Genomic DNA, 138,243 nt, shown 5'->3' on the forward strand with positions numbered 1-138,243 from the left:
TTGTGTAAATGATTTATTGAATTAAAAATGTGTTAATTTGATTAATAGACATTACTATAGTGACGTGAAGTGAGTAGGATATGTATGATGTCAGCTGGTTTAGAAACTGCTTCTAATTTTTGATTTGACTCTTGCATAATCTCGGAAAATTTGGAAATTTTTGAAATATTTTAGAGATAAGCATTCAAGGACTATCAAGTCTTTCCTCTATATTATTTAATAAATCAGAGAAATGTACCCGAATAGCACAAGTTCGTCAATGCCGGTTAATCAATCATAAGTCTGACATAAAGCCGGCATTACTCTAGTCCCCTTAACAGACGAATGTGTGAAGTCCGTAGGTACAAGTTTAAATTTCAAGCTTAAACTTCGCATGTTTAAAGACACTGGTGTGACATTTTTGGACAATTAGTTTTTTTGAACCCCGTAGTTTGAAATTCAAACTTGGACCGACATACTTCACACACAGTTAACAGACAATGATACTCACATAAATGAGCAAACTCATGAATATATCCCGAAAGCACGGGACATAGAAATGACCGAAAATTCGGCTCTAGATTGTCTTAACTCTCGTCTGAGGCCGGATTCCATCGAATCTGGCTTTCGGTCACAGTCACCCAAGTCTGAAGCCGGATTCTCAATGTTTCCTAAAACTTGTGTATTTCAGGATACTTAATCAATGTAATTGATCATGTTTCTAGTCTGTTCGGGTCAGATTTGATTCAAGTTTCCTAACAGACAAAGAATATGACTTTCACATTACAGAAAGACCACTACGATACCTAAAATGAGTCTCTTTGCTTATTAGGATCCCTACTCCAAGTCATAGTCACGCCAACCTGAACGCGAATCATTGATCGATAAATCGATTTTCACTATTTCGGTGTCATTTTACCCATAAACATCTTCTCAATTTCAAGTCACACATAGAATGTCTCTAAAAAAAATCAACACAATTCAGATGACAATGTGACTTAATTTTTCCCAATAGACAATCCCTTATCTCTCATCCGAATTTCATTTAACGTCATTCAATGAAAATCTCAAAGAACACAGACCTTAAATATCTTATTTTTCTTCTTTTATTACATCTGAAATGTCTTTTCAATTCCCTTTCATCCATCCGTCATATCAGTTATCTTGATGATAAAAGAAGTAAAAAGAACAAAAATGTTAAGATATGAAATTGGAAATTTATCAAATGATTCATGCATGAATATTTGTAAACGTGTATGATATGATGATATGACCATTTGATATCCGAAAGGAAAGATATGTCTTATTTATTGCCAAAAGAGGTTTTCCATTTTTTTGCTTGATGTAGGGATACAATTCTGTTGCTGATGTCATACTTTCATGTTCTTACTGTTGTTATTTTTATGTTTATATCTTGAAAAAAATGAGAGAAAGGAACAATCATTTTCATATTTTTTTTGCTATTATCGTCACGTCGAGAGCATAAAGTTGTATTTGACCTTACTTTTCTTTTCAAACCATTTGAACTATTCTTTTTTTAGGTTCTTTATTCATTTATTCTCACATTTCACAATATTTTATATTAAAATGGACATTGGAATTTCTTTTGTTTCGGTACGAACTGAATGGAATGATGATGATAGTAAATGGACAGAGATGGATGTGCATATGATCTGAGATGTGTGGTGGAATGTGTTGTGAGTAACAAAAGGCTGGTGAAAGACTAACATGACAACAGGTTCAGCAAGCAGGAGTTATCACTCAGTGTATATCCAAGACGGTCAAACCAACCACACCGCAACCCCTCTCCTTCCCTCTTTTTCCCCTTATTCAAGAAATCATCAGTTTCCTAGGATTCTTCAGACTCCTTAAAAAAATTTGGTTGAACCAGGAAAATTCGGTTGTTTTTGCCAAGTTGTAGCCATTTGGTTCTAAATATACTGCCACCTCGTGGCCGTGGTAGTAACATTTCAATATGTGCTGATCGGATGAGATCTAGTGCTGTACTAGGGCGTTTCGCGGCTAATGAATGTTAAACTAATGTGGGTGCGCCAGACCTAAAGCCCTCAGTAGACCTACAGTAAATAGTGAGATCAGATCCACTCCTTTCATGGCACTATTATCAGCTTATTGTCTTTAGCCTAGAAAGGCAAAGGTCGTATCGAAGTACGAAACCAGTCAGCCACAAAGCCAAGTCGACTCACCCCCAAAAACCACTCATTATCCCATCATACGAAATAATCAGATAAACTACTTAAAAAATCCAAATCATCCAACTCTGTCAACATAACAAAGTCAAGAACTATATCTTATAGTTCCTCCCAAGTTCCCTCCCAAAACAATATCTTATTTCAATGATACATTTCATAAAAATAATAAGAAGTAACACATTTGATATAAATATTAAGGTTCTTGAATGATTATTGGTTATGAGGAAAGGGTCAAAAGTTTCAATATGCTATGTATATGAGCTTTTCTGCTACTCTTCCACATCCATACGTTTTTTGAATATTAATAAAGTATTTTCTGAATAAATTCACTTCTGAAATGTGAGCTTTAAATTTTAGAAGCATAGATTCTACTATAATCAAATTTAATTAAATGGGCTGTTGGAAAATTCTTCGTGCATTTTATTCTCATTCTTTTGAAATATGATGAAAATGAAAAACAGTTCAAATGTTTTCGTTTTGTTGTTGTTAGGAAAAACTTTGTACGGTTCACGTTTGAGGGGAAAAAGTGGTTTGAAAAATTTTTATCCGTTATTTTTATGGTGAATTTGAATTTGTTGTTCTTTTTCTATGATTTTAATTTTGATTCTGTTTTGGAAAATAAGTAATAATTTACTAGTACTTTCTAATTTCTAATTTGCAGTAATGAATTTGACCTGCAGAGGCTGGCAACCTCCTTGCCGTGGTTAATAGACTTTGAATTTGGAATCTAATAGACTTGTTCAGTGTATAACAATGCTTTGCTTACTTCTAGTCTAGGTCAAACATTCTTTATGTATTGCCTTACAATTTATCTAAAATACACTCTATAAGGGTCAAAAATGCCTTAATCAGGAATTAAGGTGGACTATATTTTTGGGAAACTATTTTTTTTGAACAGAATTTTTTGGAACATATTTAGGATTTAAATCCCAGGAATTAGGACTTAAAATATCTCTAACAAAAATATATAATCAATTAATCCCGAATAGCACATGTCGGTTAATGGATCTAAAATCCGGAATTAGTTCGGCATGACTCTTGTGTGGTCTGAATCCGTCACAATGTCGTGACTCCAGCCTGAGGCTTGATTTTCGGTCGGTTAACCGATTTGTACTATTCGATAACAAGTTATCCACTTTAATTAATCCATACTTTATCTCTTTCCATTTCATTCTAGGTACGTTAAATTAACCATAGAGCAATATTGATATTTATAAACCAATTTGTCAGTTATAACATGGTAAGTCGAAAAATAACCAAAAAAATCTCATTTTCATTATAAATTATTTTATTATGTATCATGATTGCCCTTGTTGGCCTCTAAAAATAAGTGAAAAAACATTTATTATAAATAAATTATAGTATAACAAGAACTCAGACATGAAAGCGTAAATTAGAAATGTTTCATACAATTGAGAGATGAAAAAAAAACACATTTAAAAGTTTGGCTTCTTTTGGCGGCGATTTGTGCCAAAAAAAATTGTTTTTGATAGTAAAAGGGATGGATACTTTTTGGATTATGGTGAAAGGGATGGGCATTTTTTTGGATTTTGGTAATACCTAAGTTGACTTCTTGATGTTAATCAGTATGAAACCAGAGTTGAGCATTGGTTCTTGAGATGGGATCCCGTAAGCATTGAATTAATCTCGATAAATTTTGAGAATCCTGAGACATCTTGAAAATAGCGTTGGTTGAAGCTGAGTAATTATCGAGAACGCCAAATATCAACAGCATATGCACTTTTGGTAATTGCAAATGCTCCAAATATCAACAGCATAGGAATCTGTCAGACAAAGAGCATGTACAACCTAATGAGTGTATTCAATCAGCATTCTGGAGTATACTCATTTTTGTAAATAAGATCATGATCATGCACATTGCCTGTTAGGGCATTAGGGAGCTTATGGCCTTATTTTATCACTTTATCAAACTTCAGTGGATGTCACTGAAGACAAGCATAATTAAGAATCTGATATAGATTGAGGTGTATCCATGAATGGGTCTATCAAGCTTCTCCTTTATTTTGGTCAAAATTCTCTAATTTTTTAAAAGTTTTTGAGATAAAATCCCAAAATAAAACCTAAATTTTAGCATCCCATACAAAATATCATATTCCTGGATACGCACATTCAATGCCTATTAATCAACTAATTCGATAAAATCTGAAAGTACATCCACCTTGCTCCTACCTCAATACAATAATTTTTCAACAAACAATATGTGTATTTTTTAAAAAAATAAACAGTTTAAATCTTTAATTTCAATGTTTCGTATCAAAATAGCCGTTTGGTTTCGTGATGTACATATTTGTACCGTATATCTGCAAAAACACATATATGGCAATAAAAATGCGATATTAAGTTCAGAGAGCTCAGCCCATAATAAAACAAAAAGAAAAATAGAAAGAGTTGGTGCTGTAATCGATCAATCATAATATAATTGACATTGGCAAGCAATTTTTTTGATTTTTTTTATGCTGTATATCTCGCAATTTTGCGTAAATTCTGCAAATTTTTCGATAAATGCCGTTTCATTACTTACAAATAAGAATTGAATTAATGTCAAAAAAATTTGTCCGTTGATTTTTTTACGATGAATTTTTCAACTTGTTTGTAGCTTAATATTTGCCAAAAAATAATATTCAGTTCTCTTTTTTGTTTCATTCACTTAAATATTTTATGTATACCAAAAATTGAATAAAAAAAAGATAGAAAATCTCGAAATGTGGCACAACGTACAGCATACATTTATTATATATATTTTTGAATGTTTATTAAGCAAGCAAACTAGTCGATTGATAATATTTAAAGCGTGAAATGGGAATGAATGAGCATAAATATGTGGATAGTGAGAGTTTAATGAAATTGCATTTCATGCACTCATGAACAGTTCATTGAACATTCTTGGCCCCATTCATCCTTATCCTTTGTGTTTAATCTCTTCTATTCTATGTCATGTCACCCCGAGGCGTACATGGATTGTGTTTTTGAATATTTTGTTAATTTGATCATCAACTATGCGGTTATTTTGGTGGGTTTAGATTAAAATTATCAACCACGAATGAGTTGAGGTTAGTGAATTATGGAATGACGACTGGATGTGGTATCCATTTGCATTCGGACAATTTAATCATGTTTATGAATTCAGGAATAAATAGCTTTTAGGTGAAAATATCTATTTTGCATACAAATGAAATGTGAAGTTATCAAAACAGACTTTCTAATTAGTTGTAAACAGCTTCCTCAGACTAAATGACTTAAAAGTATAATTTGATGTGGAGCCAAGAAAGAATTGGTTGGATTGTCTTCTAACTGATCAAAGGAATGATTTTATCAGGGGTTTTATTTTATACAAATACTATTACGGTACCTAAAAGCGGTCTCTTTGTCTGTTTGAGGCGATGACTAGTTCCTTTTGATCCACTGTGAATTGAAGGATGTTAACAACGTTTTTGAACAGGCGTCTGTTTCTCGTTAAAATAACTACTTCTTCTATTATCTTATTTAATTGTATGGTTGTACGCCAAGTAATTTTCCATCTGCCAACACTCTGCTTGTCTCTTTCGTTCTGAAATAACGCCTGATCAGATTGTAAGTCACTCCTTTATCTTAAAAGATTTCTGATCATTTTTAATATCATATTGATCTTTATCTTTTTATTTGTAAGGCTTACGGCGTAGAACATGTAATGCATACGACCCTAGGATGCCTTTAGGCTGGTTAAGTCTGAGTCTTAGTGGGTACTAGAGTTCCGCCTTATATTAAACCAGATTACTGCATTTTTACATCATGTGTCTTCTCAACTATATGAGTTTCAAGCAACACATCCAATTCCAAACCCTTAACACAAGCTTCTCGGACTCATTAACAAATTCAATATGATAGCAACGATACGACATAAACAACAGTACCAAGAGATTAAGTATCATGCGAGATTTCAACGAAACTAACCAATAATTTTCTTGGAAAAGTGCCAAGATGCTTCATAATAGGGACAACAGTTTTCTTTACTTTATGACTTCTCCGCATTGTCATGAAAAAATTTCTCAGTTCTTCAAGTGTAATTAATGAAGCGTGAAAGCAAATGAAAATTTTTAAACGGCAAGCTGCTTCCTCGTATTATAATTTTTAGCACAAATAAAAATGATAATAGGATATAAAATGCTGTTTATTGTTAGGTGTGATAAATTTGTGTCTAGGAGGATTTTTCTTTCTCAATTCAAGGTTGTTATAAAGTGGAAATAATTATTGAGTGGGTCTAGATTGAAAAACATTGTCAAGGTCATGCAATGCTTGAGTGACAGCTTCATGGGCAAGTTGAATGAACTGAATGACTATTGAGATTTCTATCATAATATTTGGAAATTCAAGTCTATTGTCTAGTTTTCGGAAGTTTAGTATTCCTCATTCTGACACCAATCCGTTCAATAGCTATTCATGTCCTTAAATAAAAGACAATAATCCATTCTATTTCCCATTCATCCCAAAACTCTCATCATCTCATTGACTAATTTATCTCAAACTATCTTTCGATCATATCCAGCCTAAAGAGGAACATGCATTGAAAATGTACTCTTTTGTGATATTTGTGTATGCCATAGGAGATTTAACATTGTCATTTCAATACTAAAGGCAATTTCCAAATCAGAGTGATTACATTCTGTCAATTCGATTAGTTACAATGTAAATGACAGCCGTATGAGCAAAAGTAGTGAAAATAGAACTGAATCATCAGAAAAAAAGATAGAGATTGAAAGTTGTTAGGGAATTAATAGATAAGTGGAATGAAATGAAATTCTGAGGAACTTGGGAAAGCGTATTGAGTTGGATCAGTACTCATGTTTTGATGACTGTATCGATTTTTGGATGGAGATTTGGATTTGTTGGATGAGTAAAAAGATGAGTTCTTGCTGACCGTTCTTTCAGGATTCTTGAGTAGCTCTCCTGAATTATTCAAGTAATTTTGTTCATTTAGGGATTTTTTGAGTATTAAAAAATTATCCCATTGGTCGGGATAAATATTTATAGGCAAAATGAACTTACCCCGGTCAAAAATTCCTGTAGGACTTAATTCTTTTCAAACTAGAATGCCTCATGAATGCTTACTTTGTAATTCAGAAAAGTTTCATTCGTACTTAATCCAATCTTGAAATTGTCTCCGTTACAACCAATAAAACTTGGACAGTCGTATGTCGAGCTATTCGATAGCGAAATTAAATTTGAATAGAGATTGTTGTCCGTATGGTAATGTAATGACTTTGTTTCTTCAGCATATTCCTTTTTATGCTGTATACTTGAAAATAAGAATTGGTTTGATATGAATATTGTATTTTATTATGTTTGGCTGAGTATCATCCAAGAAAAATTTTGGGACTGGAATTTCTGATTAAATTACGATAAAAAATGTCATATTTCATTACTCAAGATATGAGTAAGGATATGAAGTAACAATCTTTTTGTGGGTTTTTAAACAAAAATTCAAATGTTAATTATGTATGAATTTGGATATTCTTTAATATGCTCATATGGTAAAGATTTTGGTACATTCTATAAGACAATGATGATTATCCCATCAAAATTGATGTTGATGTCATTCGAACTTCTTTTCCGTACCACCGACCCTCATTGACCATTACTGTACGTACTAATTTTATGTTATCATGTTCCTACATATGTGGTAGTTCAGCACAACAGAAGGCTGTCCACTCATAGCACTGTTACAGACACTACAGTGTACACGAGTTAATTGGCTTCATTCATCAAATCTCGGTCCCAGGTAAATTTTGGACCGGGATCAAAATTAGAAATTTTTCGATTTACGCGGATTTACATTGCATATAAGAGTTAGAGACGATTGGTTACCGCAATTTTCAAAAACGGCCATTTATCAATCGTCGGTCACTTTATTCTAAGTTAGGATCTATCTGAACATCTACTGTCATCACATTTGGAATAGTTCTGATCAGCATCGATTCTTGCTCAAGTATCGATATCCTTTCAAAAATCAGAATGCATTTTAAACTTCTCATAAATTTTATCATTTCAACAAAATCAAGAAAATCAAAGGTTCATAAAGAAAACTCATAAAATAATCAAATTGGACCATCCGATCATTTTTATGTACTTTATTTCATTCGATTCCGTCTTCTTCTCTCATTGTTTTTGGATAAAAGGATATGAATTCTTCTCGATTCTTATATTATTCATTATCGATTTTCATCTTTTTTTTCTATTCCTTAATCCAAATAGAAGAAAAATAATAGAAAAGTGATAATCATTATATGAAATGAGTATGGCTAGTATCATCCGAGAATGCCAACAAACATCCGTCTAGTAATTGTTGTATTTTAGTGTTGTTTAAGTCATTGTGATTGTTCATTTTTATTTATGTTCAATCACTTTCATTAAATGACGATTTTTCCTCGAAATGAAGGAAAATTTATTGACTGGACGAAGAAGAACTGCCATAAAAAAAATTTCTATTGAGATTAAAGATTTTTTTGCTGATAGGAATTTAATCCATTATGAAGAAGAGCAGTAATGTCGTCTTTGTGGAACAACTTAATAATTGAGAATGCTTTGAAAGAGATTATAAATCCTTTCAGGCAATGACCTTATAGAAGGATATACAGTCAAAATATTGTCCTTTTAAGATGATTGTAAAAGTTTTTTAAAGGATGTCCTTGATATTTTTTCTGTAATAATTTATGGATTGCAATAATGCTGTCTGGGAAGATCTAAGTAAGGTTTGATGATGTGAACAATTTATGGAATGTATGTCCGAGCGACAGTGTCATATGATGTTGACAAGCCGTCATGATGAGTGGATTTACAACGTCATCAAAATGTCTCGCTCATATAAGTACAATGAGGATTCATTTTGAGAATTATTGTCATAACATCCTGCATTGAAAATCGATTGTCTATTGATGCTTTTGTCTTTGGCAGTCGATGCTCAACGAAAACTGCTTTATTGTCGGATTGACAGAATCACTTTTGATTCCACATTTTAGATTCTGAGTCAAAAATCAGCTGGTACGGTGCTATCCGGGCAACTTCGCAGGTTACCTATAATACGGTGACGTAGTGGTAATCTTGCAAACACGTTTTGCTCTTCGGACATAAAATTGGAGCTACAAATTTCAATTTCTTTCACCATGATCATCTTAAACATCTCTCAAAGTACTTCTACGCCATTTTCACATTTTGCATCAAAACGGTGACCTAAATGTGTCCTAAGAACCATGTTGTGCTGCTCGGAAAAGTCGCAATAGCGTCATTATTCTAATAAAATTGTATAACTATAATTAAGTAGATTTTTAAGAGACTTAAAATGATTATTTTTACACGCTTTTTTTCTAATTAAATCTTTTAAAAATTTACATAACACGTGAAGTTTATTACTTAATTTTATAGACAACAATGTCGTCAAATTTGCATAAATTAATTTAAGAGTAAGAAAATTTATTTAATTTATTCCAATTTTATAATTTATCTAATGCGTAAGTTGATTAGTCTATAAAAACTAGAATAATTGAATTGATAATTAGCCCTAAATATTTATGAGCACATAAAGATTAATCAGTATAAAAACATTTGATTTTACTCGATATGTCAGTGCCTTCCTTTTGTTTAATCTTCTCGGGTTTTAAATCAATATTTATGATTTGTTTGAATTTCTAATTTCATAATATTGATGAAAGATTTTTGATGCTTTTTATTCTCTTTTTCCTTAAATGTTCCACACATGCATCGGAAGTAATCAATTACCGAAAATTATAATTTGAATCAGCTGGTCAAAAATCATGATTTATATGAATGTTTGCCATCTAATTTAGTTAAACTGAATAACACACAAAAATAATATTTGTACACAAGAACTTATAATTAATAGCGCACGAATTCAGCCATGGAAGTGTGACTATGAACACAAACATTTTCCGTCAATCATAATTTTCATGAACATGCCTTTTATTTTTGGAAATGAATTTGTGATAAATTATATTATTAATAGCGCAAATTAAGTGCGTTCTAAGAATATTATAAATAATGAATTATGTCCCGAACAGCTCAAGCTGGAGGCACTTTATTGGGGCACCGCTATATTGCCATATCAATGGTTAGAGTCGCAGTTGCCCTGATAGCAAGGATCAGTTAACGGTTGCTCCTAAGTCTTCCAAAGTTCCAAATTCTTCAATTTCCTATGGTTTTTCAAATAGTGCCAAAAGTGCCACACATCTCCCAACCCTCCCACTCTAAAGTTTTACGATCCATACGAAATATTTCTGGCTTTGCCTTTGCTGACTCTAACAGCACCATGGCGGCTAATTTCGACCTATATTTCCCACAAAATATGAGTTTTCCTACATTGTGTCACTCGGGTATATTCCTCAAGTAGCATTAAAGACCTCACACTTTCTACTACGCATAAGTAAATAGCAAGGAAATTAATAAAGACATGAATTAATTATTATTTGATGGATGGCAATTTGATTATGAAAAGCAGTATTTTAATGACTTTATAAGGTGTTATGAAATGTAATTATAAGGACATTAACCTGATGCTGAAACTCAGGTGATGATGTGTATGGGAATTGTCTACAATTTGTCGACGCATGGCTATCTTGCTGTGATGAGTATAAGAAAAAGAAAGAGGCGATTTGATGGCTCAATTCTAGATGTTCAGTATCATTGATTATTCTGCAAGGAATTGATACTAGATAGGTTGTTATATCCTTAAAGCTTGCTTAAAGCTAAGATACATGAACTTCAAATTCTTTAGAGAATATCGTCAAGAAAGCTTAAATTTAACGAGCATGTTCATATGATGGCAATTCCCTAGAAAACTTTACAAAACTTTTAGAAAATAATGATGAGTGTTCTGTATCATGGTTTACTTATGCAACTTATTGGATGTATTAAGATCAATTAGCAAGTTTGAACTTTGCTTGTTGAATGTTTAAAGGAAAGGGATTACTGAAATGTTGTTAAGAGATTGTCGGTATTTGTTAAAGTAAATGTGCATAGATGAATAGCTTGTTGACCCAGTCAATCAATGTATTCTTTGGTTTAAGTGTTTCTTTGATTAAAGCTAAGGAAGAAGGTGGAGAAATCAAGTTATAAGTGACAAAAATGACGAAATGGACCAATTTTGTATCAGAAAAACTGTATTTGATCTTAAGTAAAGACAGCTCAGGTGACAAATGACAAGATTCAAGATTCGATATGTCATTTTGAATTTATAATAAAAAGAGTCTTTCCAAGATCCTATACTGTTTGTAAAAACAGAGTTTTGAATTGACAAAAATTGTAAAATCTGCCGTAAAATTACAAAAAATAGTATAATTCTTGGAAAATTCTCCAAAAATCAACTTAAATTAAACTTTAACTCTTAAAACTCATTACCCGACTCATCAGACATTAAATCTTCATTAATTTCCAAAGAATTTCCACTTACTCCACAATAACTCAAACAAAACTAGACACGACAAACTTTCCAAGCAGTTCTAAATCCTTCCATAGAATTTCTAACAAAGGAAACTTTCCGCTAGGCAAATTAAGAACTCTTGCAGAACTTCTTGTTCTCGGAAATGTTGATTGAATGAAGCCATTCTTCTTGAGCCTTACAACTGATACTATTTATAGACTATAATGCCATGTTATGACTTAATATATTTTTACTATAATTTATCGCGTGATTTTTATAAATTTCCGACAAATTTAGATTATTCCTGATTGAATATATAGCATGGAAATGCTTAATTGTTTGCTTAGGATTTAAATAGAAGAAGAAGAAAGTTTGTAAATTTTTAATTAGAGGATACTTATTTATGGAAAAAGAAGAAAATGTTAATGGCTATTTAGAACTTGATTACAACAGGGTTTTAGGAATTACTTTTTTTAGACTTAATTGAGAATTCTTGATTGCCAATGAATTATTTTATTAGGTAACACGAGCGGTAAATTAATGTTTTGGCAGTTAAAATGAGCTAGAAACAGCCATAACGATGAGGTGAGGGTATTATTCAAGTCATTTTGATGTTGTACTGGCTACTAAACGATGCACTCGACTCAATCGAAACAGTGACTTAATGGCATTATTTTTGAGGGCTATTTTACTGAGGGTTGACTACTGGAATGTAAGTAGAATAACCTTGGTGCGTAGATTGTTACAAAAAGCTTTCCATCTGACTCTATTGCTGGTCATATCACAAAGCTTGCACAAATTCTCTGTTTTGACATCTAATTGACATTCCGAATTACTGTAATGTTGCGTTTGGAGCTCCAGGGTCTTTTCCTTTGTCGATTCCAACCCAGAGCGGAGAACAAGTTTGTGTTTTCATCCCACTTACGATACTTTCTCTAGTTCTAGGTCATATAACAATGCTTTCTAGATGCCGGTACCGGACCGGACATCGGGAAATCCGGGACAGTCCCACCCATTCCGTATCCCGGTCCCGTTCCGATTCCGAAAATCTACCGGAACCGAGATTTCAGGAAAGCATACATATAACCAACCCGATAGTTTATTGGCGATTCGACACAGTGCTGGCCACATTTTATTGAATAGTGTCCGAATCTAGATTAACTCAAAGTTTTATAAATAAAGTAATTAATCATGCATCATAAAGTAATTGTAAAGAGTGTAATGTATCTCTAAAGGTCAATTGATCTTGTTACACACAAATGTCTATTGAGAAGTTAAACTTAAAATAAATGATAAAATCCAATTGTATAAATACAGCAGATCCAACAAAAGTTAAGGCAAAATTCTCAGAACTTCACATTTTTTGCTTCTTTTAAAGTTCTTCTCAATTCCACATTTTCAAGAACCTTCATAAAAATGGCAGTTATATTCAAAAATTTTATCAGATGTCTTAAAATATCCACAAGGCACTTGAAATCTGAACGGAATCTACCACTAAATTCTCTTTCCTTTCTCTTCACCACAACTGCGACTCTCAGAATTAGCACTTCTCTGAGAAATTTTCAATTTTATTACCCAGCTGTGCAAAATTATTCTCACATAAATGTTTTGTTTTGATTTTTTCTACAAGCAAGGCAAGTTGCACGATTAAGTGATGATTTTCTTCTTCCTCCTCAAAATCCATGTGCGCAAATCCTCTCAAAATGTCTCTCACAATAAGCTTTTTTACTCTCAATTATTAAGCACAAATTCACCACACTTTCATACAAAAACAGCACTGTAAGTCTCATATTAGACTAAAAAGAGAGACATTTTCGCACAAAAAATAATTTCTCGTTACTGTCTCGATTTTTGTTGGATATCTAACAAAAAAAAAATAAAGGCATTTGCAAAGTGGAAAACTCAGTTGTAGATGATTCGCGTGCCAAAAAGCTTTATATTTTAAATGCGGCAGCGGTAAAACTTTTACGGATCATTTTGTGAATTTGATTAAAAAAAAATTGAAATTTCGGGAATCGAGGTCGTGGATGAATAAACAGAAATAATTAACAATTTCGTGATTTTTTTTAATTTCCTGTCGATAAATTGGATTTTTATCGCGCGGTTGAAAGGAGAACGGATTTTAAATTTGACTTTACTTCCTTTTGGTGATTGTTAAATAAGAAGAGACTGTTTGACAGGCAAATGAGACAATTGATTTTTTCGGATAATTTATAACGATCATGAAATCGAATTTTCGTTCCTGTTTGTGAACAATACGAAGAAATATAAAGAAAAGAGAAAGTGACTGTTATCTATGTGGAATTCCAATATTTTTGTGGAAAAATCGTGTCGTGAAACGTGAAAGAAAATAAAGACAAAAAATAAAAAAGATTTCAGCATTATTTTGGGTAGTAGTAAGAAGACAATATTTCTTGATCCCAATCTTGATCTCTTTAACATGTATTGGCACATGATGGAGGTATAAATTATGTTGCAGCATTTTTTCTACCATCATTGTTGTCTCTATTACGATACCCTTGGGATAATTTTGTCGATATTTTTTTCTTCTGCTGGTCGCATATGATCCATTTGAAACTTGTGAACTGTCGTCATAAATTCAGATGACTGCCTTGTTGGACATATGAGAGAAATTTATGTGCAATTTGAAAACTGGCTTTACAGTTTTTGTAGACGAATACTTTTTTGTGATGGAAATTGTCGATGGTTTTTGCTTGATTCTATTAACAAGCTTTTTGATGAAATGTGGCAATTAAGAACAAAACTTGAAGTTTACCTGAATTTTACATGGAGTCAAGTCGACTTGAGTCGGTTATGTCTCATGTAACTGACCAAATTCAGCCGATTTTCGGTTGGTCCTATGAACCACGTCCACTTTAGTCCACTTTTTCATACAAAATTCGAGTCAACTTCAAGCTCTGATTTTGAATATTATGAACTAAATTAAACTTAAATGCTCATTTCTTACTTTTATTAATGCAGTCTAGACACAAAAAATTAACTCTAAACTTCATATTTGTGCATGATTTAAGTTACAAAAAAAAAATGTGACTTGTGAATCTCGTATCAATTTACTGCTTACTTAGGTCTGTTTGGTTGTAAATCAAAATAATCCCGAAGCATTTCTGTGTTTTTTGCTCAAAAATCAATTGAATTGAGCTCCGTGAGTTTGAAATTCACAAACAAATCCCACTAAAGTCTTGATAGATTTTTTGACAGAAACGAAAATTGAATGTGAATCAAAAGATCAGACATTCGTCTGAAAAATGGAATAATTTCAACAATTTTTGTAGGGTTTTTGTTGATAGAAAATGAGTGTTTGAATTAGTGACTGAGACTGGCAAGGGTCTAAACATTTCTAGGTTTAAGAATTCAAACTAAAGCTCGGATTTTGCATAGATAATTTGACTCTAGATGACTTGACTCTATATTAAATTCGAGACTATTACGAGCTCTAATTCAAACTAATCTTGTTAGGTCAATCTGCTCAAAATATTTCAAAACTAAATAAGATTAGTAAGAATTGATAAAAAGTGAAATTTTGGCTTTGCTGAAATATTTCTCTTATACCCGATCAGCCACTTAAAGCATGGTTAAAACGAATAGGCAGTCTTTTGACTAATTTGGTTGTTTTCACCTTGTGGCTGTCACCTGGTACTAATAATACTGCCTCGTCGCTGAGATGAAAACCCGGATGGTACAGGGCGTAGAAATAGCCAAAAATTTTAGCCCCAAGCTCGCTTGACTCTGACCTGAGATCGTTATCTTCAAATCTGACTTTGAGCTTAAGGAAGGCTGGCATTTTCGGGAAATTTCTGCACCTATGCCTTCTAGCAGCATTTCAATGTATGTCAATCGGGATAATCTTACCCAAAATATAAAAATTCATTTCAAGGGTAATGTACCAAATAAAGCAGATCAGAAGAAAAAAACAGAATTAAGATTGAGATGTAAACCATAATGAAAAATGAGAAATTGAAGTGAAATAAAAGTAAAAAAATATTTCTGACAGAAATATATGTAAAGCATATACAAATTTATTCTGACATTTCACTATTCATAGCATCATATTTATGTTGATTGATAGATATGATGCAGAGAGCCCGAGTGATACAAGAGTATGTTTAGGAGTCGTTTGGAGGCATACATGAGGTTGCGCAATATTTGCAGCTAGTTGGAGTAGATTCTAGTGCCCAAAGTGACTATTTTTGACCTTCTCGTGGTGGGTTCCGTTAACCTAGTTAACTGACGCCATATAAAGTCCTTCAAATACTTTGATGTACCTAAAAATTGGATTTTATTCCCAAAAATGAGATAAATTTTCCATTTGGTGTAGATCAAGTGTTGATTAGTCCCCCAACATTACATATGCACCCCACAGATATGATACAAGTTTAATCTAGATTTCCAACAATTCAAATAATCCCCAAAAAAACACAACAGCTTTTTCTGTTACTTTGATAAGTCCATAATTGAGTGAAAAAAAAAAGTGTTATGAAATATAAAATTGTGATAAATCATTCCATCTCCATCTATTGTAATGTAATGTTGCGAAACGAAAAACAGAGACAGCAGATGATAAGAAGGAGATAAGCTTTCCAAAAAAAATATGTCAATATTTTTGTATTATCTTATTTTGTCAGCGAATTGTACATATCGTGTAACTTCCCATTCCCTCATTACTATTACGTCACTAAAACTATATTAATATATATGTTCATACATCATTGACGTAAATTGCATATATTTATATTCAAATTTAGTAACATCGACTCTACAGTGACTAATTATCGGTTTGTGTTTCTCGCTCCTCGTGTCTATCATCGCCGTGTACAAACAACTTTTTTTTTGTTTTGTTCAACTTTTATTCCTTTCCTCATCATCGTCTGTGTTGTTTGAAGTTGTGGAATGGAAGAAAGAAAAAAAAAATATCATAAAAATTGCTAATTGATCATTATGTATCACTTAATGGGTGGAAGAAGTTCTCTTTAGATGGAAGTTTACATTTTAATTGTGCATTTAGGTTCAGTGGTTTTATTGACCGACTGATAGGTTGCTTAGATGTGGGCTTGATTGTTATGGTTATATTAGAATTTATTGTTATTCAGTTCTTCGAGAGGCTTATGAGAAAATTTTGAATTTATTGGAATGAGATGCAGCTTTTCATGTTTAATTCTCTATGTAGATGTTCGATACATGTATAGTGAGTACAGTGAGGATAGCATTGTACTTACTCTATTGTGCTTCTATTGTCTATAACGAATATCGAATACTTTTCAGAACTAACAATCAAATTCTTGGGATTTCTACAGTTTAAATCGCATATAGACCCCCCGTCCAACCCCTTCCTCCTGAACGCAATAAGAGAAAATACCCCTAATTTACAGCCTGCTCACAATTATCGTAGGGGACGTTCCATTCCTCCACAAGCAAAACAAAATAGCCAATTATTTTAATAAATAGCACAATCAATAGTCCTCAATAAAAAGTTAAGGTATAACAATTATAAATCTCTAATTACTACTAAAATTATAATTATCGCAATTTTTACACCTAAATTAATGATAAGCTGTTGTGCTCAAGATACTGTCTATTAATTAAATTTATGACTTGAAACCATTACTGCAACATTGTCAGTTTTATTCGATTTTTGTGTTGAGAAATGCTTGAGAATTGATGAGTGTTGTCAAGATAGAAATGGAGAGAGGGGGTTTGAGCCCCCAAACAGTTCCCAAAATTTCAAGTCGAAGTGACTCGGTGGCAGAATGGTTTTGTACTTCGGTACCTAATTATTGTGATATCAATAAAGCGACCATCTGCTGTATTTCTGCCGGAACACTGCTGTATTTTTCAGCCGTGCTGCTGTGTCCTGACAAAGCCTCAAAATGTCCCAATTTTACAAGAAGTCGATAACTCCATACACATTTTGGAATTTTTGATAAATTACTACTAGTAGGGTTGGGCAAATATACGTATATATACGTATATATACGTATAAGAACAAAAAAATATACGTATATATACGTATATGTATACGTATACAGATTTTTCAAATCCGAAAAAATACGTTATTTATTTTGTTAAAAATGATTTTAAATGCTCAAATTAGAAGTCAAAAGTGGTTATTACATTGTTTTCTCACATCCAGTAGCATTTAAATGTCCTTTATGATTAAGGGTAAAAATTAATTAAATTTGTAAAAAAATAATTTTTTTCTGTTTACAAATTTTTGTTGAAAGTTTGAATTTTTTCTACCGTTACAAAAATTTTACTTTTTGACAATTTTAAGCTTTCTAATAACATTTTGTATGGAACACAACATTATAACAGTTTCAATTTCATTACTGTTCAATTTGTTACTAAAATTATTGTTATAATTACCAACTTTTATGACTTTTGATTTGTAACGGAAATTTTTTTGAAAAATCTGTATACGTATACATATACGTATATATACGTATAAAATATACGTATATTTGTATACGTATATATACGTATACGAATTTGCCCAACCCTAATTACTAGATAACAACCAAATAGCGTCATCATAGGAGTGTTGAGATCAGCTCATTATAATCTGTAGGTCAACTAAGTGCAATGGTCTGGCGCACCCTTACTCGTTAAACAAGCATTAGCTGTGAAAGGTTGAAGCACTCTGCAACCTTGGCCGAACTATTAAGTTAACTCAAAATCTACAGGCCTTTTCATCTAAAATGCAGTAAATGCAGACCTGTGCATCTAAAATGCATGAAATGCAGTCCCGCGGTTCTTGAACAAACCCTAATTAAAAGTGTCTGACACTTGAATAACATCAAATATTCAATTCTATTTCCGTCCAAATTGAGAGAAAGAATTTTAAAATTTTTTTCCCATTCGATCATCTCACACGAATCGACTTTAATTTAAAGCGATGAGAAATTCATCAATTTTCATTGTTTTTAAGCGAAAAAAAAACAAGCAAGCAAGCAGAAGAAGTCGCTAGAGAAATAAAAACAACTTAAAAAGTTTGATTAAACAGAGAGCGATGATGAGAAATGAAAGGAAAATAGGCACCATATGTGTGTATATATGACATGAAACAGCGTAGAGAATAAGAAATAATAACTGAATTGGGAAAGAAGTAATCAATTTTTTTTTGTGTACTTTTTCTCATCATCATCTCAACCTCACAGTGCAAAATAGTCTCACATTGAGTAAAGACTCGAAAAAAATATTCAAACTTGTTTGATCGTTTAATTAGCGCGTGTAGTTTGTTTTCATTAAGCGATTCTAAATGCTCTGTAATTTTCGTGTTTGACATTTAAATAACCAAAAAAATGTATATTGCGTTGGAATAGCTCACTATCAGTGATAATTGTATGGATTATTATTATTGTGAAGTGGTAATCAAATTTACAGTATGTATAACATATTCCCATCGAAGTGATGTTTTAGTGTTAAGAGTATCATCAATATCAATCTCATAGAGTATATCGATGTTTACTATCTATTGGGGATTGTTCGGATATGACGTCTAATAGTCGACTGTAACTGACAATGAGGGTATGGACCTAAATGAGCGGGTTTATGTGTATATTCAGTCGATTTTCTTGAGCATGTTCAAATTTTGTGAGCATACAAGTGAACATGATCAATTTTTTGAACATACTGATGAGCATGCTACTTGACAGTTCCGGTAAATGAACCTATTGTCCTATAATACTCTCTAGAGTTGCTTAGTAGCTTAGTAAGTTCTATTTCTTGCTAGAAATAGTTCTAAAGACTCAAATTTCCACTAAAAATCATTTATTCACGACCCCATACCTAAACTGAATCAACTATCATGTCAACTAGGAAAAACAATGGCATTTAATTTCATACCTTTCAAATCACAAATGATTGTAAATTCTTTGTAACTAGATAATTAATTTACTACATTTAGAACAGGCTTAATTACATCGTGTCTCGGTTCAATAAGGTTAAATCGAGTTTTGAGACTGTAATGTGAGCTATGTAAGCATATCTTTTGTGAAAATAATTAAGATTGTCATGTAAATTTTGAGACAGTTTAAATTTATGGCTTATATCAGTTAATAATAGAACATGTTAGATACCCTTGATATCCACAAAATGTCTCAATCAAGTCATCGTAAATTCTGATATCAATTTTGACATATTTTGACAAATTAAATTGAACATTTTATTTAACTGATGAAAACATTCACCCATCTGTGAAGCCAAAAATAACAAAACAGCTCATTTAATTTTACCAAATTGCGCCAAGATGATTCTGATGAAGTAAACATAAACACAAATCAAGCAGTTAATTTAATTCAATTGAATTTCAAATGTTTTTACGCAAATTGTTTTAATTAGTGGTGTAGGAATGAATCTACCCGCATTCATTTTATTTGATATTAATGCTGAGACTTGTGCTGGTATCTCTTGATATACAAGTCACACTCCCTAAATTCTAGAAATCAGTTAATCGATCATAAATCCGGTTTCAGTCCGACGTAACTCTGACTTGATGTCATATTTGGTTTAAATCAGTTCTCAGACAGACGTGACTAAGACACGGTGTCAAATTCTGTTTGAATTTAGCCTCAGGCCGACTTGACTCTAATTAGGTGCTTAATTCAGTTTGAATCCGGCTTAAGGTCTATGTGAATCTGTTTTGGAGTCAGATTTGATTTGAATCCGGCCTCAGACCGACGTGACTCCGACTTAGACCCTGGCTCTAACTTAATGTCAATTTTGTTTGAATTCGGCTTAAGTGCGTCATGACTCTGACCTGATCAAAAATTCGGTTTGAATCCAGCCCCATACCAGAATCACGCCGACTTAATTCCCGACTTGTGCTATTCGGGACAATCTCGTATAATTGTAAACATTCGACAATAATTTTAATTAATGCATAACATGCACTAGGCTATAAAAAAATAATCATCTTGCAATGATCACATTTTATTGAGAATTTTATACGATCTGTCTTTTTTATTACGTCTTACTGATCCAAATTATCCTTCAAATTTCATGGTCATACTCATTTCTGACATCACTTTGTCCACATGACTCCCGCAATCAACCTTCTTTAAAGAAATTCTAAGCAATCTATTTCTAGATTCTTATTGCAATATCCACAGACAACACAAAACCCACAGTCCTCTAAATTGGCATTTTTCCCCTTTCAATAACTCGACAGCAATAAAGAGTTTTTAATCTTGAAGTCAAGCAATTCACAAGAAAGACGTCGAAAAATGTCCTAAGTGTGCAATAATATTCAAGTTATTCTGTAATATGTTGCTGTAGAAAATTAAATTCCATCCATACAATATACAATAGAGACGATGATGACGATAATGATTGTTGCATGGCTTGTTGGCGAAAAGGAAAGAAAACGGGAGACGTACACAGAAGTTATGTAGATGAAAAATATGAAATAATCATAAATGTGTCGTCGATTATATTTCTTATTGACATATAGCAATGAATAAAATTTAAATAATAAAAAAAGCATGAGAAACAAGAGAAATGAAGCCATTCTACAAGTCATGAAGGAACATTTGTTAAAAACTATTATTATTATTACTGTCATCAAGTCGATGTGACGCTTAATGGCTTTTATGTGAAACAAGTCACATACATGCACTGAGTGAGGTGTGTTTTAATTAGTTTCTCACTTTTCAAACCCTTCAAGCTTTTATGCTTTTTTCAAAGAGAAAAACAGAAGTTCCAATTATGTTAAAATGTCCCGTTGGACGTAAAAGTGAATTTTAATTTACTCACCGCGACCAAATGTTGTGGATTGTAGCTACTAAACCATTATAAACATATGGATGGTGTACATGTGTACTCATTTAGTTTGATGATGATTATGTTGATGATACGGGAGTTAAAGTTAGACAAAAGTATAATACATGAATGAATGAGCATGATTGTGTAGATAGGAAGGTTGGATCAATATATGGAATATCAGATAAAATGAGTAGCATAGCCGGGTGCTTGTTAATTTGTAAATTGTATTTTTGGTATCATAAAATCAACATGCACAGTTCAGATTTGAATAGAGGGGATTGATAACCTGGGCATGAATGATATCAGCATTGCCATGGTATTATCATGGGTGTCAATCTAATACACAGCATAACCTTGTTGTCGTCCATAAAATACATCAAATATTCTTACTGTCCTGATCCATAGCAACATCAAGGCATTACTGACATTTTTGTAACCATTGACTCCTCGGGGTAGCTTACAAAGTAAGCTCATTTCCAAAAAACTATGAAAAATTGCCGCAAGCTTGTTTTTCAACATTCTGTCTATTAAGGGTCAAAGGTAGTTATTAATAGATTCCACACAACTCGATAAACAATTCCACTTTACTCATTCCATCAGCTGAACTATCTATCCATAACTTTCTATCTTGTTGATCAGCTGTATGTACGGAAAGTAGACAGTAGCTGCATGAATTCACAATAGTGCCATAAATAAATAAAAAAAACAGGTTTAGTGTAATGACGTTAAGCTTATGCATGTTATGTGCATATTATAGGTGTGTCGATAATTATTATTGAACTTAAAGCGACTGCTTTAAATTGTTGCACTTTAACAAAAATGTGATAAAATTATCAACAAGAAAAAATAATTTGTTTTTGTGGTCTGTGGACATTTAACTGTCGATGATGAATGGGATTTATCATTTTAATTAAAAATTGTGGCTTTTTTGTTAATTAATTTAATTTTCAAAATTCTAAAAAATTCGTTGTTTTCAATTTAAAAAATCATTTAAAATTTAAATCAAAATTTCAACTTGCAGCTTTAAAGCAACAAACTAAAAATGTCACAAATATGAATTAAAATACTAAAATAGAAAACTCAATTCGGTAGAAAAAAATAGAAAAATTTAATTAAAAACTGTCACAAACAATTTCTCTAATAAAGTAATCATTCTTCTCTCTATCTCAGTCTTGCACTTACAAAAACCTGTCGTATTAGAAAGAAAAATGAATAATTTTTATTCAAATTAAAATTTGTTGAAGTTGAAATTAATTTTCTTTGAGGTTTGTAATTTTTTAAAAAATTTATATTACTTGCTCGAGCAGCATGTGACGATGGTGACGTTGTAAATGCATTTATTATGACTTTTTGGTGTTATAATAATGCAAAGGAGGAGGCAGTTGAGCGTTTTCTTATCATTAGCGATAATTAAGGGCACTTTTGTATGGCATGGACCCCAAAAACAGGTGCCTGTAACAGGCAAAAACCGAACATATTCTTCATAATTTATATGATTTTTCCAAGATTTTTCCTCCAAAAACATACAAATTTGCAATTCTGATATGTGCTCCGGCACACAAGTGTGACGCCAAAAATGTTTGGAAATGTCATGAACCGTACATCGTGTGGTGTTTCAAGCGAGCTTACCATCATGATATACATATGATCTTGAATATAATGCTACTTCTCTGTAACCTTGTGGAATCCCTTGTGACAATGTCAAGCAATTTTTCGTCATATGTCACTCGGGTTATTCATCAAAATTTCCTCAATTGTGACTTATCTACTTCCTGACTTCGCTGATCATACAGATCATTTGTGATCCATGGCCTTTATCAAATGTCATTTGAAACTAGCCCTATCACTGGGGCCGTTCACTTATTATGTTCGCTTTTTACGGGGGAGGGAAGGTCTACTATTTTGTAACAGTCCAAATAATTTTTTTTTTTATTCGAGGACATTTTGTAACAAGGGGAGAAGGGGGTCTAGAAATTCGTTTTTTTGCGTAGCGTAATAAGGGCCGTTCACTGTTTAACGTTTTTCAATTTCCAATACTAAATGTAATACTGTATTGTTACTTAATTACTTACATGGCGCAGACGCATAACCTATGCAGCATAAGGGCACATTACCGCATTTAGAGTTAATCGAAAACTGGAATTGTCTTTCGATAACTTCTGTCCGTTTCTGTCAGTTTATATTGTTACTTATCGTTAAATATCAAGCTATCCAAAGGGCACGATTCGGCAAATTTTACTTTTTGCCATAAAAATTGATCAAAAAAAGCTGTCACGGTCCCATCAAGATACCTTCACGTCTTGCAGTTAGCATGACAAAATAGCGATCCTCTAGCGACCAAGTTGAGTTTCTCGCATTAGTAATAAAATATGCAACAATATTATCTATTTTAAATAAACAATAAATCACAAAATATTCTCAAAATACTCCAACTCGCCAAAAAATATTGACAAAATTTCATCCCAAGGATTTAATACAAAAGAAAATTAGCAGTAGAAAAAAATCAAATAAGTGAAAAAAATCTCGTTGTGAAAAAAGAAAAACTTTTTTTTATTTCATGTCTACCTTTTTAAATTAAATGAGTAAAATAAAATTAATTGCCAGTGAAGTGAGTGAAATTAAGTGAATAGAAAAAAAAAGTTTTTTTTTGGTTTCTGTAATAAAGTCTTTGTCTGCCACGTCTCATTTTATTTAATGTGCTTGAGGTTAAAAAATGGGAAATTGTGAGAAAATTGGGAAAAAAAACAGTAAATGAAAGGCTGAACATTTCTACTAGGGTTAAAAACTAAATTGAATTTTCATCGTTGATAATGAAAAGTTTTGTTGTTGTTGGAAATTGAGATTTATTAGTTTTTGGGATTTTTGGGATGGAACTGAATATTAAGAATGTCAATAAATTGATTTTTCGATCAATTTCTACCTCAATCTCCTGTCAAAACAAGCCAACAGCCCTGAATTCAATTCAATTTCCGGATAAAGAATTCTTAGAGTTTCTCAAAAAATCAATCTCATTTCAATTCCACGAAATCATCAGCACATCCAGTACCGATAAAAAAAGGTCAAAACTTCAAAAATCTCTTCTTATCCTCAAACCAATTTTTAAATGATTTTTTCAGAACAAATAAGAAAGCTTATAATCTGTACGATAAATGCTTGACTGACAAATCGTTGATCCACGTGCCAGACTCAAGATTCAATCGTTAACCTATTCAGACATAAAATTCTCATTTTTATTTTTTTTATGGCAAAAAAAAGGTTCCACGTGTTCTTTTATCTCTTTTAAACGTGTTAGTTCTTTGTTTGGTGGTTTTGGAGGAGATTGTTATTTGGATGAGTAAGAAGCTGTGTACATATGGGGATGTTTAAGATAAGTAAATGAATAGAACCTGTATATACAGGTCCCAGAAAAGCATAATGGACAATATTGGCCGAAATTCAGGCCATAACCCGACTTGTCTCTGTCCTGCGTCCAGATTTCATCAAAATTTGTCTTGCTGCAGAGGTCAAATTTAGCTTGGGTTCATCAAGCTCACCTGGAATGGGACATTTCTATGCCGTGGATCTTTCGGAGGAATTGAAGGTTGCATGACTTACATAAACTCTGATATTTTCCTCTAAAACTCGTCAAAAATAACATTTTCTGTAATTTAGCAACCCAAAAGAATTCGTTAAAATTCATAAACATCAGCGTCTATTACGTTCAAGAAGAAGTAAGGGAAGGGTAAAGGAGTACTAAATTCCGAAAATTCCATTTCAATAATTTGTAAAACTTTGAAATTTTCTAGCAAAACAACAGTTTTTTGGTGATTCCAAACTGTTTTCACGGGACATTTAAGTCAGAGTTGCAAAACAGGTGCCTGTGACAGGCAAAACCGTACAAATTCTTAATAATTCATATGGTTTTTTTTTCAAAATCAAACAAAATATCAAAAAATTTTACGGTATTGTCTGTCACAGGCACCTGATTAACAACTCTGATTTGAGCTTGTTCTACGGCACACCAGTGTGTCACGGTATACAGTTTAGATAAGCCCTGTGTTATTCCATAGCATAATACGTGAACGATCCCCGCACAGTAACTTTTCACATAATTCACCCATCAAAATATGCTTCTTAAGCATAATCATCTCCATTAATCCAAATAACCCCATCCAAAAAAGTCAACAACAAAAATTTTACAAATTCTCATCTAATTAACTCCGACATTTAATTGCAAAAGTGATGAATTTTTAATCCTTTAAGACTCTTCTTCATCATGAAAAATTAGAATTTCTCACATCTTTCTAATTTCATCGCTGAATAACTGATGAGCATGCACAAAAATCAGCTGTCATGAAAATAAAGCCACAATTTTAAGCTTAAACTTTATTTTTTCATAAAAAAATGAGAATAAATAGAAAAATTTTTTCATTCCGACACAGCTCACAGATTGTCAGGCTAATGGTCTTTTTATTGTACCCACAGAATAGCAAGCAATTTCGTGTTTAACTCACGAGAGGAAAATTTTCATATTTTTTTGTGTCTTTTTATTCAAACAAGAGTGGATTTTTGTGTGAGTGAACACAATTTTTTTGTGTGGATGGATTTTTAAGCATTAACGAGATATCAGCGGTGATAAAGGAAGATTAAAGTGGAACGAATGAAAATATTTGAAGTGAAAAATTATTAAAAAGTGTTTATGATGAGAATAAGAAGAGATTTTGTGGTCAGAAAATTTAGATTTGAATATGGAATTTTGAAAAAGTATAGGTATGGGATATCTAAAGAATTTTGGGGTAGTTCACATATCATATGTTTCTAATTTCTTTACAAAATACTAAATTTATTCAAAACTGTCTTCCGCTGATGCCAAAAAAGAGATTTCCATAATTGTTGCCTTCGGACACTGAGGAAAAATTAATGGCTTCAGTTTTTGTAGATTATTGACTAAAACAGAACTTATGAGAATATAGGTGGTACGAAATATCATCAGAAAATTCCTAGGGAACTTGTACTAGCTTAGCAGAATTACGTAGCTAACGTTAATTGTATTCTGATACCTTCTTACTTCGCTGGCCGTACAGATCAATTGTAACTTACATTCTTCTTCAGAAGATACCTAAAGCTGGTTTTATCAGTATTTCTCGTCTGTCAATTTCCACTAATTCTGATATTTTATCGAAATTAGTCTAAAATTTCAAGACATGCTATATTTCCAGGTAGGCTCGTGACATTATTGTCTACTTAATAACTAGTGTTGGTCCAAAACTACGGGTCTGCAGCTTTAGACGAACTAAGTATCATATTCAGCCGAAAACTAGAGTTCTGTGAATTTTAAACTCAGAAAATGGTGAACGAAACTTATTAATAGCTGAAATTTGAAATTGACCAATGACTCCTTCTCGGAATTGTCTGGGAATGTCCCGTAAAATTTGTCATTAGTCGACCCGTTAGATCTAGTTATTATCTAAAAATTATGTCAAGTTGTCTACTCGAGATCCAATTGACATAACTCTTTAAAATCCATCAAAATATGCTAATTCAATGAAATTGTCTGTCACTTCTTATTACATCATTTCCAAAAATATACAGCTCCAATTAATTAAAAAAAATTCCTTTTTCTCTTTTAATTGCTTTCAAAAAATATTCACAATTGTTGTTTGAATTATGGCAAATAAATCCACAATTCACTCAGCTACGGATATAAAAGTAATCTCACTAATTAATTAACTTTTATGATGAAAACAATTGTGTGCTTAGGAAATTGTCTTCATTTTCATTCAAGTCTATTCAAATTGAAATTTTAAAAGTCAAGATTGAGAAATATTCAGCATCACTACACGACCGTTTCTAGTGACTCACATTGCGGCTTTTTTTCATTTTAATTGCCAATTTCCTACAACAATTTTTCTTTATTTTGTTTATAATGAGAAAAGTTTTTTTTCTAAAAAATTGTCTTCGTGTTGTCGCTGCTTTACGACAACTAAACCACATATTTCTAGCGGTTAGACGTAAGCGACGTAAAATAAAGAAGAACATTATTTTGAAAAAGTTTTAATGGCTTCAAAGACAGGCAAAATTTAGGTACAAAATACATTTGTGAACTTGAAAGGCATTCACAAAATTTAACATGCTTCATGCTCAATATCATCAAAATTGAATGCATAATAATGACCAAATTACATCTGCTTCTGTTTACGTGAATAATTAATGCATAATTATTTTTCAATATCAAAAAGCGAGAGGAAATTTTGCAAAATTTATAAACAATTTTCACGTTCATTTCACACACACACAAAACCCGCATCCATATCAACTTGTTGCTCGAATTGTATATAAACAAAAAAATTTCCATGCCTGTCTCACACTCTCGGTCGGTCGGTCGATGTACCTTTATCAAACATATACAGAAGCATTCGTTCAATCAAGCTCAAATTATACATCCGTATTTACCTTCCCGATTTTTTTAAAATAAAATATTGAGAACTCAATCATTGCCTATTTTTGCATGTATTGATTCCTTTTGACAGGAGAAAAAAAAAATAAAATTTGTACGTAATCATTTATATTTGGGTGTACTTGTGGGGATGTATTTAAATAAAGGTATTGAAAATTCACACATGCAGTGAGGGTGAATGGGTATAATGGTTGAGGTTTTGAAGCGCATTTGTGGTTTCATGTCAAGAACAGAATCGGGAATTTCTGAGAAAATTCTATCTCGAGTTCCGAGAATTTTCCAGGATCGAGACTTCGGAAAAGCTTAATTTTTGGACAAGATCTACAAAAATTTGATAAAATCATTCCAATAAGAAGCAGTTAAAAGTATAAAAAATCAAAAATTAGCACTTTAAACATCCTCGCGAATAGTAAAAGTATGTAGTTTACTCGATATTAAATCCGGCACTTGGCCGTCATGTCTCTGACATGAAGTCGGATTTAAACTGAATCGGACACCAAGTCAGAGCCATTCCGACCATAGGCCGAATTTTAATCAACTAATTAAGTTGGGCTATTCGGGTTTGTGTTGAAAAGGTCTAATATGTGATTCGTCTGCAGTCAGCATTTCAGAAGAGATATGATAGACAAGATAGGATGTAATAGTGATATTAGAAAGAATAGAGTTCCAAAAAAATTCATTATTCCTTAACTATGCAACAAATTACACCCACAAAACTCAAACTGCACTCACAACAAACAAAATTTTTTATTTTCCTGTACATCCCAAAGCACAACAACAACAAATATACGCTAACGCTACGGGCGTGCTGTATTGACTTTCAGATTAATCTCCTTTAATTAATTTATATTTAATACTCTCATCTCGTTCATTTTTATGGACGAATATATATCCACACATACACTGTGTATGGTATACTGGAAAAAATTTATGTTGACATACATAAATAAAGTTTCATTATGAAAGGCGTAGGGATGAATGTGAAATTCATTTCGTGAGCGGCAGTCAATGATGCAGGGGTGGAAGTAGGGTGGGGAATTTAGGACATTTTTTGGGGGGTGTCATGACTTCAGCAGAGTAGAATATGTTAGTTTCAGAATCACGACTTACACCAAGAGGCCTAACTACGTCCCTGAGATGATGGAAGCTTAAGAAGAGTTGATTAAATCTTCATTCATGCGGGAATAGGCTTTATTATGGATGTATTATTTTTTTAATCGAAAAATTTGTGAGATCTACAAAAATATTATTTAAAATTCGGGAAGATGACTTCAAGGTTGAAGTTTAAAGCAGAGCTTAAAGTCGGCACTGTTAAAATTGAGTTGGCTCGACTAGACTTTAACACTAAAGCGCTCTGAGCTTGCAGTATCTTCAATTTAGAAGCTAAACAATCGATATTTGTAGTGCAATGACCGATCAAGCTATTTAGGTATATTATTTCCGTAATATTGTCTATATCAACTCATAAAAAAGCTCCAAAATACACAAAACATTCAAAAATACAAGGCCGATTGCTGTCCATTGCATAACCAGCATCTCAAAATTTTCCAATAAATGTCTAACATAAATTTATAATTATCACATTTATAATATTGATTAAATTCTAATTTTAGCTGCTTATTCTTACAATTAACGCATCAATAAGTAGTTATAAAGCAAAACAAAAAATTATCACATTGATGTTATTTACCTCTCAAAAATATATTAAGCCAGTGGTGGACAACCTTTTATTTTTCGTGGCATACCTTGGTAGTAAGCCTCAACCGAAACCGCATATGATGTACGGTTGATGGCATTTCCAAAATATTTTGGCGCCCCACAGGTTGCCCACAACTGTATTAAGCTGTTCACTCAACTTACTAAACATTCTATATTGAGTCGATGATGATAAGCTATCAAAACAAAAATTAATTTCACATGACGTCATAAAAATATGTTGTTTTGAAATATTATTGTTTGTTTTCGTATGGAAATGAGCAGCAAAAGATGAATGTTTAAAAGTTTTATTAAATATCATATGGGAATAATCTTTTTTGAGATATTGGCTGTAGATACAATGGGAATTCGATTAGATCAATGATGGGAAGGGAGAAGCAAAAGCACATTTACTTCTGATTCACTAACATCTTACTCAGCCATAATCGAATGATGAAAGGTATTCAGGACAGTTCTTGATTATTTGCTAGTATTGGGTAATTAACCTGCATTAACACTTACTAATTACTGGAAAGTCAATATATTACGTAAAGCTTAGATTGAGGGGGGATTACAATTTTGTAATGGAATACAATGTCTTACGGGGAAATACGGGAGAGGAAGAGGGGATCTAAAAATGCTATTAAAAGCATTTTGCAATTTTGTAATGTTTCCTAAGTCAAACATTAAAGATTTTGTGGTGTAAGCTGCCTGGGTACTAGAGTAATGCAAATTTCAGGAATAGTATCGGGTAAATTTTGAAGTCGACTAGGATTTTAAATGAATAAATAGACTCAAGTCGACTCGACTCCATACGAAATTTTAGTCGACACCAAGCTCTGGGTTTGGATGACTTACAACATTTTCCATTAGATTCCATGAAAACAATTAATTTCGATTCACAAAGATAAATTCTTTAGAGGCATTTTCGCACCTTCCAATTTAATAAACTCAACATTAACTTGACATTGAATCAAGAACATTTCACATTCAAGCACAAAATTCTCACAAGGAATTTATTTAATAAAAATTCTCATCTTCAACATTTTCTTATTATTCTTGATTAGCTACTAAGCAGAAAAAAAAAAATAATAAATATAATTGAGATATGGCAGTGAATGAGCTTTTAATATAGAAAATATTTCCATCATTTAAATATCAACAATAAAAAAGGCAAAAGGAAGAAGTTTTTTTTTATCAGCTTGGTTGGTTGCTCGGGTACGGAAATTCAAAATCTATTGTTCGAATCGTGCTCGAGACGAAAAATAATAGAAACGGAACATTGGATATAGATATAAGTAGATATGAGACATAAAAAAGACTGTAAATATTTTATTGGAACTGAATTGAAGTGATATTAGAGGACAGAAAGCAAAGAGAGCTTAAAATTTACTACTTTTTTGTGTAGGAGGAACGTCCTCCATTGTATCAAGACTAGAAACTGCATAAGTGTCATAAACACTTTATTGTATCCAATAAGAAACCAAATCCTCGTGAACACAAAAACAAAATATCTGTAAAATAATCCATCCATACTAATAAAATAAGGACGGAACATAAAATACGTTATGGGTGATTCAAGTGACGATGAACAAGAGTATGGTAATGGTCAAAGTGATAGTGGCGGTGCGGGAAAGGATTTGGTACATAAATGTGTTTCGGATCCGGGAAAGATTGTTGGCAATCGTGGACAAGCTTTAGCAACACGTCCACCACGACATCCGACTAGTATATTACCTAGCGGACCAGCGACACGAAAATGTGTACTTACGCTAGATGGATATTCTTATGTAATTGGTAAGCTATTTGAATAATTTGATTATTTGCTTTTAAATGTTGCAGATTTTGGTTGGGGATGGAAAGGATTACGATATGTTCTTATTTGTAGCACATCCAGTGCAGTCAAGATTTTAAATCAAATTTCCTTTATTTAAGCTTCAATTTTCATATAAAAATGTCAGAAAATTTAAAATCTACTCAAGAATACACCAGCAATCATTAGAATCAAACTCAAAATAACACTGCTTGCTGTACCTGGAGCAGTTGATGAATAAGGTTTAATCACAATAGCATTATATGCTTTCAATGTCACTGCATTTGTATTCAAAATATCACCAGCATTGTTACATGATCGTGATCCACCAACAACAACTTCTGATTTCTCTGGGAAGTTCACGTCCATGTCGTTAACTTTTACTGTGTGTGGAGCACTTCCAAAGTTAATGAGGACGACGTACGTTTCATTCTGGTATGTTCGTTTGAATGAAAATACTTTGTCATTAAATGCATGGGATTTAAAGTCTCCATTTTGGAAGATTTTGTCAGTTCTGAGAGTTGACAAACGTTGATAATACTTGAAAAAGCTGTCTTCATCTTCACGTTGTGCTGCCAAATTCAATGTTCTGTAATTGTCATTTACTGGTAACCATGTCGTGTTGCCTGTTGTAAAACCTGCATTTGGAGATGCATCCCATTGGAATGGTGTACGTTCGGGATCTCTAGATGCCCACACATAATTCATTGGATCATTTGTGTTGCATGCCTGAAAATTAAAGAACCATTTGACATGCAATGGGATTCCTAATTTTAATATTGAGTCATACCTGTGGATCGACTGTGTCTTCCCATGAAATTCCATAACGATAATCTAACATTCCGATTTCATCACCATTATAAGTGACTGCGACACCGGGTAATAAAAGTAAAAGCATCAACATTCCGTCAATTCTTTCAGTTCCATAGCGTGATCCAAATCGTGGCTTGTCGTGATTTCCAAGAACCCTAAGGGATATTCAGAATGAAATGATAATGAAGTACTGATTTTCACAATAAAGATATATAAATTAAGCCGCTAAATCGTCGTGTTTATGGCACGATGCGAATCTGCTTTGGCGGCACCATGACAACTGATTCAGGGCCGTTTGAATAAATTCCTAATCCATACCAATTAGAGGTTGCACCAGCAGGCAATGCAGCAAACCATTCATCAATTCTAGCCTTAAAATCATAAGCTGTTGATTGTTCACTAAGATTTTCAATCAAGAGGAAGTTAAATGGGAAATGTGCTCTAGGTTTTCCTTCATTATCGTAGTAATACTTCATGGTGAAGGTCAAATTTGCATAAGCTTCCGTAAATAATACTCTTGTGCTGCCTGGATTCTCTTCATTGAACTTATTAATGAGTTCTCTCCATTGTGAAATCATGTTGTATGTTTCATCCTTTAAATTTGGAAGTAATATGTCATGAAGGAAGACAAAACAAAAATATTCTTTAATTTAAAGTAGAATTACGTATTTTCAACACACTTTTGATATTTCTCAACTTTTGCGTCATTTACTTCCAAAACATAAATCTATTGATATATTTTTAAGTGGATTATAAAAGCTGTAGACTGATTAAAATTATCATCGTGTGACTTAATGTGTAATTAAAGCACAAAATAAGGAAATTCACAATTCCGTTTAATATGGATATTATTCTTGGAAATGTAAAGTTCCTCAAAGTCTAAATTCTAAACTAGCTTTGTACATACCAAGTCCTTCGTATAATGATGATGCGTGTAACCATAATTATTGGGGTCATCAGTCCATCCCGTCAATGGCTCATCGCGAAAATCTGCGACTTCAAACAAGTGGTTAATCTGCACGATATAGAATCCAGAAAATGTTAAGCAATATTAGTTAGTATTTTAAGCAGTTCCATAGTTTAAGTACATACAGCATCAATTCTAAAGCCATCAGCTCCTTTTATCATCCAATGTGTCAAAACATTTTTCATTTCTTGGACAACTTTTGGATTTCTATAATTGAGATCTGGTTGACCAGCAGCAAATTGATGCAAATAATATTGTTGACGTTGTTCATTCCATGTCCATGCACGTGTGGCAAAAACAGCTTGCTAAATTCATTAAAAAATTCAATTAAATGTCAAAATCAGAATTAACTTTTTCATACCCAATTATTTGGTGGTAAATTTCTGCCTCCTTCGGGATTTGGTTGACCGTCATGCCATACATAATATTCAGAATAATCTGTATCATTAGCTACTGACTTGATGAACCATTCATGTTTATCTGATGTGTGATTTGGCACAAAGTCCATAATAATCTTAATTCCCAATTTTTTAGCTTCAGCAAACATCTCTTCCAGGTCTTCATTTGTACCAAAAGTTTCATCGACATTGAAAAAGTCCTGAATATCATAGCCAAAATCTACTTGAGGACTTTTCAAAATTGGACTCAACCATGTTGCTGTCACACCTAATTCCTTCAAGTATGGTAATTTTGATATAATTCCTCTCAAGTCACCCACACCATCACTATCCGAATCCTTAAAACTTCTTGGATAAATTTGATAGAAATTTGCAGTTTCCCACCAGTCCTTGTCCTGTGCAATTGCAACACTTGCAACTACAAGGAATATTAAAAGAACTTGCTTCATAGCCACTTTTTTGCTTCCGTCCGATTTATGCAATAGCAATCGAGCAATTGGACTAACTAATTGCTTTCCAATTTTTCATCGAATGAGTGCCTTATCAAAGTATTTGTGGTGACTTATCAATGGACAATAAAAATTGATAAATGAATATTTCTAGGGAATTAGATAATGAAGAGATTAATATGAGTCAAGTGCAGGAAAGTCCATAAACAACTTCAAGTTACTCAATATTTTGAATCAAAATATTTTTTATTTAAGCTACAATTTTCAAATGAAAACGATCAAAAGAATTAAAATCTACTCAATAAGACTCCAGTAATCATTAGAATCAAACTGGAAATAACACCACTTGCTGATCCTGGAGTAGTTGTTGGTGTCCCAGTTGTTGATTGCTTCGTTGTTGTTGGCTCAGTTGTTGTTGGCTCAGTTGTTGTTGGCTCAGTTGTTGGTACATATGGCTTAATAACAATAGCATTGAATGCCTTCAATGTCACTGCATTTGTGGTCAAAATATCACCAGCATTGTTGCATGATCGTGATCCACCAACAACAACTTCAGCATGTTCTGGGAAGTTCACGTTCAAATCATTAACTTTTACTGTGTGTGGAGCACTTCCAAAGTTAATGAGGACGACGTACGTTTCATTCTGGTATGTTCGTTTGAATGAAAATACTTTGTCATTAAATGCATGGGATTTAAAGTCTCCATTTTGGAAGATTTTGTCAGTTCTGAGAGTTGACAAGCGTTGATAATACTTGAAAAAGCTGTCTTCATCTTCACGTTGTGCTGCCAAATTCAATGTTTTGTAATTGTCATTTACTGGTAACCATGTCGTGTTGCCTGTTGTAAAGCCTGCATTTGGAGATGCATCCCATTGGAATGGTGTACGTTCGGGATCTCTAGATGGCCATACATAATTCATTGGATCATTTGTGTTGCATGCCTGAAAATTAAAGAAACGTTTGACATGCAATCGGGATTTCCATTTTTTTATAGTAAATCATACCTGTGGATCGACTGTGTCTTCCCATGAAATTCCATAACGATAATCTAACATTCCGATTTCATCACCATTATAAGTGACTGCGACACCGGGCAATAAAAGTAAAAGCATCAACATTCCGTCAATTCTTTCAGTTCCATAGCGTGATCCAAATCGTGGCTTGTCGTGATTTCCAAGAACCCTAAGGGATATTTAGAATAAAATGATAATGAAGTACTGATTTTCACAATATAGATATATAAATCAACCCAAGCAGCTCTTCCTTGTTTGTCAGGGTTCCAACACCTGACACCATGACAACTGATTCATGACGTCTTGAACACATTAATTATGCTTACCAATTAGAAGTTGCACCAGCAGGCAATGCATCAAACCATTCATCGATTCTTGCCTTAAAATCATTAGCTGTTGATTGTTCACTAAGATTTTCAATCAAGAGGAAGTTAAATGGGAAATGTGCTCTAGGTTTTCCTTCATTATCGTAGTAATACTTCATGGTGAAGGTCAAATTTGCATAAGCTTCCGTAAATAATACTCTTGTGCTGCCTGGATTCTCTTCATTGAACTTATTAATGAGTTCTCTCCATTGTGAAATCATGTTGTATGTTTCATCCTTTAAATTTGGAAATTTGGAATCATGGAAAAGAGCAAAAATAGATTTTTTCAATTAGATTCTTGTGGTAGTATTGGATAGCTTTTGAGAAAATACTATATAAATGTTTGATGGATATCAGAAAATGCATATGATCTTATGGCATTATTTTAATGATCTCAAGACATCTTTGACATCCCCGACCCCCTTTGTTGATAACTTTATGGTATTTCAAAATCTCAAGCACCCTTTTTCCCTCACTAAGTTCGTTATTTAGTTACGTAATAAATGAGTGGCTCTTAAGTATGTAGAATTATGTACTATCAACTCACTTTTGATATCTCTTGACTTTTACGTCATTTACTATCGAAACATAATTTTAGAGATATAGTTTTAAGTGGAGTATAAAAGCTAGACTGATAAGAATTTTGATCGTGCGACTTATGTACATACCAAATCCTTTGTATAATGATGATGCGTGTAACCATAATTATTGGGGTCATCAGTCCATCCCGTCAATGGTTCATCTCTCAAATCTTCGACTTCAAATAAGTGGTTAATCTGTGTTATTTAGAATAAAGGAAATTAGTCCTTAATGTTTCAAAGAGTATGAAGCTTAAGTACATACGGCATCAATTCTAAAGCCATCAGCTCCTTTCCTCATCCAATGTGTCAAAACATCTTTCATGGCTTGAACAACTTTTGGATTTCTATAATTGAGATCAGGTTGACCAGCAGCAAATTGATGCAAATAATATTGTTGACGTTGTTCATTCCATGTCCATGCACGTGTGGCAAAAACAGCTTGCTAAATTCATTAAAAAATTCAATTAAAAATCAAAATCGGAATTAATTTTTTCATACCCAATTATTTGGTGGTAAATTTCTGCCTCCTTGGGGATTTGGTTGACCGTTATGCCAAACATAATATTCAGAATATTCTGTATCATTAGCTACTGACTTGATGAACCATTCATGTTTATCTGATGTGTGATTTGGCACAAAGTCCATAATAATCTTAATTCCCAATTTTTTAGCTTCAGCAAACATCTCTTCCAGGTCTTCATTTGTACCAAAAGTTTCATCGACATTAAAGAAGTCCTGAATATCATAGCCAAAATCTACTTGAGGACTTTTCAAAATTGGACTCAACCATGTTGCTGTCACACCTAATTCCTTCAAGTATGGCAATTTTGAAATAATTCCTCTCAAGTCTCCCACACCATCGCCATCAGAATCCTTAAAACTTCTTGGATAAATTTGATAGAAATTTGCTGTTTCCCACCAGTCCTTGTCCTGTGCAATTGCAACACTTGCAACTACAAGGAAAATTAAAAGAACTTGCTTCATAGCCACTTTTTGCTTCCGTCCGATTTATGCAATAGCAAGCAAGCAATTAAACCAACTAATTGTTTTTCAATTTTTCATCGAATCTGCTGAGTACCTCTGCTAAGTAGTTTAAGATTGTGGTGATTTATCAATGGGCAATAAAAATTGATAAATGAATGTTTCTAGAGAATTAGATAATGAGAGGATTAAGATGAAAATTATTAGAGTTTGTTAAAATTGAGAAGTTTAAGGCGCATTTTTTAGAATTTTGGACAAATATCCACGACAAAATATGCTAATAGAGATTTCAAGAATTCAATGGTCAATGCATCTACCTCTTTTGTTGACGGCAAGATGAGAAGGTACCATGACGGCAACATGATGACTGTTTTTGACCTATTTTACAGCAAAATAAAGTAATCTTCATTATATGCCCTAGAATAAAGAGATGGACTCAGTCATCACAGTCCTGTCAGGGAATCTTCGCATCCTACTGTTAATACAGCGATGTAAAGGTATTCTAGCGAACACATTGTGCCTTTCAGGAATCCTGTTCGAAAATTACAATTTGCAAGTACGGAAAAGTCCACAGTTTGTCAACAACAAATAACTATAACCGAAAGGAACTAACAACAATAACAAAATTTCAAGTATTCCTAATATTTTTCCCTCAAGCAAGCATTTTAATCCCCTCAAAAGTGGTTAAATAATATCAAATAATCCGTTAAAATTTATTAACTAATTGTGATTAAAAACACACAATTAAACAATACCAATAAGCAAGTGTTAGATTGATTGACTTACGTATCTTATCATTAAATTTGACATTAATTTTTGATAAGTAACTGCTTGTCAAAACATGACTACTTTGCGTGTCTATGAATCATAAAATAGTCAATAATAACAGCCTAACAACTTATAGGAATTACAAAATTTTTAGAACTTTTTTTTTATCTCCGCGATAACTCGTGTACATGTTATCAAGTAATCAAGTGTCTCTTGCTTAGCACGAACAGCTTAAACGAAAAGCTCTTGTCACAGGTCTACAGCATGTTGTTGTCTTATCATCATATTGACGCTTAAGGACTAATTTAATTATTTTTCGTTTGTTATTTTTGAGCTTATGAGGCTTATCAGTTCATGTATGGGCGTTTTGTGTACGACAAGATTTTTTCTTATAATTTAATTTTCGTCAGCATCATTATTATCTTTTTGTAATTCCTTCCTTTATGAGCATTTTTACGATGAATATAATTTTCTATATGCTAATTATTTGTATTATAATCCATGCCTGAAACTTGTTTTGTATTAAAGTTAACATTTAATCCATTGGTAACGTGTAAGACAGATTTTGGAGGAGATTTAGAACGAGTACCGCTTGGATTCATAAATTTCAAGTAGTTTCAGTACTGATATGGCACACAATTCGATATTTCACTTCAAATTATCGTTGAGAACGTTAAAGAATGAAAATAATTGATGTCTCAATGAAATAGCGATGCCGTCCTTGAAATAGCATATATGGGCTTATTTATTGTAAACCAAGCTCTAGCTTATAGCTAAGGATACTACGAAAAGCTGTCCATATGACCATGGCCATACAGATCAATTGTGATCCATGACCTTCCTCAGATGTAACCTAAAACTAGCTCTATCGCCGACTACTGCTTTCCCATCAACTAACTATTTTGCAGGATAAAATAAGCAAATGTATGGGAAACATAAGGTCGGTACTATGTATGGCTTTCTGATATTTCAAGACAAGAATGTAAGAGTTTCTAATGTCTCGACATCGGGACAATCCTGTGATATTTTGATCTCGATTCAGCCTTGTGAAGTCATACCTCCATATCGACGCTCATTCAATATTGACGTAGTAATGCCAAAACCAAGCCAAAACATTGGGACAAAAACAGTAAATTTCAATTTCTAAACGATTAAACTGAAGTATGATTTATTTGTCAGGAAGGAAGTACAGATCATATTAAAAATTGCAGTTTTGCATTTAAATTTATTTCCATTGGAACTATTGACGCATTCTGGAATAGCAAAAATCAGTTAATCGATCAAAAATTCTAATCCAGGTTGGCGTGACTCTTACTTGTTACCGGATTCGTATTGAATCCGTCATGATGAATCTGACATGCTCACTCTGGTGTGGGGCCGAATTTGAACTCAATTCGATACCATGTCAGAGTCACACCGGTTTAGTGCCTGATTTACCCGGCTTGGAATAGACCGGAATAGATTACCCCACTTGTAGTATTCGGGTAATGAGCTCAAAAATTCCACAAACTTCATTTAATTCCACTTCGAATGTACTTAAGCATTACATAAACCTTAATAAAATAACAAGCTCTTCAAAAGCATTACCTCAACTTCAGGATCATCACAACATTGAAATTAAAACTTCCATCTCCAAAGCATCCTCATAATCCACTCATTAAAAATTCATGTCTGAAATTTTTTTGAAAGTCAAAACAATTTGTAACCACAAAACGAGCAAAAAAAGCAGCCCAATTATAAATTAGAGTACATCATTTATCTCACTTTTCTGTGTTCTTTCAGTCTCATTCATTACATGAACCTTTTTATGAGGAATAAAAATTTTTCTCGCATCCAATTTACAAGAAAAAGGTCAGAAAAAGTTTTCAGCTCTAACTTCCTTCAAATGCCTTTTTTTATTATTTGACCAACGAAAAAAATTGTAATTTTGATACAAAAATGAATTTTTTAACATCAAATTAGTGGCGACATTAAAGTGAAATTTATTTACTCAATTTTCATGTTTATGTCCATAAAGGCACCAAAATTAACAGCTTATTGTTCGCTCAACCACTTGAAAAATCCTTGAACGATAACCACAAAAAATTGTTATGATTATTACAGTTTGTTGTTGAAATTCGTAAATTGTTTGTAGGCGTTAATGACATAATTCATTTATTGATTGCTATTGGAATCATTAAAAGTCCGAATTATGACACATTTTACTTCTTATTACTTTTTGTGAAAGTCATTTTCTTATCATGATGTCATGAATTTTGATTAGAGTCGAATTTTCGTATGACGATAAATTAATATACTCAAGTTTGAGTGCTGAATACTGATTAGATAGTTTGGAATTTCGGTCAATAAAAAAATGGAAAAATGGACAACTGTTTGGGATTGTGGACTAATTTTTCAAGAGCCTCTTGAGATTTGACTTTATGAGAATGGGACAAGAAGAATAATGGTGACAATTTGGATGTCATTTAGATTTAGATTAGAGATATGTTGAGGTAAATTGAATTCACGCAGAAAAGTGAATCACTCTAGGCATTTAATAAATCATTTTTATTAATCTCGAGCTATTCTCGAGTAGTTTTGTGAACAATACCAAAACATAGGAAATGGAACTGATCAATGGCATCTTTATCAATTTTACATTGATTTTTGATCATTTTTTGATAATTTTTGAATTTTTGATCAGTTCCTATCAACACATCATGATAATGAAATTGTAAAAGCAACTATCAGGACGTTCGTATACATGACTTGACAACGCCATCTTCAAGATTTGTTGCTCATCGTTCCACATCCCTGACTAGCACTAACGCTTAATATGTATTATATCTATCGTCAGGAATAATCTGGTAATTTTCAGCAGCAAACACAATATTTTAGAGTGGATAGGTTGCTGTTTCACTAGCTGTATAGCTAATTATTGGGACCACTAGTCGTATCTAGATGACATTGTATATTCCCAGCATTAGTCGTTGTTCTGAGAACTATACATACAACCCGAATAGCACAAGTCGGTTAATAGATCCAAAATCTTGTATCACTCCATCATGTCTCTAGCATGGTGCTGAATGTAAACGCAAAATCTCATACCAATTCAGAGTTGCATGCATAAGGCCATTTTGGAATGATTAGATTCAATTAGCCGATTTGCCTAAAAAATACCTTTCTTCTCGCTATTGTCTCTAATTTCATCAGTTCCTTGTCCACCCAAGTGATCTCTTCACATCTAAAAAATTCTAAAATATCCCAAAACTAATTAATTATATCAAAACTTTTCCGATAACATTTGTCCACAACCAAAAATAATTTTCTAAACTATTAACATCCTCTGCCGACCATGATGAATTCATCATTGGTATTATAAAGGTCAACTTTACAGTAATTTTTGTACCCTTTTCAAGAGAGTCCCGCTCTCATTTCCTAGAAGAATCTAATCGTCCTCAAAAAATCACTCAGTAAATGTTTCGATAAACAAGTTATTGCCCTCAAATGTCACGTAATTTTCAACAACTTTTAAGCAACCCTCAAAAAAAATTTGATTCTATCCGGAACTTATCAGATGCTTGACTTTTAAAATCAGATGATCAAAGATTGGACAGCACTAAAAAATCCTTTATAAATCAATAAAATACCAATCTTACCCAAAAAATACTTTTTGATCCCTTTCGTCTAATTTCTAATCCTTTACATTTAACTTTCCTATGTGGATGTCTCACACGACTTAAAAAACTAAAAAGAACAATCAATTTTGTGCGACATAATCGACCATGAAAAGGCACAATTTCTCAAAAAAGCAATTGAAAACGATTCTTTTCGATCAATTTTCCTAAAAGAGACTCAATCAATCAAAAGAAAAAGATGCGAAAAAAGGGGAAATTGGTTGAGGAAAGCTTCACGATTCATCCAACTGTTTTTAGAGCTTTCAATCCGCTCACATGATACTAAATGGGGATTTTGTCAACGTTGTGTAATATTTCATGTATTTTATTTCGCTTCAAGCTTATTTGGATTCGTTCCTTATTATTCGTATTGATATTTCTATCATGTTGACCTTGGTTCTTCTTATTTTTGCACCAGCTGCTTGTCATCAATATTAGTGTAATTTATTGAGTCGGGGTTGATTTATGAAAGGATATTTTTTAATTTTTCCTTATACTCGGATACTTTTTGACATATTTTTACCCGAACTATACAGTGTTTTTGTTAGGACATCACTAAGTTGCTGTATAAACGGCAATACTCGAAATTACTCCGACGACACCGTAATGGATGATTTTGATTCATTTTTATGGCGAGAAAATGCGGTTCGACGCTTTATGTGACTCGAGATAAGCATAAGTAGTCATTATAATTTTGAATCAACCCCTCCTACCACCTAACCCTGTCTCTCCATCCACCTCAACAATTGTCAGAAAACTAAATCTAAACTAGAATAAAAATCAGAAAATTTTGCCTTTTGATGCACCAAAATCATCAGAAGAGCTATTAAAGTATGAGCTGGGGTTAAGCTAGGGTATATGTGAAGAAGAGGGGGTCTAAATCTTACTCAAAATTCATCAACATTGATTTTCATATTTTTTTCTACACAATCCTCACTCATGTACATATCATTTATTTATCAAAAGCATTCACTTTTGTCTCCATTGTTAACAGATATTATATATCATACATGTACGTGCTGTCCATTTGTAGAAAAGCAGATAAAAGAACATTTCTAACAAATAAAAGGAAAAAAAACTAAATGCAAAAAGCTCATAAAATATGTATGAATCATGACAATGACAAAGTTATCATCCAATCAGAAAATAATCTTGAAGACCCGAACAACATAATTTGATCGATATCCTCATTCAGTTGGTTTGTCTGTTAGGTATAGGGCACCGCTACGTCACTGTAATAACGGTCTTTAGAAGACAAAGAGCGTACACTCAAAAGCAGGGTAAAGCATGAGCAAAATTGACGAGCATCTTCATCTAGTTTGTTCAATGTGAGCAAGCTCTCGAAGGCATGCTCGTTGTCTTTTTGAGGACTTGTTTTGTCTCCTCTTTCAGTCTGTTTGCTCGTAAGTGATAGACACCGCTACGTGTCTGTAATAACGGTCCCTAGAAGGTAAAGAGCATGTTCTCAAGAGCAGAGTTAGCTAAGAGCGAGACTCACATCTTAAGGTGGGCTTAAGACGAAAAATTGCCATTACAGCACCATGACGGCTAACTTCGATTCATTTTTACGGCAAAAATTCGGTTCACTGTGCCGTGCTGCTCGGGAAAGTTAACTTTTTGAAGGAAATGAGGGATTCCGGTTTTGATGTAAAGCGGAAGAATTGCTCGAATCTATCCGGATCTTATGATGGCCTATTAGTATTTAGGATAAGGAAAAGGGTTCTAAAATTGCTTAAAGCTCAATAATTGAGCCGAAAAAAGATGAATTGATTCAAAAATTCGACGATTTACTTTTGCAGACATTAATATTCAATCAATCAATATAATCGAGTATGCTCAAAGTTGTGAACATCTTCATGTGCATGCTCGTTGTCTGCTCAAGCAATAGACATCACTAATGGACTCTCCCTCCATTAAAACGTAACAAACTACTTGCCCAAAACTCTCCTTGACCTATCAACCACATCAAAATCATCACTTTTATCGAGAATATTCATCAGAATATTATCAATATGCTAATAAAACATTTTGGATTTATACATTTCCGAGAAATATGATAAAAGGGAAAATGAGGAATAAATATTATTCAGTATATAGAGGTCGAATATTATTCTGGTTTCATAATATCCTCTTTGTACATTTTCATCTTTCTGGAAATGTATTTTTACTCTATTATATGCCTTCTCATTTTACATCATTTGTTCTTCATCATATGAACTGATTTTATGTTCGTTATGCATTAATAGATGGATAGTGTTTCAGGAAGGCAGAGAAAGTTGTAAAAAATGATGAACTTGTACAGGAGAGCTTGAAGTCGACTCGAATAGACTCAAATCGACTTTTCCATACAAAATCTGAGTCGACTTCAAGCTCTGCTGCACAATTTTCTGGAATTTCCATCGAAAAATTGGAATTCCTTCAATTTCCATCAAGTGTCTAAGCCTTGAGCTTCATTTAAACTTTCTGGAAGCTTCATGTAAGTTCTGCAACTCAAAAAGTTTTCAATAATAGATATTTGGCTAACCTGTAGACCTCAAATACAGAAATGTTGGAATTTGAACATTTGAGGAATCTTTTTTTATATAAATTCAAACCTATCTAGCCATAAATTTACATATCCATATGAATAGAACATGATAAAATAACGTCAAAGTAATACAATATTCTGCAGCAAATTAAGCAACAAGAATCAACTTTTTCCATATTTCTCAGCTTCTATGGAAAATTTAGAAAATATAGGAACCAGAAAATTTTCATTATTCATTCGATGGTCATGTGTGGTTTTGTTATCATCAAAGTGTATGAAGAAGAGAATGAAAGAATTTTTTTTTTTGAGGGTTAAAATGAGGGTAGGATGTTATTTTATGGCTGAACATTTATTATGTGAAAATAAAGAGAGACTTTTGACTTTGAAATTATTTCAATTAGACTCGGTTGCTTTGTCTTGTGGATAACATTGTGATGTGACTTCAAAAATATGTTTTATATAAAAATTAAAGCTTTACGGGTTTGTCGGAGAATGCGGAAGTTGTAGAGCAGTTGTGTGCAACCTGTGGACAACCTGTGAGCCTTGACACTTTAATGTAGTGGTGAGCAATCTTTTGTATTTGGTGACACATCTTGGTGGACAGTCTGAACTGAAAATAACATTTTTAAGAATTTTTGGAAGCTCACTAGAGTGTCGCGGCACACATGTTGTCCATCACTGCTTTATTGCGTCCATGAAAAATATGCTTTGTGCTTCTTCAGTTGTGGTTTACCAACAAGGTGTGACCTGTTACAAACAAGGTGGCTTATCACCGTCATAGAGTGACAGGGATGTTGCAACTATATAAGCCAATTTGGATGTTACCCAGGGGATAGAGAATGTGGCCCTTTTGAGGAAAGAAGGGGTTTGAATTTTTGTAGCATGGATCTCAAAAATTTTGGATGGTTTTTGAACTATTTACATGAATAACCTTAGAAAATTGATTAATTTGGTCGAGAAGTGGGAAGTATTGATCCTCAAAACCATTATCCTCCTAAACGCGCTTTTGATGTTACCCTCAACTCCTTAAAACACATAATTTTGAACTATTTAAATCACAAATTTTATTTTTCAATAATTTTCTCACAAAACTATCTAAGTTCAACTAATCAAAAAACACAAATTAAAGCACATACTTAACAACAACCCAGAAAGCAGCAAGAACATACAAAGCACTTGTGGCTACTCTCATGGCACCAGATACTTCAAAGACAACACCATCATATCCTCCAATTGTAAGACTATTAAGGTTTGAGAAACTTTCAGATTTCTTTAATTTTGAATTGTTGTTGGAAATTAAGACTGTTGCCTTTGTCTTGCCAGTGAAGTCATCAGGATGTAAGAGATCTGCCAAATTGACTGTCTTTTCGTCTTTGCTAAGATTAAGAAGTGTGACAATTGTCGACTTGCCAGCCATTGTTCTTTCAAATGCAAAAACATCACCACCGCCAACGACTTTTGTTTCAAGTCCACCGAATTTAAGAACTTCCTTCTCCTTTCTTAATGCAATGAGATTTTTATAGAGTGCAAATGTACTCTGTTCATCACCAGTCTGTTTCTTAACATTAATGTCCTTGTAGCTTGGATGAACTGGCAACCATGTCTTACAACTCTCACAGAATCCTCCCAATGGTGTATCGTCCCATTGCATTGGTGTACGAACTGGATCACGTGTAAATTGCTTGTAAATGGAACTGTTTGATTGACATGCTTGTGGATCTTCTGTTTCTTCCCAAGTGATATCGTTATTATCTTTCATTCCAATCTCTTCGCCCTGATAAGAGGATATAAATAAATAAATATGGATTAGCCATTTTTTTTTTTGCATTAATCAAGGCAGATTAATATCAATAATCTCACATAGTACACGACAGCAACACCGGGTAACGTCATTGATACAATTGCTAAGCCTTCATATCTCTCATCACCATATCGTGATCGAAGTCGTGATCTATCATGATTTCCGAGCACCCAATTTGCCTGTCCCATTGTAAATGATGGCATATTTGACATCCATTCGTCGACAACTTTTTTAAAATCTTCAGCTTTTGATGAAGCTGTGATGTCAGCAATAAATCCAAAATTGAATGGAATATGTGAGCCACGGAGAGTATCATTAACTCCATACCATCTGGTTTGTTGTTCGATTGAGGCGTAAGCTTCTGTCATAAGAACTCTGAAATTTGAAGGTAATTAGAATCTTTTCAATTAAAATATAGGAGGATGTCTTACCTTGTAAGATTTCCATTGGCTTTAGCGTAATTGTCTAAATGTTCACGAGCTGAATAGATGAATTCGTAGGATTCTCTCTGTTGGAATAAAAATTGAAAAATTAAAATTTAGAAAATTGAAAATTCATATGTCTGGATTAGGAATAGTTTTCCGAAGCGACACAAACGAGAATGACTCAGTTATGAGCAGTACAATGCAGCGAACCTTATTTTATGCCATGAAAATGAATCAAAATCAGGGTCAGAATCGACTTTCATAGTGCAATTAGGACTAATTGACGTCTTATCGTTAAATTGGCGATTCAGGAATGTCCTATTGGCAAGAATGTCTTAAATTGGCAGTGAGAACGTTGTGCTGTTCGGTATTTATTAAAGCCAAGTTTAGTCGGTCTCCGTATGGCAGCCATATGACTTCCAAATAAGTGTGGCCGCCATTTGGTGTTAATAAGAACAACTCCGAATACCACAAATCGGTTAATCGATATTTGACCGATCCAAAATCCGGGACCAGGCCGGCATGCAGAGTGGTAAAACGGTTTTGTCAGTTTTGCAACTCTGCCGGCATGACTGTATCATAACGCCGAATTATTGCTATTTGCAAACCATCATTCAATTCCTTAACAGAATCAATTTTCATTTGTGTCACTCAAGTTCATATGGACTTATGAAACATACATTTCACTAAAGTAATAAATTCTACTTACTAAATCTCTTGTATATCGGTTGTCATAACTGTTGTATAAATTTGGATCAAGTCCTTCCTCAGCTAAGGCTTGATTTGTGAATGCTGGAGACTCGAACATGTGGTTAATCTGAGAATTGAGATGGAAATAAAAGGAATTGATATATTGATAAGTTCAGCAATTTAAGATAATCTTACAGCATCAACTCTAAATCCATCGGCACCTTGATCCATCCAATATGTAAGAACATCTAACATTTCTTGTTTAGTCTTTCCATTTTCCATACGGCTATATAATATTAAAAAAAAAAAAAAAATAAACATTAGCTTTGCAGACCTTAAGATCCATAGCTGCGCGTTTATATGCGTTTCATGGCTATCGGGAGTTTAACGAGGGAGGATTCAACTACAGTTTATAGTGGAATCCATCTTTGATGACATTACTGCCTGTAGCCTTCAAGGGAGGCTGTGAGCCGCGTTTCACTACATATGATCCAAAAAGGATATGTAAGAACATCTAACATTTCTTGTTTAGTCTTTCCATTTTCCATACGGCTATATAATATTAATACAACTAATTAATGAGGCATACGAAGATGGATAAAATTACCGAGTAGCAAAATTGAATCTTATGGATGGAAATATGAGAATTGGAAACAGAAATGAAAGGTCATTTGGTCATCATCAAAATTTTCCCAACCATATGCTACAGACTTTCAGTACTGCATCAAATTTCAGTACTCTCTACATACGCAATCACCAAAGAATATCCTTTTACTACTCGGTATCAAAAATCTCATTATATTTACAAGTTTATATCAGGTTGCTCCTTTGTGAATTGATGTAAGTAGCATTGATTTCTGCGGGGATCATAAGACCACATAGGCGTATTGAACACGGCAATCTAATCAGTGAGGGAGAGAAGGAACAAAAAAAATTAAATTACATAGCGTTATCAATCGTTCAACAATATGATTAAAATAAGCTGTAAGGTATACAATATCAGCAAGGTCAAATTTCAAGCTGATTTTTTATATATACATACCCAATTATTTGGAAGTCTTCGTTGGCCATTTTGTACGGGACAATCTCTCCATATGTAATAATCTTCGTAGCCTGGGACACGGTTGGCTGAATTGATGAACCATTGATGTTGATTACTGGAATGGTTGGGGACCTAGAGGGTGGAAGAATTTAAAGTTATTATGTGTGTTGGGAGATTGGATGTCTGAAATTTAGCTGGGAATTTTTGAGAGAATTTTGAATGTTTTGCAGAGCAAATCAGATTTTTAACACAATATCTGCATTATTCGTCAAAAAAATGGGTCAAAGTCAAGTATCTCGGTGCCTTTAGAGCAACTTGCTGTATTATCGGTAATACGACGACGTACTGGTGCCCAACGTTGTGCTGTTTGAGATTATTGGTCATTCTTCTACTATAATCCACATAATCCATTTAATCTAAGCAAATAAGCTCTAAATACTCATGTCTACTCTATAGTTTCCTCAGATTCTCAACAATTCACCTGCTATGCATCATAGCTACTTACAAAATCAAGAATAATCTTCAATCCAAGCTTCTTAGCTTCTGTAAATAATTCCACTAAATCATCATTTGTTCCGTAGATGGAATTGACTTTTGTATAATTTCTGATGTCATATCCACCATCAACCATTGGAGAATCGAAAATTGGACTAAGCCATGTTCCTGTATAGATAAGAATTATTTAATTGTGAAGTTCTAAGCCTCAAGACTCTAAATTCCATACCAGTAACTCCCAAATCCTTCAAATGTTGAAGTTTCGATGTAACACCCTTAATATCACCAGTTCCATCATTATTTGAGTCTTTAAATGATCTTGGATAAATTTGATAGAAAACTCCATTTTCCCACCAATCTACATTATCTCTCTCATCTGTTTTAATAATATCAACGACACTCGCATGTGCTGCAAGTGCAAATAATAAAATTGTTAACCCCTTCATGGCTCACAACTAACTGAAGTTTACAATTAAGCTACAATCTCAAATAAAGGAAGGAATAAACTCTTTTAAAAAATTATATAGCTGCTTATTTTTTATCATGACAACAATGAATTGATTACGTTAACCGAAGTGGTTATTAACGTAACAATGACTTATCATGATGAACCATGTGTGTTTTAAGGCACTTAAAAAATTAGAAATCCAGGTGATATTTTTTCTTACCGGGTGATAAAAGATTGTTATGTCTGGCGCGCAGTGAGTTTTGTTTTTGGATTTCAAGAATGAGGAAAATGATACCAAAAAATGAGATAAGTCTTATAATTGGGGAATTGGTGCTTTGCTGGATTATGAAACGTGGAGATTTTGACGGTTGTGCTTTAAAAATTTGATAAGGTTCTCAATAGTTTCGATTATTCTTTTGATTTGATATAAGAAAAACTCGATTCACGTAAAAAGCCGATTTACGTCTGCTTTGGGGTAGAGTGCTCTTAATGTATCTAAGTGTTTGCTAAGTGGGAGATAAGAGCATCTCGTTTTTGATACAGAAACGTTGACAACATTGTAATTTTTAGAAAATGAGTCATTACTCATAGTGACTATGACTTATACGCAATTGCGTGTCTAAATTAGCACAAACAAACAATAAGCTAGGAATGCAGAAAATAATTGAAATTCCTTAGAAAAATTCAGTCCTGGGCTTCAACCCGAGTCTTTAAAAGGAAAATGTTCAAAATTTATCCAAAAAATTCCTAAATTTGTATTGAATTCTCGATTTATTGATAAAAACGGGACATTTTTAGGCTTTGTCTGGACACAGCAGCAAGGGAGAAAAGTGCAGCAGCGTCATAGCAAAAGCACAGCAGATGGGCACGCTTCAATAACCAAGCTCACAAAACTAAACATGTTCAATTACATTTAATGAGTATACACATGAACATGCTCATTTAGTTGAATATGGTTATTGTCTCCCTAGAATACGAGCATAGACTCATTGAGCATCTTACGGGATATAGTAAGAAGTAAACATGATAAAACCTATTACATGCTAGTACCTATTAAACATGCTAATTCATACCAAAAAGTGCACATCAAACAAATGCTCGTAGATTAGGGTCTGTTATGGTAAAAATCTCAAAAAGCAGCAAATACAGAGAATTAATGTTGTCGTTTTGGCTCGGAAAAAGAAGAGATATAAATTACGCACATTATTAAATAAGTGCCTGTAAATTAGCAATAAATGTTAAAATTTATGAAGACCCTCAATTTAATTTATCAAATTCCTGATAACGCAAACAACTTAAGTGTATTGCCTATACTTTTTTATCAATAAACACCGAATAAACTTGATACTGTTTGAAGTTGGCAGTGTGAATTTAGGTTTATATCTCTTGCCCAAATCTTTAGCGTCACGTTTTGCGTTTGCTTCAGTCGTAAAAAACTAGAAATTTAAAATTGAAGTTTAAGTACACGATAAGCTTAGTGGTGGGAACATTCTGAAATTACGTAAAACTAAAAATAGCAATTTTTAGATCCCCCACTCCAGGACGGCTTGTAACAAAAACATGAACCAACCGTTATCTGTCTAATGCCTGCAAGGCAGTATAATGTTTAATCAATCAAATTGTAATCAATTGTAAAATTTGAGTTATTAAAGATATAAAAATTCAGAATTAGCTGTTATAAAATATTGATAATTTTTATATGGAGGTTTCTGGAGAATACGATAAGATTTTATAGGTATTGCACCATAATGCTGTTTCAAATGAATTATAAAAAGCAGATCGAGAATTTAAGTCGAATTTAGCGTGGAGTAGATGATGATTAGTTCTTATTGATCCACTTTGATTCGTAGGATGTTTCTTTTCCTGGCTAAAACGACTACATCTTCTAGTTTCTTGTGTTATTGCTCTGTATCCATCTCTACTGCTGTACGTGTTTTACTTCTGTCTTTAACATACAAAATCGAAATCACATCAACCTCTGGTAAAAAGGATATAGATTGTCCATTAAAAAAATCTTAGTCTTAATAGATTTTTATCATTTTTATTGACTTTTTCTATTTCACAACTCGAAGTCATCTCAGACTTTACACGTATTTTCTGATTTTACATGCAATTTCCTCATCGACTTCGAGCTCTGCTTCATATATCATTAAATATCTACAATCAATATAACACATCAAACTAATTAAATAAGAATACAAAAACTGCAGATAGCAAGAGTGTCATGCTCAAGACAATGCTCGATGCAGCAGCAGTATAATGGAAGACTGCAGCGTCATAAAGACCTAATGTAACATCATTCTTTCCCGTAGTATCTCTACATGATGAAAAAAATTAATTTAATTAAAAATGATTCAATTAATGAATTTTAAAAGAGCCAGACATACCCAGCTTTAAAACGTGAGTTTGGTGCAGCTGTGAGAACACGTAATGTGTCATTATTTAATGTTGTGAAGTTTGATAAGTTAACATGCTGTTCCATTCCTGATGTGTTGATTAAAATCAAGTATCCTTCCTCGTTTTCAATTTCACTGTAAAGTTATTGGGTCAAAAAATTGTGGAAATCTTCAAATGGCATTAAGGCAGTGGTGGGCAACTGTTTAGCTATCCCGGCACACCTGGGTGCCTAAGCCTAGATCGAGCAAAATGTTAAGCTGCACTTTAATGTACCGCAGCACACAGGTTACCCACCACAGCATTAAATAATGCCAAATCCAAGTCATTCAATTAACTAAATGACTCTGGCATCACATCCACAAAAAAGCACTTACCGAGTAAAGCCAAAAACGTCATCATTAATAATCTTAAAATCAAAGCTTCCATCTCTAATTACACGTCCCTTTCTCAACTTAGTCAATGTCTGGAAATATTTATATGTGCTGACTTCCTGTTCACGTTGTGATTGAAGATTAATAGTGTGATAATTTGGATGGATTGGTAACCAAGTTTCATTGGCTCTTTTTGTTGTAAATCCAGCACCATTACCACCATTCCATTGCATTGGAGTTCTATTTTTATTACGTGAATCCCAATTTGGTACATCATTGTTATCGTGCATGCCAATCTCCTCACCCTAAAGGAATGATGAAATTTCATTACTTATAATATCTTCAGCACCATTAAGTCTGACTTATATTTGTCATCATTTAATGGACATGAACTTACATAATACGTAATCGATGCTCCGGGTAATGTTAGAACAACTGTATTAACCATGTGAATTTTTTCGGGTGCAACACGAGAAGCAGTACGACTATGATCGTGACTACCAGCGACCCAATTTGCTGTTTCACCTTCCGGCATATTATTGAGCCATTCAAAAATTCCATTACGGACATCTTGAGATTTACGGAAATTAAATATAAGTTGGAAATTGAATGGCATGTGGGCGCCACGAACAGCAGAGTCTGTTGGACTTCTATAATAGCGCATTGTATCGTATGTGCTGGCATATGCTTCTGTCATGACTAAAATATCAGTTGTGATGTTCTTTTCGACTCTATATTTGTCAATCATGTCACGCCAGAAATAGACGAAAAGGAATGTTTCGTTCAAGTCCTTTGTGTGGATATGTTGAAGGTCATCGTAGTATGTTGGCTCTCTGTCGAGATTTGGGGAATGTGGCTCGTCTCTGAACTGGTCGTCTTCGTAAAGATGGTTGATCTGGATTTAAGGATTATAAGATTATTGAGAATATTTTTGAGGAGGCAAAGGGTGGGTATTTTGGGTTTTGACATCCAAGACATCCCCCTGAATACCCTCTTGAGTTTAAGGCATCAAAATGCTTCATTTTCAACAGAAATTCCAAATAAAAAGTATTGTAAATTCAACTTACAGCATCAAGTCTGTATCCAGAAACACCTTTGTCGATGTAGAATTTCAACATTGCTGACATTTCTTCGCGAACCTTAGCAGAACGATAGTTTAAATCAGGTCTATAAAGACACAAATTGCAATTAACACATCAGCCCTAATTAAAGTCCGTAATAATAAAATTTAATTGACCTAATCATCATAAAATTTAACAGAAATTCTTCAAAAAATTAAATTGAACAGCATTGGAGCTTATCATTGTCCGTAATAATGATAAAAATGCTTAATAGATTAATATAAACTCAAGTTAAATTTTAAAATGTTCAGTCTAAATAATTTAGTGACTTAATATTCAAGTGATTCTTACTGTTCTGGATAAAATTGGTGCAAATAGTATTGTTGTCTAGTTTCAACCCATGTCCATGCTGGACCACCGAAAACGCTGAGCCAATTGTTAGGTAAAAGAGGTTGACCACCTTGTGGATTTGGACGTCCATCGTGCCACACGTAATAGTCACGATATTCAGTAACATTTGCTTTTGAATTTATAAACCATTGATGTTGGTCACTGTAGGATTATTTAATGGAAATGCCATAAATTGAGAGCAGACATTGAGCATGCTCATGGGTATAGTCACAAAGATGGGCATGCTTATGAGTATGGTCACAAAGATGGGCATGCTTATGAGTATGGTCACAAAGATGGGCATGCTCATGAGTATGGTCACATAGATGGACATGCTCATGAGTATTGTCACATAATTGAGCATGCTCAACTATACTGATTGAGTATACTCATGCGTACCCTCATTTAGGGTATCATCTGTTAGAATATCACTTCCAAATCTGACTCAAAGCTCTTACCTTGTATGATTAGGAATAAAATCAAGCATTAATCTTAATCCAAGTTCCTTTGCTCTTTTGACTAAATTATCGAAATCTTCCATGGTTCCATAATCAGGTTCAATTTGATAATAATCTGATACGTCATATCCAGTATCTTTTTGTGGACTCTTAAAAATTGGACTCAACCAAAATGTATCAAATCCGGCATCCTTCAAATGATCTAATCGACTTATCATACCTACGTGGATTGCATAATAATTTTCAGTTCCTTACGATTTTTCATCGATTAAATTTTCATACCTTTAATATCACCAATTCCATTATCTGTTGTATCCATAAAACTTCTTGGATATATTTGATAAAATGTTGCAGTTCTCCACCATTCTTTGTCATCATCACAATGTATTCCAATGATGGCAATTGTTAAAAGAATAAAAAGTACTTTAAGTGCCATATCGAGTTTCTTGTTTTAATCACTCGAACAGCTCAATTACAACTGAAAAGACCTACTTGAGTAGTTTGAAATTTTATTATATTTTAGTTTCATATGTAGTAGAATAAGGTATATCTTATCGGATTATTTCATAGAACAAGCTAGCAAAAATTACTTACGAATGTTTCCCAAATGTGATTAAATAAGTACGAAACAGTGTTATTTTGTGTGCGGCATTAAAGATGCAATCAGTCAATGTCAAATGACTTATTTTAATGCTATTTTTAAGCTATTTCTCTTTAAATTGACGAAATAAATTTTTATTTGATTGTTTCTCTCATTTTTTTGGCGAGATTCTCTCTTGATTGCAGTTATTAAAGGTTTGAATTACATTGAGTCATACATTTAATCTCTGTTCCTATCTATCACATGGTTCTGGTATTGTGTTTCCATGTGATTATGTGACAATCTTATGAGGCCGTTCATTTATTAGGGAAAGAGTGGCTTATATTTTATATTGGTGCAACCAGAGTTGACAAGACTCTATATGGAAGCACTGAGGAACTTTTAATCCCTCTTTTTCTTGTAAAGATCGGTCTTCGCGAAGTCTGCCGACTCTTGGTGCAACTTTAGTACATGACAAAAAGTAACAAGCAATTCCATATTAATTTGCTAATAATAACAGTCCTCCTTAATAATAATAAAACTCCTTACAAGCAATAAGTCCGCTTTTAAGTACCGTAGTGGTATTTCTGTACCATGAACGCTTGCTCTCTGCTTGTTAGGGAACTACACTAATCTCACTTAAATGATTCCATACCTAATTATAAGAACAACTAATCAAATCTTGATGACAAATTTTGTTCCGACCTATGTAATGAAGTAAATAATGGAATATTATTATTATTATCGATGACAAAACCACAAGACATTGACACTGAATTTCATTATTGCTCCGGATGAAAGTTTGTCTTTGAATCGGATGAAATAATTTGAGTGCCAATGTCTTGCAAAAGCCTGGAGCACCATAATGCAGCTTATCGTATTTTTTTCAAAATCATTCATTACGGTGCCGTAAGGACAACTTAACTTCTTACCGTTAATACAACGACGTATCTGCAACTTTACAATGCTTCAGTAAACATGATGTGCTTTTCGGGTAATCGTTCCTAGACAAACCATTAAGCCAGTAAGAGTAGTCGTTCCTAGAGTTCTTAAAATCGTTCCTAGACCAACCTCTTAGCAAGTAAAACTTGTACAATCTAAAAAATGAATACATTTACAATCCTTTATATACTACCAATTTGAGCCAAAATTGATATCATTTATTGATAAAAAACAGACATCAGATGACCTAATAGAAACAATGACCGAAAAAGATGTCTCTGAAATTATTCTTATTGATATAAAACATAATTAACATTTTCATCAATTTTTTTTATTTATTCGAGTCTATTTTAAGAACATAATTTAACGACGTTCATAATGAATATTTTTTTTGTAATTGCTTGTCACACAGAGAAAATTGATTCTCATTTCCAATTTTTTTCGACATCATCATTTTCATTATCCACATCCAGTTCGACGTCATCGTTCTTAATAAAGTTTTTATTTATCCAGTCTATTTTGTATTGATATTATGACATGTACAAAAGTATAATGAGTATATGCTGCTGATGAATGTTACTATTAAGCTGATTATCAATATCACTTCCCGAAGCCAATCACCATATAATCTACAAAATTTCTAGTTATGAAATGAGTGTGGAAGGAAGAAGAAAAAATTTTGATGTGAGATAAAAATGTGAAAATAATTGAAATAATGATTTGATATTTTTTTCCTCATTCTCTGTTTGCTTATCTTGACCTGATTGAATTGAGATTATGTTGTGTAATGTTATTTTGATTTGATAAGATTCTGTGGAATTGTTATTTAGTGTATAGTGATAAAATGTCATCCTAGTGCATTAGATTTCGCAAAATATCGGTTAATCGATCTAAAATATGGATTAGAATCCGGAACCAAAGTTACAGTCATGTCAGCCTAGTGCTGGATTTTGGATCGATGAAGCTAGTAGTTGAGTTTTGACTTGACTCAAAGTCTATTGAAAATAAGATGCTAGAGCAGGGATTGAGTAAGAGTGCTTCAGACCACCACAATCAGCTAACAAACAGTTAATAGTGAGATCAGAATCACTTCTTTAGTGACATTACTTGTGAACCTTATTTTCACTTATATAGTGATTCGAAAAAGGACAAATGAAGAATTTCTCCTGCCGAGTCTTGAACTATGCTTTCCGAAAATTTCAATCCCGATCCCGAACCCGAAAATTTATCGGAACCGGGATTTTGAGACTCGAAACCATGACCGCAGGAGTCAATCGTTGTAGAAAAAATTAAGCATCGAAGTACTTTCACCATAGTGCCACTTTGACTCGTATGTAGAACTAAGTCAATATAATTTCAAAAACTCTCCTAAACTGCCGTATATATTGACTAATGACTAGTATAACTAACTAATTCTTAAAAATTGGCTCATAAAATGCCATCCATATTCGCGACATCCTGGTGCCAATTCCGATTCATCTTAACAAAGATGCAATTTTCAAATAAAAATTCTCCATAAAATCAAGAATTTATTCCACAGAATCTCTCAATTTAATTAAATCAATCCCATTTTATGGTTTTGGATCATTAAGCATTAAACTCAATTCATTTTATCGATTTAATATCTCCATTAAAACCCCCCAAAAAAAATGCTCATAATTAAATTACCTCTTTTGACTCTTCGCTCCATCAGTAAATATTACACAGTCATAAGGTCCAAGTGTAACGCTTGATATCGGGATGATTAAGCTGAAAAGCAGACAAATTTTTTGTTGATTCCGTATTATATGATAATTAATGACTTTCATATTTTTTATTTCAATTAATGAATGAATTCAATGGAAAAGCTCACATGGGGAATGGCTTTTCATTAAGCCAACAAATTTATTCATTAAATATTTATGCATATTATGTTCATCATTATCCGATTATAATTAAATTAATTTGATCAATGGGGACCGTTCACATGTTACGTTCAGGCTACCCTCCTCCCTATCCGTATCCTACCCCTAAATTTGATATAAATCAATGAAATTTCGAGAAAGTTCAATTATTAATTTTTGAAATAAATTCGTTATTCTGAGACGTAATTAGTGAACAGTCCCCAAAAGCTACTTTATTCCTATTGTTATTTGCTAATCCTTTTGGTTAAATATAGATCAAAAAATACAATACTAATTAACACTACAAATAAATGTAAATAAAATGATTTTGTTAATGAGCAAACAGCCATGCAATCAATACAAGCATCATCAATACTACTGGGCTATCACATTTCGTTGACAAACTCGTACAATGAGCTGGTTCAATTAAAATTAGCGCTTCGTTCTTTCCCAATGTTAGTTTTACTGTTTCTACCTCATCTCTGTTAATTTGAATGGATTTGAATGTTATCCAGTTGGAATCAGGAAGGTTGAATTAGGTTGTTGAAGTTTAAGGTAAAGTTGTTAACGTTAAAGTTGAGTTTAGGAGAAATTGTTAAGAAAATATTAAAAATATAAGAATATGTTAATTAAAAGTTTATAAAGCAAGCCTGAGCAACACAAATGAAGAAGGCTCGGAGCTTTTAAGATTTAACAGAGCCTGCTTTATTAACTCAAAATGGCAGACTCCTCCATTTGTCGTCCATATGGATGTCAAATAACATTTAGCGGCATATGGCTTCTTTATAACGTTAGGCATCAATGTTGTTGCCAAATAACGGAGGCGGCTTCCATTTGGTGTTAATAAAATAGGTTTAGTCCAGTCTTAAAAACTCAGTTGCGGAGCCTTCTTAATTTGTATCGCTTAGGAATTAAAGATTTAATTGGATGTTAAAGCATTAAAGACTGAAGCGAAGTCAGAATTTTTGACATGGGGTAATATGGTGAGGATTTCAAGGATCATCAAAATTTAAGGTGTTTAAGAGTTATTTTTTGTGAAAAACCTTAGAAATTTGGGTTTTTTTTTATAAAAGTAAGAATTTTGACCCTTAGCAACCCCATTCTTTTGAATACGCTCCTGATTAAAGGCCTAAAATTGTAAAAGCAATTCATACAAACTATTAAATTCTAGAAAACAATTTTGTTAAAATAATGCCAATATCTAACTTTTTGCAATCAATCAATAAGAATTCTAACTATCATGCAGGCCTCAGTGGACAAAAATACGTTAGAACTGGTCATTAACTGTACATTGACTTGTTCTAAATTATTTTTTGTCAACTCGAGAACTCTTTCACTTATTAATCTTGTAATTTCTGGGTCAGTTTGATCTAAAGCTATGATATATGCTGTAAATTAACCCAATTGTTACAAAACTTTCTCAAAAATACCCATTAAAAAGTTTTCCAACTTTTGTTGCACTTTCAAACTTTTCCTAAGCAATTAAACTAAAAGCTCAATTCCACACGCTCTGAATTGTCCTCAAAAGTTATCAACAGCATCCAAGGAATATCAATTTCTTACTGTACAAAAATTAACTTAATTAAAAATGAACCTTAAAGTTAAATTTTCTGTACGAAAATTTCCAACCACAAGAGAGTTGAAGCATAAACTTATTTTGTGTGCTGAAAGTAAGCTTTTGTTGCTATAAACAAATATTAACACACAATTGAGCTTGCTTCATAAATGGAACACCTGTTGAATGTGAAAAAAACTTTTTACTTTGACTTTCCACCAAATGAAAATGTGGAAAATATTGAATGATTTAAAGTGAGTTTGGATATACTTTTTTGTGCTGTGTAATTGAGAATTTTTTGAAAGTCATTTGCTGCGTCATTTGATTTCACTAAAATTCATTGTTTTTTGGTTTGCGGTGTTCACGAGTCATAAATTTTTCAATAATTAAATTTTTTTGAGTTGATTTATGACTTTTAACTTATTTATAGCACAGCTGGTCATTTCTTGCATTTTAAAATTGTTAAAAATTCAATTTTAAATCTTCAAAATTTGCTTCAAATGACTTTACAGAAAAACACGAAGCAAAATTCCGTCCTTCCATGTTTCAAAGCATTAAAAGATTTCTTTAAGCTTTGAATTTCATCGACAGAAACCTTCCTACGTGATCTAAATTTTCAACGTCTTTACAATAATTTTCACATCATTTTAATCCCTTTCGGTGCTCTCAAAAAACTTCAACTTGTATATACCGAGATTTTTTTTTTTACCAATCATAAAGTTAGATTCAATGAGAAAGTTACTTTGGAAAACTTTTCATAAACAGACGTTCGCAGCATCAAAGATTGCGATGTTATGGTGGAAAATGTTTGAGATTTTAGTTAAATTAGCTTTAGAGATTAGTTGAGTTGGGTTAATAAATAGAGTTGTAGAATTAATTAAGGATGGAATTAGACAGAATTGACTTAGGGGTCATTCAAGATTGATGGATATAGAAATATTAAAATTTTTAAACTTCACTCAGCTTTAGATCTCTTTTTCTCATCCCATCTATTACAAGATTTATATCCAAGTGAACAAGACCAAGTTAGAATTAGCATTGAAGGCATATGGCACAGAAATTTCTAAATATTCGACCCCAGAGATCAACTGAATATTGAATTGTCATTAACTACCTGTAACTCAATTTTGTCTACTCGGAATAAATCGTCCACCTTTTGAGTCATTAAAACAGTGGTTCTCAAACTTTTTATAGTGCCTTTAACATGATGTAGAAAATTTCATTCATTGCCATTAAAATGGGCTGATGTCAGCCCTCTGAATATCCTTACTGGCCTTACTAACTAAATTTTAGTACTCAAATGTCACGCTAAGCTAGTGATGGACAGCCTTTAATTTTTCGCGGCACTACTTAGTAGTAAGTCTAGCCCGAAAAGCACATAATAAGGTTCCTGTAACTTTCCACTTTATACTAAATTGGCAAGCTTCGAGCATTACCCAGCACTGTTCTAACCCAAAATCTTGAAAATCATGGCAAAAAGCTTTAGAATCACTGCCTTAAAATAGAAGCATGTTCTCAATGAGCATCCAATGGTACCAAAGTTTGAAAATCACTGCTTCAAGCATTAAAATCTCAAAATTTCTACATAAAAATCCATGCTCAAAACTCACCCTTCATGATACTCCGATGACGGTGCAGCAGCAACAACTTTCAACTTATTACGAAGTGTCTTGAATGGACTAAGACTTATATGCTCAACATTCTTGCCAAGATTGATGACAACGACAAATGTATCTTCATCTTTTAGTTCTCTTACATATGCAAAAACGTTACGATGAAGAGCCTGAACCTTTATTGTTCCATCTTGAAATGTTTTGTGCTTCCTTAATTCTATGAGACGTTTGTAGAATTTAAAATGACTCTTTTCAGCTTCCATTTGTGCCTTAACATTTAAGTCAAAGTAGTTGGGATGAACAGGCAGCCAAGTTTTGTCAGCTGTTGAAAATCCAGCATTTTTAGTTGCATCCCATTGGAATGGCGTACGTTCGGGATCTCTTGAAAATTTCATATAAACATCTGGATTTGTGTTACATGCTGCGGGGTCTTGTGTATCCTTCCATGAGCTGAGATAAAGATAAATATTAATTTTCATATTTTTAATGCCTCACAATTGAGTTCCTTTGAAACTTACATATTTTTATTATCAACCATACCAATTTCCTCACCCTAAAGGTAGACGTAAGTGGAAAAGAAAGAAAATTAAATAAAAACACAAGAAGTTCCTTAACATAACAAAAATCATTGCTGAAAGCTATTCAAACTTTTTTTTAAAAAAAGGGAAAATTTTTCCTTTCTCTTGAGCTTCCTTTTATCCCTATTTTTTATCCATAATGCTGATTATATTTGCTGCCAAAGCAACATAAACCTTTCTGGCTTTATTCAATATACTTGTTGAGTTGCCCGGCAAGTTAGACAAGATTTTGCATTTTCTGAGATTCAGATGAGCTCTTTGGTTGCATTCTGATCACAATTTTGAATATTCAGCTCCTAAAAGCAGCTCAACATGCCTCAAACTTAAGGTCAATGAACTTTCCTATTCCATCCTCTCATCCCAAGCACAATACCCTCACTCTAATTCACAAAAAGACATAAAAGCCCTCAAAAAAGCACAAAAGAAATTGAAAAGAGCGACCACTGTACTTGACTGATTTGTGGAGCTTTCTTCACATTCTAAACCTTTTTATGACTCTTACGTATGTAAAGGTTCACAATTTATCAAAAAAAGGAAGCAAAAGATATAAGTATACTTACGTTGTATGTAACGCCAGCGCCTGGGAGGGTTAACAACATCGCATTTAATGCATCAATACGTTCGACTCCATAACGAGAAGCAACGCGTGAATTGTCATGGTTGCCTAACTGTGTTTATGTTTGTTAAGTTGTACGTGGGAGGTTGATTTTTTTTGTGAATAAAAATAACATTTTTTTCATTATTGTTAAGTATTTAGTAGGTAAAGTCTGTCGGAAATTTGAGCGCGTTTATCAACTTTCCCAATAAATCAAGCTCAACATCCCAAAAAACTTTAACAAAAATCATCAAATCTCTTTAACTTACAACCCAATTTGCTGTGAATCCAACTGGCATATAATTCATCCATTTGCTGACAGTATGAGCAAAGTCTCGTGCTGATGAGTCCGCATTGAGATCAGATATCATTAGGAAATTGAATGGAATATGTGATCCCTTTCTAGTGCCATCATCAGACTCATAATATCTCATTGTAAATGTCATGTTTGCATAAGCTTCTGTCATCATTATTCTTGTATCACCGCCATATGTTTTTTTGAAGTCATCGAGTACATCACGCCATGCATAAATTACATCATAGACTTCCATCTGTGAGTGAGATGAATATGATAAAATAGTAAAAGTTTCAAAGAGAGTATGACAAAGTTGCATCTTTCATGTCAAAAGATGAATGCATATTAAAGTTAATATGTTGATGCTTTTGCATCCTATGACTTTAAGGAGAAAATGAGGATTTTTCGGGTCAAAGACTTAATTTTGCTATTTTCTGCTTCTGTTCTTACCAAGTCAACTGTATTGAAATGCCATAAATGTCCATAAGATTTTGGATCCTTATCAAAAATGTTAACAGGCTCATCGACTAAGTCCGGTACTTCAAAGAGATGATTGATCTAGTTGATAAATTAAATTAGTCAATTATACAACAATTGTGGGTTCTTGATGGGTTCAAGTTTGAGAAATGTTCAAAATCGACACAATGCTTGGAAATTGTCATGATATCTCGATCTTGGCAATGCCTAGAAACATCGACTTTGTCTAATGAACTCTTACTCCACACACGGCAATAAAATGACCGATAGCCCGGCCCTAGGTCGACTTGACTCTGACCTGAGATCGAATTATATCGATTTTGGCCTGAGTTCAGAGTCATGCTTGCCTGGAGCCGGATTCTAGGACATCTTATTTACCGTAAGCCTTGCGAGATAGTTGAGGTTCCTGATATTTCGACCTCGTCTTAAGAATCCTTAGTACACAAACATTCCATTCTTAAAAACCACCAACAACAGTCCCGAGTGAACAAAAATACGTTTTGACTAGTTAATGACAAGCTATTGTCCAGTTGATGCGTAATTCAAACGTATTTTCATCCACTCGAGACTCCATCAAACTTACAGCATCAACTCTAAATCCAGCAACTCCCTTCTTCAACCAGAATCTCAACACATCAGTCATTCTTTCCATAACTTTAGGATTACGATAGTTCAAATCAGGTTGTTGTTTTGTAAATTGATGCAAATAGTACTGCTTCCTCTTATCACTCCACTCCCATGCTGATCCATAAAACACGCTCACCCAATTATTAGGCTCAAGATTTCTACCACCATTTGGATTTGGCTTTCCATCACTCCATACATAAAAGTCTTTATATTCCGGATCTCCAGCTTCGGATTTTATGAACCATTCATGTTTATCAGATGAATGATTTGGCACAAAATCGAGAATCATTTTTATACCTGCAAGGTGGATAGACGTAAAAGAAATAGAAAGAAAACAAAAGTTGAAGTAAATAATGAATTTCTTGCAGGTACGGATCCTTTTTTACAATTCTTGATTCTCATACCTAATTCGTTTGCTTTTGCAATCAATTCATCGAAGTCTTCCATTGTTCCGTATTCAGGTTGAATGCTCTCATAGTCGGATATATCATAACCGAAGTCTGTTTAGGATGAACAATAAAAAAGTTAAATTGAGGTTGTAATAACTGGATATTAAGGATATGACGCATAATTTCAAATATGACAAGAAGACAAAATTCTTATCTAAATCCCAAACATATTTTTGGCATTATCCTCTCCAAAATGGCAATAAACATTAAACAACACGATGCCAGATGTCCCTAACATTATACTTTAGTTATTGCTACTCACCAACCATAGGCGATTTAAATATTGGACTTAACCACGTTGCTCCGACACCTGCCTCTTTTAAATGACTCAATCTACTTGTGATACCTTTTAAATCTCCAATTCCATCGCCATTACTATCAGCAAAACTTCTCGGATAAATTTGATAAAACTATTAAAGGAACATAAGGAAAGATGTGGAAGTGATTTTTAAGTGGATACAAAATGAACTTACGACAGTTGTTTGCCACCAGTCTTTGGCTTCATCTTTTGCGGCACATGCTGTCAATAGATTCCAATAGAGGAAAACACTAAGGAATAAAATTCGCATTTTTATGCCGGTTGTGACCGAAGATTTGTCTGGAAGAAAATTGATTGTTTTAAAGGATTGGGTTAAAATAGCTCAATTTCTAGTTCAAGCTTTATGATAGCAACTATTGACTTCCTTTGTGATTTCTATAAAGCAGTTAGAATTTTTTGAGATTTTTGTGTCATTATTGTTTATCAACATCACACAATTCTAAGTTGCATGATCAATTAAGTGTGATGCGCACAAAGATTGAATATCAACACGAGTTTTTAAATGAGTTGATCAATATTTACACCCTGATTTACACGCGGATGACACAAGGCTTCAAAGAGTAAAAGTGGATTCTTTGGGAGTCTCTTTGGGTTTTGTAAATCGACCTAACTTATTCAACACAACGGCAATAACTGCAAATATTTGCCAATTGTAGGAAAAAATTGAGAATTTTTACAATTTTTATAATTTGTTTTTAAATTGAAAATTTGAAAATATCACGATTTTTAGAACTTTTTGTGTGAAAAATGTAGAAATTATGAATTTTAATTTAACATTTAATTTAATAAAAAACGTCATAGTTTTTACGATTATCATGACATTGTCTAATTCTGGATCCGAATTATGATTCAACTTGAATTTGTAGTATGCAGGACTAGCCCTTACAGGTAAAGAACACGTCATTTTGGTACTGTAATACCATTACGCTGAACTCGAAGTCTCCTCAAATTTTACTAAAGTTTAACCAATTCAAGTCGAATTTTTAAAAATCTTTGCCGATTCCATCTACAAAATCAGAATCGACTTCAATCGCTGCCATTACAACACCTTAAAGCATTCTCTTTTTCCGTTAGGATAGACTGAGACTTGCTCCTATGATATTCGCACACAATTATGATCTGGATATTTTCAGAATTTTTAATTCTTACTATAATTCACTTTAAGCATTTAAAATTTGAATCTTTATTTATTCATATAACATAAATCACCGAGAAAAGATGTAAAATTTCTTCATAAATATTACGAAATCACAAAAATGAGTTCATTGCACTAGAGTTTCACGAAGTCTTGGTTTTGACAAATTTTTAAGTACTAGAGCGGTACCGAGATCTTGTTTTGGATCGAGTTCGGAACCAAGACCCAGACCGATATTAGGATCGGGACAAAAACCGAGAACTGGACCGTATGTCTTGCTCTCAGTCTCTAGAACCCTTACAATGCACATCACAAAAATCTTGAAAAATTCCATAATCATTATCCATAAAAAGCTAGCTCATTACGTGAAAAAACAAATATTTTGTCAACAAGTGCTTTATTTATCAGGAATTTCTTTATGTAAATCAGCACCGATGATCCATAAAAACAACAAAAAGCAAAAAGGTCAACGCAATTTACTTTTTTTATGATACACAGCAGTACACAGCAGTAAGAAAATAAAATTTTTATATTTCAAACAGATGACTTAGTTTAATTTCCACACTGTTCACTGACTGACTGATCAAAATAGACTGCCTGAAATATCACAATCGGTGTGAGAATAAAAAAGAAGAAGAACAAAAAAAACTTATTTTTAAAATAACATTTCGAATGAGAAATGAAAAAGATCTACAGCTGTGATTTTCGAAAAACAACTCATGAGACTGTATGTGTGCGTGCACTGTACATTGTTTGCTGTACGAGGTTATCAAATAACACATGAACTTCACAAAAAAAAATTGTGCACAAAATGCAATAAAATCATTAAAATAATTACTGTCAAGTGAATAATTTTCGCATGGCAATTTTCGTCGTTCAACTTTTCTTTTTTTTCGCTTACGGATGTCATTTTATTATGCTTTTATTCTCACTTGCCGGCATTGTTGCTGTTGTGAATGCTTGATGACGTCTGGGCAAAAAATTAAATATTTTTTGTGATTGTTGTGAATTTAATTGAAGATAAAATTTACTACTTACAGTTTTGATGGATTTGAGGGACGCATTGTGAACATTCTAGACACCCAAAATCCACAAATTAGTTAACTGGTTCAAAAATCGATACTAACCGATATTATTCTAGACCGAGGACTCTTAAACAATGATTTTAATCGAATTCGGCATTAAATCAGAGTCATTTCGGTCTGGTACCGAATCATAGATCAATTAACTAACTTGTACTATTCGAAACATTAACATAGAGTTCAATTGCTTCTATGTTTTAATTCCTAATCTTTGTAGATCACTCATTGAACTGAAATTCGATTCATCAACTTAAAAAGCAGGTTTTAAAATTTTAGAGGCTCGTTTTCTTATAAAAAGTTGTCACATTTATGTGTGACTTTATCTACACTAATCCAGTTCTAATTACCATATGACTACTATTAACCATACTAAAGATAATAAAAACTTACACATTTGAGCATGAAAATGACATGTTAATGACTTATTTGTTCAATTTGTCAGTTTTTGGGGGTCAATATTGTCTCAATAGCTTGCCTAACTTCAAGAAAATAAAACTTGATAACTGAATAAATACAACAATTAATTTTACATTTGAGAACTTATGGTACGTGACTAAATGCACTTAACGTGCATTTCATGTAAATTAAATTACTAGAGCTTTTCTATAGAAATTTTTTATTAATTTTCGAATTTATCTTCAAAAATTTACATTTTGTGGACCTAAGATTTTTTCCATACAAAGATCGAATTCAGGTTGATTTAGGTCAAAAAGTGCGGTCGGCAGCCGCTAACTACTAAATCCTACACCATACTTGTTTTTTCATTGCTTTATTCCTGAGTGGCACAATGTGGCAAACCATATTTACTGAATCTGTAAAAATAGATCGTAATTAGCTGTCATGGTGTACTTAAGGTTTTCTTTAATATGACGACATAGGGGTACCCTTGCGTATACGTTGTACTGTTCGGGATCATTAGAATTATGAGTCGATATTTGCTGATTCAATCATCTTTGCTTCCACAAATTCATAAAGTTCAATTTTCAGTGACATTTCCATTTCCACATCACAAAGAGCCATAAATTGTGCTCAATTTCCTTCTTAATAAATATTTCAAATTTCGAGAACCCAACTAGAATTTCATATTCCATAATTGCACCCCGAAGCCTCAAATCTACACATCCGAAATTGAAATGTTTATATTTTTTTCATTTTGGCTTGCCAGTTCCATTTTTAATTCAAAAAGATCCCCACGAAGATTTTTATTTCCACACATTTTTCATGTTGTTTATTTCATTATTTCTTTTTTTTACAGCCACAAGTCACTGCTGATTTTGAGATTCTCTTTTTTATCACAGAGAGAAAATTAGCAGCAGCGTTCTGAGTTTTGTATTTCATCTTTTCAATTTTATTCGCTCGTTTTCTTATAGCAAAGGCTTCCTTTTATATACAATTTCATTATAGAATATTATAAAGTTTTAAATTGATGTTACTGTATATGTAGCTAGTGGCTATAATCAAGGATTCTTTATAGAGTTTTTGATCTATTTTTGTAAAAAATTCATGATTTTTATAGCCAAGTGTATTTCAATTTATCTAATAGCAAGGCGCAATCAATAATGTTAATAAAGCATACGTTTATGTTTTAACTTGATATGTTTTATGTTTGTGAGGTTGCACCAGAGCTCTGCGGTCAGTAGTACTTACTTCCTTATTTGCTGGCCGTACAGATCAACTGCATTTAGTAGAATTACATTTTAAAGTGGGATCAGATGACATTACTGCCTGTAAATTAAGGCTCTGAGCCACGTTTGCACTGCCCTGCCGAGTCTCAAACTCATGATCCATATTTATACCGAAATACTAATCCATTCCCGCTACTGACCCACTTTGACTTACGAAAACCCAAGCGAATTGAAAGCTCTTGCCCAAAAATGGGAGAAGAGGTTGACCTCCAACCCCGACGCACTTCTATCCACCACTCTCCCTAAATTCACCCTTGCAACTTACTAACTAAAAGCCCCAACCTTATCAAAAGCCATGAAATATCTTACAATGTCAAAGTCTGTTACTGACAAATAAAAATGTTATTTAGTGCCAATGGGTGAAATTTATTGACATTTCTAGCATCTGATAGATTTTATGAAAATGTTGGCCTTGCGCTTACTGCTTTAACTTTGGGCTATAATCATATCGATTTCTAGAAATCAACAAAATTCATTTTCAAGTATTTTAATCCTACGAAGAAGCATCTACAAACCCTTCAAGCACATCTCAATCAATCTCAGTATTTTAATTAACAGAGTCAGAGTTGAGAGGCAGGTAGAAGTAATCGGTGATGAAAGCTTGCTGAATCACGACCGGGGATTGTCGTCTACCTGTCCACTTTCCGTAGATGACCCCTTCCGCAGGTGGCTCCGACAGAAGGTGGCAACCTGCGGAATTGGCCATCTCCGGAAGGTGGACTGATAGACAGCAAAACCCCACCTTTTCCCAACTCTGAACACAACAGACATCAAAATCAAAACCTTAAGCTTTAATACATTGTAAGCCATATTTTATGGACACATGTTCGTGACTGATCTAATCACAAATTTTGTAAGCCTTAACTTTTTGTGCTCACGAAAATGGCATACGAAAATATATTATGAGAAACTTGATTAAATCAAATGACAACACCAATAATGACAATAATGAATAAGCAGTCGAGTAAAAAATTTATCGCACAAAAACTGTCAGAAACGTGACTGGGATGAATAAAATTATAAAATTCATTGTGAATTTTTTTTAAAAAAAATTGTAATGCTTGAGAAAAATTATATTTGCTGCCATATTGACATGAAAATGCAGAGCAATAAAAGATGGCTTAGCTTTATTCACCATAATGGAGCTGATAATGTCATCAATATATATTGTAAACAGAATAGATTTATCGCATGAACGGGAAAAAAGAATATTGTTATGATGCTCCGCTCTTTTATGATGGAAAAAAGGAAAATTCATCGATTTTTTTTTTCGGTGCTGTAATTTTTGGGGGTTTTTAGTGAGAAGATTGAGGTTTGAAGGCAATTTGTCTGCCTTTTGTTGGCTATTCTTAACAAGTAGATTTAAAATTTTAATTGAGGATGCTCATGAGCGTTACTTTCTCCTATCTCTGCTCTTGAGAGCACATCCTTTGGTCTTGAGAAGATTTTGAGCTTTGTGATATCCTTAAGATCATACGAAGGAATATTTGCGACTTATTCCGGTCAGCACGATATTCTCGCTAGAGACATTAGCCCAGCGCTACTGTATCTACTCGATCAGCACAAGTTTTTCGTGGCTTCCAGATGGCGACCACAAGTCATCCAATTTTCAATTGGATTATACTTGCATTACTTGGCCGACATTCTTAATTTGTGCCAGCAATGTTGCCCTGACGACACTTTGAATCTTGACCCATTTAAACTGCGATTTACTGCATTAACTCACTGATATGAATCTTCCAATTAAACTTGGGCTTAGTTCCAGGAACTCAGCAAGTTGGTTTTGAAGATCCTCATTGAAAAAAATTCTGAAATTTGCTACTGAATACCAAAAGTGGGCTAATCGTTCCATAATCCGACCCTAAGCTGACATTACTCTGACATGTTGCCGGATTTAAACCGAATTCGATGCCAAGTCTGAGTCACGCTGGCCTTGGATCAGATTTTTGATCGTCTAACCCAAGTTGTGCTATTCAGACTAGGGTTTTTCAACATAAAAATCCCAAATTCGACTAAATTTTCATGTTTTATACAAAAAAAAAGTTATTCATTCAGTCCCGTCCCCTTAAAAAATTTCACATATGCTATAAAACTGAATACTTTAAGACCGAGCAAAAATCTTCAATTCCCATGTCGACTTTATCCACAACCATCTTCTATTAAATGTATTTTGAATGAATTTATGACAAAAATAAATTCATAATAACTGTTTAGTCACAGCATATGTACTTACCAAAAATTTGTCTCCCACATTCTCCATTAACACCATAAAAAAGCATCGTATTGACAGCAAAAATGAGCGAATACATAAAAATGTCTATCGATTCATTGAATTAAATTATTGCCTTTAAAAAGCTTTCAATAGAAAAATCGTTTTCCCAAAAAGCTCATAAAGCCAAGAAAATTTTCATGGATATTCTTTATGTATGCATTGCATGTCTCTCACTTCGCTATTTTTCATCCTCTAATCTTCTTTTTCCTTTCGAATTCTCTTCCATTTATCCCGGCTTGTGCTGTGGAATGGGAAAATGCTGTCATTACATGGCATTTATGATGTCTTTCTGTTCTGTTTTCTCTCTTTTATTGTTTGTGTAAACGAAAATAAACATTGAATGAAGGTTTTGTTATTGTTAATGCATAGAAAAGGAAAAAAAGGTTAATTTCTGTATTTTGTAACTTCATAGGACTTAAGACTAGAATAAATTAAATGTCGTAAATTATTTAGTAGGTTTATTTAAAGTTTAAATGAATAATTTAGACAAAAAAGTATCATCAAAGCGGATATGATGCTTAATTTCTATTAATAGACATAAAATTGTCAGGATTTGAGTTCCTGAACTTTAAGTTGTAAACCTTAACATAAACTTTAAGTTGATGTACCTGATGACTGCCACTTGATGACTAGATAGCGAACAGTTGAAGAAATTTGGGGCAAATTTTATGTCAGAACTCGATGTAGACTCATATTTTGTATGAAAATGTTGACTCAAGTCGACTCAACTTCATATAAAATTTGAATTACCTTCGAGCTCTGCTTTATGGTCTCCCAATTGACATCATAATAAAAGCTTTCAGTATGAACTAACAAACACATAAGCAGCATGATTACAAACAATGAATTACTGTGAATTACTTTTTTTGATGCTAAAATACCGAGCTACACAAGTTTAGCTTTAAATTATTCGCCAAAGCTCTTTTATCCAAATACCAAATAGAAAACAACCTGAAGTAGGAAGGTAATGAAGGAATGCCAATTAGATGTCGAAACTGAGAATTTGTACAAGCATTGTGATTCTTACTTACTAACTTATTTCGCTGACCTTACATATCAAGTGTGATCAATGGTCTCCCCCAGTCGGCTCCTGAAGCTGGCTCTATCACTGGCTACTGCTTGCTTTGTGATTCAGCCAGCAATAAAGCCAGGCGGGAAGCGTTTTGTACCAACCTAGGCTCCTAGCCGTAGCTTGGCTAAAGTTAGTAAATAAGTTAGCAATCAACACAAAATGGAACCTGGATCCGTGTGACATCCATATGTCTATTAAATACAGCCGACTTCCATTTGGTGCTAATAAAAGAGCTTCAACCGAACCTTCACAGCTCCAAAACAGAGCCTTCCTCATTTATATCACTCGGTACAGTAATACATATACAGACTCAATAGAAAATTAATTCTCTTTACACAAAAGCATCTAAAACAAAAGAAAAGGTAAAAGTAAATGAATCCCGTGGGAAGTCATGCAGCATAAAAATTCCCTTTGACACATTTTAAATTAAGCTTTTTTCATGACTTACACATTTTTTAATGTAAAGAAGATCTGAAATAATGCTCTCAAAAGAGATGCTTTTTAATAATACTAAATATTTATACAAAATTGTCATGATGTAAGTTGGTTGAAATACTAATGTGATGTTATGATGAAAAGAGAAGACTTTTGTGACTTTATATATGAGGTATCAATCCATATATAGAGAGATCTGTCAGTTCGGGAGTAAGCTCTCTATGACTGAAAAGTAAGGCATTTAACCGGATATGCGTATCACTATTTTCGGGTGCGATGCATCTGGTAGACCGAATATTCTGCAGAATTTTTGTGATTGAAATAATATTTTCTTGCATGCATGTTGTGCGACATTCATCAGATTATTCTACAGAATATTCGGTCTACTAGATGCACCGGAATCCTATTTTCTGTATGCATGGGTTCGATTTCCACTACCGGATCTTCCAATCATTTTATAGGCATAAATAGAACAAGTCGGCTGATCGATCCGAAATCCGGCCCAGTCCGACATGATTCAACTTAGATCCGAGTCTGACATCAAGACAGAGTCATACCGTGATGCGGCAGATTCTTGCTCGATTAACCGAGTTGTGCTATTTGTCATAGTGTTGTTGACATGACAAGGATTCGCAGAATACTCAAGACAATTCTAATGTCACTTGGAATTCCTGCGAAACCTTGAAAAATGGCAAATATTTTAGAACTTACTTTAGACAATTCTAGTGAATCATCTTACTGTGTGACAAAATATCAACAGATTTTTGAACAATTTCCTCTGAAATTGCAAAAAGAAAGCAATTTTCTCAGAATAAATCATCGATAGCATTCAAGACGCATTTTATATCTAAATTGAAATATAAGCACAAAATACACAAGAACATCTCTCAACTGCGCCCTCTCAACTGTATTTGAATATAATAAAAAAAAATCATAAATTTCAAAGAAAAGTAAAGATGAGAAATAAAAATGTTTACCATACTGTTGCTTGTCGCAAAAATAAATCAGCTCCATGGAAACGTGGAGAAGCAACAGCCGCTCTCCTCCTTCCTAGAATTAGAAATGAAAATCATTTGTTGGGGTAAACAAAAGCCTTTTTTGCACGACCTGAACTAGAGTTTATATTTCAAAAGCTTTTCTTCTTTATGTTCTGCTTCAGCTTTTTTGAAGACGGAAGGATGGAAGTGGAAAAATATGAAAAGGGACATCCTTCAGAGTAAATCATGGCATCATCGCACATAAAAAAACTTTTTCACAGGGCATAATCTTTCTAAGTCAGATGTTTCCAAAAAAATATTATTTTGTTTTACCAGAATCCTTACAAAGAATATCCCACATAAATTTTCACTCCAAGACAATGAGTTTTAGGAATCAGGGTGCTTTTGTAAATTGAAATTTAATTTCTTATCTCACAACTTTTCATCGTTTATGTGAAAAAGTGTTGTCGTGATGACGGGATGAAAAATGTATTTTTAGGGGAATATGAATAAATTTGTTATGGCATTTGGGAGGGTGTCTGGTGCTTTTTGGATTAAAGTTTTTAGTACAATTTGGGAAGATTTGAAAATCTTTTTTATTGTTTTAGTCAGACTTGAATTTTTTGAAACGACACGATGAAGAAATGACTGAAAATTCAGCCTCAAGCTAATCTAACTCTAGTCCCAAGCTAGATTCGATGAAATTCAGCCTTAGGCCAATGCCAATTCTCCCTGGAGTCGATTTTCCAGCCAATCAAACAGCACGTGCTTTCCTGGATTTAACAGTAGTGGCGTAGTGGTTAGACTGTCGGTTGATCAACCCAAATGGCCCGGGTTCAATCTCAAGTAATGTCCAGATGAATTTGAGTGGTTTTTTCATTGTTCTAGCTACGTCATCTCAGAATGTGTGATTAGCGACTCACAAATTGTGACTAGGTATAATTTTTGAAGGCCTCAGTCTTACGAGCTCGAAACAATTCGATAAATGATCCATTGAACTACTCTCTATAGACCTACAGCTTAAAGGGGGATCTGAATTAAGGAATATTGCAAGCACTTGTCTACTTATGCACATTGTATATCCTTGTAGATATACCTAGCAATGGAGACACATTGTGTGCCAAAGACATCAAAATTATATGACCTGGGATTGAACCCAGTTTCTTTGACATTTAATTCAATGCTCTAACATTTAGGCCATTGATACCATTTTATCGCTCACTTAAAATTACATACCTGTCGTCGTTGTAAAGTTGCCTGGCACGTCAACATCACAAAAATCACCACAATCCATGTCTCAATCACAATTCGAACCTCATCGCCTCACGGCAAAACAACTCTGTATTCACACTTCCTATATTTCTTTCTGACAACAAATTGACCTTGTTGACAACTAAATGCATAGAAAAAATAACATCAAACACTACAAAATCACGTTTTTCATCCTTAATGCATGTTATTGTATGTGATGAAACAAAAGATTAGAGTTATTTTGTGTTGTTGAACAAAACATGAAAAATCAAGTCAGTCTTTTGTACCTTTTTCAATATTTTACTATGTAAGTAAACAATAGATGTGAGTGACATAAACTTTGAACTAGCTGGAAAGCAAGTGGTACTTTACAAGGATGTTTTTTGCTTAGATTGAAGCTATAAAAGTTATTTTTATACGGAATAAAGACATAGTTTATTTCTACATGCATACTATATCACCTTTCAGTGAATATAGAATATCCGTATGTAAAATTTGATTAAAGTATATGATTTCAACCTGTAGGAGTTAGTATAAGTCAGGGTATAAGTAGTAATTGCTGGTACTTCATGCTTCCTACGCAATGTATGAAGCAGTATGTAAAAGTTTAAATTACAATGATAATCATCATTTCTATGCAAAATTAAATAATGTGTGGGAGGAACTCGGATGTCCTTAAATAACAAAAACAATTCCTGGAGGGATTAATTCACCAGCACGAATTTTGATGCTTCATAATTTCCACATCAGTAAGGAAATATCCTCAATGCTCATGAAAATATGTTATATTGTCCATTTTAAGTCTATTTTGTCATCTTGTTATAATACTCTTATTTTGCTCATCTTAACAAGACTTGTAACAAGATGAAGATGGCTTCTGGCCTTCTTATCGTCCTTCTTCTTTATTCAATCACATTTTGTGTCCCTCTGAACTGTAAGACAATTATCTCGAGTAGATCATCAGTAAATTAAATTTTAAAAGTATTAAGGAAGGAGTCGTTTACTTATGGGTTGTGTTAAGAGCAGGGCTCGAAGTTGACTCTGAATTGTATAAGTGTATGTAAAAGTCCATTCGAATCCATATAAAATTCTCATCAACTTCAAGCTCTGGTTAGCTCTGGTAAGAAGTCAATTTGAATTTTGTATGAAGATGAGTTCTTGAAAGCACACGTCGTAGAATATAAGGAAAATCGGCTCCTATGCCAGCGTAAATCTGTCCTGAGTTCAGATTTCAATAAATATGGTACCAAGTAAGAGCCACGACATTAAAGTCAAGACGTTAAAGTCTTCTAGGATTAAAATTTTGTTTGGAGCATTCTTTTGATGACGCGGCTTAAAAAAGAATTAAATTTGTTCTTTAGAATCAGGAATCATCCATGGAATCTGATACCATACCAGAGACAAGCTGGTCTGACGGAAGATTTTTGGTCATTTCTCCGTTTGCTTTCCGACTATCATGTAGACTCGAACTAAGCTAGCTTTTCCATATATAATACATAGACATTGAGTCGACATCAAATTTACATAGTTATGAATTACAACATTTAAAGAAAAGAGGAAGTCTTAGATCTAATTGTCATAGAGACAGTTAGTGATATCCAAACATGATCTTGCACTACGATTACAAGAATTTTGAATATTTATGACAAAAACCTACATACTCATATATGAATTCCTCCAAAAAGCTCTCAAATAACTTAAAAACTCTTTAAAATACTTAAACATGAACATTTTCACATAATAACAATTGAAAGTTTCCATCTCAAAAACTCTATAAACTTTTAATCCAATTACGTAGCCTTATTGCTGTTTGAAGTTTGATGTCTTTGGGATAATAGGTTTAAAAACATTGGCATTAAAATCTAAAAAATTACGTGATGTAGCTTTAAAAAATAAATAAAACTTTCCATTTTCCTCCTTTTTTAACTTTATGCTTTCCTTCTATTTTCATTACAGTTGCAAGCACACCAGATACTATATTAAATAAGACAGATTCAATAGCATTAAGGGATTTAAAAAGCACTGAAGCTACATCCAGTAGCGGTAACGTTCAGACTGAAGCACAATCAAGAAACGGTCAAATAGGAAGTAAGTTAAAGACATGAATTATGTGAAATTTAAGGTCGAGGAATTTTCATCCCTTTTTCTTTATTCTATTCAACTTAATTTCGAAATCCAATATTTTATTCTAAAAAAATAAAATAATAATAATCTCGAAGGTTTTATCTTGTTAACATTTGTAGTTGCTGTATCTATTCCCATGAAAACATATGGAATTTTAAATAAAAGGATATCTTGTAACCTTTTTTTAGGAATTTTCTGAGAAGAGAATTGGTGCACATTTTTGTAGGCAGTTTGTTTTGATTCAAGAGGAATTTTGACCATTTTTCAGAATTTAATCATCAAAATTAGATGAATATTTATGTCAATTTATGTAAGGGAATGTTCGGCAATTACGTAATGCTTAGGGGAGAGGAAGGGTTACAGAATAATTGAAAGAGATAATATTGTATTTGGTATTGACAATTGGCAGACTTAAGCCTGATTTAGGAGACATGTAAGGCAGATCATGGATCCCAATAAATCTGTATAGCCAACGAAGAAGAAGAAGATTTTGGGACATTGTTAGAGTGGAGTTACGTAATTTCCGAATGTTCCTTAAGAAGATCCCACGTACATAAGGACAGAAATTTAAAAATAAATGATAGGATCATGTCATATTAAATCAGAATTTTGCTATATTATTAAAATAGCAGACATTTTTGATTAGCCAGACATTTCAGGAAGAGTGGAAAGATTAGGAGATTTAAAATAGTGCAACCAATTGAAGAAATAAACTCGATTTGCATAAGGTGGGTAATCAATCCAAACCTCCACATCAGGTTGGCATGACTCTGGCATGTTTCCGGAATTAAACCAATTCACCAATTCAAAGTCACGCGAAGCATTGGCACTTAAAATTATTTCATCAGTTATAAAGACAAAATTTCATCAGAACAAAAGAAATTTCATCCGGATGAAATTTTCAATCTTGAATTAAGTCGGATTTTTGTGCTTTTTGGGATACTGTAAAAGGTTCTGATCACTATTTTTCTGTCTCTAAGGCGTCTAAATACGCCCTGTACCACCCTGAATATTCCTTATATTTAATCTAAATGATGATCCTATATGACAATCTATAACAACTCTATAGGAAGGTTTCATACCTTAAATACTTATTAAATCTTTACAAAAATTAAATATCCTTGTATTAACTCAATCTTCAAAGTAAAATTCATATTCTTCCCTCATCAAAGCTAACCCAAATGCGTTTTAGCAGAAAATCTACCGTAATTTTATTTAAATAAATTATTTACTTCTCTTTTCTCAAACAAAAAATGTCCTTAAAAACCCTTTTTATTGTCCCCTCATACTTATAAATATTAGATTACCAACTTACATACTTCATGTCATGACGGATGAATATTTTTCTCGTCCTTAAAAGAATTTTTGTTGCAAAAAATTTCCATTTCAAATCCTTTTCATTTTCTACTTTTTCTCTTTCTATTTTCATAGCAGAAAGCGGATTGACGATAGTACGTCGACTAAGTGGAAAGAAGTCAGCACAACCTCAGTCTGAATATTTGACATCAACATCAACGACAGATAGCCAACAATTAGAGCAATACACATTTTCGTCTGATAGCCAACAATCTAAAATTAATAGCGGTATTTGTTCGTTTATAGAAAATCGATTAAAAATGCAACCAACCTCTAACTTAGAAAATGATTTAGAAAATGTAGATTTGACAACAGAAAATTTACCTGCTGTCGATACACCAGATGCTTGTGATAAAGCTGCCTTAAGGTATGTATAAGGATATGATGTATGCAAACAGTGCTTGTTTGTTTATTGACGAACTTAAATGTTTATTGAATTATTCGTGGAATGATATAAGGGGATTGTTCATAAATGATGTCCTGGTTTATAAGGAGAAATAGTGGAATTGGGGGAACCGAAGTCTGACTCCGAAGCTAACCTAACGTCAGTGTATACCGACCGAGCTATGTGCCGGGATATGTACATTAAAGGATAGAGTAAAAGCCTATTTAAACCACCTTGTCTGAAGGGTGGCAGCCCCACAATCAGACTAAGGATGGTAGGGCTTACAACCGACCATTTCCGAAATCAACATGTACAAAGAAAACAACATAGGAGAAATAGTAGGTCTGGGGAAATTAAACTCGCTGATTGACCCATAACCAGACATTGTTGAACTGAAAGAGTGCAAATTCTGAAATGGATCTCGAGAGGGACCTAAACCCACGTCCTAAGGTTTCTCTAGCATAATCTAACTACTGAGCTATTGAGTGTTATTCGACTATATGACAAAGTGTCGTATAAATGGGTCAAAATTCACTTATTAGAGTCTCATCAGTTCAACTTCGTACCTTACCGTAAAACGGTGACTCAGCGGTGCCCTAGCGAACAATTAGTGCTGTTCTAGTATATGTCATATATACCACTACACTCCAATTGATATGTCATCGACAAACATTACAGAAATCCCATTCCAACATACATGTCATGTATTTAAGCTTGTTATGATATTTAGAACCGAATAGAACCACAAACTGACTATTTCTTGTTTACTGAAAATGACATTGATACCTGCAACCGCTGTATCAATTCCACATCCCTTCCCAAATCACTCAAAGCCACCCATATAAGCTAATTTCATAAATCACTCACTGATACATCCTCTAAGTGTTCTTAAATTGTTCAAGATATACGAAAATAACTCAAAACTCGTCGAAAGTTTTCCAAAGAAAATTCAAGCTTCATAAACTTGATCCCACATGATTACCATCTCAGCATATGCTTTAAAAATAAAACTTTTTTTGTTAAGAAGCAAATTGAATAAGCGGAAATCATAAAAGGTTTACATTCTGCCTTGATCTAGGCATATCTCGTCGACATATCTTTATATTACACATCTCAAATTTCAATATAAATACAAATATAAAATGAAAGTAAATGAGAAAGAGATGTCAAATTAATATTAAATTACCTGAACTTTACTTTTTTTATTGCCTTGAAGTTATTTTCAGTTTTCCTTCTTGTTCTGTTTATCGAGGATAATTTGAGTGACGGAATGAATATGCTGAGTTTATTTGTTTTTTGGGTTTTTAATTTAATATATTGTGAAGCTACGGAGTGAGACATAAAGAAATTTCAAATGAAAAGTTGTTTGAAAATGCTCCATTAAATTTTCATTGAGAATCTTAAAATGTGTGCTGTAACAAAATGTGGCAAGATTCTTTTTGGTTTCGTTTTAAAATGACGGGGACTTAAAATTTGAATTTTCCACAAAAAAATCATATTTTATGTTTTCAGATCTGACAGATCCAGAGCTTCGCGTTCTATGCTTCTCAGTGCTAGTTACAGTTTAAAGATTGAGCCTTCGCCAAACCTTATCACTCATAACCTAGACCTACAGTTTATAATGGGATCAGAACCACTCTTATGATAACATTATTGCCTATAGTTTACAATAGGAGGCAGCCTTGACCAACGATTTCGGTGCAAAATCTTCTCAAAGCAGTTTTGCTTTGTTTTTCAGCTTTTCAGCATTGACTGCTGAACAAGTCAATTAAAAACCCTATTTAGATCTTAGGATCAGTGTTCACATTAGCTCTCGTTACAATTATTCAATATGTTAAAATACATTCATGTCCCTTTCATTAAAAGCCCTCCACAATTCATTTACAGCTCTCGTATCTCGTTCTCACTCTTACTAAGCCATTCGTAACCTGTTTCTTACAACCCATCTTTGCCTAATTCTGGATCTTCTGTCATTAAACTGCCACAAGCTGCTTCTTTTAAGGAGCCGAAGTATCTTCTGAAAATAACTAGGTGGGATTCGAACCCAAGAATTCAATTTCGGTACTTGCTTTTGTGGCCCACAATTTGTTAAAAGAGCTATTAAGGCACTTCTTGTTAAGAAGAAGCATATAATAAAGCAGAAAAGGTATATTTCCGAATAACGAATCCAGCATGGGATTCGAGCCCACATTCTACGATTTTGGGTTGCATGTCACTATCTCTGAGCTATCGGGAGTTACTCGATTGTATGGCAAAATGCCATACGTATTCTGTATCCCCTTATTACTCTCCCAATCATACATGTACCATTGCAAGGTTACAATCTGTAGACATCACACATAAATGAACCCTTTCTATTTGTTTCATAACGTACAACAAAATTCCAAAATGACCATTTATTCCAAAAGAGTAAACTTTCTACCCACAAGAACTAAAAGTTCACCTTAAAGTCCCCCCGCAAAACAAAAATTTTTTGTTGGAAGGAAAAACTTGGATGAAAAATTTATTGAAGCGAAAAATGAAATTTAATCGTTTTAATTACATTCACAGCATCTTTTTTAATTATATTTCTAATATTTCCATCCATCTCTTTATAAAATCTATTCAATCATGATGAAGAAATCTGAACTTTTTTTTGTACCTCGAAGCTATTTTTCCTCTTTTTTTTTACAACTTTAAATTTTTTCAGTACGAGGAAATTTTTGCCTTACTTTTTGTTTTTTGCCGGATCTTAATTTATTCATTATGCTGATCGTACCTTTTGCGTAATTTTTGATGTGGATGAAACCATCCATGGAATGGGGTCAAAAAATATTTTTTGTTATTATTTTTTAAAACTCAAATTATTTTACAATATTCGATTCTATATGCCCATATTCACTTCCGCTGAGGTGCTTCATATAAAAAAAAATTTTACAATCCCAAATGCTCAATTTATTCAGGTTTTATTGAATTCGCGGGCAACAAATTTACATTCGATGAGCTGTGTCTGTAATAAAATATTTTTCAAGGGCACATTCAAGTGAGTTTTCATCATGTTGAAAAAAATGAATATTTTAATAAATGCTATGAATGCACAGTCATGCACGACCCTTAATATATCATACAATATTTCATTTCAAGACGTTTTTTGAATGTTTTTGTTTTGCAATAAAAATGAAGAGTGTAGAGGAAAAGTTCCATTTTTTATGGGAAATACGGCTGGTTTTTACTGAATAGCATATGGAGTTAACAAGTTGGAAAATAGTGTACTTAGGCTGGCTTAATTCTGACTTCCAGATAGATTCTGCGAAATTCAACTCCGTGCTTGAGTCAAGCTATGAAGCTATGGAGCTTCATATATTCCCGAATACCATAAGTGAATGAATCTATTAAAAATTCAACACTAGACTGGTGTGACACTGACATTCTGCTATTTTGTCAGATTTAAACGAATTCTGAAACCAAGTCAGAGACATGTCGGCTTGGGGTCTGATTTTTGATCGATTAACCAATTTGTACCGTTCGGATATTCAAACTTAGTTAACTGGATGATAAGTTTTAAATACCAAAAGGCCGGTATCTAAACCTTCTCGGGATATTCTACCCTACCCTACCCAAGTATACAATGCTATTTTAGTCTACCCCATCACTCTACTTCTTCTTTAGACTAGCGGTCATTAGAATAGATTGGAGTGGAATAAGAGTCTGAATCACCTGGCAGAATTCATGGGTTCCATGAAATTCATGGATTCAATGGAATCCATAGTTTCTGCTAGATGATCTACTCCCGTGGAATAAACTAGGATAACCTGCTCGGATAGGGTATAGGAGGATATGCCAGCTAAGTTAAGAAACCGGCTCAAAGGATGAACCGAACCGAACTTCAGTAATAATTCAAATGAAGAAGGGGCCTAAAAATTGAATTTCAGCATTTTATAATAAACAGAAGCTTAGTAAAGTTAGGAAATCAGAGACTGTATCAAAAGAATATGTAAATCGAAGAGATTATAAGCTTTAAAGATTGAAGTGATTCGAGTAAGCTTAAACTTTTGACTTTACCATAGAAAATCCGAGTCAAATTCTAGTTCTGCTTTATCTCTGATTCTCATGAAATATGACTTTTCAAATCCACATTGAGTGCATTATAACCTTCAATGTAAACCCATATAAACCCAAATCCTTGAAAAACAATCTTACAAATGCGCCAAAGTCACCAATCTTCAAGGATTTCCATCTTCATTCTTATATTCTTATATTCCCAACATTATTACATTCATGAGCTTTTCAATTTGCATATTCATCGTCCGCAGTTGTTTGCATTTTTATTATTACTTTATCTTGGCATGAAAAAAGGAATAAATAAAATTCATACAGTGTGTCTTATCTCGTATCTAATAATGAATCTCATATTTTTTCTCTCTTTTCCTCATTTCAGATTACGATGTCTCTTAAGGCAGCTTCAACGTGGAGAAATTTCTGCCGAGTTATTGCAGAAAAATCTCCACTATGCAGCTCGAGTACTCGAAGCTGTTTTCATAGATGAGACCAAGTAAGTGCACAAGTAATAAATGTACAATAACTTTCATTACTCACATCTTATCCTCATTTCATTCCTACTTTTTAAAATGAATAACAAGAACGTGAACTATTCATTAGGTTTCATGGCCGAGCTGTACATGTTGATTTTTGGATTGTGGCTTGGTGGCAAATCAATTTTACTTTCAGGTGGACATCGCAGCGCCAATAAATACCAAACCACAATCACTTATAAAATCCTGTGCAGCTCGGCATACATCCATCATATCTTCCTCTATTCCTCGTCCATTTTTAATCCTCATTATATAAAAATTCAGTTTTCATTAACAATTCTTAATGAACAACAAAAAATGTGATGGAAATTTCATATTTTTCATTTATGCAGCTACTTAATTTGACATAAGCTAATCCATTCTGGAAAATACTTTTATGACTAGGGAATAAGTTTCATTGCTTGTGGAACTTTTGTGAAGTTGGGTGTAATTTTTGTGATTTATTAGAGTTATAAGAGAGCCTGATGAGTAAGACGAAATAAAGTTAATTGTCTGCCTTAGAAACCGGCCAAAAAAGACGTCATGCTGTCGTCAGGGCAACCTCACGTCTTTTTGTCAACGCGACAACGAGGCTATGACTTATCTACTATATGGTGCTGCTCAGTGAACTAGGCTTTTTGAACAATGATTAAAATTCTGTTCAATTTACTAAAAACAGAGAATATTGAGTGTATGGACCAATGCTAGTCACTGTGCCAAGTTTTATTGACTCATGTGGACAAAAGACACATTCTTAATGCAAAGGACAATATTCAAGTCAAATTTTGAAAGCTCACAATCTCTTTATAAGACTGAAACACAAATGTATATCTCAAGCGACTCAACATAGTCACCGAGCATCGTCACGTAGCCTTGTTGACGTTAAAGTGACGTAGATATGCCTTGATGGCACCATATCGCCTTTTTTTATGACGGAAATATTAATTTTCAAATTATCAGCATCATTTTGTTCACGTTTACTTGGATATTAGGTCTGACCATCAATATACAATATTAACCGTGCTCTCAAGAATAGATCAAGGTTAGAGCAACGCTCGCGATCATGCTCAACTAGTGATATTTAAGGAAAACAAGCTCTCGAGACCATGTCCTTTGCCAATTAGGATTCAAGATCAAAAATTGACATCCAACTTCACAAAAGTATTAATCATCACCATAAATGAGTCACATTACATTCACATTTTATATTTATTCATACACATTCATCCATCCCCATTTCTCCTTGAAATTCACAACATATCCATTAAAAAACTTCATCCCACATACTCATCCAGTCACTCAATATTTTTTGCTATAAAAATGCTCACATTGAAGTGATTAAAATTGTTATGTACATAAATATTTTATGCATAGTTATTACATCCACAAACTGCTGACGCTAAATAAATAAAACATTATCAATAGCCATTTTTAGATGAATGTTTTAAGACATGGAAGTCATGGCTCCATTTTTAGCAAACAACAGCCTCCATTAATTTCGTTGCTGATGGCTCATTAATCAGCTATGGAACAGCTAAAATTAGTTCAATTATCTTTTTTTTTTTGCTATCTCATTTTTAGAACGAGTTTTTTTTAAGACATTAATAAAGAAAAGCTGATTAAAAGCTTCCTCATGAACTTCATGTGAAATTAATTTTCTTGGTTGGAAGTTTTTTTTTTCTGTTTGATGTGCACAAAGTTGCTTCCAACATATTGAAAATTTTTCTCGGAAAAATGTCGATGTTAAGGTTTTTTTTAAGCCCGAACACAGTGAATAAGCCGGAAAGAAAAGTTTTGGTTTGAAAGGAAGGTCTTAATTTTTTCATCAACAAAAATTTCCCACTGATTTTCAAAAAAAGAAAACTCAACGAGAAGTCGAACGTTTTTTGGAAATTTCCATCGTCGAGTAATTTGGATTCCCGAGCGACACAAATGAAGAAGGCTCTGAAATGGAGCTTGAGATCCCTAACCTTCCTTAGTTTGCGTTTGAAGCTGGCCCTAGCAGACAGAGAGCATTCTCTCAAGAGCATATTGAGCTGAGAATCCGCTTGCCTAAATACTTAACTACTAAATTTCAGTAAACCTATTCTCTGTCTGTAAGGATGATTCTATTGCTGGCAACCGCTCGTCAATTACCAATGGCAAGTTCATTACCGTATTGCAAATGGCCAGCATGTCTCATGAATTTGATCATTATGTCCATATTTACTTCAGTAACTGTACAGATCAATTGTAATCCATAGCCTCTCTTAGTATAAATCTGAAGCTGGCCCTAGCAGACAGAGATATAATTGAGCAATAAATTCTGTAATCAAGAAGACTAAATGCATAATAAGCTGAGAACCCGCTCGCATGCATACTTAACTAGTAAATTTAAGTAGAGCAAGCTCTTTGTCTGTTAGGATAGTTCAATTGCTGACAACCGCTTGTCAATTACCGATGGCAAGTGCATAACCCCATTACATTTAGTATTGGTAATTTGAAAACTCTATTTTCACGGAAGTCATTTCACCTTAGTTTTCTCAATCTAAGTTAAAGAAAAGTCGAATTTTTCTATAATTTTTGGATACTATCGGAATGTCGAATTGTCACAATTTTCCTAAATTATAATGAAAATTTCCAGCGATTAGATACAAATGCCTCGGAAAAGTCGAACAGCCTCAATTTTCTTAAATTATGGTAAAAATTCTTCGGTAAATCCAAATCTAAATTTTTCAATATTATGTCGAAAAACACTCAAAAAAGAAGTTTTACCATAATTTTAAAATTTTTTTTAAAAATTCTTTGCCAAATCAATTTTCCTGTATTATGTCGAAAAACTCTCAAAAAAGCCTAGTTTTACCTCAATTTTCCTATATTGTGGTGAAAAACTCTTGGAAAATCCAAATTTTGTCTCAATTTATACTGTCCAAAAACTCGGAAGAGTCCGCCTCAATTTTCCATTTGAAAAACTCTTGGAAAATCCAAATGTTGTCTCAATTTTCCAATTTTTTGTCGAAAAACACTCGGGCAAGTTTTGCCACAATTTTCCTATATTTGGCTTCCATTTGACGTCCTCATGACTGCCAAAAATAGTTAGCATCCATTTAGTGGATCCTTCTTCATTTGTGTTGTTCGGGATTCAATTTTTGAAGATATAATTGAGCAATAAATTCTGTAATCGAAAAGAAGACTAAATGACTTAACGAGAAATAATTGAAAGAGCTTATTTATTGCTTGAAATTTCCAACATACTTACCTACTTAATATTCATCGCTGACAACAAGATTAACATCATTAACGATAAAAATGAAGACTCTTTTTAAACAGTCGGAATTATTGACTTGTGTTTATAAAATTCCATGACTACGGATCTCAGTAAAGACTGTTTTTAGAAAATGATTTTGAAAATAAGAAACATTAAATAAGCTCTAAGAAATTTTTATATTTTCACAACATAAGCAAATAAATATTGGAAATAAACTTTCTTTTCCTCTTGGCAACGACGGAATTTAACTTTATTGATAACTTTTTCATTTAAACTTAATTCCTGGGGTGAGACATCCACATAAAGAAATTAAACTTTGTGATTTATGTTGAAGTTCTTTATAAAAATTATCTATAAATGTGAAGAAAAATGGCTGTCTAGTTACTACTCCGGAAAGTATTTGCCATTTTATAATTCCAGGAATTCAAAATTAATTTGACAGCATGAAATGGACGTAGTGTAGGAATAGCCGAAAGTCCGGCCCCATATCGACTTCACTCAAATTTTTGACCAGATTAAATGAAATCCGAGCACATGCCTGAGACAAGTTGACTTGGAGTCGGATTTACGTTCATTTTTATGCCGTTTGTCTTCCGAGTAGCCTCCCAGGTAGTCTTCCAAGTAATTTTCTGGTTACATCCTCGCCAATATCAATTAATTTCCATGTCAAAATGATCACAAATTTCAAAATGAGTTGTAAAATTCAAACTTTTGCAAGTTACGCCTCACAATTTAAAATATGTCTCTAAATCAGTGTTATTCACATTGTGCTGTCTGAAACGCTTGGTAAAAAGTTTAGCGGCATACACAGTCATTTAACATTTACAAACAAATCATGTAGAAATGGTGCAAAATCCCGTGACAGTCCGGCGGACCTTAGATTTGGAATAGATTCGGTTAAATCCGATTCTAAACCAGACTCACACTGGGAAGGCTAGACAGAAGACAAACGGCGTAAAAGTGACTGAAAATCTGATTCTAAGCCAAGTTAATTTTGGTCTTAGCTCGGATTTCATCAAATCTTGTCTGCAGTCAACGTCAAGTCCGCCGGGACTCAAATTTTCCTCTTTTCTATGTTGTATGTCTCTAAAAGATACTCCTAGAGAAATTTAACAATTAACTTGCTGACAATATAAGCTATCAGTTTTAACAGCAGCTAAGCAGCACATCCTTATAAACTGTCAAAAAATTCAACTAATCCCTGCACCCCTATATGAAAATCTTCAATTATTCAGAACAATATTGTTCATTGTCAGCAAAAATAAACGTGAACTTGAGTGGAATCACAGTGTGATGATTTCTCTCGTCTTTTATATTTCGTATTAAATACACAAATGATTCACAAGGCACAAAAGTCTTAAGTACTGTTAAGTAATAAAAGAAAGAAAATAATAAAAACTTTTTTTTTGGTTCCTCCGAATATTTTCATTTCCATTTTTGGTTGAGTTAAAAGCTTTTTGTTATTTCTTTTTAACAGTCAAAGATGTTTTTTTTTTTCGTTCTCGTTAAGTCATCATCATGAGAATTTCATTTTTTTATAGATCTGAAAATGGAAATTGCCACTGTCAATGAGTTGCCGCAGACGTTTATAGATTCTGATTGCCATGGTTATTTACCATTAAAATAAATTTTGAATGATGAGCAGCAAAAAATGTGAATTGAATGAAATGAGCAGCCCACGTTTGATGCTGTAAATGATAAATTTATCATTTGCTACTGCACATATTTTATGAAATTTTCTGAATTATTAAATGTGCTGGCATAAAAGGATGAAGAGTTGGCGTTATTATGTAGAGACCCGAGTGACACAGATTAATAAGGTTCCGACACGGAGTTTTAAAGCTTCCGTTAAATTTATTTATTGGCATCAAATGTAAACCGTCAAAATTAGGCCCATATACCCGAGTGGACACAAATACGTTAGAACTGGTCATCAATTGGACATTAACTTGTCATCTTAATTACTTAATTACTTCTCTGGCGGAACAGATCCACTGTAATGCACAGCCTTCCTCAGATGACCCCTATAGCTCTAAAACTGGCTTTATGGCTGGCTTCCGTCTGCCAATTACTGTCTCTATCGACAGCTTCCTTCCAGGAGATCTTTGGTCTTCCACGAGCTCTTTTTTCATCCACAAAGTCAGTTAACTTGCCATCAACTACATAAAATGTATTTGTGCCTATTCAAGATGGACGCCATATGACAGACCGTTCTTCATTTGTGTCGCTCGGTAGATATGACTTTGAAACCTTTTAACACGTGGGATTTGCCACAAGAAATCAGATAAACTTGTAAAATGTCAAGAGATTAATTCATCAAAAAGATTCACATTCATTCATTTTGCTGCTCTTTTACCAAGCAACTCTTAAACCAAACATAATAAAGCAACAACTTCCAACAAACCAAAAAAAAAAACTTTTCTTTTCTTCCTTATTCATTGTTTTACATCGTCCTTCGACCAACTATCCTTCCAACCAATACTTCTTATTACATAAATACGCAGCACAAATAAAACGAATCGACACAGCAGTGACCTTTATAACTTTTTTTTTTGTGAATACATTTGGGCAAAACGTTCATGCCAGACATTCTTATGTGACTCGATTGCAAATAGCAATGTCGACCAACCGCATAGCAAATATAGACTGTATACACATACATATTTTATTGTGGTGGAAATAGGAAGCAATTTTTTTGGTTCGGTTTGAAAAATATTTAAAAATTTGTCATTTCCTCATATTGAGGACACATGGATGATACATGATATATTAGCACACACATTTATGTAGTGAATAAGTATCACGTGTCATAGAAGGAACAAAAATGTCATAACAGTCAAAATAATAAACATCAAAATTATTGTCAGAACGTGCAGGGATTTGGCATTGGATAAGTAATTGTAGGGATGATAATGAGATTTGGAAGCTAAATGACTTGATGACTTGAAAGCTTCAAGGCTGTTGCATGACACACTTGTAGTCGAATTGACTCGATTCAAACCAAGTTGACTGAACTCGATTCAAAACAAATTGACTGGACTCAATTCAAACCAATTAGATTCAAATCAAGTCGACTTGACTCGATTTAAATCAAGTCAACTTGATCAGATTCAAACCTATTCGACTTGACTTGATTCAAACCAAGTCGACTTGACACGATTCAAAACAAGTCGACTTGACACGATTCAAAACAAGTCGACTTGACATGATTCAAATCAAGTCGACTTGACTCGATTCAAAGCAAGTTGACTCAACTCGATTCAAACAAAGTCGACTTGACTCGATTCAAGTCAAGTCAACTAGATTCTATTCAAAGCAAGTCTACTTGACTCGATTCAAAGCAAGTCGACTTGACTGGAGTCAAACTAAGTCGACTTCGAGCTGTGAATTAAAGCCGTTTCTATTTGGCAGCCATATGCATGCCACAGCCTTCCATTTAATGTAGACACAAGAGCTATGCAAAGCCATTTCCATTTGTGTCCCTTTTGAATACTGTTCTTAAAATTAAATAACGAATTATTCGTCAACAGTTAAATCAAGTCTCAATAGAGCGCACTAATAAAATGATCTGAATCAGCTTCTATTCGAAAGCAATCAACACTTAATTTAATGCCATATACCTGACACAAATTGACACTTCTTGCCTTAAACTAACTATCACAAGTGAAACTATCATAAAATAATAAACTTAATAATTTTCATCTCCCATTTTAAATATGAAATAAGCATAAACTAAAGAGGAAATGAAATATGATACCAAGTGGGATGTTAAGGATGATAAACATAAACTTGAGAAAGTTCACATTTCATAATAATATTATTAATTTTTTTTTTGAATATGTTCACATTTTCACCTACACATTCACATTTATTTATACCTTAAAAAAATATTGTACAGCATATGATTTTTATCTATAAAAATGAAATATATCAAATTTATAATAGCCAAGATGGTGGTGGAACGGAAAGAGACAGTCATTCAAAGCTCAAAAAGAGTAATAGTATAGCTGTACCGGAACGACACGGTGCATCAGGATCACAGCAATCAAATGACAGTTCAACATCTATTAATTCAACGAGTACAAGCAAAAGCAGTTTCATACAAAGACGACGTTTGAGGCAGCCTGTATGGGCGCGCACAACGACGACACAGAAAAAGTTATTACCAAAAATTTTCTTTCTTCTTTTTTTTTTTTTGTTCTTGATTTTGAATCGCAAATTTTATTTTGTGTTTTCTGTTTTGTTTGATCTTCCTTCATAATTTTTTTTACCGTGTTCTGTATTAACATAACTTATAGTCGAACTAACAAGAAAGTAAAGAAAATAGCATCATCAAAAAAAATAAGCGATGATGAAAATTTAGATAGGAAGTAAAAGAACAAAATTTGCACAATAAAAAAAAGCAACATAAAACGGTCTCATAAGATGGAGCTATGAGAAGGCACATAGAGACATAAAAATGTTAAATTCATGCACATAATTTTGCAAGAAAAATTTATAACGGAGCGAGAATTGTAATATGGTTGAATTTATACTGTACTGAATTTAAATGTATATTCTGGAGATTTTTTTTTTGTTCTTATCTTAAGTCTTATTTTCTCATTAAAGAGACGGAGGAATGAATTGTGATCGTTTAGAATTTTAAAGACATTTCATTCTTTCATTGGATGGAGGACTTATCAAATAGTCTATAAAATATTTAATTTTTGACAGCTGGAATTTTTCAAGTACTTTAATAATTCTAATGCTGTCTATAGAATATTTTCAAGCTATAACTGCATAAATTTATGATTTCTATCAGAGTTGTCAACCATCGGTTTCCTATTTTAGGATGATTACCTATGCATTAAGGGCTCTCGAAACCGAAAGCAAGACTTTCCAAATATATCTCGAGATCGAGACTTCAAAGAATTCTCTTATAACCTTGGTTTCGAAAATTTGGGAGAATTTGGACCCTAAATTGCATGTAGACTTAATCTTGATAATTCGTCGAAATCGAGTCTTTCGGCCCTACAATCCATAGGCCATAAATAGGCACTACTTTGACAAAACCGTAAACTATTGTCTAAGCAAATTCAATGTCTATGTATAGACAAGTATCATTTCCTATGCAAAATCATGAATATACTCAGATAATACATAAATATGTTGTATTGCCTAAGTAATTTTAATTATGAATCTATCCCAGGGTAAACGGATTTTGTCCAGAGTTGGCAAAACTCCAAAGTGCTTTGATCCATTCGTTTACCCTAAAATCATGAGATCTATTAATTTATACTATGAATAATAAAGGATATTAAAGGTTTATTTAACTAAGATACATTTAGAATCATAGAACATAAAATTGGATTCTAGCAACGGTTTCCAAAAAAAAATCTCAAAAAAACACATGCCACAACCAATTTCGAATGACATATTTTTCCGATCTATCAAATCTGAGTTGATAACTTGACATAATGTCTGGTTAATAACTAATTGCACTTCCAACTAATGACATACTTTACGAATGGTTCTGGAGAAATCTCTTCTGGAATCGACCTCAGAACTAGTTATTAACCAGACATTATGTCAAGTTTTCCACTCGAAAAATCAAATTTAATATTTGCAAAATTCAATATAAAATATTAAACTGCACTTTAAAGGACATATCAAAAACTTTTGAGTTTAAACAACTGCAATATTCACAAAACTTATGAAAACAACTAAAGTAGTTTAAAAGTTGAATTTTTATTCACTTAGAATGTGTTGAAAATTGATCCACAAGGATGTATTAAAACTTTTTGTACTAGTCTGCAACTTAAGTAATCTCATTAAAATCTCATCTAGTCATGTAGAAATCAAAATATCCTCAAATCTATTTAAAATATTTCAAAGCACTAAAGTCGTTGTTAAGCAAAACTTCTTCCATTGTACCAGTAGCTATATCCTTTAAATATTTGAAAGCACTTTAGTGCCTTGAGTAGATTTGGATTGAATTCTTTTTATTAAATATTCTATTATTCTATTCTTTCTTTCTATTAATCCCTCATGTCTATCTTTCAACTTAGTATTGTATCTGCTCGACAGTATCGTCATCAAAGTATTACTCCATCTGCATCCCTGAGACTTAGGTGTGTTTTCTCTATTCATTAAAAAATTTGCTGTTTTTCATAATCACTTTACAATTGGATGCACATTCTTAAATGCTTATTAGGTATAAGCTCTTTCAACAAAACTTTTCCTGCACATTTTCTTCATATTTCGCATAGAAAATAAGCATAATCTACACAATGCACAAACTAAGTACAAAAATGGAATTAGATTTTGTTTTGTGTGTTTTAAGAGTTTAAGTAATTTCTATTAATTATGTGTAGAAACTTCGGAATTGCACTAAATGTGATGTGACAGTACTAATTTGTGAGAAAATTCAAAGTGAATTCTATAGTTACTTATTTCACTGACGTACTGGATCAATTGTGATTTATGTTTTGTCATAGATATCGTCTAAAGCTAGTTCTATCGATGGCTAATGTTTGCCAATTTTCGATTGTCAATGCAATACTATTATGATCGATATCTGAATTGCACCCCAACATACAAAGAGCATGCTCACATTAACAAGCATACCTAAATGCTGCTTTTTTTCATACAAATGAGCATGCTCACAAAATTGAGGCATAAATAAGTTAATCTACCCAAACCTGACTCAAGGCCAGTATGAATCTGACTTGATACCGAACTCTGTGAAAATCATGCACCAAGCTAAAGTCAAGCCAGTCTAGTGCTGAATTTTGGATCATGATAAAAGAGATAATTTTATAGTATGATCAAAGAACCATGGATTGTTCCTGGGATTGTCTGTATGAAAACTTCAATAAATGTAAAAATAAGGATTATCTTTGGACTTATTAACTAAGGGTAAATTCAAGAATTTTAAAATAAACTTCCTGGTGGTGAAGAGTTTGCAGCTTTCTAAGGGAGTACAAATTATGACTTATGATTATGTTACAAAGCGCTACGGTGGAGGGAGAGGGGTATAAAGAAGTTTTTGGCAACCTTTTATTTCAAAAGTCTACCGAAATTGCACATGGCAAATATGGCATTTCCAAATTTTTTTTTTTTTACAGATTCTGGTTGCTCACTACTGGTCCAAAATGATATTTTCAACATTACGTAATTTGGGAATGTTTCATTACTTCACAAAATAGCAATTAATAACAATCCACATATCATGTTTTGAAATCAACAAAACAAAACCGCGAAAAAAATTGCTCAGCAGACTTTCAAAAGCTACAATAAAAGCAGCAAAACAAATCCCGCAAGATTCATTTCAAATTTCACTCCAAGGCACAAAAAAACATTGGAATGCTGTAAACTCAAAAATACCATAGCGCTCATAACAACTCAATTACAAAACAAATTTCCCACTTCCTTCTTATTTCTCTTCTATTTACTTAAGCTTTACAACTTTTTTTTTGTGTGCTCAAAAATTGCTTTCTTCTCCCCTTAATGGACAAGTTTCATTTCGACTTAACAAAATTCTTCCACAATTGAAAGAAGCTTATAAACTTTTTTTTGTGCTTGCTGTTTAAAGGAGGAATAAAGCACCCGTAGAAAATTTTTTCAAGCATTCTTATTGATTTCTGTCAAGTTCATTCGTAAGTTCTTTTTTATTGTGTGGCTTTTATGTTGCCCACAGCAATTATTGTATTATGATACATTCTTATTTAAACTTTAACATTGGCTTTCATTGAAAAGTTTCTCATTTTTTTTCGTACCGTCTGTACACATACTATAAAGATGATGAGGATGATAATAACAACAATATTAATAATACAGAAAGATTGTTTGTTATTTCTACGTTCATTTTTTTTTATTCTTTAAAAGATTATCTGTTGTACATCATACAATATGATTATTGTTGTTGTATTTTGCATCATAACAAGTACAACGTATAGGAACATGCTTAGGGCATTTTGAAATTTTTTATTGCGCACGAGATTTTTTTGTGTACACATTTTTATATTAAATTTACAAATTTCTTGATATTATTCTATGTTTACGTATGTTGAGATAGGTTGGATTCTGAAATTAATTTCAAATATTTTTGGATGTGAGGATGTTCGCACGTGTAACAAAGAGTATACTCATTTGTTGGGAATTGAGAATTAAGCTAGAGATTCACAACAATGGATGCTCATCTATTGATTCTGGTGAAATGGCATCAGTGGCCTAAATGGTAGAGCAAAGTTGTTTTAGGCCAAGGACCTGTACAGGTTCAATCCCAGGTCATGTCTAATTTTCGACGCAGTTCGGCTTTCACAATTCACTAGTCAAACTTCAGTTTCCCAATTTTCTAATCAGATTGACTTCAGCTTCCCTAATCTCCTTGTCAAACTGACTTCGGTTGTCCCAATCCTCAGTTCAGACTTCGGCTTATTTAATCTCCTTCCAATAAAATTTGAGCATAAGTAAAAGACTAATGCGTCGCATGGGTCATGGACGAAAAGTGGCAACCTGCAGAAAGGGCCACTTAGAGACGGTGAGCTAACAGATCGTTGAACAGACGACCTAACAGATCTCATGTCAATTCTCATTTAAATTCCAAATCCACTTAAACATTAAACTTGCCTTCATTTTCAAAAATTTTCAATCCAAAATCATTCCAATGCCTCAACATTGCATCACAATTTTATTCGCTTCCTTTACTTCTTCTTGTGATATTTATATCCTATTCTTTGTCTTCATTCAAGGGGAAATGTATATTGAAAATTAATATTTGTTCGGAATTTGATACATTGAAGGGAACAACAAAAAAAATTGATCCTTTTTCATTATTTTGGAAGCACATTGTATGCTCTTTTGTACAAATTGATACATTGAAAAAGTGATTCATAATCCTATTCAGATGAATGAGATTTGAATGTAAATGGAAGATAATATATAAGATTGTTCATTAATGGCATTGAAAATGATGATTTAGATTTGAATTGGAATATTTTTTGGCATTTATTGTGTGGGTTTTGAGTTATTAACTAGAATGAGATTTTCTGGGAATCTTGTAAACTTATGAAGTTGGAAAAATTGATTTTTTTGTTGGATTGAGTAGCTTTAAATGGTATTTTTAATAAATCATTCTAATTATTGAAGAAAGCTGTGTCTAAAATTAGAGTAGCTTGGAATATTACAAAATGTACCTTCCTGGTTACACGCGGAAGTTTGAAACTAAAATTGAAATTTATATTCTCTAGCTTTATGCATTGAATTTGACGAATACTTCCACCACAGAGCTTTACAAGCCCACACTAAAGCTCTTTTACTGTCACAAAATTGAAGTCTTATGATGCCGCGTTGGGACGACTTCCACTGAGTCTTCCATCTTCAATTGTGTCACTCGGAAAATAATTTTGAATCATTCATAGTGGATAAAACTGTTAAAACTGGTCAATAACTTGCCTTAAACTAATTAAAGTGTTTTTTTGACGATTCAAAATTTTGAGCCGAGAATGGAATTTTAACACTCAACTTCTGACTTGGAGGCTGAGCTCCTAAATTAGGCTTCAAATTCTGATAAAGGTTAAAATAATCTCATCAATATAAATTCAAATTCTAATCAATTTCACATTTCAAAAACACGAAAAATCATTTCAACCTTTTCAAAAATCTCAATTTTTTCTATTTTATTCAAATTAAAATCGATTGAAAAGTTTTTAAAGAAAATTTCCATTAACCTTTAACTTTTTCCTTCGATTTTAATGAATACAAATTACCCAGCTTTCATTGCCCTTTTTTATATCGTCTTGAAGTTCTCCTCAAAAAGCACAATAAAATAATATTTATTTATCATCAATACACAGCAAAACTTCAGACAATAACAAATGGAATCACAAATAAATGAATAAAACTGTACCAATACAGTCGAAAGCATCTTAAACATCCATAATTTTTATCACAACAAAGGAAATATTTTTTGTCAATAAAATTTAACAACATCATCAAGCAGAAGATTTAAGGGTTAATATCATTTTATCACGAATCTTAAATGCATCCACGATTATTGATTTTATTTTGCTTGATTTAGGATTATTTTATATTTATTGATGTGATTTAATGTTGTTATTTTTAAGGCTCACATCAGATTTTGTGAGTTTAAATGATTCTTAGAAGGAGTTCGAATATGTTTCATTCAATAAATTCTAACAGATGTGGTGTGTTTTCTTAATTTAGAACTCATTTGTTAGGGTTTGAGATCTAAGAAATTTCTTGATTGTCAGTCCGATCGGTACAAGTTGTTCATGGGAGTCAGATGGTGGTCAGAATGACCGTTAACATGAAAATTTCCATTTGGACACCATATAGCAATCCCCTAGGTACCAAACATGATTTGTGCAGATTGAGCAGACTTTTGACATTGTTAAGTTTCTAAAATTTACCAAAAAAATCTCTCAACACATCTTCTTGAAGTTGATTGTTCATCATCATGATAGATTCCAAACTGTTCACAATTGCATGACACAGGTCATATCAAAATGGAATGTGCTTAGTCATAATTTGTGTCTCACGCATCACGCAAACCAATTTGACTTGACAATTACAGCAAAAAGCACTAATATCTGACATGACTTTAACTAGGATCTATGCTCATATGGATCGATTGGCTAACACACTTGGTTTTTCACCCTTGCCCCTATTTCTGTTAGCCTTAAACAACGATAAGAGCTGTGCAATAAGCACTAGATAGAGATAGAAAGTTTAAGTGTGCTTTATGACAAACTCCCTAACAACCTCCGGTCTCACAGGTGCTCAGTGGTAGGAGCATGGATTCGGTAAATGCATGACGTAGGTTCGAGTCCTACTCAAGCTTTGTTCATCTTCTAGATCCTTAGAAATAGCTAGGTTCCGAACATTTTCTTTCTTTTTCAATACCACAAACTTGTGAATTCTAAGCAAATGTGATCCAGAGGATAAACCAACATACTTTCTATATTAAGTCCTTCCCTCAGAAATCAATATAAATTCATTAAGAAAAATTAGGTCACCAAAATAATCTCTCAATACTTCCAATAAGTCATCAACTTGTCTCTCCCATCTAATAAAAACCACACAATCTATTGACCAAATTGACAGACAGATCTCTCCATGGACAAACATAAAGTACAGAATTTTGTGTAAACAAAGGAAGTATATTGTTTGTTTATTTTTATCGAAAAAAAAAAACCCTCGAACATAAAGAAAGGAAGAATGACGATATGCGACTCAATGGCCATTAAATGTAAAGTAAATAAACATGGATTACAATCCATTAGAAGGAGCTTACAGCACACAAAAATAATAACTGCGTTCTATTGTTTTTTGTCCATAAAAATAAGAATGAGAACCGATGAGTGGGTTGTCTCGATTTTAATGATATTTGACCACAAAATATTGAACATAATTAAAAGTTTGTGGACAACCACGTGGATTTAGTGCTTCCGTCAATACAAAACTACAGCTAGACAATCGATAATTGTTTTAATAAGACGAAGTTTTGGGTAAATTATTGTAAAATATTCAGTTCTCGTGCTAATTTGTTCACCTCTGTCCTCATTAACTAGCAGATGTCAGGCTTAAGTCAATGGCATTTCGGATCAAACTTTAATTAATTTTACGTTTATTCAATATCTATGTTTTTATTAAGGGTTTGAACATTGCATACGTAACGCAAAACATTGACTTTTTGGCCCCTTCATATCAAATTTTCTGTGAATTGTTTGACGATAACTCAACCGCCTGTATGCCCTGAGGGGGCCTTGCTCTCTCCCAGAAGAGCGTTACGTCAAACCTGAACGACCCCTAATCGAATGCTACAAAATTCATTAAATTAGTGACACAAACTTATTAAAAGGGTTGATATTGTTTTCTTATTGAATAAATATTACAGTCGAGTCTTGTTTGAATTAAAGTCCATAAAACAGACATGCTTATTTACTTACTTAGCTTGCCGTAGAGATCAAAAGGGATAAAAAATGATGAAATTTCAAATTTGTAATGCATCAAAATTACTTTATCTTAACCAGAGTTGGCAGGACTTAAGAGTCAGCACTACAAAAATACTGCATGGAGTTCGACTCCACTTTTTATTTGGAGTCCGACTCCACTTTTTTTTGGAGTACGGACTTTTGGGAGTCGGACTTCACTTTTTTTTGGAGATCAGACTAATGTGGAGGCACCTCCACATTGGATTCCTGCCAGCTCTGATCTTAACTTAATAATGATCCCTGGTGCATCTCAATACACTCCAAGCCATGCTTGTTACATAATGCCCCAAAGAGCGAAATCTTACTCATTGATGTTGCCATATCCATCAAATTAACTACCACGCAATTTCTTACTTGTTTCAAACATATCTTCAAGATTTTTGTCTTCAAACATTTCCTTTCAGTCGTTGTAAAGAACCACAAAATTCATGTTGACAATGCTCAATTAATTAAAATTCAAACAGACATTTCCTTTTGTTTCTGAGAAAACCACAAAAATTACAAAAGGAAAATGCATTGAGTGAGACATAATGATGAAAAGTCAGAAAGTCCTACCCGAGCAACAAAATAAGGTGAATTGCTTTTTTGGCGTCGAAATCAGCAGTCAGGGAATTTTGACTTAATTACTTGCTGCAACCATGTTCCTATGAGGAGCATAGGCTACAACAAAAGACTTTCCATCTGATTCTAGTGCTGGCTCTTTCACCTATTTTGTACAAATTCTCTGTCAGCATGTTAAGCTGACATTCTTCATCAACTTCGAATCTTACCGTTAATACAACGATCCAGCGGTTCCCTAGCAAACACGATGTACTGCTCGGGTTAATAAACTGATGCGTAGTTCTTAATAAACATTTTTTGATCTAAATTCAATTTATTTTTTGTCATTTGTTGTGAAAACCATTTGAGGTGAACGTAAACAAGTTTTAATATTATCTATTTGTAACACGATATTTTGTAATTTGGATAGAAGAGAATGTTAGAAATTCAAATGACATTTAGTTGCGGTTTAGATGTCGTTTGGGTTAAGTTCATTTGTGTGAAGATGAGACAGAATAATTTCTGGGAAGAAAATTTTCAAAAGTGGATCAAATTTCAATAAAATTGAATTTTAAAGATCAAAATTGAAAATTTTACAAATTATCTCTAAGAAAATCAAAAGCAAATCTTCAAGCAATATTTGACAAAAATCAATAAAAATGTGAATTAAAATTGAAAATTTTAAAAAAAAATTTAAAATTTTAAAATTGTGATCAAAATTCAAAAAACCTTCAAAATTCAAGCAATCCAAACCTTCAAACAATGGTTTACGGCCAAGATGAACACCAAAAATATGGCAAGAACATGAAAGTGCACGTAAATTACGGCGACGATAACAGCATGACCGACAGTAGTGGTCGAAAGCACAGTGTTGTCTTCAATAAACGTGCTCTACTAGTGCAGACTAAGACTGCATATAAATCAATTGCATATGACTTGGTACAGTTTCTAATCAGGTATCGATATGAAAATGGTGTTAGGTAACTAGGAAAATATTAATGGCGGTGTCTAGTAAGAATTTTGATTTTTGAGCACATGTGGATTTTGTGGTGAATGCACAGTAAGTGTAGTTAAAGTATTGAGATCACATTTAAGGGTTAGGGGTTGGTCGCTTATTATATAACACTTTTATGGAGGGTTGGTTGGGATTCGATTAAGCTTCAAATAATGATAAAAGGTATCCGAGTATGGGGCGGGGTCAGGAAGTCAATTCCTCATGTTACGTAATAAGTGAACAATCCCTAATTTGAATAGTTTTCTCAAGAACTTTAGTTCTGTATTTGACTTGACTGTAATCAGTATTCAATTATTTCCTATGCAAATTAAAAATTCAATATTATTTCATTCTACTCATGATACGTGTCCTGAACTAAACTCTTGACTAAAATTCACATTTTCAAAAACATTAAGCATTTGATCCACCTGAATATTGATCTTCTTAAATTCCTTGTTGTGCATAGTTACTTACATCTGTTGTTCGATTTTTAAAAAATAATCTATAAGTCGAGTCTGAACTACAATAATTTGAAAGTATCAAAGAGATTTTGAAAATATCATTTCGATTCAATTCACAGTCTATGCAGCATACCTTTTTAGTTAGATCACCGAGTGACATAAATTAAGATGATTCTGTCATGGAGCTTTTAATGATGCCGATAAAGCTCTTTTGTTAACGAAAAAATGGAAGCTGCTTCTAGTTGGCAGCCATGTAGATGTCACATGGTCTAATGGATGTCACATGGTCATATGGAAGCCACATGGTCGATGGATGTACATGGTCACATGGTCATTTGCGGTGTAATAAAAAAGCTTCAACGGATCCTTAAAAGCTCTGTGACAAAGCCTCCATCATTTGTGTCACTCGGTAACGTAAGCGCCTTACATGCTTACATGATACACTTAAATTCGCATCAAATAAATATTTACGTATGTGTTGCTATGCAACAGTAAACCTTCAATAACAGAAATACATCTGTATCTACTTAGATGAATATATTCCATTGTGATCCAAATCAGCATCTAAAAGGAATGAGAAGAAAAGTCATTAAATAAATTGAAATTGAATTTTCCTCCGAACTTATCTTACAAGATCTCACATTGTTGTCGTCTTTTGTGTATATTTCAAAGTAACAGGGACTATATATATAATAATCATTTTGATGACAATTTTTATTGTTATCGGAAGAGTGTTTTGCTACTGATTGAGTTAGGCAATGTATTGCATATTCTTTGGAATATTTTTTAAAGCTGATGCCACATTAAATATTCTGTTTCTGCTTATCCATCCTCGTGACATCAATCTCTCAACATAAATTATCATGAAAACAATAAATATTTCGCCTGAAGTCATTGACTACAGAATCATCATAATAAGATTTATCGAGTGATAATACACCTTACACTTCACGGAATCAGTGACACATAACAGGTGCAGGAAAGAAAACATTTTTCACTTTCACAATTTTCATGAAAAATTAATTTATCAAAGGACTTTAACGTAAAACAGGAAACTTGTAAGTGAAATTCAAAAAAATTTTCTCATATCTGGGCCTTACTCAAAAGCTTTTAGGTTGTGTAAAAATAAAAAATGATATCATGCGTTGAGAAATAGATATACATAAGAAGATGACGTGAAAGAGAAATAAATGCGCATATATTTTGAAGGACTAGACAGAGTTGACACTTGAACATAAACAAAGGTTCGAATGGACTGTTGATGTTATTGTCTAGTTGATAACTGGACCTACAGTCGGCAAATGAGCAATTTTATTTAATATTCCAGTAAATATAACTTAAGTCGACCATTGGACTAGTTATTACCTAGACATTAATGTCAAATGTTCACTCAGAGACATGATCTTTACTATAAATCAAAGCAACGATCAGTCTTCAATCTAGACCTTTGTTGTTGAAGGTCTTGTGGTCCGAGTGGATATGTGAACTAATATTCCGTCCTCATGAAATAATTCTCACCAACACAACTAATCAATTTGTATCAATAAGGCAACATCACAGTCGCCCAAGCCAGACCCAAGTCGGAGTCAAAAGAATACCACGATCGGTTAATAGAAAATTTGGCACCGACTATGCTTTTTCGAAATTGTCCCGACTATAAAATTTTCGGGATCCCGGGATTTTTCGGGATCAGAATATCTAGGGAAATCCTTATCCCGATCCCGATAACGAGAAAGCATAGCACCAACCCTGTGTCACTTAGTCATAGTCAGCTCTCAGAGTGAATTTTTGATCAATTTAAGCAATTTAAAAAAGATTTCTGAAATTTCTCTTTTATTGACCCTTGTATCTGAGAGATGCTACTTCACACTCAAGACACGTTCCTACAGGAAACAGATTTTCCAAATCAACTCTGTCGCGTACGAAAATTATTCAATATACAAAAAGTAAAGCTTAAAATTCATTCGGAATTTTATTAACATTTATGAATAAATTTATTTTCCCTCAATTTTTCTTGCTCTTTTTCCAAATATTTCAAGTGTAAAAAAGACTTTCAATTTCGTCTTGATGCTCATACATGACGGATATGTGAGTACATAGTGCGAAAAAGAAGAATGGTGAGGATTTGTCATAAAATGACGGTTCGAACATCCATAAAATGATTGAATGTTCATGCTCTAGTGAATATTCTCTCATGTGAAAGTTATTGATATAAAATTCCATCATATGATGCGTTGTTTGCTGGATAAGACATAGAATAAGACAATCGAGGTCTTCTGAAAATATACTTTAAGTAAGAAGTTTAAGAAATTTTGTTCGATGAAGTCATAAATGGATATTTTTAGAAAATACCAAAAGTATCAAGTGTTTTTTTGGGGGTGAAACATTGGGATTAAATGTAATTTGATATTTCTTCACCTAGTTTTACAAGACTAAGAGTTGAGTGTATTAGCTGGAATTCTTAATCGAATTTTATTTGTATTTATCAGTTGAAGTGCTGGATATTCTCTTATTTTGAACTCAATTTTAATATTGAAGAATCTTTAAATTCGACGAAACTGTGATTTATCTTGTATTGGATTCAAACCCGTAATTTTAGAATTTTTGATGGCATTATATCATCAGTATAAGCTTTTGGCAGTCATTGAAGATCAACTATTCCTTAACTATCTATAGTTCCTAAATGCAACTACTAAAACCTCATTGTAATGCCATGAAACAATGAACAAATCCTTGTTATATCGAGAATACTCTACATTATGACTTAGAGATTGATATCTCTAGTGGAAATAGAACCTATGTCCTCACAAAAGGGTGATACAGAAATCCTGTCTATTGTGTAACCATTCGGCCACAAAGGCCTTCCTCTGGCACTGGCGGATCTAGTCATATATGATTCAATTCAATAAAATAACAACTTTTGCATATTTAAGACACTTAATACGCTCATTTAAAAAGATAATAAGCCTCTACCGAAATTGCACACGACATACGGTTCATGGCATTTCCAAAAATTTTCGACAATACTTTAGTACGCCAAAGCACACAAATTGCCCACCACTGAACTAACTCTTCCAATATCAACGAACAATATCCAAAATATCCTCAAAAATCCTCTTCAACAACTTCAATGGCTTCTAAAAATAAGCACACAACTTACGCCCAAGTACAGTTCCAAATCAATTCCGTAATCAACCACTCATTGCACAAATACACATGTTTTTGAGTAATCGATAGGAATTGCCCTTTTTTACTGATTTGTAATTTATTGAAGCTTGAACAAAATTGGAACAAAACCCAAAGAAAAAAAAAAGTAATTCCGAAATTTCCGATTTTTTCAAGCATCAAAAATCGATTGTTTATGACAACATAAATTCCTCTTGTTCTTTAAATGTGCCACTCGATGTGAAAGGAGCTGAACTCATCTTTTTTGTGTGTAATTCTGAAGATATTTGAGATGAGAATGAAGACAACTATGATGTTGATGTTAATGTTATTCCGCTACTTTGTCATTCAATTCAAAATCATATTATGTCACTCATATTATTCACACATATGTTACAGCAGCTTCATGAACATCACAAGTTGGATTCATGGATCATGAAATATGGAATAAATTCGCTGAATAGAAAGTAATGTTATGATGGCACATTATGTTGTGTACGACTTTTTATTTTGAATGTTAAAGACTTTTATTACAAATCAGTTACAACAGTCATAAATATGAATAAATAACTATGAATAACAAAGCGGAAGTTATGATGAAAGGAAAATTTATTGGCCATTAAGTTGGTTGTGGAAAATTTGTTGGATGATTTGATGAATTGTTAAGCATGACTGTGCATTGGATTTGTGGGAATATTCTAGATCAAGATGGGGTTGTGGAAAATTAGGTCAGAATGCAGGCATTAAGCATCAATTGCTTTTGGATTTAGTAAAGGAATCTTGAAATAGAAGTGGTCGAAAAAAGGGTCACAAATTTTGAACCTGACAGACAGAAAGACAGAAGGACAGACAGAGAAAGTCCAATAAAAGCATGTAAAATCCAAGAAAATTCCACATTCAGTACGAAAAATCATCGATTTCATTTTGGGGCTGTTAAAATTAGCATTGAGAAACGGCTGTCCATCGTTACCCTCTGTCCCCAGTGGCAGACATGTCAACTCTTACTAGAATATTGCGTAGCAATTCATGAGTTTGAGAATGAATCTTACTTATTTACTTCGATGGCCGTAAAGATCAACTGTTATCTATAGCCTCCCTCAGATGTCGCCTAAAACTAGTTCAATCGCCGGCTTCCTCATACCATTTCCCAAGAATGAGTCTGCAGCTTACATACTGTCTATACAATCAAAAATCATTCAGATTCCTCCCTAATATCCTCCCAATTCCTTTAATAATCCCCAAATACAATGACTATTCCAATATTTCATAACCACACGAATCTCTATTGATTCCATTCAACAACTTCTGATGAAAATGGATTTTTAATTGAAACTTACATCACTACTTCATTCTTATGAATTTTATGATCGAATTCTCCCGATGTAAAATCTCACTTATCTTGATTAAATTGCAATTTTCTATTTTCCGTCTACAATACAATTCAATGAGCTGCTCTTTTTCTGCACTCTACAATGATTAAAGCACATACAATTGTATTACTAAAACGGAATATAATGGAAAAAAGTGAAAGAATCCCTTGAATCATCATTGAAGATGAGAATTAAGCAACTAAAAGGTGAAATCCTCTATTAAGGTGAACGTTGAAAATGAAAAAAAAGGAAACTTTAATTAAGAAAATTAATTAAATTATTGCATGCTTAAGAATGCATTGGATTGTTTCGTCCTTTTGATTAATTTTCATTCATTTAACTTTATGACTTGGTAGCGTTCCTCAGATTCAATTAGATCTGACCTACATTGAGTGGTGCAACTTCTGTTTAATTTACTGGAATTGATGTTTTATTGAGAATTGAATTGATGCAGTTTGTCTAAATGACATTTAAGGGTGTTTGATGTGTCTTAAGAATTCAATGGGTAATGATTAGGGTGGAGTCGGAATCATCTTTTAGCTTCATCGAATCCATAGAATCCACCCACATCAGCACAACCTGTTAGCTTGAACATTGCTGCGTTGCCTTATTTACGGTTAGACGCAAAATTGTTCTGACGGTACTATGACGACGGATTACTAACCATTTTTATTGCGAAGTATGCAGTTCGCAGCATTCTGCTGCTTGATATGGTTTCTGTCAGATGATTCATTCTCAACAAGATGAGCTTACAAAACGAGTCGTTTGTAAATGACTGAAAATTAAGATTTTTAGACCCTAATTTAATTCATGCTAATTAGAATTTGTTCGTAAGGTACAACTTGATATGATGATTACCCAATCGCCACACGTTCAACATGACAGCTGCATGGCATTCAAAAGGTAAATTTTATGACTGTTAATATGAAAATAGCCACATGGACGTCATATACCAGCCACTAGGCTGTCATGAGTAATTTGAGCTGAGCAACTTGTCTTTGCAATCATTAATATTGAACGTCATTCAGGAACAATCTAAACTAATTAAAATCTGCGCTTTATCCAACAAACCCCAAATCAACAATGACCTTCCAACTGATTTCCTTCACTTCTTCTCTTTCACCTCTTCATTCACACCTACCCCCCATTAAAGTAATGTCAGTAAATGAAATTTGAAACTCGCGGTAATCTTAATTAAACACTCCATGAAATGAGCAAACGTAAGCAAAAAAAGAAAAGTAGAGCATGAAGCAAATCTTTATATTATTCAGTGCTCCTTAATGTTAAATTAATTATGAAATAATAAGAAATTCATAAGCAACAACAAAACATGAATTTTGAGGCAAGGAATTTTCCTCATTTGAAAAAAATTTTCATTTAAAATGAAAAATTCTTCTGGAAAAAATTTAGGGGTAATTAGGTAGGGAAGGGGGAATGGAATCAAATTCTTGTTAATTTTTAATGAGTCACATTTATAAAATGTGGAATGGAATTCTGTCTTAAGGAAGTCAGTAACCGTGAAAATGATTATTAAAGAGCAAATTCCTTATTTTTGTCGATTTCCTTTAATTAATCTCGTTCCATTTGCATAGCAACTCCATTTCTACTTCTATTGTACACGAGAATATCCTGAAAAGTTTTCTGTTCCTTAATTATATATGAATATGATACCTACATCATCTAGCTAAGTTTGACTTAATTATTACCAAATTCGTGGACCGTTGTGTAGGCTGACAGTATCACAGACTGACAGATTAATGAACAGGACTGTTAACGAGAAGACTCTTTGATAGATTGATGGGTTAACAGACTAACTGAATGACTGACAGACGGGACTATGAAGTCGTAGATTTTAGACATGATGGACGCACGTTATAAAGCTGATAAATTAATGTTGAATTTGATTAATTAAATAATGGAGGAGTTGAAATATGAGATGAAACTTTGATCTGAATGGCAAATAGTGGTCAAGATGACATGAATTGATTTGAATTTTTAACGCAAGTCAGTGTAGAAATGCAGAATCTGTAAAATGACGGCTTTTCATAAAGATGCTATTTTGGATTAATCCATATTCAGGCAGAAGTAAATAAATTGCAATTTTCATAGGAAAATTCCGAAAAATCTAAAAAAAATTGATTATAAGGATCTTAAAAATGGTCTTTATTAGAGTATTTGACCGTTAAGATTGACTCTATGACTTCTTTTACCATGTATCTTATATATTTACGTTCCCGAGTGGACAGCTTGGCGACATATCTAACCATTTGTTAACAGTACAATCGATCAAGTTACTATCTAATTATTATGCTAAATTGTCTACACTGGGAACTCTTGAGAGCCGAAACCAAGATTCTCTTATAATACTCATCTCGTGATTCCTTTGTAGTATTAGTCTCAATCCCGGTCAAGTTCCACTCTCTGTTTCGATTTCGAAAACTCGTCGACATCAGGACTTCAGGAAACCAAACTTGTGCATTTGAAGTAAGTTAATGGTTGATTGTAAGGAAATAAATTAGTCTATAACTTAGACAGCATTTCCGTGCTTGAAAAAACCAAAACTTTAAAAGATCAATAAAATTCAACCCAACAAAATACCCATTTAAATAAATTCAAAATTTAAAGCCAGACCCACATTTTGAAAATATTTACACAAAAATTAAATTCATTTACATAAGAATAAAAGCACACGTATGTTCATATACCAAAAAGAATTTAATATCAAAAATATTTACCAACATAATAATGAAAATAAATTTCCTCAACATTCTAATTTATTTCACTTCCTTATTGAATTTTCGAAAAAAAAAAAATATTTTGAGGAAAAATTCAATAAAGTCTATTTTTGGCAGGCAAGACTAAGCAAAACATTTCTCCTTCACTGCATAAACGACACATAAAATTAGTTACAATGGAAAGGAATAAAAAAAACGTCATTCGTGTATGTAAATTACTTTGTCAACACATTCCGAACGAGCTATCGATTATCTTTCTATTTTCATTGTAACCTTCTCATTCTCGACTTTCTCATTTCCTTCCTTCCTTCCTTAAACGTAAATTGTGTTTAGACTCCTTGTTAGTTGTTAGAGAAATAAGCTTCCTCAATCGATTTTCTTTGATGCTTGTTCCTTGGAGCGGTTTGATGAATTTTTGAAATTAGAGAATTTTAGAAGGAAAAGTTCTAATTTGAGGATGTTAATTAAGGGTATTCTGTGAAAAGTATCAGGCAATATGCAAAATAAATTGATAATTTATCAAACTCCAAGAACTTGAACCCATGCCGAATAGTATTTCGTTGGCCGTACAAATCATCTGTGATCCATGGCCTCTCACAGTTGGCCTATCACAGACTGCACTTAGCAATAACCGATACCAAAGGCTTCACTGTCTCTATCATAGCCATAAGTCGGGTTGTCGATTCAAAATCCGAACCCCAGGTTGGGGTGTTTGTAACTTGGTCCCGGATTCGGATAATCGACACCAAGCCGGCATGACTCTGGATTCAGAAAAAATCCGACACCAAATCCGCATGGATCTGGATTCAAACCAAATCTGGCATCAAGTCAGAGTCACGCCTTCCTAGAGCCGGATTTTTGATAAATTACCAAATATGTCCCATTCAGTCATTGTCTACAACTCACTGATTCCAAACATCCTTTATAAATTTCCCGCATCTGCTCACGACAACTAAAATTATTGAATTATGTTGAAATTATGATAAAAATCTGACACCTTATGTTGACAATCATCACTTCACTCACAATATTCGCAACAGTTGGTTGTGTTAATCATATTTCAAGTGCTACGAGCTGTTCATCAAAATAGCAGCAAGTAAATAAAGTGAAACTTCGTCTTTGGAGATTTAAAAAGCTCAGAGAATTTTTTTTTGCCAAGCATGAATGCATTGTAGCATAATTAATTTTTAATTAGTAATTGTTTGCACTGGCTTTCTCCACAAATGGACGATGAAAATGAGATGTTTATGACTTTAAGTGGTTTTTTAAATCACTTTTGAGAATTAAAACAAACAAATTGTGGTATTGAATTTCAAGTTTATTTCAATTAAATTGAAGCTCTACATCCAGCAAATTAAAACATTCATTTGATGACGACAAAGTATTTGATGGAGAGACTTTTTGAACATAAAAGCTTATAAATGAAAAATTCAGGATGCTTTTTTATTTTAAAAAGTTTGACTGATAAATAAACAGACATGCTACATGTGTGCAGTGGTTGAAAAGTTTTAATGGACATTCAGGAAATTTGATACATTGATTTCAATTTGATACACATCTGACAGAAAGATTGACGCAGAAAGATCAATTGGCAAGTGGTAGACAGCTATGGAGCTAGCTTCAGGTGCCATCAAAGTGAGGTTATGGATCACAATTGCCTGATAAAATGATCTGTTCGGTCAAAAAAGTCAGTAAATTAATATCAGGTATTTTGAGAGAGGATTTTCCAGAAACCGGAAGATCGGTTGATCGCCCTGATAGCCGTTCCTACGCATTTGATACTTTTCCTGGATCAGGATGACTCTTACATGGGATCAGATTCGATGAGATTCAATATTTTGTCCCTGAGATGGCCCTGAGATGGAGTCAGATTCAGATCTCAACCCAAATTCTTGCCAGACTGTAGTGGGACCAGATTAGATGATATCAAGCCTCAAGTCAACTTCAAGCTTGTCTGAGATGAGATCATATTCGGATCTCAAGCCAAATTCTTGCCAGGCTGTGGTGGGACTAGATTAGGTAATATCAAGCATCAAGTCAACTTCAAACTAGCCTGAGATGAGGTCAGATTCGAATCTTATGCTTTATTCTCAGTAGCATGCAATGGGACCAGATTCATTAAAATACAGTCTCAAGCCATACTCTCGTCAACCAGAATCCATGTCATTTTTCATCATGTCTACTTCACATGTATTCCGGATACATCAACAACTTTTACAAAAACTACAATAAATCAAATGAAACTACTTTGTAGTAAATAAAACATTTTTCAACACAATATTCAAAATACAATATACTAAACAAGCATCGTTCAGCACTCTCAATTCCATTATTGACAGCAGAAACCCTTTCTGCTTTCATTATCTTCAAAAATACATTTTAACTTAAAAGAGATATTTTTATCACAATCACATTGAACTTGCCATTCAAAAAGATAGTATTATCACTGATATGAAAAGCTTTTTTTCAATCAATTTGGACATGACATTGAGTGTACAATAGTGATAATGTGATTGCTTCTATTTTTGTGTCAAGTAAATAAATGAGAGTCAGAGGAGTTTTTCTTTAGTTTTGGTTGTGTGTAGTTGAAATAGATGGAAACTTAGAGAATTTTTTAATTAAAAAATGGAAAAAGGAAATGCAAAAATCTTTAAAAAGTAAATAAAATTGAAGGTGGATACTTGAAGTTTATTAAATATTGTAAGACTAAGGAAGGCGGGTCTATAATAGACATAAAATAAGAACGACACAAATTGTGTTAAAATCAGTTCTTTTAGAACTTCCAATTCGACAAATTCATTCACATTCTCGAAATATGTTCAGTCCCGAGCAACACAAATGAAGCAGCTTCCGTTACGGAGCGTTCAAGGCTTCGCTAAAGCACTTTTATTGACTCAAAACGTAAGCCAACTCTATTTGGCAGTCACATGGATGCCACATGGAGGCGATTAATAATAAACTATGGCAGAGCCTTACCCGAACAACACAGCGTGTTCTCTAAGGCACTGCTATGTCTCTATGTCTATGGTAAGACATGTAGTTGCCCCCATCGGCACAGCAACAGCTAATTTCGACCTATTTTCATGGCAAAAATGCTATTTGCGACCTTATGTTGTTCAGGTTGAATGCTCCATGACAAATCCATCCTTAACTTGTGCTGCTCGGGACCGACAATGATCGAACATTCTCAAAATAAAATTAATGATTCACAATAAAAAATATTTTCAATTCCAATAACTTTCATAAAATTTAATATTTATTGTGTAAACAAATCGATGATGAAAAAATGCCAGTTTTTCAAAAAAAATTGTCCCGGGATTGAAATCCCTACCAATAACTTTCATAAAATTTAATATTTATTGTGCAAACAAATCGATGATGAAAAAATGGAAATTGAAAGCATTGGAACAGCAGCTTTATAATGATAACTGAAAGTCATTAACAACATTTATTTCTTTACTACAACAGAAACAAAATTGATTTCATTCAATTTCAATTCAATTTATTGAAGTAATAAAAATAAATACGGGTGGATATTTTTAAAGCAGTCAATGTTGGAGTCACTTTATTGATGATATTAGTGAAGCTTTTGAAAATGACTAAATGCTATTTCATTTCAAAATATAGTAAGTATTGTGACTGCTCAAACTTGGCTCGAACCTTACTGCTTCTATTTTGCAGTAATACAGGAAAATTAAGGATGAAAATCATACTTATAATAGCAAGCACTTAACATTATTATGGATATAAATTATTCAAGTGAATTTGCAATTATTGTAAATGAAATAAATATTTCCATCACTATCCCTACAGTTCAACGACGGTATAAAGCTAATTGCTCGTAAAGAAATCAACATCGAAAGCTGAAAAGTGACAATTACGCCATTAAATGCGACAAATTGAAACTCAACAAATGCAAAAATGTTTAAAACATGTTAATGTTTAAAGTTCAGGAATATAGCCCGATTGGCACATGTTGAGATGTTGCTAAAAAGGCAGCAAAGTGGGAGAGTCCTTGTAACCCAGTGGGAGCCACTTGACGGAAACAACCAAATTTCCCTGAAGGCACAAAGCGTAAAAATGGCCGAAAATCCAATGTGAAACTTAAATTGACTCTAGCCAGAGGCCGGGATTCATTTAATCTGACCTGAGACTAGAATCACGCTAAATTGGACAGTGATTTTCGGGCATTACTACTCCGTGTGCTTTCCGGTTTACCAATTAGCTGATTTGGTTGTTACCTAGTCTTCAAATAGTGCAAGTCGGTTGATCAATCAACAATTCGACACGTTTCCGGCGTGACTCTGGCATCATATTAGATTCAAAACCAAATCCGACACCAAGTCAGAGTCACTCTGACCAGGGTCAAGATATATGAACGATCAACCGTTTGGTTCTATTCGGAATCTTATCGGCGACATTTAAATGTGTAGATATGTGCCGATCGGGTTAATTGTTTGGGATTTTCCTGATTCATTTCACTGTCAACATGATATGCCAGGTGATATGCGCAGGATATGTCAACCAATTATTTTCCTTTTATTTAAATTAATTCATTTGCAATGTAAATTTTTTCACAAAATTGAAATTAATTTTTTGTTATTTTATCTTTTAGTCAACGATTTAAACCACTCTGGTTAGGTTCAAAATAATTGAATATTCAACATCTATCAGTTTTCACAAATTCATTATCACTGCTTTTGAATGCAAATAATCAAATTATTTAAAATTGCAGCTAGAAACTGAAAATATCGCTCACAAAATGAATTTTAGGCAATATGTGCATGAATCAAACAACAAATAGCAAAATCGTGTTGATAAGCTCAATAGATGCATAATTAATTGCATTATGATGAGAATAATTGATATATAATCTAAAAAATCTAATTGTGCTTTTTATCGTGTGCATTTGTAGAACAAACACATAAAATTTATGATTTAAAATCAGATTTTTAGGTGAAAAATTAGTCATTATTGTGTGAAAATATAAAATTAAGCAGCAACTAGCTTAATGAGTTCAAACAGGACAATCTTTAATATTATTTAATTTCAAAAAAATTGAAAAATTCATAAAAAGAATCAAAGGTCATAAATCTACAAACATAAACTTCCATTTTTTGAACATAAAAGTTTATTTTTAATCAACTTAAAGGTTTTTGCTTTTCAAGACAAGTTCGGCAATGAACTTATAAAAATAGTCGAAATAAAAGAATGTAAGAAAATTTATTTTCAAAGCTCAATTTGCATTTTAAAGTGGAAGTCATGCAGAAAATAAACGAAAAAGTTGTGCATGGAATTATGCAAAAAAGCAAAAACATTCATATCACATGAAAAAAAAAGCATCGAAACGAAAGAAAATTCAATTAATTTTCTTGTGAACGCGTTTTTTGGAGAATAAAAATTGGAATTTTTTGAACAATTTGTTCTAGTTTAGGAGCTGAGATTTAAGGATATTCCCAGATGCATTCAAGAATGTATTTAAATGGTCGATTTTTGAGTATGCAAACCCTTGTAGCACAAGTTAAAAATCGACACTAGTCCAGCGTGACTCTGGCATTTTTCAAAATCAAATCCGGATCTTGCTCAGAGTCATTTCTTCCTGTATCCGAATTTTTAATCAATAATCATATTTGTGTAATTCGGGTATAATTTGCTGACAGGACACATCTATTGTTATCCAGATGAATACTTTCTTAGTAATCTCAGTTTAGATAAAGATGAATTCTGTTGGTCAAGTTCTTTCAATGAATACAAAATATATCTCTAATTAATCAAACGAATAGCAAGTTTCTTCATAAATCTTTGGTTTCTCTTAGAGAAGAGCCCAAAATCGAGTAGAATTTGTAATAAAATTTGAATAAAATTGACTGAACTCGATCATATTTCGTACAATTTCCGAATCGATTTTGAACTCTTCTATAAGATTTATACGAAAGATTAGGGTTAGGACTACGTATAGAAGTCTCGGTTTGGACGGATTTTCGAGACTTAGACCAAGATTGAGACCGAAAGCAAGACCACAAAATTATTCCTAGAAGTTTCGGTCTCGACAAATCTCGAGTCTTGAAAGTCTTGGTCTCGATCATGAGAATTCTTAAAGTTTCATCATACCAAATCTATTTTGGCAATTTTAATTCAACCAAATTCAATATTTAATCTCCCAAAAAACGCGCTCACATAAACTCAACATGCTATAAAAACTCTTCGAATTCCTTTTTTTACGATTTATGATTTTTTATTACTTTAATTTTATTTTCTTTTCTTTTCACTTTCACATTATCAAAATAAAAATATGTAAGCTAAGTAGAACAGGCCAATATGCTGACATAAAAGCATTATAAACTACAAATAATAGAGTATGCAGAGTGAATTTAGAGTGCTACTAACATGCAAAAAAAAGAAATGTGTAGACAAAAATTAATGTAGATGAAATTTGCAGCATAAAAAATTTGAAATCTTCGCTTGTAAGAATGCAATTAACAATTTTAGTTAATTATTTACACAAAATTATGTGAAAAAAAAATATGTAAAGTGAAATGACGTAAAGTAACACACGAGTTATAGCATATGTTATGTATTTTTATGAGTTTTCGATTTTTATGTTGTTTTACATAAATTTTATGCTTCAAAAAATTTGCATTCTAATGTTTTCCATTGTTTTTTTCTTCATTTTTTTCTCTTTTCGCCCCTTTTTTTTGTACTCGCATAAATCCAGGCGCTTGGCAGACGAGGACGATGAATTATCAGAAGTTCAGCCAGACGCCGTGCCGCCAGAAGTTCGAGAATGGTTGGCATCGACCTTCACCCGACAACTCGCAACAACGCGAAAGAAAAGTGATGAAAAGCCAAAATTTCGATCTGTCGCACATGCAATACGTGCTGGTATATTTGTCGATCGAATCTATCGTCGAGTGTCAAGTACGGCACTCATGCAGTTTCCACCAGAAGTTGTGAAAGTTTTAAAGGTAAATATTTACATAAAAAAAATTGTATGTAAAGAACAGGAAGAGAATGTCTGTAAAAGGAATACTGAACATTTCCGTCCTCGAGGGAATGTTGGATGGATATGAAAAAAATATGCTGTGCTCATTTTTCCTTTTTTATGCCATAAGCACAAAAGTACTCTCTCAACCATTCATACACAATTCCTACATATTTTTTGACTCAATTGCTCTTACTGCTGAGTACTTTATGATTATTGTGATTGTTTTTTTCCTGCATAATGTTATATAAAAATTCAAATTATGGAACAGGAGTTTAAGGAACAGTTTTGTTATGCGAATATAATAACTGTATGTTATCATTAATGGTAATGGCATGTGCGAGCATGTATTTAGGAAATTTCCTGAATATTTCTTAACTTGAAGTTATGGAAATCCAAACGTTTTAACACCAAAATATAGCTTCATAATAAATACTTAATGCCCGAGCGACACAAATGAAGAAGGCTCCGTAATAGAGCTTTTAAGGATCCGCTTAACATCTTTTATCAATAGCAAATGGAAGTCCCCCCTTTTTAGACTGCAAATGGCGTCCATATAAATAAAAAAGGTTTAGGTGATCCTTAAAAGCCTTCTGGCGGGGCTATCTTCATTTGTGTTGCTCAATATGAGATATTTTCTGATATTCGACAATCACTCATACAACTAATCCTGAGTGTGCAAAAATACGTTTAAACTAGCAAGAAGCATATCCAGGGAGCAATTTGGAAGTCAAACACTCATTTTTCAACCAAGGATGTCAAATGAGTTTGATGTTTTCATTATAGTTATATGTCTTCTTTTACCACATGATATGTGTATCTTCTGAGAAGCACACTTCGAAAAATTCCATTTTTTACCATCAAATGGGTTATCTACAAAATTCTATTGTACATTAGTCAGGTTTGGCAAATTTCCCCACTGACATTTTAACACTGATGCATTAGCCCATTTGTATAGAAGCATACTGGTACAAAAGCCCACTCTTACATAAGCCCAAGAGAACCTCAACGTCAATTAAACGTCTTACCACCAATAAGTTTGGGTAGCCTTGAACAAGTTTTATTTGGTTAGCTGTACATTTTGTTCTATCGACAATTGTCTCTAGAACTATACAAACCTGTCCACTTTTATTTAGAAAGGTACCCTAGCGACTTCACTGTGCTGCCCGGATATAGTTTTTCACATTTTATGCTTAAATTAAATGGTAAACTACTGGTTTTAATTGTTGGTATTAAAGTTGAATTTTAATGATGCACGCATACTTTGACGCATTCATGTATGCGAGTTCTCTGCGAAATTATAATGCAAGCTTTAATATTGCATTTCAAGCTCTTTAAAAAGGATGAATAGTTTTTCGAGTCGCAGAAATGTTCAACAAAAAAAAATCTTTGAAAACATTAAGCTCACATTGACATCCAATAATGCAGGCAATTAAATTCTATGCATTTTAATATCCATTGCCTATCTAAAGTTTTAACAGTTCAACAATACAATTTTATCCATTAAAACTGACAGAAAGTATACTTATGAATTATTGAACGTCCCTTTTTGTATTTCTTTCCTTTCAATTCCTTTCAAGCATGAAAACTTTTTTTTATCCTATCATCCTTTCAAGTCTCTTTCATCTCCAATAAATGTATGAGTGAATGAATGAAAAAAAGTTGCTGAATAAAAAATGTTGAACTAAAAAATAGAAAATGTGTTCAGAGATGGGATAATTATGCATAAATGATGAACATTAAAGGAAGTAGAAAAGAAGAAAGAAAAGTACAGTTTTGATAAAATTGAATGAAAATAGAGAGGCATAAAGTTGTACAAACAACCTTTATTGAGAACTTGATGAAATAATTAATTAAATAGAAGAGTTTTTAGTTACTTTGTGACAGGGGTGTAGCTAAGAGGGGTTTTTAAGGGAATAGGTCGGCCTCTTGGAATTAGAAAATTACGTATCGCTTGAAGTGTCAGTTTTGGCTCGATTACTCTACTTTAAAGCTTTGTAACAAAATCATGAATTAAAATCTGTATATAGTAACAAAATTGTAATTATTAGGAGAGAATGGGGGGATCCTAGCCCTTAAGCCAGTGTTGTCAAAACTATTTTGTATCACGATGCAGCTTTCTGGTTAGCAACGATCGAAACTACACACGGCATGCGAATAATCGCACTTCCAACCGTGCCACATTAATGTACTGTGGCACACAGTTTGGACAACACTGCTCTAAGCGCTACATTACTTTCGAACGTTTCCTACCCAAATAGAATGTTTTAGACTGACATCTGGAATTCAGGTTTATATAAAAACAGCAATGAATTATAAAAGAAAATATGTGGTATTGTTCATGACCGAGCGACAAAATGCTATTTGGCAACTATAATAGCTCCGTGAGTCTTCTTCATTATGTGTCGCTCGGGATAGAAAGGAATCAATCTTAAACGAAAGAATAATATGGACACTAGTCCAAATTCCATATCAACCGATAATTCACCCATTTTACAACAATTTTAGAACGATTTTTCAAAATCAAATTCGCATCCATCCTCTCCGAATTGCTCATTATTGCAAAAACCAAACTCTCAAACAGACAAAATTTCATTTCACATGAGTTTTAATTAATAATGATTTATATATTTCTCATAAATCCCTTCCAGCACCTCGACGAATGGTCCTTTGATGTTTTCGCATTAGCCGAATCGGGAAATTGTCAGCCTGTAAAATACGTCGGTTATGATTTATTAAATCGATATGGAATGATTCACAAATTTAAAGTTCCATCAGCAACACTCGAAACGTTTTTATCACGAATTGAGGAAGGTAAGCATGTGAAAAATAAATTATTTTGCATTAATCCTTACAAAAGTGTTGAACTGAATTGCAATATTTTAATGCTTACAATTAAGGAATAAAGTTCAGCCTTAAGCTACTTTAATAATATGCAACAAAGTGCCAAAATGAGCAAACATTTAAGGGTTTAATGGAATATAAAGAAGAACGAAAGTTTTCATGAAATAAATGCTCACGTTCAATGTCTATTAAGCACTCCTGCTTCACTGACCCGAATAATAATCTCACTCTGCGTTCTATTTTTAAAGCTCGATGGAAATATGAGAAAGAAGATTTAAACAGCAAAAATGTTGAAAATGTGTTGAGGAAAAACGGTAGAAGAAATAAAATACTCGAGCTGTAATTGTAATGCATTTCATGAAGTCCATTTGTAGGATTTTGCACAAATTACACAATCTGCAGTGTCAGTAGCTTTATATTACATGGGATTATTTCCTTAATAATTTGATTCCTGGATTTATCCTTCAATATCTTTAACTGCAGATTAATGAGCATTTTGTCTACTTTTGGTCACTAAATTTGGCATTTTTGACACTCATGCATCATGTTTAAGGCTGAAAAATCAATTTAAATACAAAATATTGCAATTAATTCAAATGCGCCTTATGCAAGTTAATCTAAACATTTTCTAACTTTATTCCACCTTCCCGTAGGTTATTGTCGCTTTCGTAATCCTTATCACAATAATTTACATGCAGCAGATGTTGCTCAAACAGTTCATCATGTACTTTGTCAAACAGGACTGATGCATTGGCTGACAGATTTAGAGATATTTGCAACATTAGTTGCAGCATTAATACACGATTATGAGCATACGGGTACAACAAATAACTTTCATGTTATGTCGGGCTCTGACACGGCCATGTTATATAATGATCGTGCTGTGCTTGAAAATCATCATATAAGTGCGGCCTTTCGCGTCCTCAAAGACGATGACTGTAATATATTACAAAATTTATCGCGTGATGAATATAGAGAATTGAGAACATTAATAATCGATATGGTGCTTGCAACGGATATGTCATTTCATTTTCAACAATTGAAAAATATGAGAAATTTATTGACACTAGCTGAGCCAAGTGTGGATAAGTCAAAAGCAATGGCACTTGTATTACATTGTTGCGATATATCACATCCAGCTAAAAAATGGGACCTACATCATAAATGGACAATGTTATTATTGGAAGAATTCTTTCGTCAAGGTGATTTAGAGCGTGAATTGGGCTTACCATTTAGTCCATTGTGTGATCGTAATAATACATTAGTAGCTGAATCACAAATTGGTTTTATTGAATTTATCGTTGAGCCAAGTATGGCCGTATGTTCAGATATGTTAGAAACTATATTAGCACCAATAGCACCGATAGCTAATAATAACAATAATAGTTTAAGTAATAAAGCGATTACGTCTGTAAGTGAGGATAATGCATCAAATACTCTTAATGTACCGGAAGAAGGATCATGTAGTGAAGCAATAGTTAGCACCAAAGGTAAATCATCTGATGATAAATCAAATAGTACAGATTGTGAAAAACCAACGAGATTTAAAATTAAGAAGCCATGGATTACATGTTTAGCTGAAAATAAAAAGATATGGAAGGATCAGGCAGTAAAAGGTAAATTTATTTTAATTTCCCATTAAAGACTGATGTTCAATTTTATTGAGAGAAATGGAAGGATTTTTATTTGCGCATTTTGTTATGTGCTAGGAAACTTGGTTTATATGATTTTATATGAAACTCAGTTTGGGGTGAGGGGCGGACAACTAGAAGGTAAAAAGAGACAAGAAAGTCACAGAAGTGACTAAGTTTCCGTGACAGGGTCGATGATAGGATAGTGATGTAAAAGGAATGAAAATCTAGAGACTGATGAAGCTAAGTCATCCAAATCTTCCAAATCATATTTCGCCAACTTGTGTTTGGCTGCTTTCCTATCACCTTTCTTTAATATACCATTTAAAGTGACAATCGAAAGGAATGCTGTGAATAATTCATATAGAAGCGGTGGAATGTAAGACGAGAGATTGTCATCGTTTTCTTCGACCTCTTGTGGCTTAGCCGGTTCAGCTTCAATATCATTTTTACTTAAAATTTACAAAAATACCTCTAATGTACCTTAAAAGATCCTCTTTGCCTGTTAGAGCTTGTCATCTGAGTTGTCCTCTCTCTGGTTAGAGTTATTCATAATGTATGTGTTACAAGTGGCATAACAAGACTCAACTATCCTGTTACCTAAGTTATCCGCTCCCTAATTAAAAGACATTCATAAATCAAGTCTTTCAAGCAGAGTTGCAAAACAGGCACCTGTGACAGGCAAAAACCGTTCAATTTCTTGATAATTTGTATGGATTTGTATGAAATACTATACAAATTGTTAAGAACTTATACGGTTTTTGAATGTCACAGGTGCCTGTTTTGCAACTCTGCTTTCAAGTGGTTAGAACCCCCTTACCTCAACCACTAGTCATATGAACTGAAGTGCTTTGTCGACAAAAGCTCAATTTTCATCATTGCAGAAGATTGATGTCTATATGAAAAGGATGAATGAAATATTCATAGCCTTACATTAGGGACCGTTCACTTATTACGTACTCGAGCGACAAAAATGAAGAAAGCTTCGACGTGGAGCTTTGAATATCCTCTTTTATTGGCACCAAATGGAAGACCCATTTGTTTGATATATCGGACGCTTAAAAGCTTTGGGTTGTGCTTTCATCATTTATGTCGCACAGATAATGCTTTCAAAGGGGGAGGGTGTGGTTCGACCAAAAAGCCGATTTTTCCAGTCACATAGCAAGTGAACAGCCCCTTAGTGAATACCAAAATACTCCAATTTGAGTATTTAATTACAGAACTCTATTCAGCTTCAAACCGCAACCTCACAATACAAAATGCGCAACAATCATTCCACATACGAAATTCTCTCTCAATTCATACCTGCATACATATATTCACCAAAAAATATTTTCTCTTTTTAACCTAAAAATAGATGCTGAGGCAAGGGCTGCAGCAGCACTCGAGCTTGAGAGGGAAAAATGTATCGAATTATCCAATGAATCAAAGCCTGAGGAGTAAAACACAAACACACACAACAAGTTACACACAAAATAATAATAATAAAAATTAAAATAATGAAAAAAAAATTGTAGAAAACCCAACAGAGAGAAGAGAAAAAAAAGGCACATGAATAGCAAATAAGTCTACTGCAAAAATAAATCAGCCACCTAATCTTACAATATACAATTTAAATAATTTAATTAAATTTAAATTTTGATGAAAAAAAAATTCTAAGCTAATAATAATAACAATAATAATAAAAATGAAAATGAAATTGTTGATAAATTTTCAAGATGAAATTAACTATGTTGAGGCAAATCAAGCATGTTTGTTGATTAAATCTTTTTGTCTTGTCTCTTTGTTTATTTCTTTGTTTAAAAAAAAGGGAGCATAAGCATAAACTACAAAAAACTATATTGAACATGAATATCACTACTAAAAAAATTAATTAATTCGTTATTATTTTTAGGGATCGTTCACTTATTACGTGACGTGGAAAATCTACTTTTTGACCAAATCTACCAACCGCATCCCCCTCTTTTACCACTTCATCCCTACTTCACACCCCCTTATGAGACCCCCCCTTTTAGACCCCCTATAAGACCATCATAAAAGACTAAGAGACCACCCCTAAGAGACCACCCCTAAGAGACCAGCCCTAAGAGACCACCCCTAAGAGACCACCCCTAAGAGACCACCCCTAAGAGACCACCCCTAAGAGACCATCCCTAAGAGACCAACCCCCTAAGAGACCAACCCCCTAAGAGACCAACCCCCTAAGAGACCATCCCCCTAAGAGACCATCCCCCTAAGAGACCATCCCCCTAAGATACCCTCCTAAGAGACCCCCCCTAAGAGCGTTACGTAATAAGTAAACGACACTCTTACTGTCTGTTGGCTATGATTTTTTTGTTTGTTGATAATAATTATTACCGAGTTACCTTTTTGATGAAAAAAAAAAATGCTGAAAAAAAGAAAAAAATTTGTTGTTATTATTGTAAAACCTGTTTTTTTATTCTTTATTGCTTCTTATCATAATCATTAGTGAAAAGAACCATAAATATACATATATATGTGTGTTTTGTGTGTGAGCGTCTCATTATCAACTGAATTGTAATTAATTTTGATTTGTTATATATATTTTTCTACCTTTTGCGTAACATGGCATTTTTCATAAACGATTGTTAAAATCCTTGGTGATGATGGACTTGTGATGGGTTTTTGGTGGGGATAGTTTTAATTTGGATATTTTAAGTGATTTTTGGTGAGTCGAAGTGACTCGGTGGACGAATGGTTTAGTACTTCGGTATGCAATCATTACAATAACCGACCCTGCAACCATGGGTTCAAGACTTGAAGAAGAAATGTTTCACTTGTCCTTTTTCGAATCAAATGTGGCGGAAAAGTGACCCACAGCCTACCTTTAGGCTACAGGCAGTAATGCCATTAAAATAGTAATTCTGATACCACTTTAAGCTACTGATTGCAGAGGTTTGGCGCACCCTCAATTGTTAAACAATTAAAAGTCGCGATTTGGTCTGGTGTAGCTATGGATCTCAATTATCTGACCTTTGGCTTAATGACCTTTGGCTAGGTTTGTTAGATGATTTTTTTTTTTAATACGGAAAGTAGACTTGAGGTCAATAGTATAACGGATCTTGTATCGGAATGAATGATCTACTCAATCAGTTCTTGTTAATTAATATTGAAATATAACGAACTTTTAACATTTGAAAATTTTTATGAGTAGTTTCACCCCCTTTAGTCTTTCATAATTTCGAATCATATGCGACTGCTTAGCAGTAACGTTAACATTAAATCAATCTCAAAATCAAGATAGCAAAACTAATCTTGTCTAAATTGAAACAGTTTGAATCTGTTTAAGAAAAAAATTTAGCAATTAATTACTAAATTGTATAGAAAATCGACATCCCATCTTCATCAAGAAACTTACCCCACACCAAAAACTCATCACAAGAGATCAACACAAAAAAGTACTAAAAATAAATCAAATCACTCGACTCGCTTCAGTGTTGTTATGACAATCCTTATGTAAGTAATTTATCAATTCTTTATTTCAATTTTCTTTCGCTAAACATATGATGACAAGCTGCATGATAATTTCATATGACATTGTTGCTATACACCTCCAATGATAGACTCAAATTGTATCCATGATGATAACATTTGATATGTGATGATGATTACAATGTGAAATAAAATATATTTTATGAGTTTTTCCTATAATATTTCTTATTTTATAAGTACAAAATTTGAAAATTGAACGAAATTCGATTCTTTTGATTTATGAATATATTCTTTATTAGAAGTAAAAAAGATGAAAAAAGAGACCTTTTATCAGAAATGCTAGCGAGATAAAAATGTGATGAGGGAGAGAAGAGAATGTTTGAAGTTTCTAAGGTGACAATGAATAATTTAAATGACAAGTTAAAGTGATGTCTTCATCTTTGGACTTTTTAGACTTTAAATTAGGAGATTGACAAGATTGAAGAATCAGAAATTTGTGTTGAAAATGCAAAATAATCAGGGAATGTGTCTCAATTGTGATTGAACTAGAACAATTGATGAAGGATCCAGAGATCGAAGTCAAGTTGAGCTCTTAACACTTCACTAAGAACCGATTGAAATATGTATGAAATTGCAATATCATGAGCATTGAGCGAATCCTTGTCATATCCACAACACTCCAATATAATGATTGAGGGATTGATCTCTGATGGGAATCGAACCCACGCACTCATAAATGAGATATACAGATATCTGATCTGTTCCCGAACCACTTGGCCACAGAGGCCATACCTTCGCATTGGCAGATTTGCATTTATATACCTCGATATCCCAGATCCCACTTTGCAAAGACATCACCTAAATGTTATACTTCACAAGCATTAACAAAAATAAATTCCATACAAATTTTTCCAACAAATTTCTGATGAAATTTTCAGCACAAAATATCACCTGAATGGATGATTACCTCCAAAATACGCCTTCATATCACCAATGTTAATACTCATTATAAACATTTTTCTAGATTTATGTATAAGCAATCAAAATAAGACAACGTTGTTATCGATACGACTCTTTAATGTGGGATGAGAATGTCTCAAAGATTTACTTCAAAATGTTTGTTTATTCTATATTTTTGTTGAAGTATCTTGAAGCGCTGAAAACATTTTTGACAAGCTCAACTTCTATAAAAAGAAAATTAAAAAAATTTTTTTTTTGATATTTTCATCAGCTTTGAACTTTAGAAATGAAAATGAATCTTTTCAAGGTGATTTTTGAGAATTTAGCAACAAAATTGATGATTTTAAGATTTAAAAAATGTTGAAACTCGAAAATTATGATTCAATTACAAGTTGAACCTTTAATAAAGCTCTCGAACTTTCATAATAATGCAGATCCTCAGACAAACATTAAGAATTTACCTTCAAAAATGTAATCAAAATATCTCGAGCAATTTACATGAATTTTTTTCACATAAATAAGTTTTCACTTTTTTTTCTCATTTCAATTTTACCCGCATCAAAATTTCAAATTATCATTTACTTCAAGTAAAATAATATTTCATTGCATCACAAAGAATCACCTGCAGAATGTTCTTTATGATTTTCATTTTTTATATGGAATTTATTAACTCTCAAAAGCATTATTCACTTGCTTTTGTTGTTGTAATGCGAGAATTTTCCAGTAATTTAAAATTAAATTAAATTTCTCGCATATTACATGGTTTGTAGTTTAGCGGAAAAAACGTAATAAAAAGGACAACAATAGCATGCAATAAACATGTAGGAATTATTAATTTGTTTAATTTAAATTGATATTGTTTGTAAAGTTGAAATGATAGAGAAAGTTTTGAGTGGAATTCTAGGAATTTCTTTTTATTTAAGCAATAATACTGAACACAAAGACTGGTTTGGAGATCAACCACCTCTTTTCAAAATTTGAATTTTTTTAATTTTGAATTTTTTAAAACTTGAATCTTTTAAAATTTGAATATTTTAAAGTTTGAAATTTTAGAAATTTAAATTTTTTAAAGTTCAATTTATTTTAAAGAGTTCAATTTAAAATTTGAATCCTTTGAAATTTGAATTTTTTAACATTCGAATTTTTTAAAATTTGAATTTTGAAAATTTTAATTTTTTAAAATTTGAATCTTTTGAAATTTGAATTTTTTAAAATTTGAATCTTTTGAAATTTAAATTTCTTAAAATTTGAGTCTTTTAAAATTTGAATTTTTTGAAAATTGAACTTCTGAATTGTTTAAATTTCTTAAACTCTAGACTCTTAATGATAAAAGCGAGTTAAACACCGGATATGCATGTCTATTGTCATTATCCAGAATGTGCAATATTCTGCTCCACTTATTTATTTTATTCATTTTTAAATTCCATAATAAATTTTACACATAAAGCCATTGCTGTATGCGGAAAATCGAATAAATTTTTAAGCACTTTTATGCAGGAGGAAAAACAGTTTTTATGCTTATAAAAATATTCCAAATAAATGCATAGGTTCGAAAAAAATTTAAGGGAGGAACAAAAAAAAGCCATAAAAATGTTTTTTTGCCGTACATATGCACAGACAATAAAAAGATGTGAGTGCAATTTGATGACGAATCATTTTAAAGATACCTCGGAAATGGCATGAACCGATAAAGCCATAAAGAACGTGTCTGGTGGGAATAAAAATTTCCTTCCTGTCGTCAATAAAAATAAAACATTTTTTACGAGAACCAATTGAACGGCTATGAACGCCTATCATTTCACACTTTTTCTTATAGTCTCTGAAAGATTTGCGATAAAAATGTTTTTTTTACGGTTTACTGAAATTCCCAATTTCTTATTTTTAACACAATTTGACAATGATGTTATCGAGTATACACGAAAATACGAAAGCATAACAATAACGATGTGATGAATGTAATGACATAAAAGTTCTTATTTGTACTCGAATATGTTAAAATTTATGTTTCTTTGGATTTGTTTTATTGAAATTTTTTTTCGAAAATTCAACAATGAAAATCATTCAAGTAAATTAGGTGGGTGAGGAATTGAGGATAAAGAAGCAAAATAGACAATTTTTGTAAATCGAAGTTTACAGCTAAGGCTGGCCAATGATAATTCTTGTGAAAAAGCTTCAATTTGTATTAAACTATGATAATCCCGAGCAGCACAAAAAGGCGTCCCGCAATACTGTCCCAGTACAGATCAATTGTGGTCCATAGCCTCCCTCAGATGACGCTTAAAACAGACTCTATCGTTGGCTTCTGTCTGGCAATTTTTTTTTTTTCAAATCATAAATTTGCCATAATACGGAGCCATACCATTAACTTTGTGAACCTGCTGTGTTGTTCAGAAACGTAATGAATTTAGTAAAATGTTTAAAATTTGAGTATTAAATGTCATAAACTCTGACATTTATAGAGACTAATGTCTTACATTATGAGTTCTAACTGCATGTTTCTTGTCTGTTCTGATTTGTGACAATCTTCAATCCAATCCTAATACTGCATCAACATTGGATGCTCATTTAAAAAGCAACAAACAATTTTATATCAAATGCACAATCTACTTACATTTGAAAGTCTTACTAAATGCCAATCCAAACATCTAAAGTATCATCCGAAATGAAGTTTACAATTTCCAAATAATACAATAGATTTCATGTTGCAATGTTGAATGTATACACTGCCCGAACAGCACGTTGAGTTTGCTAGGGCAATCATGTGTTGCTGTATTCACGGTAAGATGTAAAGAAACAATGGTCTAGTTGGTTATGATGCCGGGCAATAAAATCAAAGGTCCTGGGTTTGATCTCAGGGAAAGTTCAGGTGGATTTAGATGCTTTTTTGCTGTTCTAGTCACACTAACTCGGTTTATGTATTCACGACACACAAATTGTGGCTAGGTTCGTTGCACTGACACACGGTACATACAGTGTACAGAATAAGAAAACGTCCATTAGAACAAAACTGACATAACGACAAAAACCATCTTCAATGCGGTTCGTCACATTGTGTCACTCGGTTTGTCGTTTACTAGATCATCGTATCTAGTGAACAGCATCAAGCAGTTTCTTCAATGCTACATAGTTCAAGTTTAATCTAGATTAAAAATGTTTTTGAAGAGCTTTCTTTCTATACAATCCTTATGAAAGGAATAAAGTTTTGAATAAACTAGCTAACTAATAAAAGACTTCTGTATACTTTGTAAATCAAGATACGCAAATATGCTCGTATAAAGTTTCAGCTTTCTTTTTCTCACAAAGAAACATTATTTTGATGAATTTTTCATTTCAATTAACAAGAAATTTTTGAACATCTTCCGAAAGGTTATCAAATCGAAGTTCCTAAATTAAGTGTCCATTTGTTCAGCTATTTTTGTTGTACAAATACAAAGTGCTGTCGATTTTGTGACGTTAATAGCTTCGAATCACGTAAGGATTTACTGAAAATAAAGCTATAAAATTTCCTTCCCAACAACATTACTGCCTACGATGAGCAAAATATCAAGGCTTAATTGGAATCTAATTAATTATTAATTGAGTCTACCAAATTTCCACGTGTTGCTTCCTTTCTCGAAGCATGATGAAAACTTTCCATCTTTACTTCCATCTAACAAAATTTTTTATATAAAATCAATACTTACATCTGATTACTTTCAATAGACTCAGAATGAGCCATGAATGTTTCATGATCGTTAGATGTAAGATGTGGAAATGGAATTGCATAGACATAATCAATATATTATCAGAAAATGTAGAATTATTTCTTATTTTATGTTTTATGATGCTTATTGCAATAAAGATGGGTTTTATTGAATATTTATAGATTGTCACTAGTAAAAGTTGATCTTGTAACATTAAATATTAAGACAGCAATTTGAAAATTTCTCAAGCTTTGCAATGAAAAAAAAACGACCCAATATTCTATGTAGCATCAAATTTTTTAGGATTGTTCATAATGATGATGATGAAGTCATTTTACTACATTATGAAGAGTTAAGAATAATTTAAGTTAAGCTGTTTGCTCTGTAAAGCCACTTCTTAACGGAAACACTTGGCAATAGGCTTTTTGAATTAAGTTTATCAGCAGAGTTGTCACCTATACATTTTCGATCAAAGTCATCTATTTGACCTTTCAAAAGGCATCTATCTAACTACTCTGTCTACCAGGATTTCACCTAATCGACGGGTTCTAGAAAACAGCCTGTCATTAACATTTGCTGCTCAATTTAGAGAATTATCTAAAATTCTAAATCTGTGCTGTAAGAGATATGATTAGAATATCTTCTAAGAGTTGTCCTGACGGCAGATTTCCACCGATTTTTACTGCGAAATATAAGGTTCAACTTATTGTGAAACTCTGACTTAAGGCAGAAAGGATTCATCAAAGCTCTCATTTTTGATGGACGTCAGTTTCAAAATAATCCATTCATAAATATTCAACGAACTCTAAAAAGTATATTTTCCTTATTATTTCCCTCATAACATTATGAATACAATTTTCTTTTATGTTCAATATTATTGCATTCCTTCCTTCATCTTGTTATTTCATTTGATTGAAAGTGAATATTTTAAGAGAAAAGTTTATAGTTTACAACAGAATGTCAAGAAGATTTGCATTCTTTTTGATTGCTGAAGTTTTTTTACAGTAACCCGAGTGACTCACATGAATAAGGCTCTGTTACGTCCCTAAGAGATAATGCACATGCTTTCATGGTACATAAATACCACTACGGTAACTAAAAGCTGAATCTTAACCATCTTTAAAGATTCCGCTAAATCTCTTCTAACATGAAATGAAAGCTGCCTCTATTTGGCGACCATTTGAAAGCGTCATGGAAGAGGCTTCAATATAAAATCAAAGCCGTCTGTATGTGGCTTCCATATGGCTACCAAATAAAGGAATCTTCTATTTAGTTTTAATAAATGAGCTTTAGCAGACCCTTAAAAGCTCCATGGCAGAGCTTTTCAAATTTGTGTCATTCGGGCAAAATTCTTGTACAGTATGTTTTACACTTGATAGCTGAGTGACATTCAGAAGAAGAGAAACCTTCACAGCTTGCAAATTTAAACTTAAACCAGCATCAAAAGTGGTGGAAAATTAAATAAAAAATTAAAAAAGTTTCTTTTTTTTTGTAACAAAATTGAAAAATTAAAAGTTTTTCTTATAAAACATTTGAAATATTCAAAGTTTTGATAGATTTTACAATCGTTTTGAACATCTTGAAATAATGAAATTTACAGAATATTCTATAAGGTAATCCGGTCTTAAATGCTAATTTAAAAACAGATTTTTGAGTTCTGTAAGCATCAAGTCAAATTCAAATGCGCTCATACAATTAAAAAACATTGTTTTTATCCATTTTTTTCTCATTTCATAAATGCATTCAAGAAGACAAACAACAATGTCGAGAGATGTGAATGATGTTGCATATTCTATGTCATATGAGTATCCTAAGTACTTTACACTTTTTATGATGATGCATACATATTCAACATAAATGAAAAGAGGAAATAAAAATAGCTGTAGGAAATGGGATGCTACATACGTAGTTTAAAATGGGAAAAAAGGAGGAAAAATTTGAATTTAATTTGTAGAAAAATGAGAAGAAAATGATAAAATGTCGTAGCTGATGAGGATTAATAATATTAAAAAATTGAAATTCTTTGAATCAGAGCTGTCAAGACTTTGGAAGTCATACTCTAAAAGTGTAAAAAGACGCCTCCACAATGAAGTCCTGCCAACTCTGCTTTGAATATGAATTAATGAAATTAGACCGAAAATAGATTTTTAAAGACTTTTCAACCTCAAAAATAAAAAAAAAAAACTTTAGAATCGGATTTATTCTGACTTGCTTCTGACTGAACAACTGTAAGACTGCATTACTATGACTTTGTATTTAAACCCTCATCCACATAAATAAGTATCTTCTCGTCACGGAAAGAAGATGACGATATGTTAGACGACAAGATTAAATTTTCATTTTGCTTTTCTCTTCGACTAAGTTTTTCTAATTTCACACACATTTACTACAAGCATTTATTTATTGAATTTATTATTTTTAGCATCTTTAGTCTGTGAGTCCTCACAGTATGTTCAGATGAAGTTGCTTGCTGATGAAATTAATTTCCATAAATCTCATTTAAATGTAGTACGTAAAGTTGGTTTTGAGCTTAAAAACATCCTAAACAACACATAAAGACAGTCATAACAGTCATACAACTGTCATATGATTCTTGTGTCATGATCATGACACTGACATTTTAGATGGTTGTCACATAGAAGTCATGTGACAGCCATATGACCTTGTTCTTTTACTATATGACTAAATGACACTGCCAGATTGCCATACGACCATGTGACACTGACACATGGATACAATGTGGCTGGTACATGAATCAAATGTGCCATTCGGGCATCCAACTTGGATTTTTGCCACACATGTCCAAAATTAAAACTTAATTAATCTTGTCACCTGCAGAAAAATTAAGCAGAAATGTGGATTAATAAGAACAATAAATTAAGAAGCTTATTCAACAAAAAAACACCAAACAGAGGAACAGAAACAAGAACACAAAAAGTATCAACCCCATTTAAAGGTTATGCATAAATAATTCATACTTCTTAACATACTTCTAATCTCTTGTCATCACAAAACTCTATTATAGGTTATGTCATGCAATCAAATTTTTATGTTCAAACTCGCTAGCTTATTAGTTGAAAATCTCACGTGAGCATTGATAAATAAAAAAAAACATGAATATTGTGACACTAAAACAATAAAATACTTATGGCCATGAATAATTAATATCTTCTCTGCCGCTATCAAAAAAAATACCTTCCAGCTATAATCGCATCATATCATAAAATATTATTATATTAAAAAAGAGTGGAGATAGAGAAATGATGTCAGCAGATGGATAGCAAGGGGGTTGGAGAGGTGGGGTTAGGTGATTATTGCAATTTGTTAATTTGTTCAGCTAATTCCAGAGCTCAAAATCGACTTGAATTCTATCTTGGTATACAATCAGTATACTCATCTTAAAGAATATGCTGATGAGTATAATCCATCAATATAATTGAACATGCTCACTTTTGTGAGCATACTCATGAGCATTCTTCTTGTATGTTCAAGTTGTATAAAGTCGAGTCGACTCTAGTTGATTTTTCCATACAAAATCTGAGTCGATTTCAAGTTCAGCCTAATTTTATATAGCTGATTTCAACTCAATCTGTAGACATTTTGTTGTATTTATATCAGAAATATCAGAATATTAGCTATACTATAATGACTAATTATATACGAATTTTAAATAAAAGAAGGTAAAGGTGTGAATTTGGATCAATTCCTTCTTACAGCGTTCAATATACCCCTTTTCAAGAACGTTACAAGATATCGATCCTTTTTCAAAAGAGAGCAAGAAAATTCTCGGAATTTCCATTGTTTCAATCAGATTTACTCTCTTCCACTGAATGTAATAATTAAACTCCGTTTGGGGTTATTCACTTATTATGTACCTCGACAGATCGTATCTTTCTTCTTGAGTAATAATACCGAGCCACCCTCTCGCCCTAAGAACGTTCTAGAAACATTACGCTCGATTTGAGGGAAGAAAGATTAATAAAAAATAACAAAGAACGTTCCATAATAAGTGATCAAATTAGACTGACTAACAAATTAGTCAGACCAGTCTACCCCATTCTTAATTTCCTTAATAATAGACTAGTCACACCAAAACTATATTTAAATGTCAAGTCGTATTTCATTTCAAAAATTAGTAAAATGAAAAAATTAATATTCAATTCAGGGTAATAATTATTACTTAAACTGTTGTAATATTAATAATAGGTTAACAGTTTCGACAGTATGGTGAAAAAAAAACAAATTAGTGTTATTTAAATCATCACCTAACTATTCATTAAACGTCTCACAACCCCCTTACTTTACACTAAACTGCTGAATCATTTGGTTAAGGGAAAGCTTATAGCTTACCATAAAAAACATGAACGAGACATGTGTGTAGCATGAATAAGTTTTCATCATAATCATAACTTTATAATATGGTGCATGTTATAAAAAAAAACACGAGACTTACAATTTGAACAGAAAAAAAAACACAAATATAAATTCATTGTAATTGCATAAATACGATGAAAAATAATATGAAATGCCCTTTTTAATGTTTGTCCATATCTTTGTTGTTCGTACATATACTTTTTTCCATGTCTCATTGCAAGGAAATAATGAAAAATACATGAAATATAAAAAAATGTTATATAGGAAATATTGCATGTATTTGTTCACGACTTGTATTTTTGTCTTTACTCTTTTGCTGTATCGTAGACGAATCAGAGTTGTTTTATGGAGTTTTGGACTTGATAGTTCTAATTTAAGAATTTCTGACTAAACCACTGAATATACCTCATGTTTTGAAGACAATCTTTCGTAGAAATGTCCAAAAATTTGGCTCTAGATCGATTTGACTCTGACTTGAGGCCGGATCACATAGAATCTATGGCTTCCGATAATTTAACTGAATAAGTCGACTCTGCTCCATTCAAAATTCAAGTCGACTTCGTGTTCTTCATCTTCTAAATTTCAAATTGATTGGACTATTCGTTTTCACAACTGAATATGACCCTGAATCTATTGACATTCTTCAAAATATCAACTCTGACAACAAACCATTCATAATGTATTAGTAATAAAATCTCCACTGAACTAAATTTCATGCTTCTCGAACATTAAAAAAACTTGTAAAAAATTTACAAATTATGATGATTTACGAGAAAACTTTACGAGAATAGTAAGTTTTTCTTTAGAATTCATTCATATTCTTAGGAATTAAAGGAACATGAAGATGAATTGGATCAAGAAGCAAATCACAACATAGCATTTATTTTTAGAAATATGATTGACCAAATTTAGTATGACAATGTTATTTGTCAAGGTCAGATTATCAATGTTTGCAAAATTAATTACAGTATATTTCTAACATTAGACCCCGAGCCAACCCCAAGTGACAACAATTGAGAAGACTTAATCAAAGAGTTCGAAAGGGTTCTTGCAAAGTTCTTTCATTAACACCAAATGGAAGACCCCTCAGTGTGGAATGTTAGCTGCAATAATTGATTAACATGATAGTAAATGTTCCATATATGAGGTTTGAAGGTTTGAAGGTTTTCCACAAAATCCTGTTGAAATTTTAAATTTTGATTTCAAGAACTAAATCCTTATGAACTGTTCCAAAATCCAATAATAACAAGAAGGTAACGATAAAAATAAAAGAGTAAAGACAAAAAAAACTTCACCGATAAAATCAACTCATAGAATAAACAATTTTTTGTGTCGTTTAAAATGTCGTAAATTAAAGAAAAAAGAAAAATATATTTTTTATTATAATTTAAGTTAATACATGTTTAAAAATGATCCTAAGTTTGTATAAAAGATGTTTATGAATGCCTTTAATTGACAATTTTTAATCTTATTTTCTAAACAACATTTTTCAAAACCATCTGATTTGGGGACCAGCCTTTTAAGCTTTAAAGACATTGCTCACGTTTGATATACACATATTTTACCAGAAACATATACTATATCTAATGAGAAATTGAAGTACTTTAATGATACACCAAGAAAATCTATTTTTTCTAAACTTAATAAAAAAGTAACTCTTACTAAACGTAAACGTATTTTACAAGACGCTGCAAATGATATTCACCATGACTTTCTTCTATAGAAATAGAAAAATGTAAACAGTGATTTTTTTCTTAAACTTGACAAGATAAAAAGGAATTTTTTTCAAGACAAGACGATAGAATAAATTGTATACACACACATAATGATCCATCAGCTCTCTAATCAGCTTGATAAATAAATGAAATAATTTTTTTGAATTACCAAAATGAATAATTTTTGTTTTGTTACGTAGAGGAAGCTTTAGTCAGCATTTTTGGGATAATTCAGCTTTTAGCAATTAATGTTGATCTTCTGAATTGCTATTTTGCTTAGGCTAAAGTTTTGAAGGAAAAATTTTTAATTTTTTATTTAAAAGATTTAAAAAAAGAAAACAATTAATAATTAATTTGAGCTGAACTTTGTAGCTAACGTCACTACGTAGACGCCAAGTTGAGAGGGTCTGAAGGATGAACAACGTCTGATTTCGACAAAAACTTCTCGAGACCGAGACTTAAATTTCTAGTATTTCAAAACTCGTTTTGGTATCATGATTTGTGAGATACCGAAGAATTCTTTGGAGTCTCGATCTCGATCCCAATCTTGGTCTCAGGTCGAGAAATTGAGACTTCCTGGTTTCTAAAAAATTCGTCAAATTTGACACTTAGAAAAAATCCGAAAATATTCAAAAGAATAAATTTAAATTTATGATTTTCAAAAACTTGCAAATATGAGCAGATTCGGATTTGAAAAATGACTGACAAAGCTATTCTACTCCAAAATTTCAACCTTAAATTAGAAAAAAAAAATTGACACTAATTAAGTCGATTCTATTTTTAAAATTTTTGTTCAAAAAACAATTAAAATTGCTAGAATTGAAATTAAATTTAAAGAAAATATAAAATCACTTGGATACAAAAAAGAAAATTAAAGTTGAATTCATAAAAGTGAAAATTTCTTAAAATTAATTTTTCTAAAATTGGTTAATATCTAAAATCATTGAAGAACCAAGAAAATCCAGTTAAAAATTTAAATTTAAGAAGTTCCACTTTACTGAAATCATCCAAAAATTTACTACACAAAAATAAAATTAAAACTTTAAATTTGAGCAAAAAAATATGAAAAAAATTAGTAGATTCATTTTTAAAAATTGAGGAAAATTAAAAGTAGATTTTAAATAAGAAAAATAGCAAAAAAGGATTAAAAGAGAAAAAGCAGCAAAGTATATATATGAAAAAAAAAATTCACACTCACTTGAGCAATGCACGAAGGCTTAAAATTTTTTGGTAACTATTCAGCTGAGAAATTGGGAGCATAGCTTTATTAAGGTAGTAAATAAATATGACAAGAAATTGAATATATTTAATCAAACTGAAAATATTTACTATTTAATGCTAATTCTATTACTTAATTTTAAGATAAACATTGTGGACAGTATGTAAAATTTAGAGAATATTTGAGTCAAGTTTTTAGTAAATTTTTGTGGTGCTCACAAAACTTTAAAAAAATTATTATTAATTCTTTCATGATTGAATTCATTGAAAATATTGAAATTTATCAGTAATTAAGCAGTTTTTGGTCATGACACTTTAATTCTGAAAAGCACATATTGGTTCATGGATCAAAAATCTGTCGATAGCATCAGGAAGACGTGTTTCTGGAATAGTGTCGGATTTGATTTGAATTTAGAGACACAACAGCCAAAAGCTGGAATTCAGATTGATCAATTGACTCGTGCAATTCAGGAAGCTTAACTCCACAATCATTTACAAATCATTCATGACCAAAAATTGCTTAATTCCTGAATAAATTCGAAAACAATCTAGCAGGGCTAGACAAAAAGTTTTTATTAAATTATCGAATCGATAACTCATGACGTCTGAAAGGAGTACATTTCCGTGCGGCACAAATGAAGGTTGAATCGTCAACTAGCTATAGGTTTAGCAGAACCTTTAAAGTTCCGTGGTTGAGCCTTCTTCATTTGTGTCGCTCGGAATTGAGTCTAAAACTACTAAAGTTACTAATTTTCAGACGTCATTAGTGACCGACTTCAATTTTATCAGACAAAAATGTAGTTTGTCAACAAAATAGCTACATAATGTGTAGACATGCGCCATTGCCCGAGTGACACACCATGGCAATGCAATCACATGACTAAGGTAACCTTAGTTATTTATACCCTAAGTATGCCATATTGCAGCCATATAGCAATCTTTTATAGTATGACTGTAATGTATTAGCATGTATTAAGTCACAGTCATGTGATTGCCATTGCCATGTTGTTGTTTACATCGGATTATTATGTAATTTAAGATTAGTTATAATATTTCATTTAAATCTTTACAAAAAAACGTTTGCGAAACAAATCAAAAAATATATAAAAATAGAAATAAATATAAACTCAATGAAAAGTGAATCGAAAGCACAAGACTCACATGAATCAGAGACAAGGCACACATGAAATGATTTGTTAAAAAATATATATAAATATATAAATGCAACCAAAAATGGAAATAAAAGAAAAAAAATTTGAAGAGTTAGAGATAGAAAGGATGATAGCTTAATTAATAACAGAATCCAGACTCAACAGACTTTTTCTCATTTTCAGCAGAAACTTCCACTTTCACTGTAAAGCTTTTAAATCTTTCCATAGATTACATTCTACGATTTTTTAATCCCTTATGTTGATACGAACCCCAAAAAATGAGATAAAATAGAAATTAAAACTCATCAGGATATAAGACATAAGCATAATACAGAATGTATAGACAGAAATACATTTAAGGCAAGGAAAAAGCTCGTAGATGAATGTGCAGAAAAATATCTCATATTGTATATTGTGAGGAAATTAAATTAAATTGAATTAATTTTAATTGAAAGATTGTAAACATTTACACGTACAGCAAATGGAAAAGTTGATGCAACTCAAATTACGACTTTTAAACGATGATGTATATCTCTTTTCAGACTTTCTATTTTAGAGCTTAAAAGTTTTGAGTTTTTTGTATTTATTTTTTGGGTTTTTGGTGAATTTAAAAGTTTTTTATGTTTTTAAGGGAGCTTGTTGTTAAAATTAGGATGTTTTTTTAGGTTTTTCTATGAAAACCACAAACCAACTCCCGAGCGACACAGATGAAGAAATCTTTGTGCATATTCTTTATGTACATCAAATGAGAGTTGTCTCTATTTAGCATTCGGATGAACACCAAACAATCATATGGAGCTTTCGACTTATTGGTGTTAATAAAGCCCGAGTGACACAAATGAAGTAAGTTCCAACACACAGCATTGAGACTTCATTAAAGCTCTTAATACTACCCACGTGACAAAAATTAAGATGGTTCCTCGCAGATTTTAAGAATCCACTAAAGTTATTCATGTAACAGCACAAAAGGAGCCTTAAAAGCAAAGCTCGAAATGGCCACAAGTCGACTCGACTCAACTTAAATTGAGTCGACTTGAATCGACTCGGTTTTTTAAAGATGACAGCACTCGATTCAAGTTGACTGAATTCGACTTCAATCGAATTCAAGTTCAGTTCAAAAGCTTCCTTGACGAAACCTTCTTCATTTGTGTCGCTCGGACTCTGCTTGCATTTAACCAGTTTAGTCTACATACGAAACTTTTCAGCCAAAAAATGAACATATTGCCATATATTCGGTTTAATGAAATGTAGATTATGTGAACTAGATTGACAACCGGTGCTGTTTGTTCATCAATGACTAATTTTTCCATTTATTGAATCGTTTAATGCTTTACAAGACGTTCACAATTTCAGTCACTAAAATTTCAATAAGGATAAATTAATTAAATGATTCTTCGAATCGAGATAATATATCATTTCTCATAAAACTTCACAGAAGGACATTCCAAAATGCTTCTCATGACAAAGTTGTTAACCTAGAAAATTTATTTGCATTATCTTTCCCGAGTGACACAAATGAAGAAGGCTCCTCATCAAAGCTTTTAAGTTCACATGAACGCGATACGGACGCAACTTCCATTTGTTGTTTATAATATAGTTTAGCGGAGCCTTAAAAGCTCCGTGGCAGAACCTTCTTTATTTATGTCAAATTTGTGTCGCTCGGGTTCAGATCCCAAATGCTCTTTTTCCATTACATTTAATAAATTTTTCAAATAAAAAAGCCATAAATCCTCAAATGACAAATTATAATTACAAGATACTAATAAATGCAGTAAGCATCACATTAATTATTCATTTCAGCTGACTGACAATGTTGTAGCTCTCATGAAGTGCAAGCAACGATAGTAATTAATAATTAAGTTTAAATTACAATCACAATGACTATAATCTGCAAATAATATCATTAAAATCTTGAATATATAATTCATTTATTTATAAATTCAACAAACTCAATGAACAATATAAATGCTTAACATCTAAAATTTCATGAAATGAGAAACTTTTTCATAAAGTAACAGAACTAACTTCCAAAAGTAGTTATAAAGTTTATGAAAAAAAAGCTTCTTTTATAAATTTAAGTTTCAATTATTTTCACTAATAATATAATTGCAAAAATTCTCATCTATAATTTCACTCGTGTAAGCATGCACATGACGATGGAAAGTTTCATGATAAACTTGCCAATTGCAAAAGATGAGAAATTGCTACATCGGATGATGATAGAGATGATTACTATTTATTAACATTCATAAAATAATAATTGCATGAAGTAAAGAGAAATGAAGTAAATGATAAAGAAGAAATGTGATTCTTTTTTACGATTAAGGTAGAAGCATGCACAAGGAGTGGAACTATCTTGTGAGTTGAGAAATTATTAATGACATTTTCAGTACAAGGATTGCTCAGTCTGAATAGTTATTGTTCTAGTAGAGTTCAGTTTAAATAGAATCTGTTCAATGCTATTAAGGTCTTCAAGAGATTGTAGAAGCAGACTTGGCAGGACTTTGAGAGTCTGAACACTAAAATTTCAAATAGCTTCCAATAATCATTCTTATTTGGAGTCCCGACTTCATTGGAGTCACCTCCATTTCGAAGTCTTGTCAACTCTAGATAGAAGTTTAAATCAGGAAAACTGAGAAACATTTAACGAGCATATGGACATCCGGCACTTGGTCCTTTCGTAAACATGAATGAAACAGGTTATGATTAGTAGCTCATATATCTTGGCATTAGCCCATTAAACTTGACATTAGTGGAACTTGCAATGACAGGCCAAGTTTGTAACTAAATAATTGATCGACTATTTACAGCTTGTTCCACTAGATGATACCGATAAAAAAAATAAATAACCATGCTGCGCGTTTATATGCGTTTATATGCGATGATACCGATACGATAGAAAAAATGCTTATAGCTAGCCATGATTGTACGAAATTGCAGCCTTAGACAAGCTATAAGATATCGATCAAAACTGCAGACCTGAGTATCTAAAGTGCAGGAAATGCAACCCTTCGATTCTTTGACGAATCTACTTTAAACCAACCTAAAGATCGGCTTTTTCCCTTTTTAACTTCTCAACTAATTCAAATTCACTGACCAAAAGACCAAAAATTACTCACATTTTATACATCTTCCAACTATGCATCTATTTAAAATTACAAGTAGCTTTACCACAGCACAAGAGCTAATTTGGTTCTAAACAACAAGAAGAAACATCACAAAACATTTACATTCTGTCCAATTTGACTCCAAGCACTGATAAATATTTTTTTGCATAAAAGCAAATTTCCTTTCATTTCTGTACTTAAGAAAACACAAAGCTTATGCACAAAATGATGTACATAATAAAAAAGTATACATAAAAAGCACAATTTTATCTGAGCTGGAATCAGATGACTTTTAAGCTAACAAGTAAAATGCATAGTGTAAGGAGAGATGATAAAGCTTATTCATAAAAAAGTATGACATAAAATTTATTTATCTTTCATTTTTTTTATTGTTTGAATGTATGTGTGAGTGACTGAATGCTTCACAATAGCTTATGATGAATTTTAAATAAAATAATAAAAATAAAAATGATGAACAATTTTCATTTAGTGAATTTAGTGATAATGCATAAAAAGATAGAGTTAATGTAGTATGAGAATAAAACAGCCATTAAGGATGAGACATGTTCTGTCATTTCTGGATGTAACAATATTTTATATAATAGATGAGATGTGGATAGATTTAAGACAAAATAGGGCGTAAGACATGGATGCTAATTTGAAGATTTTTTCTTTATTTATGCCACAAATTCCTCTACTGACCTCAATCTTGATTTTTCTTTTCTTTGCGTTTATTTGTGTGTGTTTGTGCATTGTTCAAAGAACAAGAAGATCCTTATGTGAAGAAAGAAAAAATCAACCTTCATCAATCATCTTTGAACTTCTTTCATGACTGAGATCATCTTTTGTTTCGTACTCATTTAGCCACATAAATCCCACACTTTAATGGAGAAACAATTTTGTAAGAAAATCAATTTTTTGATAGGTTTGAAGGAAGTGGAAAAAGT

At 32.8% G+C, this 138,243-nt stretch overlaps 6 protein-coding genes across 10 annotated transcripts; 1 reads left to right on the top strand and 5 right to left on the bottom strand.

Moving 5' to 3' along the window:
- Positions 1-30,597: 30,597 nt before the first annotated feature.
- On the top strand, positions 30,598-119,691 carry LOC139097264 (dual specificity calcium/calmodulin-dependent 3',5'-cyclic nucleotide phosphodiesterase 1A-like). 3 transcript variants are annotated; one of them, XM_070649055.1, is made up of 9 exons: positions 30,598-31,321; positions 75,212-75,343; positions 76,814-77,102; positions 81,538-81,651; positions 88,863-89,075; positions 112,894-113,143; positions 115,812-115,974; positions 116,658-117,620; positions 118,993-119,691. In XM_070649055.1, exons 1-9 carry the CDS (start codon positions 31,093-31,095, stop codon positions 119,076-119,078), a joined length of 2,439 nt encoding a protein of 812 aa, XP_070505156.1. In that variant the 5' UTR covers positions 30,598-31,092; the 3' UTR covers positions 119,079-119,691. The 3 variants fall into 3 exon arrangements, with proteins under 3 accessions (XP_070505156.1, XP_070505157.1, XP_070505155.1); XM_070649054.1 differs by having other exon boundaries at positions 30,601-31,321; positions 76,811-77,102; XM_070649056.1 differs by lacking the exon at positions 88,863-89,075 and having other exon boundaries at positions 30,599-31,321; positions 76,811-77,102.
- On the bottom strand, positions 31,429-34,024 carry LOC139097247 (maltase 2-like). Its single transcript, XM_070649036.1, has 6 exons — positions 33,479-34,024; positions 33,243-33,422; positions 33,058-33,165; positions 32,469-32,743; positions 32,128-32,305; positions 31,429-32,066 (listed from the first exon to the last, which is right to left on the bottom strand). Exons 1-6 carry the CDS (start codon positions 33,962-33,964, stop codon positions 31,491-31,493), a joined length of 1,803 nt encoding a protein of 600 aa, XP_070505137.1. The 5' UTR covers positions 33,965-34,024; the 3' UTR covers positions 31,429-31,490.
- On the bottom strand, positions 34,188-36,955 carry LOC139097249 (maltase 2-like). The gene is made up of 6 exons (XM_070649037.1): positions 36,422-36,955; positions 36,186-36,365; positions 36,011-36,118; positions 35,304-35,578; positions 34,969-35,146; positions 34,188-34,905 (listed from the first exon to the last, which is right to left on the bottom strand). The coding sequence occupies exons 1-6, from the start codon at positions 36,905-36,907 to the stop codon at positions 34,252-34,254; spliced, it is 1,881 nt and encodes a 626-aa protein (XP_070505138.1). The 5' UTR covers positions 36,908-36,955; the 3' UTR covers positions 34,188-34,251.
- LOC139097254 (maltase 2-like) lies at positions 44,895-48,788 on the bottom strand. The gene is made up of 9 exons (XM_070649045.1): positions 48,538-48,788; positions 48,319-48,476; positions 47,814-47,945; positions 47,578-47,672; positions 46,967-47,057; positions 46,791-46,898; positions 46,088-46,164; positions 45,716-46,031; positions 44,895-45,629 (listed from the first exon to the last, which is right to left on the bottom strand). The coding sequence occupies exons 1-9, from the start codon at positions 48,752-48,754 to the stop codon at positions 44,979-44,981; spliced, it is 1,845 nt and encodes a 614-aa protein (XP_070505146.1). The 5' UTR covers positions 48,755-48,788; the 3' UTR covers positions 44,895-44,978.
- On the bottom strand, positions 50,801-53,923 carry LOC139097252 (alpha-glucosidase-like). The gene is made up of 8 exons (XM_070649040.1): positions 53,716-53,923; positions 53,434-53,653; positions 52,937-53,137; positions 52,592-52,691; positions 51,922-52,419; positions 51,528-51,829; positions 51,144-51,287; positions 50,801-51,073 (listed from the first exon to the last, which is right to left on the bottom strand). The coding sequence occupies exons 1-8, from the start codon at positions 53,867-53,869 to the stop codon at positions 50,938-50,940; spliced, it is 1,755 nt and encodes a 584-aa protein (XP_070505141.1). The 5' UTR covers positions 53,870-53,923; the 3' UTR covers positions 50,801-50,937.
- LOC139097245 (maltase 2-like) lies at positions 55,265-63,625 on the bottom strand. Of its 3 annotated transcripts, none has more exons than XM_070649031.1 (11): positions 63,501-63,625; positions 63,290-63,437; positions 62,983-63,078; positions 62,535-62,875; positions 61,925-62,032; positions 61,449-61,730; positions 61,145-61,252; positions 60,525-60,559; positions 60,004-60,456; positions 56,624-56,704; positions 55,265-55,584 (listed from the first exon to the last, which is right to left on the bottom strand). In XM_070649031.1, exons 1-11 carry the CDS (start codon positions 63,594-63,596, stop codon positions 55,470-55,472), a joined length of 1,863 nt encoding a protein of 620 aa, XP_070505132.1. In that variant the 5' UTR covers positions 63,597-63,625; the 3' UTR covers positions 55,265-55,469. The 3 variants fall into 3 exon arrangements, with proteins under 3 accessions (XP_070505132.1, XP_070505134.1, XP_070505133.1); XM_070649033.1 differs by having other exon boundaries at positions 55,265-55,595; XM_070649032.1 differs by lacking the exons at positions 55,265-55,584; positions 56,624-56,704 and adding an exon at positions 56,807-57,320.
- Positions 119,692-138,243: the final 18,552 nt, after the last annotated feature.

Source organism: Chironomus tepperi, unplaced genomic scaffold (assembly GCF_022539635.2).
Source record: "Chironomus tepperi strain 1889 unplaced genomic scaffold, CSIRO-AGI_Ctep_v1 contig_418, whole genome shotgun sequence".
NCBI lineage: Eukaryota > Metazoa > Arthropoda > Insecta > Diptera > Chironomidae > Chironomus > Chironomus tepperi.

What these genes read in the sequence shown, in the direction of transcription:
- LOC139097264 (XM_070649054.1), top strand. Translation starts at nt 31,093, where the DNA reads ATGGGTGATTCAAGTGACGATGAACAAGAGTATGGTAATGGTCAAAGT. An exon ending in TGTGATAAAGCTGCCTTAAG is followed by an intron (nt 77,103 to 81,537) that starts GTATGTATAAGG and finishes TCCTCATTTCAG; the next exon opens with ATTACGATGTCTCTTAAGGC. An exon ending in ACAACGACGACACAGAAAAA is followed by an intron (nt 89,076 to 112,893) that starts GTTATTACCAAA and finishes GCATAAATCCAG; the next exon opens with GCGCTTGGCAGACGAGGACG.
- LOC139097247 (XM_070649036.1), bottom strand. Translation starts at nt 33,964, where the DNA reads ATGAAGCAAGTTCTTTTAATATTCCTTGTAGTTGCAAGTGTTGCAATT. An exon ending in ATGGCTTTAGAATTGATGCT is followed by an intron (nt 33,166 to 33,242) that starts GTATGTACTTAA and finishes TATATCGTGCAG; the next exon opens with ATTAACCACTTGTTTGAAGT. An exon ending in AAGACACAGTCGATCCACAG is followed by an intron (nt 32,067 to 32,127) that starts GTATGACTCAAT and finishes TTTAATTTTCAG; the next exon opens with GCATGCAACACAAATGATCC.
- LOC139097249 (XM_070649037.1), bottom strand. Translation starts at nt 36,907, where the DNA reads ATGAAGCAAGTTCTTTTAATTTTCCTTGTAGTTGCAAGTGTTGCAATT. An exon ending in ATGGCTTTAGAATTGATGCC is followed by an intron (nt 36,119 to 36,185) that starts GTATGTACTTAA and finishes TAAATAACACAG; the next exon opens with ATTAACCACTTATTTGAAGT. An exon ending in AAGACACAGTCGATCCACAG is followed by an intron (nt 34,906 to 34,968) that starts GTATGATTTACT and finishes TTTAATTTTCAG; the next exon opens with GCATGCAACACAAATGATCC.
- LOC139097254 (XM_070649045.1), bottom strand. Translation starts at nt 48,754, where the DNA reads ATGAAGGGGTTAACAATTTTATTATTTGCACTTGCAGCACATGCGAGT. An exon ending in GAAGACTTCCAAATAATTGG is followed by an intron (nt 47,673 to 47,813) that starts GTATGTATATAT and finishes CTCACTGATTAG; the next exon opens with ATTGCCGTGTTCAATACGCC. An exon ending in ACCGATATACAAGAGATTTA is followed by an intron (nt 46,165 to 46,790) that starts GTAAGTAGAATT and finishes TTATTCCAACAG; the next exon opens with AGAGAATCCTACGAATTCAT.
- LOC139097252 (XM_070649040.1), bottom strand. Translation starts at nt 53,869, where the DNA reads ATGGCACTTAAAGTACTTTTTATTCTTTTAACAATTGCCATCATTGGA. An exon ending in CTGGATACAGACTTGATGCT is followed by an intron (nt 52,420 to 52,591) that starts GTAAGTTGAATT and finishes CCTTAAATCCAG; the next exon opens with ATCAACCATCTTTACGAAGA. An exon ending in GACGTTTTTGGCTTTACTCG is followed by an intron (nt 51,288 to 51,527) that starts GTAAGTGCTTTT and finishes ATAACTTTACAG; the next exon opens with TGAAATTGAAAACGAGGAAG.
- LOC139097245 (XM_070649031.1), bottom strand. Translation starts at nt 63,596, where the DNA reads ATGCGAATTTTATTCCTTAGTGTTTTCCTCTATTGGAATCTATTGACA. An exon ending in ACTGGTGGCAAACAACTGTC is followed by an intron (nt 63,438 to 63,500) that starts GTAAGTTCATTT and finishes TTCCTTTAATAG; the next exon opens with TTTTATCAAATTTATCCGAG. An exon ending in ATGGTTGATAATAAAAATAT is followed by an intron (nt 60,457 to 60,524) that starts GTAAGTTTCAAA and finishes TCTTTATCTCAG; the next exon opens with CTCATGGAAGGATACACAAG.